Below are 144,179 nucleotides of genomic sequence, written 5' to 3' on the forward strand. Positions count from 1 at the left end.
CTCCCAATCTTCCTATTCTCGACTAATCTTCATTCTAAGAATGTCCATGGGTAGGTACAACATATCGTCTTCCAGCTGGTAGAGGCGTATATCTTTCATAGTGTCCACTAATTTTGTTGCCTCTACCACTAAGGATAAGGATAAGGATTCAAATGCAGTCCGCACAAACTTTCCTGACCTCTTTCTCTTTTCAGATCTGTAAATTCCCTTTGAATGTGAGAGAGTCTATATTTGCCACAGTAGATCTGGCGACCGAGCATGGGGCTTATGCCAATGGAGGTTGGCCTGATTTTTCATGCTTCCATTCCAATTGCTTGCCATTTAAGTAGGGGTCCTTTTAAAGGTTTTCCTTCTCTCTTCATCTATCTTATGATCTCTCTAAATTACTTGCCATTTAAGTGGGGGTCCTTGTAAAGGTTTTCCTTCTTATGGTCGCAACTCCCTCACTGTTAACTCTGTATGGAAAGGAAATTCTAAAACATATTTGGTCGTCATAGTGGGATAGACATTATAAGGCTAACATATTATAAGGATAGATATTTTATCCGAGCCTTATAATATCTAACCCTTTGTGTTTGTGTTTCCTAATCGTGCGAGGAAAAATTTTAAAACTCTTGTGAGAACAAGACATAAAGGGTTAGATATTATAAGGCTAACATAGCCTTAGTAAAATTCCACATGGAATTTTCTCAAAGGGGTTTAGAGACAAGGATGACAAAACAAGCACTGACGGATATAGAGAAGGCAGTGCCGTCATGCTCCCATACGTGAGAGAAAGAGAGAGAGCGATAGTGAGTTGCCACGGCTCGCCTGGTAGTGAGGTTGCAAGCCGAGAGAGAGAGAGAGAGAGAGAGAGAGAGAGAGAGAGAGAGAGAGAGAGAGAGAGAGAGAGAGAGAGAGAGAGAGAGAGAGAGAGAGAGAGAGAGAGAGAGAGAGCATTGTCTGCTCGCTCGATCGATTACAGACTCTGTGTGTGTGTGTTTGTGTGTGTGTGTGTGTGTGTGTGTGTGTGTGTGTGTGTGTGTGTGTGTGTGTGTGTGTGTGTGTGAGAGAGAGAGAGAGAGAGAGAGAGAGAGAGACCCAAAAAAATAAACTCTATTTAATAAACAAAAACTTTCTATTTTAACAAATAGAAACTTTCTATTTTGATAACTTTGACTTGCAAATATGAAATCAAAGAATCTTGGTAGATTCCTATCAATAAAATTATGATAAGATGTGGTCGCCCTATTTTGGGATGTGGCTTATTTTGCTAGTTTGGCCCTGGACTCTTTTGGCTTTCCCTTTCCCCCAAAAATCTTTACTTTGTCCCTTTGAGCTTCTTTCAAAGACTCACGTATGCCTGCTAGCTAGAGAGCCTCTTTTGTTTGTACTAGCTCTTCAGTACTGAGGGGCCGGCAGTAGCTCTCCTATGTTTCTTGAACTTATTGTCCCTGCACCAATATCTAGGTTTTCACGGTTTGTAGTTTGGCTTCCTCCTTACAGTCGTCAAGCAGCAATATGGCTTTCCCTTAACAACTGCAGCTTTAGAAGTGGACCCTGCTTCGTCTACAATATGGATCTCTTCTAGCTGTTTATTGTATATTGGCCCTTCAAGCTTGCTTTTAGGGTTTGGAGGATATTTCTCCTCATCCTTGTCCTTGCCACTTGCTATGCATTAACACTAGTCTGGTAGTTTGAAGAACACAAAACTCTCCTTTTGGAAATTTATTGTATATTCTAGTAGTTTCATGCTTTTAAACTTGATTATGGCCCATGTGACTTATTCTAGAAATCTTGTATATCAAGAGCAATAGACACATCCTTCTTTATGTATGTAACAAATTCTCCTTTCATACAATTTCTAAAGAACTGAAATATTACATTCATAAGAAAGAGATTTTGTAGGTCAATAAATACGTAAGGGTATGTCTATGAGTGAAGAAAATATCAGAAATAGTGATGTTTAGGGCATGTTTAAGTGTATGAGGTATGCAAAGATAATATACTTTCTAATACAATCTAGAGATGGTCTTTGGATACATTGATTGGTATTGGTGCTTAAATATGAGGACAAGCCCATTCTATCAAAGGTCTTTAGTGAAGAAGAGATGTAAGAGTGAAAAGAGATACTTGCGCTATCTCTCAAAGTCGGTCTCTCTCTACTCAAGCTCGGGACTCGGAGTCGGTATAGGGGATCGATGGTGGTTCCGTGGGAACGAAGCCTTGCACACAAAGGGGTCAAACCTTTTTTTTATAAACTCATTTAATTGTTTTCTATCGAATGCTGCAGAGATTGAATTGTGTCAATTTTTGGCGACTCTCTGAGATCCGAGGGGGAGCGAGTGTGTGTGTGGACGCCAGGGATGGCTTGCTCGACTCGCAGCAATGCTCTGCTTATTCAATTTCTCTGGCTGCTCTCGCTAGCAAAAAGTGTGTGTGTGTAACCAACACACCACACAATTCAAGTCAACCGATTGCTCTCGATTTTGCTCACAGTAGCCCTGCCTTGCAATCGATGGCTGTGTGTGTGTGTGTGTGTGTGTTATGCCCGCTGCTCGACTGCTCCAATTGCCTGAGTGTAACGGCTTCAAAAAAACCCCAACACAGCTTAAGAGCTCAGTGCTAGCTCTGCCCGTAATTTATTGCAGCTCTACTCGATCTCACCCACCGAGTAACTCTCTGATATTCGACTTTTGTTGCTCGGTGCTTGTACCAATTCTGCCTGCTTTAGTTGGCCTGATTGCCTGCACACAAAGCTCCAAGCACAGGCCGATTTGAGCTTTTGAAATTTCCAAGATGTGCAAGCTTGCCTTATCACAAGCTCTGTCTAGCTTTCGCCTATTTTGCTGCCCCGATTGCTTGAGGTTGCAATTGAGTGTCTGTGTGTGTGTGTGTGTGTGTGTGTGTGTGTGTGTGTATCCACACAACCATTCCCCCTAAAATTCCAATTATCTTTGGCTTCTCGATTCCCCCTTTCTCCCTTAGCTTCTTACTCGGTGTCGGGCTTGCTTTCAAAGCTTTACTTCCCTAAGCCTTCACTTGCTTTCAATAACCTGCTCTACACAATCCGACCCAAGCTCTCGGATTCAGCAGTCGAGCTCAAGAGCTCTCCAAGGCTCACACTTGTTGCTTCTCTCCAAGCTCTGCAGATCTACTATTTTCCACAGAGATGTCGTGATTCACTTCAAGATTCCTTCCTCCGGAGAGGGGCTGCACACGCCAAGAAGCCGGGAACCGCTCTATCTGTCCGATCCGTGCCGGATCCACTGCTGAATCCTTGCAAGATATACTCCGTGAAGCTCAAGTTTGAGCTTTGAGCTCCGCTATAGCCGGCGAGCTCACAATCGCCATCGATCGCCGTAGCTCTGATACCAATATGGGTGCTTGTGTGGACTGTGCAAGAGGATTGGGGAAGGGGATGATACACAGAGACAGGGAGTTGGGTTAGTGGAGAGGAAAGTGAGAGAGAGAGTCAACTCTCTCACTTTCTCTCCCTATATTGACAGAGCATCCAAGAGGCCAAGGGTAAGTAAACTCACCATCAAGAAGGCCAAATAATGTACTATGAGCATATAAGAAATATACAACATTGGCTAACTTAGGACCGAATCCAAGTGCCGGTGATGAAATCCCATTGTACTATATCAAAGGCCTTTTCAATGTCTACCTGCATCATGAGTACATCCTGCTGGGTATTTCTAGCATATTCCATTCCAATCAATACATGAGCCAAATTATCCAAGATTTGGCGAGACGAGGGATGAAGCCGTATTGAGCCGAATGGATACCCGCAATAAGAGGCTCCTTAATGTGATGTACAATCATTTTAGCCAAGATTTTGTATATAACCAGCATAAGAGTGATCGGCTACCAATGAGAGAATTGCTCACAAACTGTTTGTTTGGGCAACAATTTCAGCAAGCCCTCTTTCCACGATAATGGCAAATTTTGATTAAACCATGCAACATTCATCATGAAGAGAAAAGGCTCTTTTAATGCCTCCCAAAAGGAGATAAAAGATTCCACAATGACCCCATCCCAAGTAGGGGACACCATCGAATAAGAGCAAGTAACACTGAGTGCAATTCATTTTCAGTAAAATCCATCTCCATTGCTAGAGCATCTTTATGCGAGAGAATTAAATGTTTGCTAGAGAATCTTGATGCGAGAGAATTAAATGCACCAAAGATAACAAAAGTTGGCGTGCATGAAGCATTCCAACAGAAGATGGAGGAGGAGGAGGAGCAACAAAGACATTCCTAATGTGGGAATCCATGGAATCAACAAGCTCACATTTTGAGGCTATCCAAGAGCCTAATCGGAGCATAACCCTCTTGATGGTTTGAGAAGTGGTGTATGAGTTAGCCAGGCTTTGGCTATTGTCAGTTGATCGACTTGTGCTTGGTCTTGTCACAGGTTATCGCCATGGATTTGGCATGTACATCATTGTCAGGATTTGTGCTTTTCCATACAAAGTTTGATGGTTCAAACTTTGAGCATTGGAAAGCAGGTATGCATGATGCATTGACTCAGTTGGGCCAAGTGTTGCCACTACATGGCATGGATGCTAGGCCAGAGTCTATGACTGATGATGAGTGGGAGGACTTGGATGAGCTTGCACGTTCGACGATCAGGTTACACCTTGGTGAGTTTGTCTATCGCATTGGTTTGGATGCATGTACAGCTAGAGAGTTATGGCAAAGATTGTGCAATGTTTTTGGCACAAATGAGTCTAGAGAGATGCCTACAGTCAAAGGACGATCTCGCAGACATAGAGATGTTGTGTGTTGGCATTGTGGTCATATAGGTCATGTAGATAGGCGTTGTTTTCAGCGGATGAGACATCGCAGGAGACATCACAAGAGGGATGCTATCACTTTGGATGATGTGGGAGCAAATGTAGCCTCTGTGGCTACACATGATGGAGATGTTGACTTTGCTTCCATGTTTACTCTTGACTTTCTTATGTCAGTTTTTGATGACACATTACCTTCGCATTGGATACTAGATGTGAGTGCTAGATTTCATGTCACGCCGAGTCGTGAGTGGTTTAGCACATATGCTAGTGGTATGCTTGGACGTGTGTGTCTAGCTGATGGTTCAATGCATGACATAGTTGGTGCAGGAGATGTCAGACTCTTGTTGCCAAGTGGTGCATCATACGTGTTGCGGGATGTACGCCATGTGCCAGGTTTGATGCAGAGCTTGATCTCTGTGAGTCAGTTACGAGAGACGGCGGATTCCAGGTAGTGCTCGACGAACATAGTTTCATATTGCATTGTAGACAGCTAGTCATAGCAAGAGGTGCTAGTGTTGGCACGATTCATGCGATGCGAGTACGTCATGTACGAGATGGCGCAGTCTTCGTGAGTATGCAACCATGCAGAGAGATGAGGCATGACTCCTTTGCGGATAGGTTACATGATGCTCCAGTTTGTGAGCATGTTGAGCCAAATGTGCAGCAGGGCATGTCATTCATGGATACGATGACAGATATGGATGGCTTGAGTGCTGAGGATTTAGCCGTGATTCAGTCATTCATGGATATGCTTAGGCCAGAGGCTGATGTGTGTGAGTTAGAGCTAAGAATTTCTCTTACCACACAGGGTTCATGACATACAGATTCTCTTGGTGCGCACGTGACATGCGATGGACACGAGGATGGATTCCAGGGATCGGAGTTCGGGTGTCAGGGTGATTTCCATGAGTGGAGTTCTAAGCCAGATTTGACTAAGATGGTCAGATTGGCAAATATTGCTAGGATTGCATCAGCATTCGGGAGTCTCATGTACGAGATACTCATCTCGAGACCCGAGATTTCATTTGTGGTAGGTGCATTTGCAGGGAGCAGTCAATTGTGCAATGACTAACGTTGGGCTTGAGCATAGGGGCACTTTGCAGCGTATGGTGAGATACCTGTAGGATGTGTGCGGCTTTAGTGAGGAGTATGGTGTCAATCACTCTATACTTCCCCTACAATTAGAGCTGGATGCACACAGATTGAGTGAGCCAATGGACGTTGGCTGAGCTCATACTTGTGATGGGCTTGTATAGGTTTTGTATGGTTTTCTTTTCTCTCTCGCGGCCACATTGGCATTTACGTCGGAGGTTGTTGGGGTGAAGCTCCATGTGGCTGGTTAGGCCAGGTGCCCGCCCACTATACTTATTCATTATGTACATAATAGAATAAGGGGGCTCACATGTAGAGAGTGAGTTTTAGCCCTTGCAAACACACGGTCTCCTCTTCTCCTCTCTTCTCCATTGCTGCACACACTTACACGCGCTCTCGATCACTTGCGTACTTCAGACATGAGAAGTGAGCATTATACTAAAAAGTGTACCCATAAACATTCGGATGCAGAAGGCTTTACAAATCCAACATCTGTGTGCATGCAATAAAATCTGTCCAAGCCTGCAATTCCACACTCAACATGTGTGAGTGCCCTGTGGTGTTATCAGATAAATCGGGCACATTATTAAAATTACCACAAAGTGGAGCATTGTAGAGCCATGGATAAGAAGACATCGAATTCCATAAAACGGCTCGTTGCCCCAAGGTTGTATGCGCATAGACACCACCAAATTCATAAATCTAACGATTGATTATACATTGAACCACCATCCGATGACCCGCTGAATCATTATACACAAGAACTGGCTACAACTCATGCCTAGCCATTATCGAAACACCTGAAAAGCCCGATAAACTAGTATATGCTATCCAATAGCCTGCAAAATACGAACATTGCCAACCAACAAATTCATGTTGATCCTGCTCTTGAAAAAAAACAATGTCTGCCTTACATGTATGTACATAATGTCAGGTTAATCTCCACTTGTCAGGGTTACATAACCCACACATATCATATGAAATGCATTACTGCAAGTTTAGGAAGAGCTAAAGGAGGAGGTTGCAAATTAGGACTAGGACATTTAGATTGCATGTCCCCACAATGAAAGCATGAATTTGCAAATTTCCCCCATTTGATCTTGAAGGGGCATTTCCCAATGAGAGGGTCCCTTGAGTTCACCATAACACCTTCAGGGGTGGGAACATCCGTGTCCCAAAGCACACAAAACCGATTTGTATTGGCATCAAGTTTGGGAGGACATATCAATTTCCCCAAATGAGAATCAAGCATAGGAAGAAAGTGTCGCCGGGTGCACGAAAAGTCAACTATTTCCACCCATATTGGGCACTTGTGATGGATGAGACTTTGGTAGTCTTTAGTAAGAGCCCATGGCAATACATGTGTCATCTGAGTAGCAAAAAACAATGGGGACAACTCAAGAAACATATTGTGGGCATCAATGTCTGTCAACAAGACTTCATATAATAATCTGGCGCCAAAGTAGACACCTTGAACTGCTTGCCACATCTTGCGCAGTAGGCAGCTTACTCGGAAAGAACAAAATAACTGCATTGAGAGCATACTACACCACTGGGTTTATGAGAGCTTGAACTGGAATGAGCACTTCAATGGTGGGTTCTTGTCCCTCCTAGGCATTCTACACATCCTCAAAATCCTCCAATTAGCAAGTTCATATTTCACCCATTTTCGAGGACTCAACAACCATTTGTTTCCACCGTTTGTAAGAGCTGATGATGGGCATGACGGAATTTGTCATACACTGAAGGGAGATTCTTTGTAAACTTAGGATGTCGATTTTGTGATTATTTGGAATCAGACCTCCAACACATAGACACACCCTCTTCTCTATATACACACACTCCCTAATGAACACACATGAAATTCACACTCAGTTAGAAAACAAGCTCACACAAAACTGTACAGACCTCACACACGCACTTTTTGTAAACAAAATTTGAACCTCACACACGCGCATGCACACACAAACCCACTATACACATGGTGACAAAGAAAGTTTGCACAATAGAGCAGGTGCAAGAGGCTCAACTAAGAGGCTGAGGGCAGGAGATTTGTGCGACGGATAAAGGGCAGGAGACTGGGGCGATAGCCTACGAGTAGGTGAGGACTCGCGCAGCGGCACCTAGTCAACAACAACTCCACACACATACACACACACACACACACACACACACACAACCCCTTGAGACGAGATTTTTATGTCGTAAGAACAATCCCAAGAGACATCAAAGACGAGTGTTGAACTGAAGACCGGATACTCCCGAGGGAACTAGCACAATACTCTCTCTCCTGTGCCCCCCTCGGCTGCGGGACATTGCACATATCTGAACATACCAATTTGTTCATACCAATGTTCCACTGTTGGCATACATTTGAACATACCACTAACCACATTATCAATTCATTTTTTTTCGACTTAGAATTTCTTCAACTTCACTTAGGCTACCTGAACCTGCCGCGGGTTTGTAAAAGGCGTACGCATGAATGACTGCACAGGCATAGCTATTAAACCTTATCTGCACTGTCTGTATATCGTCCATTGCAAGCGGAAGCTCCCATGGCGAGCTCTTGTCTGCGCCAGGTACGCAACCTTGCTCTATCACGAGAGAGAGAGAGAGAGAGAGAGAGAGAGAGAGAGTGAGTTTCTGCTGACTCAGGTAGCAGCTTCCCCCGCGGGATTCAAGACCCTAGTGCTCTCGTCTACCTCAAGTAAGCCGTGCAGAGGGGCGGCTCATGTGAAGGTCCAGCTGGCTTGTAGTTTTAGGGGCTCGGCTCTTAGACTGGCCGTCAATGCCAGTCAAAAATCAAATAAGCACACCAGGGCTATTGTCGCTGCAGAAGCTGTTGCAGAAACAGCAGAAGTGGAGGCGGAGGTTGTGGTTTCTGCAGACGAGGCACCTATCGTTGAAGTAGAGCAGCCTGAGGCTCCTCTACGCACTGGCAAGAGCAGGAAAACTAAGGGCCTCAAGAACATTATGGAGGTGAGTTTTAGTTATCCTCTGCTGCTTTGAAAGTGGTGAAGATTGCTAACAAGATGGATGTTTATCAACATCAAAGAGTTCTACTTAAGTTGTGTCCAAGACCCTTTCTGCTTTTGTCTTTTCTGTCTTGTAACGTTGAGCAAGTCTCCTACTTGCTAAGTAGGTTTCTAGTTGTAAAGTCCTAGTTTTAGAGATTATCTAGGACACGATGCAGGTTTGGCATGGTGAGGAATCTTGTCTGGGGCCGCATTTGAGCTTCTAGGGCAGACACTAGACTTTGTACATCCTTATTTTTCAGGACATGTATACCGCACTTCAGGAAGCAAGCAATGTTTGACTATGCAAAGCCTTCTATCTTGACAATTTTTTTGAAGTTCTATGAATCTTTATGCTCCTGTTTTCCTATTACTTCAGGTGTATGTTAGCAACTCAGATCACCAATCGTTTGGCACCAGTCGGTCCCATTTTCTGCCAGGGACAGGTGTTAGGGAGTGAGGGTTGTTCTGTGGCTGTGCCGGCTAGTGTGAGGCAATTTTCTCATGTCGGGATACTTTAGCCATGTTCAGCCGAGGGTTTTGGCTTGGTTCCATGGCCATGTTGTCTTCTCCAGGCCCAATACTTTTTCCCCCTACCGCTTGAGTGTGCCAGATGACCCATTGCCCCCTTTTTATTGAGGTCGTGAGGCTTGACAGCTGGGTCAGGCAGCTTGATGTTGGGCCTATATAGAGGCCCAGTGGGCCCTCTTCTCAGATATGCGTTCAGCCCAGTAGGGCAGCCCTTTGGCCAGAGTTTTGGCAGTGAGAGGGGGGTGCAGATCTTTGATTTGCAACATCCTCCCTTAGCGTTTTTCCCTGGAAGCCCTCAGCGTTTTTGGTGGGCAGCCATGGCGAGGTTGGTTGACAGTGTAGGCAACGCGGTCAGATCTATGATTTGCACATCCTCCCTTAGCGTATTTCCCTGGCAGCCCTCAGTGTTTTTGGTGGGCAGCCATGGCGAGGTTGGTTGGCAGTGGCAGGTAACGCATGTAGGTGCTCCTTTCTTAGGGCAATGGGCAGTAGTGTCAAAGTTGACGATGCGGAAGCGTAGAGACCAAGAGAGAGAGAGAGAGAGAGAGAGAGAGAGAGAGAGAGAGAGAGAGAGAGAGAGAGAGAGAGAGAGAGAGAGTCTCCTGAACCAATCAACCTTGGCAATGAATAACTGAATGTGTATACAATGGAGGCAAGGAGTTGCTTATATAGCAAGCCCAGTAAATTGCCCTATCCAAGACTTTGACTAAAAGTAAAATAAATACCACAAATAAGTAAAATAAATACCTAAAAGCCAAACTAAATAATGGGATCACATTGGGCAGTTCACTTGAGATGCCTAAACTTTAACACCCACTCTGCAGCTCATAGTGGACATCAATAGTGAGACCAAGTTGATGAAGAAGCTACCATGAATATCCCAATAGTGGCCACCAACTGGATACACCTCGGTGTTGCCTTCCTCAACTTTGCACCTAAAAGCAATGCCATCTTGAGCATCGGTTGCCTTTGTAGAAACTTTGAACTGTAGACCATACTACGTCCAATAATCCCCATTCGTGAACTGTGAACACATCACGTCCAAAATATAAAACTCTAAGATAATGAACTGTTGGAACACATCTTGTACATAATCTGACCAACAACAATGAATTGGCGCGCCCATCCATAGTGTTTTAGATGTCTGATTGGTTCCCTACCAGATGCATTGAACTCCGACCTACGGGTCCAAACACCAATAACTTGAACTCCACAAGGGTCCAAATTAATTATAGGGAGCATGTGGTTGCCCCTCTCTGCCACTCACAAGCCTCTCTCTGGCTCAAGCTAGCGGTGACACCGATTTTCATGTGACTAGCAAGCGGGAGTCCGTGCCAGTGTAGTCACCACCACACCAGCAGCCTCCTTGCTATCCTTCGCTGAGTCACTATCACTGCTTTCCTCGTGTTGCTTGCTGTTACCTTTGTCCTTTGTAGAATCTTTGTCTTTGCCTTTGGATTTGCAATCCTTGGCCAAATGACCTTGCTTTCCACAATTGTAATAACGGTACTTTGTCCTCTTTTTGGAATCCGAAGCAGCAAGTGCTTCACCATGTGCTTCCACTGTCTTAGAAATCTGAATTTTGCCTTGAGTTACCAACACGGCTTCCTCCTCAATGAGAAAAGAGTTGAGATCATCAAATTCCAGCTTTTCCTTCGTGACTTGTAGCCATAGTGTCCTAGCCATTGTTTCATACTCTTGAGGCAAACAAGTGTCCAAGAAGGGTGACCGCTCGCATCGTAGAATTGCGATCAAACATACCTACGAGCTTGGACCACATTTCGTTGACAGTCTTCAAGGTCTGAATAGTTGGAGAAAGATCCTTTGTAGGAGATTCCGCAATGGCCGACATTGCCTTCGCATTAGCCACATCCCAATCGACACACGATTTGAGAAATTCGTCATCTTGAAGGCGAGTGTATCTGTTGTGGGAATCCCGTGTGGGACGAGGCTACGAGCCGTCGACAACATCCCATAACCCTTTCCATGAGAGCCAGAGTCGCATAATCAAATTCCAATGAGTGTAGTTATTCCCGTTCAATTTGTGGTTGGCGCTTGAGCAAGGCAGGGCCATGGTGAAGGTGCAAGATCTGGAACTCCGAGAACCTTCTTGCACTCTAAAGTTGGCTGCACAAACCAAGCCGATGAAATCCCCACTCTCCTCGCCTCTGCCGAGCCGCTCTACACCCTCTGCTATCCCTCCAAAGTCCTATCTCCTTCGTCTTTCAAGCCTAGCTGCTCCGATGCCCCTCTCCTGGGCTTCGGGCCCTCAAAACAAGGAGCCAAAATCTCCAAGGTCGGGCCCTGCTTCTACCTTCTACACACGTCGTTGCCCCTTGCTTGTTGGCCAATAGCGTTTTAAAACGCTGCCAAAAAAAACACTAGGCACCTTTGGTTTGATGTCGACGCTCTTGGCCAATGGCGTTTCAAAACGCAAGGGAGCCTGGGAGGGTGGAGCTGCAGGCAGCGGTGTTCTAGACATAGTTACCTGGAACGCGAAACAGGAACGGCGACGGGATCCCCCGTGGAACGGTGAGAGGTCCAAAACGGGAATGGCGCGGAACGAGAGGCATAAAAACACCCAAATAATGCAATTTTAAGCTCTGTGCGATTGAATAATACTAGTGTCCCTTTGACTCTAATATTCACAAAAAACTTGATTTGAAGACCATCTAACCTTACTATGGCCAACGTGTGTTGTATAGACTTGAGAGCTTGAGGGGGGAGGGACGCGGAGAGGGAGAGCTTAAAAGTTGAGAGAGAGGGAGACTCGAGAGAGCTTGAGAGAGGGGGAGAGGGAGAGAGCCTTGTTGACTCTAGAGTCTAGAGTCTAGACTAACGAGGCTAGAGCTTGAGAGTCAAGACTCGAGACTCGAGAGGGTAGAGCTTGAGCTTTGACCCTTGAAAGCTTGTGTGCACTGTGAAGGTAAGGGGTGGGGGGAAGGGCATTTAATAAGGGGGAGCCTCACAAGATAAAGCTCATAAATCTGAATATCTGCCATTCCCATGCCGTTCCAGTACCAAATGCGTGTCTGGAACATCTGGCCGTTCCAAGCCATGAAAACCCTGAGAAACGCCGTTCCGGTGTTCCCAGTCCATAGAGGGGCGTTCCCCGGTAACTCTGGTTCTAGAACGCAGGGCCGCCAAGGGGGAGGTGGTCGCAGGGAGCTGCAGGGCGTTTTGAAACGCGCAAGGAGGGGGGGGGGGGGGGGGAGGGCGCTGTACCGGCGGGGCGTCTTAGAACGCCCTGTCGTGCAGCTTCGCTTCCATGATGGAAAAAAGAGCAAAGAAATGCAAGCTAAGCTTCTTTGAAGCCTACACATTTATTGAGCAGTGATTAGGGCTTGTTAATAGGCCAAGTTGAATGATTTATGTATGCGAGATGTGGCTTTATAGGGCCAACAGATACCTTAATGATGCTAAAAAAGAGTATGCTTGACGTGAGTACAGATGGGAGTTTATGATCTAGAATTGTAGTGCTTGAAGTGCTCTATCGGCCTATCTTTATGGCTCGTCGATTGGAGCTACGATGCAAAAGTTATGGCAGTTTGAAGTTTAAGTCAATTGCAGATCCGTACCGGATTGGGCAACTACAGCTGAGGGGACAAAAATGAAATGAATGCATGGGCTTGAAGTGCTCACTTTGTGGAGCGTGTTGGTCTTTTCAGATCAGTGATCCGAGTTCCGGTTGCCAAGATATTGGCCGTTAAAGATTTGTTAAAGATTCACCTGGGACCTGTTCCGTACCAGTCTGGTCCGCTCGGTCGGTGTGCCATCTGGGAGCTCTGAGCTTCAGCCAGGGTTTTGAATGGAGTAGAATAAGTGCTCGAGGAGAATCTTGTCCAGAATGTCATCACTTACAGTGCATTGGTAGTTGAGTGTGCTCGATAGGCAAAAATGTTCTTAGGTCAACAATTATGGAAGCTCGGGGCTGCTAGGGAAAGATGTTGTGCTTAGCAAAGCCTTGCCCGATATGTATACCAAGTGTGGTGCCATTACGAAAGCACAAAAAGCTCTTGATGAGCTCTTTGTCCGAATGACATCTCATGGAGCGTATTGATTGTGGGATATGATAATGTTAGACAGGGGCTGCTTGAGAAAGATGCTGTGCTTGGCAATGCTTTGCCAATATGCATGTCAAATGTGGTGCCTTTACAAAAAGGCTTGGCCGCCCAATGCCCAAGGGCAACCTAGGCTAGGCCACCCAAAGGCTCATCTAATGGCCGCCCAAATTGGTTGTGGCCGTCCAAAGGGGTTTTAATAAGGGCGGAATGGGAAAGTAAAAGAAAAGGAGAGCGAAGGCATGGCGGGCAGGGGCAGCGCTGCGCAGGGAGAAGAGAGATTGCTTGGGCAGGCTTGGGGAGGCAGCTGTTGACGCCGAGCAAAAAACGAGAAGTCCTCACTAGGACATGGCGATTCTTTTTGGCACCAATCTCGGCAGTTCTCGCGCTGGTCAACTCCGCCATGCCACGTCAGCAAGGTTTATTTCTTATGCTCCCTAGCAATGACGGCGCCGTCGTTGCTAAGGGAGGGTAGGTATTTATAGGGAAACTTACTACTTAGGCCATTGCATGGGAGAGGAAGAAAAACATAATGAACGAGCGAAGGGGTTACGAGAAGGAACGGAAGGGCATCAAGAAAGGGGGAGAAAGGCAAGAAGGGTTGGAAGCAAAGGCTCTCTCTCTCGCTCTCGTGTTGGAGAAGCAAAGCGAGGGCTCTCTCCCGCTCTCTCTTCCGTCCTCAGTGAGCAAGTAAGCAAGGGAGGAGGACTCAAGTGATGTAACAAGGCAAGGCAAGGAGGGTTGTATAAGCGAAGGAAGGTCTCTCTCTTTCGTGTTGGAGAAGCAAAGCAAAACTAAAGGACTTTCTCTCTCATTCTCGGATTTAGGCAAGCATGAAGTCTCTCTCTCTCTCTCTCTCTCTCTCTCTCTCTCTCTCTCTCTCTCTCTCTCGTCGAGCATAAGGCGAGCGATCGTGATTAAAAAGGAAAGGAAAAAACGAGGTTAAGCAAGAAAAAGGAGCTGTGCAGAGAGCTCTTGAAGGCAGTTGAAGTAGGTAAAGCGGCAGGCAAAATTTTCCTTCACCATCATTGGTCTGAAGATTAATTAATTGTCTTATTAGGCCCTTGTCACGATGACGTGGCAGTTATTAACCATGTCACAGAGATGTGGCAACTGCTAACCTTGGTTGTTGGTTTCTTTTCAATGGGGTTTATTTTATTTGTTTAAGACCCTCTTTTTGAAGTAGCAAACGGTCGGACATTGTATGGCCAATGTGAACGGTAGATTCACCCGCAGACGGGAAGTGGTCGGCACTGGAATTCGTATGGTAAGAGGATGTCTAGGCTCATAGCAAGATCATATAGGTCCCCTCGTCGCACTTAGCAAGTTGGTGGATACTAGGAAGTGAACTCAATTAAGGCGTAAAGTCAAGGTGGGACTACCAACAAAAAGTATCCGACAGTTGGGCCACATTGCACTTTTGGATGCGGCTCCAATGAGGATAGATGGTCAGAAGACCAGTGGGAGCCCAACGGAAGCATCTCCTAAAATTTAGGGAACTGCTATTTTGGGCCGTGAAATGTGTTCGTGTCATTACCTCCGGTATGACTAGGGGAACACTTTATAACTCTGCCGCGAAGTCAATTGGGCAACCGGTCAGGATATTTTTAAGCGGCGAACCCGAAACGGGAAAATGCTTGAAAATGCGCCAAGTGTCACATTTTCGTGAACTTTCCTCTTGCAGAAGAAGTGGCGCTGATTTTTATGCTGGGAGAGGCCTCATTTCAGCTTTGGTCACAGGTTAAGAGCTATGGAGTGCTTTCTTTCCCTCTCATGTACAGTGTGGTGCTAGGAGTGATGCCCTGCACACTACACACTGCTCTCTCTCCCCTACGTGCAGTTATGTGATGCCCCACAAGAGGGCTACTCATTTGACTGATGTACAGTTGTGTGGGTTCATGCCTTTGTGCTGAGGCAAGAGCCTCCTTGAGCAGGAACAGGGGTAGCTAACTGCTGCTCCAAAGCAGGCACTGGTGAGGGTCATAACCTCACCGTACAGGTGCAAAATCAGCGCTGTGTATGCGCTGTAATTTCCGTGTTTTTCAGCCGTACGGACGCCAGGACCATTGGGAATCGTGCCCCACTGGCAGAGGACAGTTAGGGGACTGTTTGGGGCTGAAAACAGGGCAAAAACCAGTAAATACAGCGTGCTGAATTTACTGTTTTTGGACAGGAATCAGAGGGTATACGACAGTGCAAGCGAGTTCCAGCAGGGGAATTGGTTTCGCGCAAGTTTTGGGGCTGTTATGTTGCCGAAATTTGGCCAAATCAAATGGTATCTAGGTGGATACACGTGAAGGATTCCCAAGACCTTACCTTGTAATTTACCCTCCTAAAGAATAAAGAAATACCGAAAGGGGCACCAATTTTGGGGCCTACAGGTTGTCGGCGTCTGTTCGGAGCATTCTAGCTTCCGAGCCGTGTGTGTGATATAGTGTTAATTCCCGTTACAGGTCTCCTTTGCAAAGTGCTCTGTGTGTGTGTATAAAGTAAAGAATTTCGGGTGAAAGCCAACGCCTACCGCCCTACGGGCCGGTTTCAGCCCTGGTGTCGTTAACGGCTCGGTTAATCTGTAAAGGGAGCTTAAACTGCTATTTGCCAGTTAATCCAAGTGTTGGTGCTGCTAACAGCCTGCCCTGGCTACCGATTACATTGTACTGAAAGCTTGAATTGATTAATTGAAGACTACGGTGATTGCCAGAGCCATTTGCATCTGTTATTCTTGTTTTCTCTCTTTCACACCTCACACAGCGAGAGGCCCGGCTCACGCTTCGAACACATATCCCTCGACATCTTTGGTGAACCCGACGCGAAACGAGCCGGGGTGGGAGGTAAAGATGGAGAATTTAGAGCAGATGATGAAGATGATTGCAGAGTTAAGTGCAAACGGTTTTGATGATAAGTTGACAGTTCCAGATTTTTTGAAGATGCTTCAATTGGTTCAAGGATCTCTGCTTGAAATGGAGACCGTAAAGAAGAAAAATCAAATGGATGAAGCTTTGGATGCAGTATACGACGAGAGACGAGTCTTCGATGGATATGCCTCCAGAAGGTTACCTAGAGTGTTATGAGTCGGAAACCAAATTAAGAGGGATACCAGAAGAGTTAATGATCAGATCCTTTGAGCAGTTAGTGAGTTCAGATTGGAAGGAGCAGATTCAAGAGGTTACCAAAGCCTGCAACGACGACTGGGAATATTTCAAAGAAGCTATTGTACAAGTAAGTTATGAGCATTATGAAAGCTATCAAAAATAGAGTTCAAGTCTACCAAACTACACAGATATTCGAGGACAAGTACGATCAAAGTTAGAAGCTGTAATTGATGAGTGTATTGTACAAGATGCTACCTTCTACAGGCTAATGATGAAGACATAGTTAAAGCTGTGTATGAAAAGTTGGGTTTTTCAGATGTTGTGCATGAAGTAGAAGTCTTTGAGAGTGAGGCCTTACAGCTTCAGGATACACAGGGTGAATTTTGCAAAGAATCTACACATGCAGTCCAGGATACACATAATGATTTTTGCAAAGAACTTATACATGTAGTACAGGAGGAAAAGAAATTATGGGATCAAAACAACGAAGTGGCTAAAGCTCAAGAAGAAATTGTGCAGGTGAATGAGTGTAACCATATTCAAGTAGACATGCATGAAGATTCGGTTTTAACTAATACTTTTGCTATAGTGACTCAGTATTAGAGCAAATTGTTTTTGGTACAGATTTCACCATAGAGTTGACTGATGATACAAATGTTTTAGGTCAAAGCAAGGTTGCCGTTGAGAGTAGCATGACCATGGATTTGGGTATACCAGATTTGCCAAATTTGGATATACCTGATTTTGAGGACTTGGTTAAGCAAGAGTATGTGTTTGAAAGTCTGCAAAATGTTGATTCAGAGGGGGTGCAGACTCCTTCATTGACAAGTTGTTGTGAAGCCAAGCTACCAAAGTGGAAAATTGGTCTTGAATGTGATGATGATGATTTAGAGGGGGTGCAGACTCCTTTCACAAGTTTCTGTGACCTAGAGCTACCGATCTGGCAGACTGATTCTGAATTTGCTGGTGATTTAGAGGAGGAGCAAACTTCTTCTCTATCAAGAATTTGTGACACAAGGCTCACACTATGGCAGAATGATCATGATGCTGATTCATAGGGGGTGCATAGTGAAGTGCAATCTCTTGGGGTTGAATATGATTGGTTTCATTGTGCCGATGATACAGACAGGGCAATAGATGAAATTTCTAATGTGCATGCTGAACTTTGTGCTACAGAAGTGCAAAGATATTTGGATGAGGGTGAAAGACTTAAAGAGCAGTTTACAACAGATGTATTTAGTATGCATGTCATATGTGGAAATCTTAGTTTACAATAGCCTGAGATGTGCAGGATGGAAGAACCTTATGAAGCGGTGGACCTAGATTTTATGTGCTTATTGGACGAAGCTTTGGAAGGATTCTCAAAAACAAATGCTAAGGATACCAATCAATCTAGATTCATGCATGAGCAAGTTTGTTCAGATGCAGCTGATGATGAACTTATGCAGTTGTTGGATGATGCTCTGCTTGATTTTGAGCCTTTACAAGATAGAGAATTGTTTTCTATGCATCTTGCGAGCCTAATGAAGAAAGTAGTACCTATCACGTGACATATCCAACCCTATGTGTCCGTGGACAAGCTACAACACGACAAGGGTTCAGTCAGTCCACTCAGTCTAGAATAGGCAGTGATCTGGCACTTTTGTGAGTCTGTTCGTAGACCATGCATGACCAGTCACTTAGTGTAGATGCATATCCTCTGGTTGCACACAGCATGATTATAAGCATTCCCATCAGAATCCATCAGAATTCTTCAGGGGAATTTTCCAGTGCATTTAACCTATTTTCCCTATTTTTGACATTTTTCACTTATTATTTTTAAGTGACTTTTGTTGGGAAGTAGTTAAGGCAAATTGAGTAAGTTTGTATATAAGCAAACCTAAACTAGCACTAATTGGCAGAAGAGGAAGCAGGAGCACCATCGCTCAACATGCAACTTCTCAGCAAGAACCTCCCTTGATGGTGTTTTCCCTCCAAGCAAAGACTCCCATCAACCTAGTGTTTTCATCATCAAGTAAGCATCGCCATAGCCTCCCAAGCCCTTGGCGTTTTCCAGTAAGAAGTTTCATCTTCAGGACATTCCCAGTCTGCTAGCGTTTTTCATCCAGAAGACCTCAGCCTAGCGTTTTCTTTTCCTAGCATCATCGCCACAAGTTGCCCCCTTTTTGCATGGCGATTTTCAGCAGATAAGCAACAACAGATTTCAGCTTTGACCACCATAAAGACCAGCAATTTTCAGCCATTAAGAACCAGCCCATTTCAACGTTTTTGGTGCCAGAACATTTCAACCATCAACGTTTTTGGGACGGTAGCGAATCAGCGACAGAATTCAGCCATTAGCGTTTTGGACAGCAAATAGGAAGCGTCAGTTTTCAGCCCTTAGATCGGTCTCGCCATCCCCGTCGTCGACATCTACCTAGCTTAGACTTGCATCAGTCACATGCATTCAGTTTGTACCAGTTTGTGCAATCAATAGTAGACCACTCTCGCTGACGAGAGTGGGGCCTTCGGAGGAGGGTGGTGTTGTATTCTCTCCTCTATCTCTCAGTCTCATACACTTGCACGCACAGTGTCCATTCACTTTGTTTATGATCATTGCACTCTCTCATTAAGAATGGAAGGCTCTCCCTTCCATAAGAACAAAAGGAACCTTGAGCAAGTTCGGCACTCATCTTGAGCAAAGTTCAATCCGCTGCACCTTACATTGGTATCAGAGCTTTGGCAGTGTTCTGTATCACCGTGCTTGGCGATCACTCCAATGTGCACTAGGCATAGACTGGAGTCACTTGAGGGCTTGGTGATCTGTGCGAACTGTGAACAATCTACCATACAGAAAATGCTTCCAATGCTTAAGAGAGTGAATGACAGACAAAAGTTCTTTATGATAAACTGAATAGTTCTTTTCTACACTAATGAGCTTCCGACTAAGAAATGCAACTGGACAACCATGCTGCTGAAGCACAACGCCTATGGCGACATTGATCGCATCCGTCCGTACCTCAAAGGCATCATCCCAAGAGGCAAGGATAAGACACGATGCTTTTGTCACCGCAACCTTGAGAGCTGCGACGAAAGCCTCAATGGCTGCCTTGGGCAAACCCACGCGCTGTCGACGAGTCTTTACCCCTTTCAACAAATCTGTCATGGGTGCGGCAATGCGTGCAAAATTCTCCATGTGCGAACTATATGCTTGACACAAACTAAGAAAAGAACGCACATCATATGCAGTTTTGGGCAAATCCCATTTACGTACCTGTTTCACCTTCGTGGGATCTAGCTTGACGCCTTCTGCAAAAATGATATAATCCAGAAAAGTAACTTAAGTGAGAAAAAACTCAGATTTCTTAGCTGCAATGTACAGTTGATACTCATCCAAAAACGGGTTAATACCCTTTCGACGTCTTTTTCATGTTGTTCCTACGACGCATAAAAAATGAGAATATTATCAAGAAAGATGAACACACATACACCATACGCCTACCATGAGACGGTTAAATGTACCCACGACACCTGTCACTCCAAAAGGCACGACCACATACTCCCATTGCTCTCGCTCTGTGCGAAAAGCGGTCTTGTAGATGTTGCCTTTGAATACTCGTATCTGATGGTATCCACTTTTGAGATCGACCTTACTGAAAACCTTTGCCTCAGTGAGCCTATCAAGGATATACTCAATGCGAGGCATTGGAAACTTGTTCTTGATGATCATCTTGTTCAATGCCCTGTAATCAATACACAAACGAGACGAACCATCCTTGTTGCGGACAAACAAAATAGGAGCAGCAAGAGGACTTACACTAGGACGTATGAATCCTCTGGCCACCAACTCCGTGAGTTGCCGCTCTAACTCTTCTCGTGAGTCTTATTGACTGGCTGTGCCCCTTCCGTAAGTTCGATGTGACACCCTCCTCACCATGTATGATCATAGGAGAGTTACTTTTGGCATTCAGAGTGAGAGTATTGTCCGTCCAATCAATAAGAGGGTTATGCTCACGACACCATCTAATGCCCAAAAGCATATCACATCTTGAGAGAGGAGACACGATAAGTTTTCTACGGAAGGCAGCCTATTGAACTGTAAACAACACATCAAGGCACTCTTGCGTAATGAGAGAGTCTATATCGGGAGTGAAGCCCGACACCTCGAGAGGAGATGTCTGACTAACCTCTAGGCGGGCTCTCTCTACTAGAGAGGTACTAATCACATCATGCATACTGCTTGAATCAAACAATATGACAAAACGCTAACCCTTCACATGACCATAACACTTAGAGAGAGACTCATCAATGTGTGTGTCAGAAACATGTGAAGACTTAGATTGGTTCATTAAAGTGCTTGTGGTAGCTGTTGGTGCTTTGGGTTCCCTAGGTAGGGCTGTCTTAGGACAAGCCGCTTTAATGTGACCCTTGACGTGACATTGATAACAACGCCCTTCCTTAGCATAAATAACTTATTCTTCTGCCATTATGTATCCTCATATAATTCCTTTTGCTGCTTTTTCATCCGAGGCTAGCTTAGGTTCAGCAGGTGTTTTAACTTTACCCTTAGATTCATTTTGTGAGTTCTTTTCCGAAGGATTATAGGAAGATTGGCTAGAAGAGTTACTGTTCTTACTATTCTTACCATTCTTACTGTTCTGAGGGTTCTGAGGAGTCTGAGAGGTACTTTGAGAAGACTTGTTCTCCTTAGGCTTTCCTTGATTGTGCTTCATCTCTTGTGGGAGAGCAATCCTTACCGCCTTGTTGAGATCTATGGGATCGAGTACTTCGACATCATACTTGATATATTGGTCCAATCCATAAAGGAATGCCTCTTTGCGCTCATCATCCGATTTGCGTAATTGGGTGCCGAGCTGTAAAACACGATTAGAGAAAGATATAACTGGCATACCATTTTGCTTGAGACTGTGCCAATCGTCCTTCAACCGTGCTAAGTACTGGGGTGGCATAAACCGCGCCTTGAGCTTGTCTTGGAAGTCGGCCCAATTGAAAGAAGGGGAAGCGCCTTCTTTGGCTTCCTCTAGGTGCGCGGTCAACTGTGCCTCTTGCCATGCGTGGTATTGATTAATGGCATCACCGGCAAGGTACATGGATGCCGTCAAAACCTTGCTATTTCCTGTCTTCTTAGTTGTCACAAAGTAAGCATTAAATTGATGCAACCAAGAGTGAATAATAGTAGCATCCATCTTATCGTCATACTTATTGAACTTCAACTTCTCAGTGACGGGGTGGTTGAAGTCCGAATCTTTGCTTGAGCTACTTGATGAACTACCAACATCTTTGACCGGCTCGGGCTTTGAGGTGAGTACTTGTAGGACCGACTCTTGCATGCGTTGGTCTCTCTGCGCCTCTCGCTCTAACTCCAAGGCCGCTCGTCTTTCTTCAGCCGCCAAGCGCGCTTGCTCGTGCTCACGCTCCAAGGCTAACCGTCTTTTTTTGCGCTCGCGATCCAATTTTGCCTTTCTTTCTTCGCGCTCGCGATCCAAGATTGCCTTTCTTTCCTCGGTCGTTAAGCGCGCTTGATTACGCTCACGATCCAAGGTTGCCTTTCTTTCCTCGGCCGCCAAGTGCGCTTGATCACGCTTGCGATCCAAGGCTGCATCCACTAACACATCATCCTTGTGAACAATCACATCATCTTCATGAAAATCCTCATGCTTGTGAGAAATCACATCTTGATCATGCAAATCATCATGCAAATCATGTGTGTCATGGTTTGGAGAAGAAGAGACTGAGAGAGTCTCCTTTTCCCGAATCTCTTGCATCTGTGCCTGAACTTGTGAAAAGAGTCGCAAGAATTCTTTCATGTGTTGATCGCTCTTCTCTTGTCGTGCTTTGGTCTCGCGGTCATATTCTGCTTGTCTTGCTTTGTTCTCGCGATGTATGGCTGCCACTCTTTCTGTGTATTGACGCTCTATGGCTGCCATCGTTTCTTCGTGTTCACGCTCTATTTCTGCTTTTCGGTCTAACTTCTTGTCCATCATCCTCTTGTCGAAAAGCGTCATAGGATCTGGTGCAATCTTTGGCGTAGATGGGGAAGGGGGAGGGTCGGAAAAACCTCCTGGTGGGGAATATTCTTCTTCGCCTCTCTCATGCTCATCACTTCCAAGCGAAGTATCCATTCCGCTTCGAGTGATAATCATCTACTGAAGTCTTGGGTTCTTAAGTTCATGAGGAACTTGGGTTCTTGGGGATCTTGGTTCTTGGGGTTCTTGAGTTCTTGAGGTTCTTCTTTCGCTTGCAATCTGTGTTAGAGAAGGATCTTCTCTTCACCCGAGTTCTGCTCTTTTCTGCGGGCGCACCTCTTGGCGGCCTTGCGCTCACACCATGGTTGCTTTTTCCCACCTCACGTCGATTGGCCGGCCGCTAAGTGCACGGTTTGCTCTCAATGAGTGAAAAGAGGCACAAGGGGAGGCTGGACAAGCCCTTATTTCTTGGGATGCCTGTCACTCTTCAAAAACACGATTAAGAATCGACACGCCCAAGCGAACTTGGGTTCATGCGACCTCAACAAGCAAAAAAAAATTCTGTGGTTCCTGTGGTTCTTTCCTTGAGTGATACAAAACACTGCCAAAGCTCTGATACCAATGTTAGGTGCAACGGAATGAATGTTTGAACTTTGCTCAAGATGAGTGCTCCGAACTGTGCTCAAGGTTCCTTTTGTTCTTATGGAAGGGAGAGCCTTCCGTTCTTAATGAGAGAGTGCAATGATTACAAACAAAGTGAATTGACACTGTGCGTGCAAGTGTATGAGACTGAGAGATAGAGAGAAGAGAAATACGACACCAGAGACGTTGTAAAACCCTCTTCCGAAGGCCCCACTCTCTATGGCGAGAGCGGTCTACTTATGCTTGCACAAATCTCTACAATGCTTGGACTTGCCGACGATGTCGACGACGATGAGGACGACGACGAGACGGGCTGAAATCAGAAAACTGTAAGGGCTGAAATCTGCAAATCTTTATCTGCTGAATTCTGGCTCTATGTCGATTTCGATGTCGACGACGACGATGCGCTGAAAACTAATGGTTCTTATGTGCTGAAAATTGCAGGTCCTAGGGCTTAAAATCACCATGCAAAAAAGCTAGGGCTGCAATTCTAGAAAACGCTATATGCTGGGATGTGCTGGTGATGAAGCTCTTGCTAGAAATGCCAATGGCTGGAAGTGACGACGATGAAGATCAAAACGCTAGGGGTGCTTGTTGGAGGAAAAAATGCTAGGAGATGGGATCTTTGCTTGGAGGGAAAACCACCAAGGTTTTTGCTTAGAAGCTGCTTGTTGAGCTTGGTCCCTGTTGCCTCTTCTGCCAATTAGTGCTAGTTTAGGTTTGCTTATATACAAACTTACTCAATTTGCCCTACCTACTTTCCAACAAAAGTCACTTTAAAAAATAAGTGAAAAATGTCAAAAATAGGTAAAATAAGCTAAATGCATTGGAAAATTCTCCTGAAGGATTCTGATGGGAATGCTTATGATCATGCTGTGTGCAACCTGAGGATATGGATCCACTCTAAGTGTCTGGGCATGCACGGTCTACGAATAGACTCACAAAAGTGCCAGATCACTTCTAATCTAGACTGACTGAACCCTTGCTATGCTGTAGCTTGTCCACGGACACATCGGGTTGGATGTGTCACGTGACATCTCCTCCTTTTCAAAGTGAGGTACTGGTACCGAACTGTATGGCGTCGAGGGAGATCGCAAATAGCATCCGCAATCCTGGAAGGGACTCTTCGTCGGCCCACTTTGATGTGTGGGTAGTGCGGTACTTGAACTTCATAAAGGTCTGCAACGCTTGCTTCTTTGGGCCGCGCCAAAAGCGACACAAAGTCTTGTGTGGCTCCTTCGATGCTTCAACTTCGTCTAGAGTCATGCTTCTTTCTTCTTTAAGAATGTCCATGGTTGAAAATTCTTGAAACCATTTCCAACACAAAACCATGAACATACCTATTCCATGTAAAGTGAGTGGAAAAAATCTCGTCGTCCTAATAGACTGTGCATGCAATGTAGATGAACAAAAGACGGAGTGCCAAACCGTTCACCACACACACACAAACAATGAGATTGAATCTTTCTCTTATGATCTAAAGCAATCAACTGTGGCAATTCACAACGGAAATGCCCATGCTTGGTGCTCATACTTTCATGTGCTCTTTCTACAACTGTGTCATGCTAAGGAAGAGACATGAAATGTGACTGACCTGAAATGTGACTTCCTTGAATGCATACTTTTCAGCTTTTCATGAACAATCCACATATATCCGTGCTCATTCATGAGCGAAACGTGCTCAACGTACAATATGTCATGCCTAGGAAAAGGGATCATATATAGACACGGACTAAAATACAGGAAACAATCACGAACAAAACACTCGAACAATGGGTGTTGACTAATCATGCGAACACAATACTTCCTGTAAGGGTTCTTTGGACCTAGGCTCAAGAGCCAAGATCGCTTCTTCTTGAGGGGGTTCTTTGGACCTCGACTCGAGAGCCAAGATCGATCCTTCGTGATTGATCGAATCTGCAACGAGGTTAGCTTCGCTAGAAAAAGTATCCACTAACTCATCATCCTTGTGAACAATCACATCATCTTCATGAAAATCCTCATGCTTGTGAGAAATCACATCTTGATCATGCAAATCATCATGCAAATCATGTGTGTCATGGTTTGGAGAAGAAGAGACTGAGAGAGTCTCCTTTTCTTAAATCTCTTGCATCTGTGCTTGGACTTGAGAAAAGAGTCGCAAGAATTCTTTCATGTGTTGATCGCTCTTCTCTTGTCGTGCTTTGATCTCGCGGTCATATTCTGCTTGTCTTGCTTTGTTCTCGCGATGTATGGCTGCCACTCTTTCCGTGTATTGACGCACTATGGTTGCCATCTTTTCTTCGTGGTCACGCTCTATTTTTGCTTTTCGGTCTAACTTCTTGTCCATCATCCTCTTGTCGAAAAGCGTCATAGGATCTGGTGCAATCTTTGGCGTAGATGGGGAAGGGGGAGGGTCGGAAAAACCTCCTGGTGGGGAACATTCTTCTTCGCCTCTCTCATGCTCATCACTTCCAAGCGAAGTATCCATTCCGCTTCGAGTGATGACCATCTACTGAAGTCTTGGGTTCTTGTGGTCTTGGGTTCTGAAGTTCACGAGGAACTTGGGTTCTTGGGGATCTTGGTTCTTGGGGTTCTTGAGTTCTTGAGGTTCTTCTTTCGCTTGCAATCTGTGTTAGAGAAGGATCTTCTCTTCACCCGAGTTCTGCTCTTTTCTGCGGGCGCACCTCTTGGCGGCCTTGCGCTCACACCAAGGTTGCTTTTTCCCACCTCACGTCGATTGGCCGGCCGCTAAGTGCACGGTTTGCTCTCAATGAGTGAAAAGAGGCACAAGGGGAGGCTGGACAAGCCCTTATTTCCTGGGATGCCTGTCACTCTTCAAAAACACGATTAAGAATCGACACGCCCAAGCGAACTTGGGTTCATGCGACCTCAACAAGCAAAAAAAATTTCTGTGGTTCCTGTGGTTCTTTCCTTGAGTGATACAAAACACTGCCAAAGCTCTGATACCAATGTTAGGTGCAACGGAATGAATGTTTGAACTTTGCTCAAGATGAGTGCTCCGAACTGTGCTCAAGGTTCCTTTTGTTCTTATGGAAGGGAGAGCCTTCCGTTCTTAATGAGAGAGTGCAATGATTACAAACAAAGTGAATTGACACTGTGCGTGCAAGTGTATGAGACTGAGAGATAGAGAGAAGAGAAATACGACACCAGAGACGTTGTAAAACCCTCTTCCGAAGGCCCCACTCTCTATGGCGAGAGCGGTCTACTTATGCTTGCACAAATCTCTACAATGCTTGGACTTGCCGACGATGTCGACGACGATGAGACGTGCTGAAATCTGAAAACTCTAAGGGCTGAAATCTGCAAATCTTTAGCTACTGAATTCTGGCTCTATGTCGATGACGATGTCGATGACGACGCGCTGAAAACTGATGGTTCTTATCTGTTCTCTTAGGGCTGAAAATCGCCATGCACAAGGGAGGGCGATCTTGCTCCAAAGCGCTAGGGCTGCAATTTTGGAAAACGCTATATGCTGGCGATGAAGCTCTTGCTGGAAACGCCAATGGCTGGAAGTGATGACGATTAAGATCAAAACGCTAGGGATGCTTGTTGGAGGAAAAAACGCTAGGAGATGGGATCTTTGCTTGGAGGGAAAACCACCAAGGTTCTTGCTGAGAAGCTGCCTGTTGAGCTTGGCTACTGTTGGCTCTACTACCAATTAGTGCTAGTCTAGGTTTGCTTATATACAAACTTACTCAATTTGCCCTACCTACTCTCCAACAAAAGTCACTTAAAAATAATAAGTGAAAAATGTCAAAAATAGGTAAAGTAGGCTAAATGCACTGGAAAATTCCCCTCAAGGATTTTGATTGATTCTGATGGGAATGCTTATGATCATGCTGTGTGCAACCAGAGGATATGCATCTACTCTAAGTATCTGGGCATGCACGGTCTACGAATAGACTCACAAAAGTGCCAGATCACTTCTAATCTAGACTGACTGGACTGACTGAACCCTTGCTATGCTGTAGCTTGTCCACGGACACATAGGGTTGGATGTGTCACGTGACAGCCGGCCACTAAGTGCACGGTCTGCTCTCAATGAGTGAAAAGAGAAACAAGGGGAGGCTGGACAAGCCCTTCTTTCTTGGGTTACTTGTCACTCTTCAAAAAACTGATTAGGAATCAACACACTGTCACAAACTAGAGCGCATAGCAATATAAAATATATTTCGATAAATAGGATTTATCACTTAATATTGAACCTAGAGGATATAGAGAAAAATAGGTAGAGAGAGAGAGCACTCTGCCTGCCGCGCGTCCTGCTCCCTGCCTGTCGCACGCGCCCTGCACTCTGCAGCTTGTGCGCCCTGCACTCTGCCTGCCACACGCGCCCGGTCTGCCCTGCTGCGCGCCCTGCTCCATACTTGTCGCGCGCTCAGCCTGCTGCCTGCGCGTGCTTTGCTGCCTGCACGCCCTTGCTGTCTGCGCGTGCACTGTTGCCGATGTAACCCTAATTCCTTGCAACCCTAACAGTCAGCTTTTACAAAACCCTAATTCCACGAAACCCTAAAAATCCGAAAATCCTAACTATCCCAAACCCTGACCGCGCGCCTCTTTCAATCGCCTGCAAGCGAAAGAGAGAGAGAGAGAGAGAGAGAGAGAGAGAGAGAGAGAGAGAGAGAGAGAGAGAGAGAGAGAGAGAGAGAGAGAGAGAGAGAGAGAGAGAGAGAGAGAGAGAGAGAGAAAGTGTCCAACCTTCAATTCGGGTCGTGCTTTTCCAGTTTGCCAGTTTCGCCCATTCTTCATGGCGGCTTTGCCGGTCTCGAGTGCTACACATGGTGCTCCATCACCACTTGCTTGTCGCGTGGACTGTACTGGCGACCTGTTGACACGCATTGACTCCAAAGTACAACACTTGGCACATCATGCCTTGGTTGGCCGGATGATTGGACAGTCTCCACCTCGATCTTCTATACGCGATTGGTGTCAGACTGCATTGGGCACTACTCAGGGACGGATCTCGGAGCTTACATTCCTTGGCAGAGGCATATTCATGGTACGTCTTTCAGATCCAGCAACTGCCTCAGCCCTCCTGGCTCGCTCTCCGATACTCTCTGATTGCAGGATGATATACTTGACGAGGTGGTATCCTGAGTTTACTACTGAGGAGTTTGATAGTCGACACCTTATTCCCAGATTCCCTCTGACCCTCTCCTTCCCGGATATGCCTCTTCATTTTATTGATGAGCATCTCCTTCAGATGATTGCTGCTCACTTTGGCACAGTAGTTCCAAGATCCTGCATCTGCTCATCTGGTCTACCTCGCATTCAAGTCTTGGTGTTTGGGGATACTTCATTACCAGATTCAGTTACAGTGGCTGTGCGCGATCGAGACTACTCTTGCCGAATGGTAGTCACTCGCCGTCCAGGGCAGTGCTTACGCTGTCACGAGATGGGACACTTGGCGCGAGAATGCCCCACACTGCCACGTCATCGATGACAACAGCAGCCGGCTCGTGGCACTCATGCTCAGCCACGTGGTCAGCGTCAACAAGCGGCTCCTCCTGCTACTACTCGAGCACCTCCTCAGCCTGTAGGTGCTCCTAGAGCGTCGACCCTCCATGTTCCTCTCTTTGCTTCAGCTCCTACCGAGGCAGCATGGCAGACAGTGGGTCGTAACCATTCCTTCCGTCCTCGTCCGCAACCTCCAATGCATGCAGCCCCTAGTGTTACCTCTCCTGCTCCCTCGCAAGTTTCCACCACCCCCTTACCCCCTGTTTCTCCTCACCAATCTTCTTCTTCAGCACAAGATCACTTACCTCTGCTTCCAGCTCCTCCTTCACCTGCTGTTCCTCCACTCGCTCCTTCCCCTCTACCCGAGGCTCTTATTCCCATGCAAATGGATCATTCACCGCTCCTATCTCTCCCTCCTCCTCCTCTTCCTCCTATCCTTACTCTCCCCCCTCCACCTTCTGGTCCCCACCCTCCCTCAGCAACTCATACTTACGTCTCACGCAGTTTTCTCAGCTCTTGGCCTCTTTCCTGGGGCACTCATCGGGCTGAGATGTGCGGTGACTCAGACGGACCATTGCGGGTACAGCTCTACCTTATGCATCACAAGACAGGTTGTGTTCCTTCTTTGATTGGTAGTCGCTCTCAGCCTACGCATTCCTTTTTCCTTCCATTCTACGCTGCTCAGGAATGGTCCGAGGATCAGGTTCTCCATTTTGTGCACGCCCAGACTATGGCTCAGCTACATTTATGGTTGTCTACTTCTGCCCTTGATGCTTTGTCTCCTCACTATCCTTCATGTATTGGTGCTATGGAGTTGAGTGATGTTTATGCTTGCTATTTAGTATTCATTGCCTATGGTCATTCATGTATCCTCAGATGTGGTGCTTCCTATGTCTATGCGCATTTGGGGTGTCAAGGCTGCAGCATCGGTAATGCAATGTAAACAAGCTGAGGTTCGCAGTTGGTGCAATGAGACACCATATTTTAGAGAGGGCTTGGTGGTTGCTTTCCTACCGCGTGAAGCTCACCCCTTGGATGGTCCAGCTGCCTCCAAGAAGATGCGCAGTTAGTTAGACACTATACCTACTCTTTCATGCAGTCTATGGATTTACATGTACTTTCTTGGAATGCTAATGGTTTGCAGACTTCTCGGGTAAAAGGTTCCCGCAAGCTTTTACTTCGCTGAGATTTACACACTCATGTAGTGGGCACTGTGGATATACTACTAGTACAGGAGTATAAGATTGCCACTCCTTTTGGCAATCTCATGCCATCGGGCGCCCGAACTTTTTGGGAGCGTGCTCTGGGCCTTCATGGTCAGAGTTGCGGTGTATGCATCTCAGTGGGGCCACGTTACTTGGCCTCAGTTCAGCAGCATGGCACACTAGTCGCTGGCAGAGCAGTTTATGTTTCTATTCGGATTCGGGAATCTATCATTGGTTTTATGTCAGTCTATGCACCCACTACCCCTTGGGAGAGGGCTACTTTTTGGTCCTCCTTGGCTGCTGCTCTACCTGCTGTAGACTCTTGGGTTGTTGGAGGTAACTTCAATAACGTTGAGAGCGACTTTGATTGGCGAGCCACCACACCTCCCGTTCTATCATCCATTTCTCCCGATGAGCAGCCAGCTTGGGATCGATTTCTTCTAGCTATTCAAGGTGTTGACGCCTGGCACATACCCTCTTTTGGTCATCACCCTGCTACTCTTCATTACTCTTGGGCGTTTCAGCGACAGCAGGGGAGATTATTAGAGCGACTTGACCGTTTTTACATTGGCCCTTGGGCAGCAGCTCTAGGCGGATTTACTACTATATGGAGAGGAACCAGCCTCTCAGATCATTTACCCACATCATTATTTATCTCCTTCACTAGATCCTCTGCTCAAAGACGAGGCTGCCGCATCCCTGACAGTGTTCTCACCACTCAAGTATTGCAGCAGCAGATTCATGACTTGTGGTCCACGGATGCTTCTTATTGTGGACCCCCTGGAGAGTTTCTTGCTCATTGCATTTCTCAGTCTAGTATTTACTACCGTGATCAGACTGCTATCATTCATCGTCAGTTGAGAGTACGCGAGTTTGATCTTCACATCCCTCTTGGTTCCCCCCATCGCTTGCTTGAGGAGTGGCCTCAGGATGCTTATCTCGCTGCTAGACAGACAGAGCTCACAAAAGAGATTCGTCGCGTACAGGAGGCTAGGTCTGAGTTCACTCATCATGCTTCAGTGTCTCATTGGATAGCTAAAGCTGATCGAATGAATAAAGAATTCTTCGTGGCGCATAAAGAACGCCCTCCTGGCACCACTGTGCGGACTTTGTGCGATGCTCAGGGGACACTACATATGCATGCTGATGTTATTCTTGATATGTCTGCAGATTATTTTGAGACAGTGTTCACTGTTGATGTATGCACTCCTGAGGTTTTACTTGCCCGTGAGCAAATCTGGCAGCACACTCGACATCGTTGTACAGACACTATGGCAGAGATCTTGTTGGCGCCTTTCACACTTACAGAGCTCCATGCTGCTATAGAGAGTCTTGATCCATCCTCCTGTCTAGGCGAGGATGGTCTCACTAGAGCCTTCTTTTTGACATATTGGGATGTATTGCATATACCACTGCTTCGCGGTTGTCAGGACATCTTTGCATCAGGATATATGTATCCGGCTCTTTGTTCAGGTCTCATATCTCTTATTCCGAAGGGAGGTGACACCACTCAACTCCGACAGTGGAGACCTATTACCCTACTCCCTTCGGTCTATAAGATATTAGCGTAACTGATCAGCCATCGCTTGCAGCCGTTCTTACCAGATATTATTCATACTTCTCAGACAGGCTTCGTTATGGATCGATGCATCCTGGATAATATCTTCACTTTTTATGAGGCAGTAGAGTGGGCAAGATCATCTTCTGAACCTCTCGCTTTTTTCATCCTAGACTTCGAGAAAGCATACGATCGTGTTGACCGAGACTCTCTCGAAGGATCTTTAGCCAGGATGGGTTTCCCTTTGAGATGGATTTCAGGTATTTCCGCTCTCTTCAGAACTGCTAGCAGCGCTATTACTATTGGTGGCCGTGTCAGACGCAGTTTTGAGCTTTCTCGATCTGTCCATCAGGGATGTCCTTTAGTAGCATATCTGTATCTGTTTGTGGGAGAGACTATGTCTGACTTTCTTCGTGCTCAGAGTCATGCATTTCGGGGATTGACCATGCCAGTACCTACAGCTCTAGACCTTATCGATCAAGAGTTTGCTGATGACACTATGCTCATGTTGCGCTATTTGCTACCCGCTCTTGATGCAATGTGGGAGGCCCTATAGGTTTTTTGCATTGCCAGTGGTGCACGCATTAACTGGCATAAATCCTTTGGATTGTTGGTTGGCAGTGATGACATGGCTACAGCCGGGTCAGACATGCAGATACCTGGGCTTCCATGTTGGATTTGATGTTTCCTCACAGCAGCAGTTTGCACCCGTACTACAGTCTATTCGCAGGAAGCTATGCCATTGGTCTTCACGTCATCTGTCATTGGCTGGCGGTGCATTGGTCGCCAACCAAGTCATTCTGGCTACAGTATGGTATACGGCTTCTTGTTGGATGTTACATTCAGGTGTGATAGCTCAGCTCCGCCGACTAGTGAGGAACTTTTTATGGAGTGGCACAGATGGGACTATTGATACTCGTGCTAGAGTTTGCTGGTCTACGATCATTCGTCCTAGGTCAGAGGGAGGCCTTGGCATCATTGATCCAGAGTTACAGAGCCGCGCACTTCTTACCAAGCTTATTGTTCGGGGTCTTTTTCCCGGCCAAGAACCTTGGAAGATGCTTCTTCAGGCTGCTCTTTGCACAATGACTCCACGACTCGGCACTAGAGACGATCATACTTGGCATTTAGGGTATCGTTTTCTCTTTACTGTTGCTCCCTTGTCCACTTCCACCCTCTCACCCTTTCTCCGATCGCTCCTTCAGATTTGGGTTTCCATGAGACAGACTATCGTACGCTCACCTCGCTCATGTCGTGAGGAGATTGAGCGCCAGCCTCTCATTTGGAATGCTACAGTTCTTGATTCTTCGGTTAATCCACCTCGTCAGCTTGGAGAGAGGACTCACATTGATTGGGTTGCTTGGGACTTTGGCCCTGCTGCCTCTATGCGGTTGTTTTATGAGACACGTATGTTGGATGTAGATTTTGTGGCAGAACATTACGACATTGGTCGCGGGGTGCCAGACAGACTGCTTGAGATCGATTGTGCCGTTCCTTCATAGTGGGATGCAGTCCTGCGCAGCACGGTTCAGATGCCCCCTTATTGTGGCTGGGAAGGCCTCTTTGACCAGAGCACTCTCTTATTAGTTCGTTTGGACACCATGCTATTCACAGTTGATACTGACAACTCTCAGGGGATTCATGCTAGATTGACATATGCTGCCACTTCTCCACTACTTATCTCCCCCGGTGCCCGATGGGAGGCCATACGAGTAGTTGGCTCTCGCGGGAAGCGTCGTTGTGTTGACCCCCGTTTTGCTTCCGTTGATGCTGCACTTTGGAGGCTTTGGGTGTGGGAGGACCGTGCCCTATCGCAGCTTTATTGGGACCCAAGTGAGTGGCATTGGCCTCACTCAGATCCCACAGGTGCACCTGTATCCTTCTTTGAGTACACTGTCAGGATTGGAAGATTAGCATTGATGAGACAACAACCACAACAGTCCACTCGTATGCGTTTCTGGTTACATTCAGGTCTCTCTCATGCCTATCTGTAGCAGTTTTGGTTCGCGATCTGGGATTTACATGTTGCTCGTCGTATTTCCTTTTTCATGTGGATGATTGCTCATGCGGGACTACCAGTTGGGACTTGGCTAGCTACTATTATGGGTCATGATCCGTTATGTACTCGCTGCCCTTTGCGTCAACTTGAGTCACCTGCCCACTGTCTTTGGTCATGCTCAGCTTCCCATGTAGTGTGGCTTGCAGTTTGCTCTCTACTCAGCAGATCAGGTGTTCAGCATGGATTTCTTACTTGGGGATCTGTCTCATGGTTGATGTCGATGCCCGGCCCGCATCTTTTCTACGAGGGCTTAGCCACAGATCCAGCCTTCATGCTTACCTCGGCTGGTTATCGACGAGGGACTTTGGCTATACTACCACAGATTTCTTGGCAGGGAGATACGCAGACACGTGATGCAGTTTTCTCAGTCATCACTAGTATTACACTATGGAATATTTGGAGAGCTCGTTGTCTTCACATTCTCAGTGCGGCTCCATAGCTCCTTCATGATATCCTCACTGCCATTTGGCTGGACACCATTCACACCCTGATTTGGCAGTGGGATTCGTCCTCCGGTACATCTAGAGCAGCCGAGGCTCGTCGATTTGCCTTCCTTCGGCGTTGGGCACGATCCCCACTCTTCGTCACACTGACAGGTGGTCAGATTACTTGGCATTATGCCCCTCCTTAGTGGTTTCTCCTCCACTCCTCACACCGACCACCATGAGATTGTTCTAGTCGAGTAGTCACTATAGTGGCTCTCCTTTCATTCAGCTTGTACACCCCACGTGATAGGCTATTTTGGCATCCGCTGGGATTATTTTGTACTCAGTACTATACAGCCTTGACTTTTTCCAAAAAAAAAAAGAGAGAGAGAAATAGAGAGTGAGAAGATTGACACAGTACGGGGACTAGAAGATGGGCTGTTCCCCCCCCCCCCCCCCCCTCCCCCTTACTAGTATCTTTATTACTGAGGACAAGTCTATACAAGCACTTGAACCAAAAGTATTACCACGTTCATTCTAGAATAAGACTTGATGGTTCCCGGAAGCCTCGGCTTCCTATTCCTAGGGCAAAACCCTATTCCAAGGAACTTCCATTCCTTATTCCAAATCCTTGAGAATCAAGGTTCTCGCCTCTGGATCTCACCTTCCAGACTCAAGGTATAGCATCCCTGCAACTCTCTTCCGACTCGGTTTCCAGAGTCCTCTTCCTGCAGAATAACTCTGCTTTCCTGGATGCGAAGTCCTTCCCTTGGGAATTTCAACTTTTGGATCACATCTCGAGAGTCTACCACTCTCGGATTCGTGGATCTACTTCCCAAACTCCAGTACAAAACCCTTGGGTTGATCTGGCTCTAATTCCTCAGAGCGCTTTCTTTTGGAGAGGCTCATGCCTTCGTTTGCTCCTACTTCCTCACTAAGAGGAAGTACACCTGCAAACAAATACTTATAGATCATAACATGAAAATCGTTACCTTCACAGTCTCAAGGCTCGAAACGCAACTCGGTTCTCGAAAAGCAATTCCCTAGAAGAAATCCTCTCTTCCAATCCTACACACAAAAGAGGTGTTTTCTCAGGTTCCTTCTCGTAAATCAGCCCCGTCTACCACGTTTATGGGTTGAAACAGAGAAAAAGAGTAGCTCGTCACGATGGAAACACGCTCCATAGGCACTTCTTCGCGAGGGAACTCGCGCATTGGGTCCGGGCGACATCTGGTACACTTGGGCCAACCATGGGCATCATCGGCAACGCCTTCTTTGCGGCTGAAATCTGCTGCAGCATCTCCTCCTTGTGAAAATTGGTCTTCCCTCTAGGAGAGGGCGTGTGATGCTTTTATAGCTCCTTGGCCACGGCAAAGATAGCAGAGCATTGGCTGCTTGCGTATAGATCGCGGCCATTTTTCATTTTTTGTTTTGTTTTTTGGCTCTTCTGCGAGAAAAAGAGAGAGATTTCGTTGGCTGGTTTTTATTGCTTTATTTAATCATAGGCTGCCCACTTATTAAGTGGGCGGCCGGTGACCACCTTCAAAAATGGTATGAATCTGCCCAAAAACTCAATAAAACCTTATAAGTTAAAAACAATGCTTTCACAGCACTTCCCAGGCGTCCCTAGATGCAATCACATGCACAGTTGCAATGCAGACATAGACTTCCTAGTGAGAAAGCATCTGCTTTCTTGAAAAGCAATCCCGCTTTCTCAGAAAGCATTTGTTTATTCTCAGAGTTTCCTCTAAACCCATCTTCATTCAAGTGCTTGCTTTTCTTTATGCACAATTCTAACACAGTTCGGAAATTTTCTTTGACTATGGATATCCCCTTTCCGATGCACCCGTTAACCACCTTGTGACGCATGAGGAATACCCATCACCTAGTCCTTTCCTACCGAACTTACGGTACAATCTCCTTCGCGATGCTCTATGTCACCCATCCTATGACGCATCAGAGATGTCCGTTCCTGGATGGTCGGATACTTCTTCATGATGCTCAGTGTCACCCATCCGATGTGATGCATCAGAAGTACCCGTTCCTGGTGGCCTTACAGATATTCCCTTTCACAATGCTCCTGTCATTACTTTGAATGACGTACTAGGAATACTCTGTACTCGGATATCTCCAGTGAGAAAAACCCTCTCACTTAAAATTCCAATAATTCATTTAGAATCATTTTTTTCTTGGTGTTCCAAGCGAGGAAACCCTCTCACTTATAAATCCAATAACTCATTTAGAATTATCTTTTTGTCAGATAAAGCCAATTTAGCAACATCCCTCTCACTTATAAACAATTGTCCTCAACTGTAGAGGTCCAACTAAACTGCCGGGGAGAAAGCGGAAAATTCCAAATCTTGCTCAATGGTGAGTTGAGCTAGTCCTTTCTCAAAAGAGAACTTAGAAATTAAATTAAACAAAAATTCAATAGTTCAATACTTACCTTGCCGGTTCATGTCGTTCCTCTAGATATCCTTCACCAATCATCAAACTTACGAGCTATGTGATAACTCATCATTCGCGTCTTTCCAACAGATCGGAAGTTTCCTCATCCGAGAATCTGTTAACTCAATTCCACCTTCTCAATCCCGAGAAGAATAATCCTCCTAGAAATCAATCTAGGTATTTGTCCTTGTGCGTAATCCTGCCTTGTTAGTCCTAAGGGTATTAAACCTCTTGTGTCCTCCCACATTGGGAATGCTCAAATCATAGAGCATCAATTTCGATGTCTTTCTTTCACAAACAGAGTTTGTGATCACATTAAAGAAGGTTCTTGTTCTGAGCCGTCGCTAAACGTAGGCAAACGGTGCCAATCCGAAGATTCCTTGTGCATTGCCGCACGTCCTTCCGCGTTGCCTCCAGCGAATTACCACCTGCAGTGTTTTCTTTACGCCTACTTGCGTCTATTTCTTGCGGAAATCATCAAGAATTTTTCTTTTAGCAAGCATCTAGGACTGCTCGCAAAATCTTAGGCAGATAAAATTCTAGCCATAGCATTTTCTAAACGTACGTTCAAACCCGGTTCACAATAGAGCGAATCCTCTTTGATTCTCAGGGATGTTCTCCCAAATATGGCGAAGGTAGTTAAAGACAATGCTTTCACAATACTTCTCAGGCGTCCCTGGATGCAATCACATGCACAATTGCAATTCAAACATAGACTTCCTCGTGGGAAAGCATCTGCTTTCTCGAAAAGCAATCCCGCTTTCTTAGAAAGCATCTGTTTTTCCTCAAAGTTTCCTATGAACCCATCTTCATTCAAGTGCTTGCTTTTCTTTGTGCACAATTGTAACACAGTTCGGAATTTTCTCCTGACTATGGATATCCCTTTTCCGATGCACCCGTCACCCACCTTGTGATGCATCAGGAGTACCCATCACCTAGTCCTTTCCTACTGAACTTACGGTACAATCTCCTTTGCGATGCTCCCTGTCACCATCTTATGACGCATCAGAGATGCCCGTTCCTAGATGGTCTGATATTTCTTCTCGACGCTCCCTGTCACCCATCCGATGTGACGCATCACAAGTACGCGTTCCTGGTGGCCTTACATATATTCCCTTTCACAGTTCTCCCGTCATTACTTTGAATGACGCACTAGGAATACGGATGTCTCTAGTGAGAAAAACCCTCTCACTTAAAATTTCAATAATTAATTTATAATATTTTTTCTTGGTGTTCCAAGCGAGAAAACCCTCACTTTTAAATCCAATAATTCATTTAGAATTATCTTTTTGTTAGATATATCCAATTTAGCAACACACGCCCTAGTGGACTTGGGTTACGTGCGACCGCCGCAAGCAAAAAAAATTCTTGTGGTTCTTTTCTTGAGTGATACAGAACACTGCCAAAGCTCTGATACCAATGTAAGGTGTAGCGGAAGTGAATGTTGAACTTTGCTCAAGATGAGTGCTCCGAACTGTGCTCAAGGGTTCCTTTTACTTACGGAAGGGAGAGCCTTCCATTCTTTTAGTGAGAGAGTGCAAATGATCACAAACAAAGTGAAGGACACTGTGAATGAAGGTGGAGAGAGAGAGAGAGAGAGAGAGAGAGAGAGAGAGAGAGAGAGAGAGAGAGAGAGAGAAGAATATGATACCACACTGTTGTCAAACCCTCCTCCCAGGGCCCCCCTCTCTATGGCGAGAGAGGTCTATGCTAATGATTGCACAAATCTGGTACAATGGTCTACATGCAATGGACTTGGCAACAATGTCGATGATGAGACGGGCTGAAAACTGAAAACGCTAGGGACTGAAATCTGCAAATCTGCTAACTGCTGAATTCTGACACTGTGTCGACGACGCGACGACGATGCACTGAAAATGCAGATGCTGAAATCTGCAAACAACGGACTGAAACTGAAAACGCTGGCTGATCTGACTGTGCGGCGAGGATCTGTTGTGGGTAGGTGAGATCTGTGAGGTTTGGGGCTGTACTTGCGGAGTCTAAGTGCTGAAAACAGAAAACGCTGATGCTAGGGGCTCGGCAAATTGCAAAATGCTGATGTGCAAGTCGCAAAAACACCAGGCTAATCTGGGATCTGCAAAAACGCTAGGCACTCTGCAACAAAAACGCCAAGGCTGATCTGCTGTAGAAAACGCTGGGTTGAAATTGCTGGTGAAAACACCAAAAGGTCTGTTGGCTGAAAACGCTAGGGAATTGTGCCGGTCTTGCTGAGAAGGTGCACTGCAAGTGTAGGAACTTCTGCTGCCTCTTCTGCCAGAAAGTGCTAGCGCTAGGTTTCTTTCATAGAGCTTAGCAAATTTGTCCTACCCAGTTTCCCAACAAAAGTCACTTATTAATAATAAGTGAAAAATTGATAAAATAGGGAAAATGGGTTCTGTGCACTTTTAAATGCTCATGATGGATACTGACTATAATGCTGATGATCATGTTGTGTGCAACCAGAGGATGTGCAACTATTCTAAGTGCCTGGACATGCACGGCCTGCGCACACGCTCACAAAGGTTGCAGAACTCTTCCTAAGCTGACTTGAACCCTGGACCTGAAGTAGCTTGTCCACATGCACATAGGGTTAGATGTGCACGTAACAACCTCTCCCATCACCATCGCCACCAGGATACAATGGTTGGAGCCCGTATGGGTATCCTTATTATCCGTACTTGGGATACGCACCTAACTAGCCAAAAGATTTTAAAGATGACGGCTCGACAATAATTTTTTCACCTTTTATGGGGTGAAAGATCGGAAGAAAGTGTTAAAGTTCCTCCAACAATTCGACAACATTTATGCTTTGGGGTGTCAAAGGTGCAGCGGAAAAGGGTGAATCGGGTGATGAACTTGTCTGCAACTGCAAGCAAAGCCAATAGATCTCGTATCTATCATGATGGATCTCCTCGTCGTCAAGCTCCTAGCACGTTGCCCACTGAACGGTCATGGGAACTCACCGCACGCAATGCCACACCAAGAGGGTGTGCACATGGCAAGCATGAGGAAGCGTTAGTTGTAGGAAGAGGGATCGTTGAAGGAGAAAACGCTAGAGAGAGAGAGATCGAAGGAGGTAAGAGAAAACGCTAGAGAGAGAATGTGGTGCATATACAAAACGCTAGCAACAACAAAACGAGAGAGAGAGAGAGAGAGAGAGAGAGAGAGAGAGAGAGAGAGAGAGAGAGAGAGAGAGAGCCCAAACGCTCAATCTCTGCACTGATCAACACATGCGTGTGTCAGGTGCAGCGGAAGAGAATAAGGATTTTGCTCGAATCTAGTACTCCGCACACAAACACAAGTGACACTTTACTTCACTTGAAAGAACTAAATTGAACTGAAAGAAAGAGAGAGACGAGAGAGAGAAAAGAGACGACACAGGGATCTCGGGTCCCAATCCTCAAGGGCCCCCTTGCTCTGTTGCCAGAGCAGTACTATCTTTTTTCTTGCACAATTCTACTACAATGATGCTGATGCTAATGCTAATGGGTATTGATGCTTGGGAATATGACGATGACGACGAAGGTGTCGTCGTGAAGTCTGGGATCTGCGACGATGGCGACGAAAGTGTCGTCGTCAAGATAGGGATCTGCAATGAATAAATAAGTGAATGTGTAAAATGTGTACTTCGGCAAAAAGGGTTCAATGCTCTGAAAAATGCTCATGCTAACCGACTGTGCAAGAGAGGGTATGCAACTGTGATCGGCCTGGCATGTCTTGCTAGAGGCTCACAAAGTGCCAGGCTTAATCCTAAGCTAAGACTCATGCTAGACTATCGCATAAGCATGCCCACGTGGCGCAAGTAAAGTGCGCATGTGACAACGTGTTACCGGGGAACGTCCATTTAGGGGGGAGGGGGAACGTTGGAACGACATTCTAGGCCTCATACAAGCTGTGGAACATTTCGGAACAGCCAGCCGTTTTCGGACGAGCAGTTGATACCGGAACGAACGGCCTGGAACAGTCCAAGACTCCAAAACGGCCAGATTTTTAGATTTTGGTCTTGTGAGCTAGATATTCAGATTTTGGCATTCTATCTTGTGAGCCTCCCCCTTATGAAGTGCCCCTCCCCCCACCCTTTACCTTGACAATGCACACAAGCTTTCAAGGGCCAAGGCTCAAGCTCTACCCTCTCGAGTCTCGACTCTCATACTTTAGCTTCTTTCAAGCTCTCAAGTCTACAAGGCTACATAGTACAAGCTCTCTCCGTATCTCTCTCGAGCTTTCCCCCTCTGTCTCTCTCTCCCTCTCAAGCTCTCAAGTCTACATGACATCCGTGTCACGTTTGCCATAGTAATGTTGAATGGTCTTCAAATCAAGGTTTTTGTGAGTATTAATACAACTTGTTTTCAAATTTCAATCATACAAAGCTAAAAATTGCATATTTGGGTGTTTTTAATGCCTCCCGTTTCGAGGACCCTTGCCGTTTGTTAGAGTTACACCACCGTTGCTTCCCCATTTTGTACGGCTAGTGATTGTCTTGGGTTGGCCACCCATCGCACATCATGTAGATTGCATGGGCGAACACTTTAGCACGTGTCCGACCGGTCATTTCCTGAGCCTGGACATTTTTAGCCATTTTTGGGCTTTTTTGTTTTTTGCACCAGTTACACATTTTGCCCTACCTCAACCTAAGATTTTATAAATAGAATGCTTAGGGTCGTGTAGTCATTCAGATTGTGTATTGAGAGCATCATTTGCAGAGCACTTGTGTTCTCTCTCTCTCTCTCTCTCTCTCTCTCTCTCTCTCTCTCTCTCTCTCTCTCGCGTTTTCGTCGCGCGTGGCTCACACCCTCTCCCCCTCTCTCGCGTTTTTGGCGTGCGTGGCTCACTCTCACATGGTATCAGTCTCCAAGCTTTGAAGGATCTGCATCGATCTCCTTCCTACAGCCTAGCGCTAGCAATTTTGCAGCCTTCCATTGCGGCAAATCGCAAAAAGGTCAGCGTTTTTCAGCCCTAGCGTTTTCTTCAAACAGCCTTGCGTTTTTGCACTTGGCGGCCTTGATCTGCATACCTCCTGCAAGCGCTACCCTCCTTGCCAGAGATCACCCAAAACAGCCCAATTCAGCCTGGCGTTTTTGCTGGCAGATTTGCATTCTTTGCATCTGCTGGTGTTTTTGCACTTGCTGCGTTTTTTGAAGACCTGCTGTGTTTTCAGTACAACGCCGAGCTTGTGCACTCGAGGAAGCGGTTTTCCCTCGCCTAGAGAGTTCTCTACTGCAGAACTTGCAGATCTACCCCTTGGATAGGTATCTACACCCAATCGGCACCATTTTGGTACTTGCTGTTTTTTCTCTGTTTTCAGTCCCTCGACGGTTGAGAAGTGCGAGAACCCCCTCCTCTGACACTTTGCGACACTCCTGTACCAATGGGTGGCGTACATGTACGCTGAAATCTCTATTACAGCAGCGTTTTCAGCACCCTTTGCAACGTTTTTAGGGCGGACAGCACGCTGAATTTTTATCCTTTATGTGGTTGATCACTCCCTTGCTTGTCAGGACACCATCCGGTGGTTGTCTGAGCGGTTATTTTTGGACTGCTACAGCATTGGAGACGGTACCTTGACCTTCGTCGGCGACTTGCGATCTTATCGATCTACCTCTTGGACTACTCTTTGAGCACGCGACATGTCGACTCCGAAGTAGAAGGGACAAGCCCTAACCCCCTTAGGCCCCTCGACCCATTTTTTGGGTTCAGTTCCTCTTGTCCACTTGGCCATTTCTCTTCCAGTTGTGCACGCCACGTCATCACTTTGTGAAATGAACACCGTTATGAAGTGGGCTGGGTTGGAAGTTGGCATTGGACACTCCAGTTCCTAGGTCGTTCCTTTTAGGATCTCATGGAGATTATGTCTCTTGGACATATGAGGTTTGGGGGCTGTATCTCAGTTGATTGTTACTGGTGGACATCCTCCCTTTCGTTTGCCCCCTTTTTTTGGTTCCCTATTTTTGGGGGTGGGGGGGGGCTTTGCTAACCTTTTTTAGTGGCGCCTCCTCTTCTGTAGGCTGGGAGCATAGCAGCTATGGTACGGGACGGGACGGGACGTTTAATACGCGGTGTACAATACGCGTACTACACATATTTTTGAGAATTAAAAATAAAATATGTCAACTTTTTTAGATATGATACTTTAATAAGAACAATTGAAGCGGTTCATGGACCTCCTCAATGACTCTTCAATATTTAGCCATAGCATACATAAACAAGCACCATGAAGCTCTAAAACACAATTGATCAATTAGAAAAAGACATACATTTTGAGCAAAAAACGTTAGAATAGAAAACGTTATGAGACGTATTGTACGTTTCAATACGGGACGTCGTGTATTCTACATAAAATACACGTATTTTAGCTGCTATGGTTGGGAGGTTCCTTCATTTGGGTTGTCGGCTCCCCTACCTATTGGCTGCAAGTATATCAGTGGGGCTGGGATTTTTTTGCGCATCCTAGTGGAATTTATACTGCAGGACCTTCCTGCTGCCTCTCCTTTCTCTTCTCTGTCCCTCCCTCTCCATTTTACTCTGCCCTTTAACAGGTAAATCTGAAAGACTCAGTGCATAGAGCCTGAAACTAAAGAAAGTCTGTCCTCTGAGAAATAGTTTGGTGGACGGAACTTACTTGGAATCACACACATCTTAGAAGCAGTTTAATTCTCAATAAAAGAGCTGTAGCTTTGTTAAAAAGAGATGCAAACAATTTCTTTCTTGAATGCAGACACTGCACAAAAGAGCCATTGAAGCCGCAACTGAAGGAAAAAACATTCCTGACATCAGAACAGGGGACATTGTTCAGCTAAGAGTGGTGCGTATGAAGTCTGTTCTAACTTCTTTCATCTTGCCACTCTTGTGCTAACAATAGGGGTGAAAGGAGTCAACTTACCTCAATTGAGTGATTTTGTGTTGCCAGGAGGTACCTGAAAATAAGAAGAGGGTTTCACTACTTCGCGGCATTTGTATAGGCAGACAGAATGCAGGCATTCATACGACTTTCAGAATTCGTAGAGTTATTGCTGGTGTGGGTGTGGAAATGGTCTTTCCATTGTAAGTATTTTCTCACCAATGCTCTGCATATACTAATAGATCCGTTCTCTTTGGATATCAATGTTTACTGGAGTTATTTTGCATGTCAGATATTCTCCTAACATCAAGGAAATCAAAGTCATCGACAAGCGAAAGGTTCGCCGTGCCAAGCTCTTTTATCTCAGAGATAAGATTGCAAGGCTCTCCTCCTGCTGATAGGTGCCAAAAGAAGGTTTGTCCAAGTACGTAAGGCTTGGTTTGGTTATGTTTTAATGCAGTCCACCAGAAGATGCTGGCAATTATCTGCTCTGAAAGCTGTGAAAGGCCAATACTATGCTTTGACTCCACCTTCATCTAAAGCTGGTGTCATCTTTACAAGCCAAGCTACTTCATGGCTTTTCTTTGCAGACAAGCAAATCTACTCTCTACTGTCTTGAGGTTTTGTTGCTTATAGTGCGAAAGTACATATGTGTCATTCATCCCCAAATGTAAAATTCTCATTTTCTAAGGAGAATATCTGAGCATGGTTGGATGCATTCTTCAGTTACATTGCTTTTGTTTTCCCAAGGTCCCATCGATTTGTAAAGTATTAACCAAAAGCACAAGATTTAGCTCCCATGAAGCTCTTGTTTAACAGGGGCCTCAATGATTAAGAGAGTTCAATTTGATTATTCAAATAGTGAAGCCTCACCGTCTATGGTGCATGTATTATCTAGCAGTGCACTCACACTCCTTTAGCTCTCGTTCTTCTAGAGCTGCCATGTCTAGTTTTTGGGGCTTGATTGAGCTGCGGTGCCGGCTTTGGGAATTCGATTTGCTCTCGTTTGGCTGTGCTCTTTCCTACTGACAAGCCTGGTTTTTCAACCAGCAGCGCGGGGAAGGTAGGAGGAGAACTTTATACATATCTGCATATTTACAACTGGACTTCCTGTACTCATCACACCCATGAGGGGCCATACCCTGGGAACGACTTCCCCAACGGAGAAGTGGGTAACACCCATCAAGCCCTCAACCAGGGTAACTCACGAAGGTTCAATTAACTGAGCTACTCTCTTTGAGTGCAAACCTCGATTAGCCTCAGCTGGTCAGCTTGAGAAGCGAATTTTATTGACACATTTAGACTGAAATAAAATCCTTCTATGAGGCAATGCCTACATTCAAGTGATGGAAAAGTCGGTCGTCATACTATAGACAGAGGGACTTAAGCATAGTTAAATTTCCCTTTTTGGAAGGACTATGCAAATGAGTGTCTTGCTGCTGTAGACCTGTCTGGGGTCTGTTGTTTCATAACATATCTTTTTGGCTTTCGAAAATAAGCCTTAGTGAAGAAGAGAGTTGTAGGCATACCGAAAAAAACCATAAGAGTGGTGAATCACTCTGAACCTAGTCCGTGGGTATCTTTAATTTTAACAGCCTCATATGGATCCTTTTCATTGCTTTGGAGTAGAATGCAAGTGTGAATCTTCACCTTGTTTGAGGACTTTATGGATAGTACCGCACATGCCTCACACTTTAATTTACAAAAATCTAGTAAATAAGTGAATTGTCCAATAGTAGAGTGAGGAGGATACTTGAGCCAGGAGAGTGACAATGATGTAATAAAAGTAATATTCGTTATAAGTAAGTGCGTCTTTGACTACATTTAGAAATAAATACCTTGATGATTTTGTAATGACAAGACACATGTTGAGATCCCAACATCAGCATGGCTCCCGCAATTTCGGAATTTAAGAGCCATGAGAGTGATAAGTTTTCTGCTAGAAATTTAATGGGAAATGGTATTTCATTAAGGTGGAATAGATTCTTGAACCACATGATGGACACAATTGGTTAGGTATTTGTCCAAACATGAATTAAAGACCAAAGTAGCTTGATCCTGTGGCAATAAATTACTAGAGAAATGAATGAATGCTTCTACGTATCCCTATCATCATTGGACTGCATCTCGTATAGTCAATCTGAAATTCAAGAAGTCGTGTTCAAGGTCCTAACTAACGAAGCATTCAAGTTGGAAATTCAACTATAGAGTTTGTGGTTGGTATTATAAGCCGACCATTTGTTCGATAATTTAAAAGGCCTATATTAAAATTGGATCCCTAATTTGACATTTTTGTTCCTCTTTTGTTGATTATTTTTGAAACTTTAATGAAATACGAAAAATTCAAAGTAAATGGATTATGCTGCGGGTTGCTGATTGACAATCTATGAAGAATTAGTATAAAGAGGGTAGCTGCTAATTTGGGTTGTCAACAAATGATAGGGATTATCCATATGCTGAAATTTACTTTAAAAATGGATAGGCCCCAAAAAAAGCCTCCAATTCTTTGCTGCACTAGAATTGAAGGTCACATGTTTGTGAAAGAAAAGGCAATTTTTGTTGTAAATTAAACATAAGTTAAAGACAAATATCCATCATGTTAAGGAAACACCTTGGGCAGTCATCCTTCAATAGCTCCTTGTATCACATGCATTCAAGAGATGATTAATATTACCCCAATATACATGTTATATTTACACTTTGGGCAAATTTTAGAAAACCCCATCCCCTTCTAATGTATACATAAACATATACAATTCTGAGTATTAACAATCCTCTCCGATTAACTCATGTGATATGATATATGTTTTGAAAAGTGATTGCCCTGGGCGCCTTATAAGCTTTTTAAGTTGCACACAGTTGCCAATAGCATCCCAACCATCTGAGCTTAAAATTGAAAGGAGATTTTATTTCATCAGTTAGTTTCGTTTTTTGGTATGTAAAATGATATCTTTGATTGAAAGGAGTTTTTTTGTTTTTTTGGGAGCGGAGCTACTGCATGTGTGGCTTGCAACTTTTTGTGGGATTATTAGCTTGGCTTCATCAATCGTCCAAAGCACAAGGGGAGGCTTATTGGGAATGGTAGTGTTCTATGACCAATTTTTTGTGGACTCCCACTTGGTGCATGTATGCATATGTAACCATTATGAGTCACATCTCTGAGAGCATCTCTCATGCCATGTGCTAGATTTAAAATAAGCATACCTAGAGATTTGGGGCAGGTTTTGCAAGTTGCAGCTTGATGTCATCAAGTCCATCAGAGACATAAATGCCTAAGAAATTCCCTATCAAAGGAGCCTTTCTTGTACTCTTTACTAATGTTAGATTTTTGTCTTTCAAATCACAAATGCTTCATTGTCTTATCGAGCATAATCACAAAAAGTGACCCCCCAATGTTTCATGTATAATCCACTAATAAGTCATCACTACGGCATACTTCTACCGAGTAAGTGATCGCTAGTGATCACTCCTATGATTGCTGTGAATGCAATTTGACAAACAATAACTTGGCATCTAGAGAGAGAGAGAGAGAGAGAGAGAGAGAGAGAGAGAGAGAGAGAGAGAGAGAGTATGGAGCCCGATTTACCCCTTGTAATTTTCTGTATTAAAAAAGCACATTTGTAACGCCCCCTTATGAGGAGAAGCCATCGCGTGTGAATAAAAATAACTCGCCGAAAACCAAAGTTTTCACAACCAGTCGGAATATTCCTTTTCGCCAGAATATTATGGCCGGACGGCGATTGAAAAGTGGTCGGAAAACAGCCGATTGTTTGGCCGGTTGGTCGATCGCCGGTAGTCAATGGCTGGTGGGGGCCGGTGGTCGGAAATCAATGGCCGATGGCCGAATTCAATGGTGGGTGGCCGATTTCAAAGGCGGACTTGTCTTCTTAAGGGCGGCCATACATGGGCGGATTGGAGGGTCCGATTTGGACTTGTCTACACAAGGGTGGCTACACATGGATGCCTCTCATGAGAGAGGGCAGCCCTTTTGGCCTATAAAAGGAGGCCATTTCTACACACATTTCATAGTGTGAAGTTGATTCAACAAGGTGGTTGTGAAGTGGTGAGAGTGAAGCAAGGTGGGAGCTCTATTAAGGGTATAATTTCTTTGTAACCTACTTCTTGTTTGAAGTACTAAAGCCATTGAGTGGCTGCTTTCCAGTGGATGTAGCCCACATTGGGTGAACCACATATATCGTGTGTGTTCTCTCTCTCTCTCTCTCTCTCTCTCTCTCTCTCTCTCTACACTCTATAATCTCGTGTGTGAAAATCTGTCTCTCCACATTAAGTAAGCTATTTAAATATCTATTTAGCTACGTCCTATTTCCAAACGAGGAGAGAGAGAGAGAGAGAGAGAGAGAGAGAGAGCAAAACAGTGGTTACGTGTATTTGGGCATATCCGGCTCTAAAATCGACATCGAAATCCTGTTTCCGCCTCCGGACTCTCCGATTTCGACACACACACACACACACACACACACACACACTGTGTGTCACTTTTTCGGCATTGATATTGACTCGATCTTAGGCATCTCCGTTCTCAGGCATTGTGTGTGTGTGTGTGTGTGTGTGTGTGTGAGAGAGAGAGAGAGAGAGAGAGAGAGAGAGAGCGCCGATGGCGGCTTCGAGCATCGACGACCTTGACCTCGGCGTGTCTATGGCTATTCGGATAGCCACTCTTGTCCGACGACGAAAGATGACATTGCTTTCATCTTTCGGCATCAACTTAGACTCTTGACGACCTCAACGTCTCAACACCATTTCTAGCGCATTGGCTCGACATCCTTACATTGCAGTGGATTTTTGACATCCGGCCTGACACTAGTTTCATGCGGACAACTTTTTCCCGTGATCGACAACTATACTTTCCACACGCACGGGTGAGGTGCCTCTACCATAGACGAGTTACACCCAGAATCTACACCGAGCGCATTGATCGCGCTATACAACACGGTTTTTGACTACGACACCTTTGGTGGCTATTCGACTAGCGCATTTCTTTTCGACGGTGGAAATTGGCACATAGCGACACCGACACGCAGGTTACAGGTTACAGGGGGCTTTTCAGTTGGTTTACACATAGATTCTCCAAGTTTTCATACACAACGCTTTCGTAGGAGATTTGATAGTCATTTCGACAGCAGATTCTTTGCGAACAGATGCGTGGACAGATGTATTTTTGTGTGAGCACATCTAGTGCTACTGGGCTCTTTTGAGAGCAGATATCCCTGCAGGAATCACTTTTACTTCATGCAGCAGTTCTTGACGCTTGTTTGAGCACGATTCACTCATGTATGTTGAGTTGTGGGCACTACCCACCACAATACTACGTGTGGAGCCATTTTTTGGCTAGTTTGGCAGTTTTTCTCGGCCGTTTCTGAGACTCGGACCGAAAGAGCCCTTTCTGAGACTGTGGCTAGTCCATTTGTGTTTGCATTAGCCTTTGGAGGGTCGATAGCGTGAGGTTTTCTTTGAGCTGAGATGTGCTCGAATGTTGAGACACCTTCGGTGATACAGGTAGCTGGTGTTCCCCACTTTCAGTACCCTCGCCATAGGAAATGTATCTGGACCGTTTCATATGCTTTTGAGGCCGAGTTGGCGATCACATTGACAATGAAAGTACCAGTTTTTTGATGCCTAGTTAGCGCACTTGGCACATTTATGCGTATTTTGAGTTGAGTTTTGACTCCTCATACAAAGGAGACTCTACTGGATTTCCTTCCCGCGAGTCGTAACTTTCATTGTTGGTACCTTTTGAGCCTATTTACGGTTGAGATTTTACTCTCGATACAAAGGTTGCTCTGCCCAAATTTCTATAGCTTCTCGCCATAGTTTGGCACCTCTCAAACCCTCTTGTCAGCGATGGCTTCTCCTTCAGAAAAGGAGGAGTATTACATTTGCAAGTTTGATGGTAGCAACTTCACCATGTGGAAAGAGTGCATGAAAGATATTTTGACCAACAAAGGCCTATCAGAACCGTTGAAAGAGCATGCAGAGGATGATGACTATACGCAAGCTCAGTGGGAGCTTTTGGATGCGAGAGCCATGGCTACGATATGTCTACATCTAGCCGAGTCAGTGTTCTTCACTATCATAGGGAAGACAACAACCAAGGAACTTTGGGATAGCTTATGTTCAGCATGGGAGAGCAAAAGTGCATCCAGCAAAGTTTTTCTCATGAAAAAACTTATGAAGCTCAACATGAAAGAAGGTAGCATAGTTTTTGGTCACTTAAATGAGTTCAACTCCTTGTTCAGTCAATTGACATCTCAGGGCTTTAAGGAGTTTGACGCCGAACTTAAGTTTATATTCTTGTTATGCTCTCTACCCAGTTCATGGGACATCTTTTGCACAGCCATTAGCAATCCGGCTCCGAATGGCAAGTTAGTGTTCAATGATGTCACAAATGCGTTGCTCACTGAAGAAATTAAACGTAAATCTCTCGACGGTGTTAGTCATGAAATGCATATATAACTGGCAATTCAACAAAGGCAAGAGGCCGTGACAAGAACAAATACAAAAGCAAAAGTAATGAGCAAAATCCTCGTAGTCCTAGCAGACACAAGAACTCAAGTAGAGACCGCAGTGCTAGAAATGTCCAGTGTTACTATTGCCATAAGAAGGGCTATTACAAAAAGGATTGTCGCAGTTTCCTAAGAGATAAAAAAAACATACAAAAATATAATTTTGGCAAAGGCAAAAGTACGGTAAATATTGAGGAGCGCAATGTGATTGAGTCTCCCATACCTACCACTGCAGTAGAGGATGCTCCTCCTTCAGTTATGAACATTATGCCAAGAGAGATTCATGCAGAGGGGACAACAGATCCCTCAGGTTCTCATTTTCACTTCAGATCTCACTCCAGATGCTTCGGTTGCACAGGATGAGGGTTAAGCAAAAAATTGGATTCTTGATTCTGGTGCAAGTTTTCATGTCACACCGCATAGAGAGTGGTTTTCCACTTATGCATCCATGCATGGCATAGTCAAGCTTGGTGATTCCTATGAGCTTGACATTATTGGCATTGGTGATGTGAAACTTCAAATGCATAATGGCACTACTTTTGTGTTGTAGAATGTTAGACATGTGACCAGGGCTTACAAAGAGGTTGCTTTCTATAGGGCAATTGAATGATCTTGGATACACTATAGTTTTTGGTAATCGTTCTTGGCTGATCCGCAAGAACAACCTTGTCATGATAAAAGTGTTGGAATTAGGGTTGCAGAGAAATGCTCATAGCTTGGAGAAGACAAAGGAAGCTCAAGGCACACAACTGAGAGTGTATTACTTAGTGTGCAATGGAAAGATAGATAGCCCTAGAGTGATGGACGTATATACAATGCACGGGGGGAAAAACCTCCTAAAGAGGGAAAAAATGCCCCGGCAATCTTAGTGTGTTCACACACATCACTACCACATGTATATGGTAACAAATTACCTCCGGAGTGATGCGGTGAACGAGAGCTGGCACATCAGTAAAGGGAAGTGCCATGCCCTAAGGACATGATCACTCCACAAAGAGGAGTAAGCCCAAAGCTTTGCGAAAAGCTTAGAGATTCTCACGAGACAATGCCTTTGTGAAAAGATCTACAAGGTTGTTTTGTGTTGGCACATAAGCCAAGCTAATCTCTCTTGCTGATAGCCTCTCCCTGACATAGTGGTAATGCACCTCAATGTGCTTTGTGCGAACATGAAAAACTGGGTTCCTTGCAATTGCCACTGCATTCTGACTGTCAGGGTAGATAGTATTTGCAGTATCCTGTTCAACACCCAAATCAACCATAAGGCGTTTAAGCCATACACACTCAACCATAGCTGTGAAGACTACCATGTACTTAGCCTCACAACTAGAAATGGCCACAGTAGGTTGCTTCTTTCTCAACCATGATATACATGAACTGCCAAGCATGAAACAAAAACCACTTGTGGATACTCGCATGTCAAAACAACCAGCCCAATCCTAGTTTGACAAAGCATGTAAGTCTGGCGGCAATGACCCCCCCTTGGGATAAAAGAAGCCAAGATGTAAATTGCCACTAAGGTAGCGGAATATCCTCTTGACGGCCTGCCAATGACTAGACCTTGGGCTATGCATAAATCTACTAACCCATGAGACTGCAAACCGAATATCCGGCCTAGTGTTGCATACATAACTGAGGCATCCAACAGCAGTTTGGTAAAGAGTGACATCTGCAGAATCACCAGCATCATGAAGACTCAATTTTAAACCTGTTTCCATGGGAGTGGCAATAGGTTTGCAATGCTCAAGTCCAAACTTACATAGCAATGTCTCTATGTAACTTTTCTGACACAAGGCAATACCACCATCACATATGCCCAAGTAATGATGCAACTGCCCCAAATCTTTCATCTTGAAAGTAGCATTCAAATCAGCCTTAAATTCAACGATATGTCTCTCATTTGGTCCAGTGATTAGCAAATCATCTACATAAAGAACCACAACGAGAAGTACATCACCAAATGAGTGTTAGCTTTCTCATACCAAGCACGAGGAGATTGCTTCAACCCATACAAATCCTTCTTACATCAACACACTTTGTCCTCTTGTCCTTTGTTGACAAAACCGTGAGGCTGGATTACATAAACTTCCTCAAATATGTCACCCTTAAAGAAAGGAGTAACAATGTCTGATTGATGTACATCCCAACCAAAATGAGCTGCCAATGCACATAGAAAACGCACAGTAGTCATACGAAAAGTGGGAGCAAAAGTCTCTTCATAATCTATTCCTTTTTGCTGTGTATAACCCTTTGCAACAAGTTGAGCCTTATGGCGATCGATCTCACCATCTGGCTTGCGTTTCAACTTGTAACCCACTTCGTACCAATGGCCTTTTTGCCAGGAGGCAAATCACATAAGTCCATGTGTCATTTTCTAAAAGTGCATCATATTCTGATTGCATAGTAGCCATCCAATTTTCTGAATTCTGTGCTTCATCAAAAGAGAGAGGTTCCTCAACATCATGTAAGCTAGACACACCCAAAGCATAACAATCTAATGCATAAGATGCATGGCCAGAGCCTGAACGAGTACGACTAGACAAAGGTGCATCAAATTTACTATCACGAAATGTATACACTAGCCATTTTGGCATACCTCTAACCTGCTCATTTTCAGCCCTTTCCTCATCAAGTACATTATGTACATCTGCATCAGTAATAGGCTGATCCGTAACATTTTTGGAAACCCCCATAGGCTGGACATTTGCCTCATTGGAATTTACATTTGAACTTCCACCACTGAAAAGAGGCAACAAAGTGTCATAAATGTCCCATGAGCTTACATTACTGTCTCTAGTACATGACAGCAAGGGCTGAACATAATCTTCCACAAACACTACATCTTGTGAAACCAAAATACGCTTTGTTTGTGGATGATACAATCTATAACCTTTGCTTTCAGCACTATAACCAACAAAAATACATTTGACAGCCTTATCATCCAATTTTCTGCGCTATGTTTGTGGTACCAAAGTATATGCCAAACATCCAAAAACACTCATGTGCTCAATAGACGGCTTTCTATCATGCCATGCTTCATATGGAGTTATAGACTGCAAAGCTTTCGTAGGACACGTGTTAAGTACATAAGTGGCACACATGATGGCCTCAAGCCAAAAAGAATGCAGCAAAGCTTGACTTTTGACCATACATCGTGCCATTTCCGTAAGTGACATGGTTTTCCTCTCAGCAACACCATTTTGCTGAGGTGTATAATGCATTGTACATTGGTGTTTTATCCCACGACTAGCCAGAAATGCATTAAATTCATGAGACATATACTCCCCCCCTCGATTGGAACGAAGGGTGCCCATACTTCATTTTGATACATTTGCAGCCATAGCCATACATTGTTTGAAGCACATAAAAACTTCAAACTTCGCTTAAGACGGAAATACCCATGCATGCCTGGAGTAATCATCAATGAAAGTCACGAAGTACAGGTAATTGCCTAAGGACGGAGTTTGCATGGGCCCACAAACATCACTATGCACAAGCTGCAACCTGCATGTGGCCCTAACTGAACCATCCTTTGGAAGCTTAGAACGCTGCATTTTACCCAAAATACAACCTTCACAAACATGTTTGACAGGCGCTTCAAGAGGTGGCAAAGAAGCAAAATATCAGATTTTTGCAAACGCAGCAAACTGGAAAATTCAGATGCCCAAAACGTGTATGCCACAGTTTTGCATCTGAAACAACCCTTGAATCTACAACTACATTTGCAAAATTTTGTGTAAGAGGCATTGTTGGCACTAGTGACTGAATTCCCATGAGGGACAGACTCGAGAGAGGTCAACAAATTCACGATGTGAGGTAATGTGCTTTGTAGCACCACTGTCGAAATACCCCACATGTGAATCTGCAGCAACAACTGACATGCATGCATCATGGACATCAGCATTGTAAGTGCAGTCTGCACTAAAAGCCCATTCTCTATCAACATCAGCATCACAGTCTCCTTTCACAGAAGACTCAACAATGGCTGCATTTGTAGTGGAACCAACATTTGCAGTGGAACCACCCTCTTTCTTCTTAGCCTCTTTGGCCTTCAACTTAGGACATTGCTTGATTAAGTGATCATTAGCTTTACAATAATGGCAACGCATCTTCTTTTTGCCCTAATCACGAGAATTTCAAGATGAATTGCTGCCAGCAGAAGCATTAGGAACGGAAGTTTTGCCACTCGCAGCAGAACCATAAGAAGTGGCTGCATTGCTATTACCACCCTTTATTTGAGAAGCAATAAAAGCCTGTTCAACTGCACGCTGCCTAGTCCTATTTTTTTTGGAAAGTGACTCTTGCAACAGTAATGTGCATAATGCATCAACTTGACAACTTCAGGATTTCCTTGGGTCATAAGTCTCCAAGTACTAGCAAAAGTCTAGTAAGTCATCAAGAATTGTGTGCACAAGGGAACTGTGTGAAATGACTTCACCTGCCAAAATAAGGTTCTCATTGATATCCTTGACACTAGCAAGGAAAGTGTCCATTTCATCTTCCTCATGCATAATCTTCGATTCCAGCTCTTTACGCAACAAAGCAATTTTAGCCTCATTGCAACTTGCATAAAGACCTACTAGAATATCCCAAGCTTGTTTTGCAGATTTTGATGAACGAATGTGAGGAGTAATGTGCGCTTCAGAGACAACGCAATCAATGCATGAGCCTACGCATACTTTACATCCCAACGAGCTTGTTCTACCATAGACAGAACAACTCTAATAGCAACAATCCTTGCAGCAAGACCTGCAACATCCTCAACATCTTCTACATCCTCAGAACCAGGACGTACATCAATGCCCTGCACAATATTGCAGACACCCTTTGACACAAGAACACGTTGCATCATGTAAGCCCACATAGGGTAATTGTCCCCGCAACCTGTTCTCATCAGCAAACATCTTGAACACATCTGTGTTGTTGTCAGCCATGGAAAATGTTTGTACTTGATGTGAAAACTGCCCGAAATGAGGAGAAACTGAGTAAGACTAGCACATGCTATATAGCACAACCCGCAGTAGGTTGTATGGCACCTGTTATGCACTATTTGGCACTGACAAAATTTTTGCACAAAATGACAAAATTGTTTGCGTATCACTTGTTGTAGTGGAAACGGAGCCCGAAATGAGCCTGAATCAGAAATCTGAGCAGACTGAGCTCTACGAGGTCTCTCAAAATTTTTGTCGACCTGCAAATGCTCGCCAAAGCTCACAAAAATTGGAGAAAGTGAGCAGGCGTGTGCAGGAGTTTCTGGCGACGAAGCTCAGGAGGATGCAACCTGCTATGCTACCAATTGTTGGAATTAGCATTGTAGAGAAACACATTCAGCTTGGAGAAGATGAAGGAAGCTCAAGGCACACAACTAAGAGTGTATTACTTAATGTGCAATGGAAAGATAGATAGCCCTAGAGTGATGGATGCTATACAATGCACGGGGGGAAAAATCTCCTAAAGAGGGAAAAAATGCCCCGGCGGTCCTAGTGTGTTCACACACATCACTACCACATGTATATGGTAATAGAAAGGTCATAAAAATAGATCGCTGTACTCTATGTTTGTTTCGAGTGTCCACGAACACTCAATCTATGTTGCCGAGTTGCTGTCTACTGAGTTGTGGGATATAGCCGACTAGGGCATATTGGCCAAAAGGGAATGAAAACACTTCAATGTTTTTGGCTACTTACCTGTGTTAGATTACACGGACTTTCCATTGTGTGAGCATTGTCTATATGGAAAACATACTAGGTTGACATCTTGCCATTGAATAAGAAACTAGGCAAAACCCTAGACTTAGTGCACAGTGATTTGTGTGGTCCCATGCCACATAAAACTCTAAGGAGGGAAAACTAGTTTCTCACATTCATAAATGATTCTAGTAGAAAGGTGTGGGTGTATCTCCTTAAGCGTAAGGAAGAGTTCTTTTCTACATTCTAGAAATTCCTCACCATGGTTGAGAACCAATCAGAAAAAAATCTCAAAGCATTTTGCACGGACAATGGTGGAGAAGATGTCTCCATGGAGTTCAAGGATTTTTGCAATCGAGGAGGCATTTGTTGGAAGTCCATACACACCTGCACAAAATGGGATAGCCGAAAGAATGAATTTCACGATTGAAGAGCGAGTTATCTCTATGATTTCTATGGAGAAGCTTGCTCCAAAGTTTTGGGGGGAAGCTATTCTGACAGCAGTGCACATCATCAACAAGTCACCTAGTGCTCCTTTGAATTTCAAAATTGCAAGGGATTTATGGACTCACAAAACGCCAAGCTATGAGCATTTACTTGTATTTGTATGTGAGGCATATGCACATGTGCCCAAAGAACTTCATTGCAAGTTAGATCCCAGGTCACACAGATGCATTTTTATTGCCTATGGTGCAAATGGAGAGATGGGCTATCGTCTCTGGCACCCAGAATCCCACATTCATTCAAAGCTCACAGGTGATTTTCAATGAATAAAAAATGCACAAGAAGCCCATTTCAGACGTTGAGTACATACACGTTCGTTTTGAGGATGTAGCCTCCGAACCAACTCAGTTAGTAGTGTTGCACCTAATGTTGGGATGTGAGGTTTTGTTGCATCTCTTGTGAGAACAATCTCTTCCACCTAGAAAAGTGTCATGTGTCAATAAACCTTGTGAAGAACCCCTTACAACCCAGTGTAAAGAAAAGCCACTTGTGTTTGTGCATAGGTAGCCACATCTTATGCTCATGTGTCAAAAGGATGTCTCTTTTGTATAAGCCTATATAGAGGCACATTCTGCTGAATAAAAGTAACTTTTATCATTTGCAATATAACCTATTGTATTGTGTAATAGTCTCTCTCTCAAACTCTACACTAATCTCTCCAAAGCATGCCATTAGCATGAATGGCACACTAACCTATCCACCTTAACTTAACAATTGATAGAAGAGCTTTGGGATAGAGGTTAACATCTCCCTAATCACAACTAGATTCTAGGCATCCCTATAAGCTAGATTTCATTGGCATTCTCTCTTAGCCAATTGCAATTTCTAATCAATTTCTTTGCATTTGCACGTAGATTAACACTATTCTATTTTCCAATTACTCATATTTTTTGGGCACGTTCATGGCTTATGCCTAGAGCCACTACCCTTGCTTGAGGAAATTGTGATAGATTTATATGTAATTACTAAGCATTCATGCCTAATTTCATGCATTTGCATAATTAGCTACTAAAATTGAGCCCTCATCGGTTCAATTTTGGTTAATTACACTCTATTTTTCATTAACTTTTGTGTGTTTTTTGCTTCAGTTCATTGCATGTTTGCAATCCCCATTTCAATTTCACAATTATGTGCTTTGAACATGTGCTCTGCGAGAGCTTTTTAGCAGCTTGCTCAAGCTTTAAAACGAGCCCCTAATCTCACTCACTAATTCTAGGTGTGTGTGTGTGTGGCTATGTGGACAAACTATGTGGCAGCCACCCCCTAAAAAGGCCAGCTGGTGCTCAGTTAGTGGCCAACTAGGTGCCCCAACCGTGGCCAAAGGAGAGTGAACTGGGCAGACCTAAAGCATGCATCAATCTCGGCCTATAGATTTTTCGGGTCCGAATGGACCGAATTGGTTCCAGCTTTCTCCTCGTCTGATCGTCTCTAGTCGGTGGTCCCGGCCGACCGGCCACCGAAACTGTTTCCATTGTGTTGCTTCCGTCCGTCACTGCTGCCCACGCGTTGCCCAAAACTGCCTAGAGTTGTCCGAGGTGGCCGAACTGACCGCGCCTGCCTGAGACTACCCGAAGCTGCCCGACCACCTAGGAGCACCCTGAGCAGGGCCTCTTTCACGCGTGAGGACCGTCACACCAAAGGCTCCAGCTCAAGGGCTCCTTCCCACGGCCACTTTCAACAACTCAAAGCTTGGGCCCTTAGTAGGAACCTCCGCCTGCAAACAATATCTCGTCTCACCACCCTATGCAAGTATCTTGTCGTGCTTCATTACTTCATCACCAAGTCTAATAGACTCATTCCCTCAAGCTTCCCAACCAACAACAAAGATGTAATTATCGAAGAAATCCACAATGATGGTCATTATCTTTGATTACTTTCAATAACCGCATTCCTTTTTTGTGAAGAGTGACTTCACTTTGTGAAGAGGTACTTCACAATCAGTGATTATAGACCAAGCAATTTATGTATTAATTGATGTAGCTTTGCACGAGGAAGGACTAGACATTGCCCATACATCTCGGGTAAGACCTTCCTTGCACACACAATTAAGGGTGCACCATTATGGGGGGAGAGAAGGGAATCGACAAATTCAATGGCCATGGTTTCCACACGTGGCAGGCAAAAACCAAGGGCCACTTAATGCGAAAGCAGTTGTGGTCCGTCATTAAGCCCCCAAATGACGACAACAGAGTGGAAATGCGATAGAGCTTAGCGCAATTTTCAGCTAAAGATGAGCAAGCTCTTGGCATTCTGCTCACATCCCTTGACGACAACTTTGTGAATTATTTAGATGATTGCACTATTGCACATGATGCACGGATAACTTTAGAGCAGCATTTTGGTGCTATTGCCAAGCATTCTAAAATTGCATTAATAATGCAACTTTATGGATTGCTTATGGAGCCTGGAGAAGATGTGTCATCTCTAGTCAATAGGCTCAAGATTATTTGCACACAGTTGACATATATAAAATGCCTTATAGATAATGAAGACCAAATTGCTATGCTTCTCAAAGCAATATCAGATGCAGATTTTGGCCAAATTGTAACAATACTTAAAGAGAAAGACCCAATCCCCAAAATTGAAGATGTGATAAACTCTCTTCAAGAGCACAAAAAGAAACTCAAAGGCAGTTAACAATAGTCTAATGCTGCTTATGTGGTCTCATCCAACCACTACAACCACAGTCATAAAAGGAACTTAAAGTGCACACACTATGGCATAACAAATCAACTTTCAAAGGATTGCTATGAAATCAACCCTTGTCGCACTTGTGGTAAAAACAATCATGCTACAAAGTATTGTAGATTCAACAGTAACTCTACACGGTTTACCAATCACAAAGAGAATTTCAAAGATGAAAAAAAAGCAAAAATCAACCTTGCCACCTCAGGAGTTTCTGACGAAGATAACGACAACAACATTGGCTTGGTTTATGATGATGTAATGTGAGCATTCTCTCAATTGTACCTTACCCTCTATTTGTGCCAGGGAAGTCTTGTGTGTGCCTACACCCTAATGTACAAAGTTGTCAAGGGTTTCAAGAATGCCAAGAGCTTGTCTAGTTGCCAAGGGTTCAAGAAGCAAAAAGGTGTGGATTTCGATGAGATTTTCTCTTCAATAGTCAAGATGACTACACTTCGCACTGCGCTTGGCTTGGTTGCTATCCAGGACATTGAACTTGTCCAAATTGACGTGAACCCATCATTTATTCATGGGGATCTAGATGAAGATTTCTACATGAAACAATTAGAGGGTTTCGTATGTGAAACCCAAAAGCCAACGAGGGCAGAATTGGTTTGTAGACTTAAAAAGGCTCTTTATGGCCTCAAGCAAGGTTCAAGGCAATGGTATCAAAAATTCGACAAATTCATGCAGTCTCAGGGTTACATAAAAAGTCAAGAGGATCACTGCTTATACACAAAGAAGTTGAATGATGGTTCTTTAATCATCTTGATCTTGCATGTAGATGATATGGTTATCACAGGAAAATCAATTGATGAGATCAATCAATTGAAAAAGATGCTAAGCACTTAGTTTTATATGAAAGATTTGGAAAATTCCAATCACTTTCTTGGTATGCGCATCAAAAGAGATAGGCAACATGGAATTCTTGAATTATCTTTAAGAAAAGTACATCCACAAAGTCTTACAATGTTTTAGTATGCAGGGGGAGAAGTCACTCAGTACCCCAATGCAAGCATACTCCAAACTCATCAAGGAAGATTCTCCCAAGACAGTGGCTGAGAAAGAGAAAATGGCAAAAGTGCCATATTCTTCAGTAGTTGGGCAGTTTGATGTATGCTATGGTAGCCACAAGACTAGACATTGCACATGGAGTGGGAATGGTTAGTAGGTACATGGCAAACCCTGGCAAGAAGCATTGGAAAGCAGTGAAGAAAATCCTCAGATACTTGAAGGGTACAACTATATAGCAAGTGTTTACACTTTGGAAACAGTGATACATTTATTGCAGGTTACATGGATGCAAAGTATGCGGGTTGTGTGGATCGTAGAAGATCCACTGTGTTCATGTTTGTTGCTGGAGTAGATATCTCTTGGAGATCGTGTCTCCAAGACTCCACATCTTCATCTACCACTGAGGCAGAATATGTTGCTGCGTCTGATGCAAGCAAGGAAGCCATATGGTTAGCTCGTCTAGTGGGAGATTTGGGCATTCACGAGGTTCCAGTACTGCATTGTGATAGTCATATGGTTAGCTCGTCTAGTGGGAGATTTGGTCATTCATGAGGTTCTAGTACTGCATTGTGATAGTTAGAGTGCTGTTGCTTTGGCAAAGAATTTGGTTTTTCACTCAAAGTCAAAACACATAGAGGTCAGATACCATGTCATATGAGATGCATTGGCTGGAAAGCCCATCGAGCTTGTCAAGGTTCACACTGACAAAAACCCTATAGATGCTTTCACGAGGAGCCTAGCCTCGGAGAGATTTACACATTGCATAGAACTTATGGGTGTAGGATGAAGCCTAGGTGATGCTTCATCAACTTTGTATAGACTAACTATACTGATGCCACTATTGGCCACCATGACCTTCAAGTGAGAGGTTGTTGGGATGTAGGCCAGGTGGCCGTGGGAAACCACCCTTACTCTTTTTATTTCCTAATCAATATAGGGAGAGAAAGTGAGAGAGTTGACTCTCTCTCACTTTCCTCTCCACCAACCCAACTCCCTGTCTCTGTGTATCATCCCCTTCCCCAATCCTCTTCTCCTTCCCTCTCTTGCACACTCCACACAAGCACCCACACCTATTGGCTGGCAAGTAACTAATGCTCAACAAGTGGATTGGGTTATGCAACACTTGAATGTCAAACTGAATTATTGAAAACTGTCCACATGGCCATTACATGTCCGTTAGCTCCGTAATGTCCAGAGCATCATGATGGCATACATTCCATTTTACTTGCGGTTGTTGCATTGGCCTCGCCCTTGCCTCAGGTTGCTTAGTCTAATATTTTATCTCATTTGTGGCACACTAATTTGTGAAAGAAAGGGCTCCGTTTGTTATCAATGGAGAAACTTTGCACTCCGAAGAGTTTTTGGGGGGATGAATATTTTGGACATTCACCGCCACGCTTTAGCGAGGAAGGCCATGCAATTGCCTACTCTTGCAAAACAGTCTTAGCCATGGACAATCATAATTGCCTCACTATGTCAGCATGTTACCACTTTTGCCTTTGGTCATTGGCAAACTTCCCTTTGGGAGATTGTGTTTGGCAAAATGTCCTATGTTCCTCCCTTTGTATCTGATCTTTATGGTGGGTTTTCCTCATTTTGAGGTTTCCCACTTGTACAATAATCAAAACAAACTTACAAAACAGTGTGTGTGTGTGTGTGTGTGTGTGTGTGTGTGTGTGTGTGTGTGACATTACTAAAAAAATTGTGTGTGTGTGTGAATAAGTGGAGCAAATTGGAATAGCCTTTCTATCACCTAAGTGTGGTAGATTGGTCAGGTTGCTCTGGAGTATTAGGTCTTGAGTTTAAGACTTGTCGGAGATTGTTCCTTCTATGTATAAATTTCTTCTCTAGCTCACCGTATTCACAGGGAAAGAATTAAATACTTTCCATGTGAAAGCCATGAGAACATATTTGGACAATTATAGAATGTGAAAATCGATCACACCTAGGTACCAAATGAAACATGTTCATTAACAAAACATAGCTTTGCTACATGTATAAACAACCATCTATTAAAATTATTTAATAGAACTTGTACCTTAACAAAGTCTGACTAGGTATCCGACAATTTCTTGGCCACTGAAATTGTTCCTGATACAACGTGCTCAAAATGGTCTTATAAACAGACTTGACCAACACCTAGGAACTTTGTCGGGACACATAACTAAAATAGCGGGTGCCAATGTTAGTGCTTGATGTGTCATGGCATTTATCTTTTTGGACTTTTAACTAAGGTCTTAGCTTTAAACCTTAGGAGCATGTTTACACAAGGTCTTTATGCCTAGGTAGTTGGAAATACCCGAATGGTCACATGGCGTAGAGCAATTTTTGTATGTAAACTACTCGAAAGTTTGCAGTTTTGGAATCTTCTTGCAGTCGTACTGCTATTTTAGGCCTGTAGTTGGATGTTGATGATGAATACATGGTAGAGCAGTACTTTCTCTTGCTTAGCCATGGTCTCTTGTTCATACAGTCTACAATTTTCATGGTGTAATGTGCAATCTCCTGCCTCATTTTTCTCTACACTACATTATTCTTGTATTGATTACCTATTAGGGTTGTGAGCCCCTAACACTTTGGCGATCCTGCTGTCCGTATCCTAATCGACATGGGAGCGAATTACAGTAATCTCAAAGAAAATCGTGAGTCGGCTATGATAGGAAGTTTCTTTCTCGTGCTCTAACTGCCACATTCTCTCTGAAGCGATTCCTGCAATTGGTTCGAATTTAGCCTAAACCATATGGCACTCAGGAATTCAACACGTTCTTGACATGTTAGTCAACCTCGACCACCTGCAGGAATTCTTGAATTGGGTAAAACTGCAGGAAGAGTTTGAGGAATATACATCAAATTTCTTGGAGGAGTTCTTTCTAAATTTGCCAAGGGAAATCAAAATTATAGTTGTTGACAAGTTGCAGGTGTTTATAGGGGTTCTTGATAGTTTCTGTGCAGTTTTCTGTGCAGGCAGTTTTTGTCTAGTTAAGGCAATTACACTCCGCTGGCTTTGGCCATGGTGCTAAAGAGGAACGAACTGGGCAAAGGAGAGACTTTGTGTCTGCAGTTTTAGGCAATGTGCAGTTTGCAGTTTGCAGTTCAACTATTTACAGGTTGCAGATTTTAGAAATTCCACTTTGGAGAATGCCTTTTCAAGTATCGAGTTTGCAATGCAGTTTAAGCAGTTTCAAGGTTTAAAGAGGTACAAATTCTCTCTATTCTTTTGAGGTGTGATTAATGGCAAAGAAGAAGAAGAAAAAGTGTGCAATTTGTCAAAAGTATGAGCACCACACAAAGGAATTCCCTTACATGTGCAAGCCCTGTCAAAAGGAAGATGTATGTGTCAAATATTGTATGCATAAACTATGCAAGAAGTTGTATCGAATTGTCAGATCTTTTTGAGATGCATCAGATCATGAGGAACTATGTGATGCACAAGAGGATTTTGATGATTTTTCTAATCTTCTTGACAAGGCGGAAGACTTGCATGAAGGTCATGAAGGAAAAAGAAGAAAGTCGTGCTCTAGTATGCGCAGGATACAGGTGTTGCAAGAAGCAATTGAAGGCTTGACAGAGAAGTATGAAGATCAGTTTCAGGAGGAAGACGAAAGTGATGATGAGTGGGGATTTACAACACCAATGTTCCCCTTGGTTGGGAAAAATCAGGTACAATCATGTTTAACTTCTCCAAATGCACTTGCTGTAAGTCCCAAATCAATGAAAGAAGTTCAAGCACAAAGCCAACCTGAAGAAGTCAAGAATTTGATGTTGGAAAGGGAAGAAGAAAAGGAGCATCCTGAGAGCCAAAGAATTCAAAAGGAGCACTCAGTATCCCAAAACCACACTCCAGTTGGCATTGTAGAAAGTCTTGCAAAAGTGAATAAGTTCAAAACTAAAACTTAAAGCTAACACAGTTACCGTTTTTTTGGAATCTCCACCCTTGGCATCAGAAATGGAACCACCACTTGGTGTGATTTTGCTCATGCACGATGGATCCCCTCAGTAGAAGCCTTTCTTCCACATGTAAAATCACGTCTTAAATCCAGTGCGTGATGAGTATTGATCATTGAAATATAAAAACAAGTTGTATAGAGGCCTTGCCCTGGCAAAAAGTGAACCCTAAGAGATATGCGATGCTGAACATCTAGCACCACTCATCAAGGCTAGCAATAGACCTTGCCTTTGCATCATCATAGCCTTGTCATGATTCAACTTTTGAGAGTTATGGTAGAATGATTAAAATGTAGAAGAAAAATCTCTAGTTAAACTGTACTTACCAACCTTCCTAGAAGAAGAGAAAAAGTACGAACTCTGCCCTCCTTGAGAGCTATACATACATAAATTTGGGCTTGATAAACCCTTGCTTGTCCTTGTACTTATGATCTTGTGAAGCCTTAAGGGCTTCAAAGCTCATGAAACGGCTTTGCCTTATGCACGCACACCAACGGTGCCACTTGCTGAAAAATTGTCAATATCACTCAAAAAACATACCTCTTACTAAAATGTACCTGATGGGATTTGGCTTGAATCCATTCGTGGGTGGAATTGAGTAGATTGACAGCCCTTTGTATGTCCATTGTTCTTGACGACCACCACCATGCCTTGCATGGATTCTACATGAGTTCTATAATTGCCTCTGATATTAAAATTCTTGTTATAGTTAACTCCATAAGTGCATTTTCTCAGTCCTCGGCACCCCTGCACCATGCATGCATCGTGTCATGGTCAACTTAGGGGACTATGGGCTCTTTGCACGATAGCGTGAGGTCGGCACCCTCTATGTGGTTTGCTTGGCTTTGTTATCACCTTCCTTAGTCCATGAGTTTGAGCTTTTATGATTCCTGAACCAACATGCAATAGCTCTTGCCTTGCTATCACCTTCCTTAGTCTGCAAATTTGAGCTTCCATGTCAGGCCTAAGGTAGGATGGGCCAAGGCCAAGGGTCAACTCCGGATACACATGCGGTACAGGGGCTATATGTAGCTAAGAGCCAGAGGGCCAAGGGCCTACATATAGACAGGTTGGGTGGTTATGAGCATGTCTATTTGTTGGAATTAGGGCTGCAGAGAAACGCACACAGCTTGGACAAGACGAAGGAAGCTCAAGGCACACAATAGAGAGTGTGTTACTTAGTGTGCAATGGAAAGATGGATAGCCCTAGAGTGATGGCGGTATATACAATGCACGGGGGAAAAAACTCCTAAAGAGGGAAAAATTGCCTCGGCGGTCCTAGTGTGTTCACACACATCACTACCACATGTATATGGTAACAAATCCCCCCTGCAGTGATGCGGTGAACGAGAGCTGGCACACGAGTAAAGGGAAGTTCCATGCCTTGAGGACATGATCAATCCACAAAGGGGAGTAAGCCCAAAGCTTTGCGGAAAGCTTTGAGCTTCTCACGAGAGAATGCCTTTGTGAAAAGATTTGCAAGGTTGTCCTGTGTTGGCACATAAGCCAAGCTGATATCCTTGCTGAGAGCCTCTCCCTGACATATTGGTAATGCACCTCAATGTGCTTTGTGAGAGCATGAAAAACTGGGTTCCTTGCAACTGCCACCGTGTTCTGACTGTCAGTGTAGATAGTGTTGGCAGTGTCCTGTCCAACACCCAAATCAGCCCATAAGGCGTCTGAGCCATACACACTCAACCGTAGCTGTGAAGACTGCCCTGTACTAAGCCTCACAACTCGAAGTGGCCACAATAGGTTGCTTCTTACTCAACCATGATATACATCAACTGCCAAGTATGAAACAAAAACCACTTGTGGACACTCGCGTGTCAAAACAACCAACCCAATCCGAGTCCGAAAAAGCATGTAAGTCTGGCGGCAATGATCCCCCCTTGGGATAAAACAAGCCAAGATATAAAGTGCCACTAAGGTAAAAAAAAATCCTCTTGAAAGCCTGCCAATGCTTAGACCATGGGCTATGCATAAATTTGCTAACCTGTGAGACTGTTAACTAAATATCTGGCCTCATGTTGCATACATAAATAAGGCATCCAACGGCAGTTTGGTAAAGAGTGACAACTACGGGATCACCAGCATCGTGAAGACTCAATTTCAATCCTGTATCCATGGGAGTGGCAATAGGTTTTCAATCCTCAAGTCCAAACTTACATTGCAATGTCTCTATGTAACTTTTCTGACACAAGGCAATACCACCATCACACTGCTTAAACTGTATACCCAAGTAATGATGCAACAGCCTCAAATCTTTCATCTTGAAAGTAGCATTCAAATCAGCCTTAAATTCAGCAATATGTCTCTCATTTGGTTCAGTGATTAGCAAATCATCGACATAAAGAATCACAATGAGACGTACATCACCCTCACGCTTTACATACAATGTGCTTTCCGTTGGGCTGTTATAAAAGCCTTGTTTGACAAAAGAGTATCAACTTTCTCATACCAAGCACGGGGAGATTGCTTCAACCCATACAAAGCCTTCTTACGTCTGCACACTTTGTCCTCTTGTCCTTTCTTGACAAAAATGCGAGGCTGCGTTACATAAACTTCCTCAAATATGTCACCATTCAAGAAAGCAGTAACAATGCCTAATTGATGTACATCCCAACCAAAATGAGTTGCCAATGCAGATAGAAAATGCACAGTAGTCATACGACAAGTGGGAGAAAATTCTCTTCGTAATCTATGCCTTTTTGTTGTGCATAACCCTTTGCAACAAGTAAGCCTTATGGCGATCGATCTCACCATCGGGTTTGCATTTCAACTTGTAAACCCACTTCATACCAATGGCCTTTTTTCCAGGAGGCAAATCACATAAAATCCATGTGTCATTTTCTATAAGTGCATCATATTTTGATTGCATGGCAGCCATCCAATTTTTTGAATTTTGTGCTTCATCAAAAGAGAGAGGTTCTGTTTGCGGGTCACCGCGACTACCGTCCATAGCATAGCTCTCAAGCATCAACATAAAATTATCGATACAGGGGAAGCGACTCGGATGAGGCATGGAAACTCACTAGGGTGTCAATCCTAATGAAGTGAACTCGAAGAGATGCAACTACTAACTCTACAAGCAAATCAATCACACTAAAGCCAAGTAATCTGCCTATGTCCTTCTAAACATCTCTACAGCCATCACGCCCGTTCACCATGCAAATCATATCGGAATCGCACGAAACTTGAAGGAAGCTACAGGGGACTATCAGGAACATATCCTATCACTGTCACTGCATTCTGGAGAGGTACAACGATCATGATCGTTCGTCCCATAGTATGCAAAAACAGTAAACGAATGATCCTAAAGGATCATTTTTAGGTCCCTAAAGCCTCTCCTAGGGTCAAAACAACATAAAATACGCATATAAACACTCAAAACAGCAATTTAAGGCCTAAACGGATGCGTTTGAAACCTTCACCGAATCTTGAATGCTTACACTTGAATGAAAGAGCAGAGTAAGAGGAACACAATGCAAGAAACAAAACTGAATTTGGATTACCGTAGCCACAGAAGCGATGATTACAAGTTGGAGCAAAGAGGTAGCTCTCTGTATGTAATGCAGTAGTCCCTTATCTTCAAAAAATAATCCCCCTTTCCCACTAACCTTAGTGTATTATATACCTAGGGCTTTCTAAAGTGGCCGGCAGCCAACTTCTCATCTACCTTTACATACATCACTGGAAAAATTACATCTTTGACTCAGACTCGACATAGATGATTGACATTAGGCTTTTACAGGGTTCGATGTATTAAACATTGGAAAAATAATGTGACCACATCAAAACTTTGGCTGGCTGACCCAACGGGCGCCTTGGCTAGGTGGGCACTTGTATGTTGTTATCACCTCCAAACAGGTTCCTCAACATCATGTAAGCTAGACACAGCCAAAGCATAACAATCTAATGCATAAGATGCATGGCCAGATCCTGAACGAGTACGACTAGACAAAGGTGCATCCAATTTATTGTCACACAATGTGCTCTAGCCTGCTCATTTTCAGCCCTTTCCTCATCAAGTACATCATGTACATCTGCATCAATAATAGGCTAACCTGGAACATTTTGAGAAACCCCCATAGGATGTACATTTGCCTCATTGAAATTTACATTCGTATTTCCAACACTAAAAAGAGGCAACAAAGTGTCATAAATGTCCTGTGAGCTTACATTACTCTTTCTAGTACATGACAACAAGGGCTAAACAGAATCTTCCACAAACACTACATCCCGTGAAACCAGAATACGCTTTGTTTGCGGATGATACAACCTGTAACCTTTGCTTTCAGCACTATAACCAACAAAAATACATTTGACAACCTTATTATCCAATTTTCTGCATTGTGTTTGTGGCACCAAAGCATATGCCAAACAGCCAAAAACATGCATGTGCTCAATAGAAGGCTTTCTATCATGCCATGCTTCATATGGAGTTATAAATTGTAAAGCTTTCATAGGACACATGTTTAGTACATAAGTGGCACACATGATGGCCTCAAGCCAAAAAGAATGTGGCAAAGCTTGACTTCCGACCACAAATCGTGCCATTTCCGTAAGTGACCTATTTTTTCTCTCAGCAACACCATTTTGCTGAGGTGTATAAGGAACTATACATTGGTGTTTCACCCCACGAATAGCCAGAAATGCATTAAATTCATGAGACATATACCCCCCCATCGATCAGAACGGAGGGTGCCCATAGTACATTTCGAGACATTTTCAGCCATAGCCAGAAACTGTTTGAAGCACATAAAAACTTCGGACTTTTCTTTTAGCATAAATACCAATGCATGCCTAGAGTAATCATCCAAAGTCACTAAGTAAAGGTAATTGCCCAAGGACGGAGTTTGCATGGACCCACAAACATCACTATGCACAAATTGCAACCTGCATGTGGCCCTAATTGAACCATCCTCTGGAAACTTAGAATGTTGCATCTTACCCAAAATACAGCCTTCACAAACATGTTGATAGGTGCTTGCAGAGGCGGCAAAGAAGCAACCATATCAGATTTCTGCAAATGCAGCAAATTGGCAAAATTTAGATGATCAAAACGTGCATGCCAAAATTTTGCATCTAAAATAGCCCTTGAATCAGCAACTGCATTTGAAAATTTTTTCCACACTTGTCATACAAAGCGATCTTATACAACCCACGGCACAAAAACCCAAATCCAACAATTTCATCACCAAAACTGGGATCATGAACTGTACATCTATCATCCACAAATTTGACTACAAGTTTAAGTCTAGAAAGTGCAGATACAGACAAAAGATTCTTCATGATCCCAGGTACGTAAAGTGCATCAACAAGTGTGGAAGAACTGCCATTTGCAGCAGTAAGCACAATCTTTCCAACTGTAATGGAATTTGCCTATTCAATTTGAGAGTAGCGGAATTTAATGAGAATACTTTCAAGAAATGATTTTGTGAGCATAGCGGGTAGACATAATTGAAGATAGCAACATAATCATAGCAATTAGTTAACTTGGCATAGACAATAATTTTGCAAGAGAGAGAATTTAGAGAACATGACAACAGTTGAGGTCCGGATTTATGTGGAGCCGGTCCCCCCTCCAATAGGCATTTGTATTATGATTTCTCCCATAAAGAGAGAGTTGTTACAATACATTCTTTGTGTTCCTTGTGACCTAGGTGAAGCAATGAAGATGGAAAGCTTCATGCATCACCATCATAGCATAACCTAAACTTGAAGAAAGCTTTAACTATACCAAGCCTCAGTCCCAAGACCTCAAACACCTTCGAAGGTGGAGAGAGCTAGCAGGGAATGAGGGTAGGGAAGAGGAAGAAGAAACATTTCATACGAGAAAGAGCTAGTTCCTCACTTATCATAACTCTTGAGCTAGCATACATAATAGCATAGTAATGAAGAAGAAGGAGATGACAAGCTCAAGCATTGAAGCATGGCTCTTGGTTGGATTTGCACTCCATAGCCAAGAGTGTTGGTGTAGGCTCTCAACCTCTACTTGCTTGGAGAGGGAGCTCTTGCACTTTGCATAGCACACAATGAGAGTGTTTGTGAGTGTGTGTGCGTGAGTATACCCCCTAAGCACCCCCCTAGCTTGCTTGGGTCGACCCCCCCTTGTAGCTCATGCTTGAAGCTCATTGGACCCCTCCAGGCCTAGCCAATCACAAGCAGGAGCCATTACAAGCAACAGGGGTAGCCTTGGGACAAGTGTCCCCCTTTCCCCTTTGAGAGAGAGGACTTGATAAATGCAAAATCAATTAATTAAATATCCTAAATTATCATTGGACCCATTGGGTGGCCAACCAATAGGCTTCAGGCACACCATGAGGGCAACATGAGGAGGAACTTGACAAGTGTCCTTGCTGCCTCTTCAAGCTGGGGCTTCCCTTGTGTGTCTCTGTGTGTGTGTTCTCTCTCATCCCCCCCCCTTGTAGGCTCGCCCCCCTCCTTGTAGGGATCTTTTTGACTTTAGGAGCTCAAGCACCTTAGTCATCAAGCATGACAAAGCACTTGGACTAGGGTGTATTCCCACAAGCATCTCAGGCAAGCATGTCAAGGCACCTCAAGCACCTTAATCAAGCGGCAAGTCAAGCACCTCAAGCATGGAGTAAGTCAAGCACCTCAAGCACCTTAATCAAGCACCAGTAGCAGGACAAACACCTCAAGCACGACAAGCACCTCAAGCACCTCGAGCTTGGGCCGGGTTCCCACCTCAAGCTCAGCCCTAGCTTACCTAAGGTCAAAGGACTTTTTCACACATTATTGGAGGTCTTCAATGAAGCTAACCCTAAGGTCTTATGCTCCATTGGTTAGCCTTGCTCTTGATAGACCATCTCCCATTTGGGCCCCTTTACTATTGGCCCCGTGTTGAGATAGATCTATAAGCACATATCTATATCTTAACACTTGTTCCCGTTTATTCTCCCACATTAAGTGATCAATTTAATATGAGAAAATCATTTGGGTTGGTTAGATATTAGATTTTATGACACCAACTCTGAATCGGATATGAGGAATTGTTGGCACAAGTGACTGAATTCCCATGAGGGATAGCTCGAGAGAGGTGAACAATTCACAATGTGAGGTAATGTGCTTTGTAGCACCACTATCGAAATACCACACATGTGAATCTGCAGCAACTGACATGCATGCATCCTGGACAATAGGATTGTAAGTGCACTCTGCACTAAAATCCCATTCTGCATCAACATCAGCATCATAGTCTCCTTTCACAGAAGACTCAATAAAAACTGCATTTGTAGTGTAACCACCCTCTTTCTTCTTAGCCTCTTTGGCCTTCAACTTAGGACATTGCTTGATCAAGTGATCATTAGCTTTACAATAATGGCAACGCATCTTCTTTTTGCCCTTATCACCAGAATTTCCAGACGAATTGCTACCAGTAAAGGCATTAGGAACAGAATTTTTGCCACTCGTAGCAGAACCATAAGAATGGCTGCATTGCTGTTACCACCCTTTCTTTGAGAAGCAATAAAAGCCTGTTCAACTGCACGTTGCCTAGTCTTGTTTTTTCTGGAAAGTGACTCTTGCAACAGCAATGTGCATAATGCATCAAACTTGACAACTTGAGGATTTCCTTGGGTCATAAGTCTCCAAGTACTAGCAAAAGTCTGGTAAGAATCTGGTAAGGCATCAAGAACAGTCTGCACAAGGGAACTATTTGAAATGACTTCACCTGCAGAAATAAGTTTCTCATTGATATCCTTGACACCAGCAAGGAAAGTGTCGATATCATCTTCCTCATGCATAATCTTTGACTCCAGCTCTTTACACAGCAAAGCAATTTTAGCCTCATTGCGACTTGCATAAAGACGAGCCAAATTATCCCAAGCCTGTTTTGGAGATTTTGCTGAACGAATGTGAGGAACGATGGTGCACTTCACAGACAATGCAATCAATCCATGAGCCTGCGCATCCTTTACATCCCAACAAGATTGTTCTACCGTAGGCAAAACAACTCTAATAGCAGCAATCCTTGCAGCAAGACCTGCCACATCCTCAACATCGCCTGCATCCTCAAAACCAGGACGTACATCAATGCCCTACACAATATTTCACGTGCTATATAGCACAAACCGTAGAAGACTGTAAGGCACCTGTTATTTAGAAAACGGCAGTGGCAGAAATTTTGCACAAAATGACAAAATTGCCTGTGCTGACTTGCCTATAGTGGAAACGGAGGCCGAAATGAGCCCGAATCAAAAATCTCAGCAGACTGAACTCTACGAGCTATCCCAAAATTTTTGTCGACTTGCGAACGCTCACCAAAGCTCACAAAAATTAGAGAAAGTGAGAAGGCGTGCAGGAGCTGCTCGCAACTGAGCCCAGGAGGACGCAACTTGCTTTGATACCAATTTTTGGAATTAGGGTTGCAAAGAAATGCACACAGCTTGGAGAAAACGAAGGAAGCTCAAGGCACACAATAGAGAGTGTGTTACTTAGTGTGCAATGGAAAGATGAATAGCCCTAGAGTGATGGGCATATATACAATGCACAGGGAAAAAAACCTCCTAAAGAGGGAAAAAATGCCCCGACGGTCCTAGTGTGTTCATACACATCACTACCACATGTATATGGTAACACTATCTTCCCTATGGCCTTTACCTAGTATTAGAGCTCAGGGGGGAGAGCTATGGAGGAAGGGGGCCTTGCATGGCTGGTGCATCTCTCTCTCTCTCTCTCTCTCTCTCCCTCTATCTTTCTCTCTCTCTCTCTCTCTCTCTCTCTCTCTCTCTCTCTCTCTCTCTCTCTCTCTCTCTCTCTCTCTCTCTCTGAGTTCCATTGAGATGGGTCGTGGGCAAGATTCCTCGGAAGGAGGTGCAATGGAGGAGGAGGAATGGCTACAGGAAACGACTCCTATTTACAAGAGGTAGTGGGGGAGAACAACAATGGGAACGATTTGTCATAATAATCAATATCTAATTCTCCTAAATGATTTTCTCATATTAAACTGATCATTTAATGTGGGGAAGTGCCAAGGGAGAAAAAGCTAGAATATTGGTTAAGTTAGCAGACCGGCCACAGTAGGGATCCAAAGGAGGGAAAATAGGGATCCAAAGGAGGGGCCATCTGCAAAAGAGCCATGTGAAACAATGGGCCAAAAAGACCCTAAGGTTCAGCCCATTAAGACTTCCAAAATGCTAAGGTTCCAAAATTCAAAGGTTGTGTCCAAAGGTTAACCCTAGGGAAAATTGGATGCTTAGTGTGAGCTCAAAAAGTCTTTGCATATCCCTACATGGGAGGGGGCGAGCCCCAAAGCTAGGGGATGAGAGAGAAAGCTACACACACACACACACAGGCTCCCTTTACACAAAGGGAATGAGGGACACATGTCAGCTCCCTAGGCCAGATGCCCACAAGGTGTGCCCAATTCCTATTGGAAGACCCTTGAAGTGGACCAATGAGAATTAAGCTAGAGTAAATCTAGTTTAATTAATTTAAAAACATTTAATAAAAGAAACCAATAAGAATTAAGTGTCCTAGAAGACTATTGGGCAGTCTCCCAAGGGGTCCAATGAGCATTCAGGAGCCCCATGGCTTGCCTGATTCCTATTGGCCAGGAGGCAAAGGGGTCCAATGAGAGTTTAGTTTAATTATTTAATTACCTAAAGCTCTCACAAAAGGGGAAAGGGGGACACATGTCAGAAGGCTATCACTTATGCTGCTTAATCCCTATTGGCTTGACCTGGGGAGGTCCAATGAGGCAAAAGCCAGCCTAACTTAGCAGCTAGGGCTCGCCCAAGAGAGAGAGGGGGCTGATTTTTGCTTGGCATTGACACACACACTCTCACACTTGACCATGTGTGAAGGGGAAAATACTCTATCTCCTCCCAAGCTTTAATGGAGAGCTCATCATCTACTCCAAGCTTGTGAGATAGAAGCCTACATCAACACTCTTTTGGCATGTGGATGCAAATCCAACCAAGAGCCAAGATTCAATGCATGCTCATCTTCTCTACCAAGCTAATTACTAAGCTAAGCTATGCTAATATGAGTGATTATGTGAGGAGATGTACTTCTTTCTCGTAAGATACTTCTTTTTCCTCTCAATCTACTCTCATACCCTGCTAGCTCTCACCATCTTCGAAGGTGTGTGAGGTCTTGGGTCTGAGAACGGGGATAATTCAAGTTGTGTTTGATTAAGTGTTTTTGCTTGGTGTATGAAGCTTCCATCTTCATTGCACTAGCTAGTCTTGAAGGAACACAAAGAATTGTATTGTACAATGTCTCTCTTGATGGGAGAAACCATAATACAAAGCCTTTTGGAGGGGGGACCGGCTCCATGCAAATCCGGTCCTCAACTGTTGTCAATAGCTTAATTGCTCTCTCTTTTGAAAGTATTGTCGATGCTATCTAACTAGGTGTTATGCTTTTTGTTGCTCTCTCCACCCAAGCACTCTTGTAATTCTCATTAAGAATCAACTCTAATGAAATGCCCACTATGTTCATGCTAAATTCCGCCACACAAAAGATTTTAGGCCATTAAATGTTACATGGGTATCAGAGCTCAAGGTTTCTCTTTTCTTGCTCAAGAAGGGAGGTCCTCAAGCTAGCTACAAATGGTTGGTATTATTAATTGCCTGTGAGTAAGTAGAATAGGGATTTTTCAGCCTTGCAGTGCGCCTGCCTTTGTGCAGTTAACGGGGCATCACCGTCGAGAGCTATGGTCTTAATAGTGGAGTCCTACGGGGCTTGCCTACGGCTTAACCACTATTGAGCTATTAGAAGCTTGACAGGAGCCGGTGCTGTTTTGGTGTCGAAAGACCCTCTCTTCTATTCCTTGCAATTAATGGTATTCGAGCCGCGGGTACTGTAGCTTGAGTGCTTTTTCTAAAGGGGTAAAGAGGAGTAGCAACTAGGGCTTGAAGTGCCAAAGTACACCTAAAAAGTTTACACCTAAAAGTTGTTAGAATGGCTGACAATAATAAAGAGAGTGAAATTAATGTTGATAACTTTGATTTTGCTCATGAGCAAGCTACTAATGATGCTTCAATTCTTGTTAATTATCTTGTTTCTAGGCTTCAACAAGCCATGGGCAATCCATCTCTCCAAAGTGAAGGGCAACGGCAGCTCCGTGCTCACGGGATTCTCCAAGCTCATCACCATGACGAGAGAACACCTAGGAAGCCTCCTTGTGAGACTACCAAAAGAGGTCTCTCTCCGATTCGGGAAGAAGAAGAGAATCCATATGAAGGGCTCAAGAACTTACTTCTTGATGATGCATCTCCTTCCCAAAGGAGAACTCAAGAGCCTCCACCGAAGGAACGAGAAAGAAGCGAGTCTCCCGCCACCTCGGCGGAGATGGCTCCACGAAGACGGCGGGCTAAACGCTCTCCATCACCACCGAAGCGGAGAAGACCATCACACTCTTCTCCACGCCATAATTCAAAGAGGGATGATAAAAAGCAAGAGAAGAAAAAGGCGAGAAAGAGGACACCCTCTTCTCCATCTTCTTCATCCTCTTCCTCTTATGAAAGCTATGGTGAAGACGACAAAGATCAAGACAAGAAAAAGGCGAGAAAGAGGTCACCCTCTTCTCCACCTTCTTCAAATTCTTCATCTTCTGAAGAAAGTGATGGTGGAACTTTTGAACCATCAAAAAGAAGAGGCCATAGGAAATCCTATGCCGCATGGAAGAGGTCGTCCAAGCTGAAGAAATTCAAAGAGGGAGGGAAGAGCATCTCTTTCCTTACCTATGATGGCACCTTCGGTGCTACAGACAAAGTTTTGGCCTTTATCCAGCAATTCAATGCGGCGTTTGGAGATGAGGGCTTCACGGAGTCCTCTAAGCTACGCCATGTAGCTATGCACTTTCAAAAGTCCGCCAGACAATGGTGGTCTAGCCTACGAGCCAACGGTGAAGCTCCACGAACATGGAAGGCTTTAAGAGCTTCCATTATGAAGCAGTTTTTGGCCACTGATGCCAAAGACAAAGTACTCACCGAATGGCGAAGATTAAAGCTCTCTCCCAATGAATCCATCCACAAATATGTAGACAAGTTTTGGGACCTACAACTCAAAGCCACTGTCTTCAAAAAGTTGGATTTTGGAGAGCAAAAGCAACAATTTTGTGCGGGCTTAACCGAAGAAATGGCGGAGTATGTCAACTCCCAAAGGCCACGTACCATATCGGCGGTAATACACCATACTATGGTGGCCTCGCGAATCAATTTCCAAACGGGGGGTAAAAGAAATAATAAGCCCCCGGAAAACAAAGGTTCCAATGAGCCTAAGGGGAAGGACAATGTCCAAAAGTCTCCTAAGGGCAATTCCAACAAAGCTAAAGAGAAGGGAGTTTACAAAGGAAAAAATAAACTCTCTCCTGAAGAGCTTGAGCGTTATCGTAAAGATAACCGGTGTTTCAAGTGCGGCGAACAAGGGCATGCGTACCGCGCTTGTCCCCAAAAGAACAACCGCCAAGATCCTCCTAGAGCTTCTTTGGTTGAAATCCAAGAGGAGGAGATTCCCCAAACTCACCACAAAGGATCTCCTCTATGCCATGCTTGGGGAAAGGTAAGAGAACATGATGCTTTTATTCTCTTTGACCCTGGTTCTACTCACAATTTTATATCTATGGAGTTAGCCACCAAGCTAGGCATACAATCCTACGAGATGGGAGATATCCTACCCGCAGACAGTGCCTTCAAGGGGCAAGAAGCTTCAGTCACTCCCTTAATTGGGAAATTGAGGCTTCATGTCCAAGGCTATGTGGACAAAGAGGATTTCTTTATCTCTCCTCTCAAGCATGAGGATGTAATCCTAGGGGCACCATGGTTTGACCGTCTGGCTGCCCATGTTAAATTTCCTGAAAGGAGAATCTCCTTTAAGTTCAGGGAAAAGGACATGTATATAGATGCTAGGGAGATGGGTAACACCATCCCCATTGTACATACACCAGCTTTCAACAAGTCAATAAAGAGCTCTATTTCCGTGTACATGATTTTTGTTAAAGATTCTCAAAATGAACCTAATGCTTTAGCAAAAGAAAATAAAAGCAACCAAAAGGAATTAGAGTTATCCAATTTTCTCAAGGGGTTTCAAGATGTCTTTATTGACGACATCCCTTGTGAGCTACCTCCTAAACGAGGTAATGACGACCATGCAATTGAACTTCTTCCAGGAAGTTCACTGCCTAACAAACCTCCTTATAGAGTTTCTCAAGCTCAACAAGAGGAGATTATGCGGCAAGTGCATGAGTTAATTGAGAAGGGCATGGTTAGGCCTAGCTCATCTCCATTTTGCTCACCTGTGCTATTAGTGCAAAAGAAAGACGGCACATATCGTATGTGTGTCGACTATAGAGCACTAAATAGGATCACTATCAAGAATAGGTTTCCCGTTCCACGGGTAGAAGACCTATTTGATAAGCTACAAGGATCGACCTACTTCAGTAGGATTGACCTAAAAAGTGGCTATCATCAAATAAGGATAGTTGATCAAGACATTGTAAAGACCGCATTTCGTACTACATTTGGTCTTTACGAATACATTGTCATGCCTTTTGGCTTGACTAATGCACCAGCCACATTTAACCGCTTGATGGAGAAGCTGTTCAGGCCTCATCGAACCTTCACTGGAGTGTTCTTTGATGATATTATCATCTACTCTAATTCATTGGAGGAACACAAGCAACACCTCCAGGTAATATTTCAAGTTTTAAGAGAGAATAAACTTTATGTTAATCGAAAGAAAAGTGAATTTTTCTTGCAAGAGATTCAATATTTAGGTCACATTATCTCTCAAGATGGAATCCAAATGGATCCATCCAAGTTAGAGGTAATAAAAGGATGGCCTAAACCAAGGAATCTTCATGAACTAAGAAGCTTTATAGGTATGTGTGCATACTATAGACGCTTCATAGAAAAGTTCTCACAAATTGCGGGACCATTACATGACCTAACAAAGAAAAATGTTAGGTATACGTGGTCTGCTAAGGAGAACAATGCTTTCGAAAAGCTTAAAGAAAAGCTTATCTCTCAACCTGTGCTTACACTACCGGATCTCTCAAAACCATTTGAGGTCCAATGTGATGCTTGTGGTGATTGCCTTGGGGCTGTTTTGCTCCAAGAAGGGCACGCCATAGGCTATGAGAGTCGAAGGCTCGACCCTGTTGAGCAAGCTCTAGGCATATACGAAAAAGAACTCCTTGCAGTTCTACATGCCTTAGACTCATGGAAGCACTATTTATTGGGGACTCCTTTCATTCTGCGAACGGATCACCAAAGTCTTAAGTACTTCATGACGCAGACCAAGCTCTCCGACAAACAAATGAGGTGGGCAAATTTCCTTTCGCAATTTCATTTTCATATTGCTCACATTGCTGGCAAGCATAATCAAGTAGCCGATGCACTCTCAAGACGACCGAGAGTGAATGCGGTTTCCATAGCAACTCACAATGATCTATCTTCAATGATAGATGAGTATGCTATTGATCCCGATTTTAGAGATGTGATTTCAGCCCTTGCATTAGGGAAGAAAGAAGAACCATTTACTTTACAAGATGGTTATCTTCTCTATGGCAATAGACTATGCGTTACTAACTCACTACGTGAGAAAGTAATGTATGAATCTCATGCTCCCCCATATGCGGGGCATAGAGGGATTCAGTCTACCCTAAAGGGAATTGAAACATATTTCTATTGGCCTACCATGAAAGTGAACATACATGAGTATGTTTCCAAATGTGTGGTATGTCAAAAGACAAAATTTGATAGAGGGAAGCAACTTGGATTGCTTCAACCCTTGCCAATCCCTAATTCACCGTGGGAGAGCATATCCATGGATTTTATCTTTGGATTGCCTAAGTCTATCCATGGGAATACGGGAATATGGACGATAGTAGACAGGTTCAGTAAACAAGCTCATTTTATACCTGTCAAAAAGACTATCAAAGCCCATCAAATGGCAACCCTCTTCATTTCACAAATTTTCAAGTACCATGGCTTGCCAATGTCCATAGTGTCGGATAGAGATCCTAGAATGACCAGTAATTTCTGGAAGGGTCTCTTTGAGAATTTAGGAACAAGGCTAAACTTCTCTTCGGCCTATCATCCACAAACTGATGGCCAAAGTGAAATAGCTAACCTAACTATTCTCGATCTACTAAAAGCCTATGTAACGGAAGTAGATCAAAGATCCCAATGGGAGAAGTACTTACCCTTAGTAGAGTATGCTTACAATAACACTGTACATACTTCTACAGGAAAAGCACCTTTCGAGGTAATTGAGGGAAGATCAAAAAGTCCCTTGCTACTTAAGGTACATGGGAAGATCTTCGTTGCAGATGAGTATAGCCGAGACCTACAAGAATCTTTCCAAAAGATTAAGGATGCTATCTCTATCTCACAGCAAAGGCAAAAGGCTGCTGCTGACAAGCACAGAAGAGCCCAAGCCTTTAAAGAAAACGATTGGGTCTTGTTAAAGTTTCCCAAGGCTCGATTAAGGCACACTACGGGCAAGAATCCTACGGGCCACCAAAAGTACTATGCTAAACTAGCAAAAAGGTACTATGGTCCCTTCCAGATTCTTAGGCCAATCAATGAGATGGCCTATCAACTTAAGTTGCCCAATCATTGGCTCATACACAATGCTTTTCATGTGAGCCTTTTAAAGCCTTACAAAGGAGAGCCACCTCAAGAACCAACTATTGAAGACCCACCGGAGATCGAAGACCACGAGGAGGTGCTGCAGCCCGAGTCCATTCTCCGACATGAAGACAAGGTATTAAGAGGCGGTAAGACTATCAGACGATATCTTATTAAGTTTAAGAATTATCCTTTTGAAGATGCTAGATGGATGCAAGGCATACAATTAAAGGATAACCTAAACCTTGTCAATGCTTACAATGCTTCCCAAGAGTAAGCAAATGTACAAAATGTTAAAAATGAACAAAAATTTTTGTCTTATAAGACTCTCTTTTTCTTTATTTGTGCACAAAAATGAAGTAGTATGCATGCTTAGATCAAGTTTGCGGAGATGACATCTCCCGAACACCAAGTAGAGCTTGTCACTCTACTATGGAAGACTGATAGGACTAATGCGCAGACATGCTTGCGGCAGCCTCAGGCTCTCAAGCGCCAAATGGACTAGTCATCCATTATGGAATGATGTCGTAGGGTAACATAGGGATCCTCTACCCGCTAAGAAAAGGACTCATGCATATGCTTTATCTTCTCTACACCATAGTCGAGGACGACTATGATTTCAAGAGAGAGGTAATGTCATAATAATCAATATCTAATTCTCCTAAATGATTTTCTCATATTAAACTGATCATTTAATGTGGGGAAGTGCCAAGGGAGATAAAGCTAGAATATTGGTTAAGTTAGCAGACCGGCCACAGTAGGGATCCAAAGGAGGGAAAATAGGGATCCAAAGGGGGGCCATCTGCAAAAGAGCCATGTGAAACAATGGGCCAAAAAGACCCTAAGGTTCAGCCCATTAAGACTTCCAAAATGCTAAGGTTCCAAAATTCAAAGGTTGTGTCCAAAGGTTAACCCTAGGGAAAATTGGATGCTTAGTGTGAGCTCAAAAAGTCTTTGCATATCCCTACATGGGAGGGGGTGAGCCCCAAAGCTAGGGGATGAGAGAGAAAGCTACACACACACACACAGGCTCCCTTTACACAAAGGGAATGAGGGACACATGTCAGCTCCCTAGGCCAGATGCCCACAAGGTGTGCCCAATTCCTATTGGAAGACCCTTGAAGTGGACCAATGAGAATTAAGCTAGAGTAAATCTAGTTTAATTAATTTAAAAACATTTAATAAAAGAAACCAATAAGAATTAAGTGTCCTAGAAGACTATTGGGCAGTCTCCCAAGGGGTCCAATGAGCATTCAGGAGCCCCATGGCTTGCCTGATTCCTATTGGCCAGGAGGCAAAGGGGTCCAATGAGAGTTTAGTTTAATTATTTAATTACCTAAAGCTCTCACAAAAGGGGAAAGGGGGACACATGTCAGAAGGCTATCACTTATGCTGCTTAATCCCTATTGGCTTGACCTGGGGAGGTCCAATGAGGCAAAAGCCAGCCTAACTTAGCAGCTAGGGCTCGCCCAAGAGAGAGAGGGGGCTGATTTTTGCTTGGCATTGACACACACACTCTCACACTTGACCATGTGTGAAGGGGAAAATACTCTATCTCCTCCCAAGCTTTAATGGAGAGCTCATCATCTACTCCAAGCTTGTGAGATAGAAGCCTACATCAACACTCTTTGGCATGTGGATGCAAATCCAACCAAGAGCCAAGCTTCAATGCATGCTCATCTTCTCTACCAAGCTAATTACTAAGCTAAGCTATGCTAATATGAGTGATTATGTGAGGAGATGTACTTCTTTCTCGTAAGATACTTCTTTTTCCTCTCAATCTACTCTCATACCCTGCTAGCTCTCACCATCTTCGAAGGTGTGTGAGGTCTTGGGTCTGAGAACGGGGATAATTCAAGTTGTGTTTGATTAAGTGTTTTTGCTTGGTGTATGAAGCTTCCATCTTCATTGCACTAGCTAGTCTTGAAGGAACACAAAGAATTGTATTGTACAATGTCTCTCTTGATGGGAGAAACCATAATACAAAGCCTTTTGGAGGGGGGACCGGCTCCATGCAAATCCGGTCCTCAACTGTTGTCAATAGCTTAATTGCTCTCTCTTTTGAAAGTATTGTCGATGCTATCTAACTAGGTGTTATGCTTTTTGTTGCTCTCTCCACCCAAGCACTCTTGTAATTCTCATTAAGAATCAACTCTAATGAAATGCCCACTATGTTCATGCTAAATTCCGCTACACAAAAGATTTTAGGCCATTAAATGTTACAGATTTCTTGTAGCGAGGAAGAGAGGGAGGCCGGCCTGCATCATAGCCGACAAGGGTAGGTTGGATGGGATTGCCCTGGGCCAAGGAGGAAAGTTCATCATAGGTCCGCGCTGCGCAAAGCAAGCTCTCTCACTCTCTCGCCAATCTTTTGCGCGCAGACGGCCGAGTCTGCCATCGCCAAAATAGGTTATTTTAATTTTAATTTTTTAAAATCACAACATTTGCATAATGTGGAGACCTAAGGGTGCCATAGGCTACCCTAGGAGTTGTTTCCCATAGGCAGCAGTGAACACCTCCTAGCATGCATCACCAACTCAAGGCATGCACATCATATACGATTCTTCCTGGGCACTACATGCAAGGCATGTATAGCTACATTGCATGCAAGATGTGCATGGCTGCAAACTACATCCAACGGCATTGGAAAGATAATTGCATGTGGTTACAACTAATGGTACTCCATTCACAGTTGGGATCTCGTATGTATGTTGCGGCCAAGGCAATATAGAATCCATGAAGGAGAATCGAGCCTGGCCATTGGCACACAACATTTGTCTTGCAACATTGATATGGATGATCGGCACAGAAATAGTGCCAAGATTTTATGAGTTTAGAAATCATAGTGATCGGGTCGAGCAAGTTGCACAAGTCTTGAGCTTTAGCGGGTAAATTGGCATGCCTACAAGCAACAGAATGGGATATTTTGATGGCGTGTGTCTTATCAGTTTCATGAGTCAGCATGATATTTCTATTGATGGGTGAGTCTATCCATAGAAATATTCCTCAAGCATCGAAAGAAAGCAAGGTCAACAGAAAGGTATCCTTAGGTATGGTGTAGCTACGAGCAACCATAGACAATTCACAAGCCAACACAACATATTCATGCCAACTTTCAACCACCTTAGTGGGTCGACAAGGTTGTTAGTATGCAATAGTGGGTCGACAAGGTCGCTAGTATGCATATTTATTTAAAGCTAACTAAATTTTTTGCATTGGATAAAGCAAGCTTCAAAACCATGACTTATGGTGGAGGGGGAGCTTGTTCCAAGGGATGTTTGTCATGGACAAATGCCACAGTGTTCTGATGAGGCTTGTTGTATACACGATGCATGGTAGTGCTTGAGAATCTCACGGAGATCTGCACGGCATGTTACTACCCTTGATCAAGAAGGCTCAGGGACCTTGACAAGGCCGATCATTACCTCCAATTCACCAAGGCCAATTCTCTGTGAATGCTCGACAAGGTCGATTTTCTTTGCTATGCAATCGTAAATTGGCTAAGAGTGTCTGTTTACTATGAATATCGGGACCCCATGCATGCTTAGGAGAAGCAAAGCTTCCCTTCCGGCATTTGGCATAGTGGTTTCCACAGTTTGGAAAACGCTATTAGTATACAAACTTGGGAAAACTTGCCAAGATGTTTGCAGGTTTTTACATCCCACACGGGTGTATCTGCTACTTACACTAACTAAGTCAAGCAGTACATATGGCTATGAGTCAGATGCGACTGAATTATCAAACAATTGGCCAGAAGTGGGCGACAAGGTTATTAACTTTGAAGGTATGTTTGGTTTGTCCATTTTTTACTTTTCACTTTGCAAAAGATCTCTCTGCTCTGCAAAGCAAAGTGCTTGGGCAAACTCCGAACAAAGCCGCTGTACCAAGCAAAGTGCTTTGCCAGATTTCATGCAAACCAAGGGTTCTCTTATGTGCAAAGTATTATCAATTGACCTTTGATCGACAATAATGTCACACATCTTTAGCACTACGTGGATATAAGCTCACCTTTTATGCAATGCTGCACTGTGATGCATCCATGCCAGTGTAATCGTGGAAGGCACGAATACCAGGGGCTCACATGGTTGAGACTGTCATTGAAGCCAAGGGATTATTATTTTATTTTTTGATATGTATGCACGTCGTACTAGTCCAATGGATGTATGACATTCCATCATTGTATACGCTTTCTCTAGAGAACTCACTATCCTGTTAAGGAATTGTACACTTTGTCACGATCCGCTTCAATCCCATTCTCTGAGATCATATGCCCCAAAAACTTCACTCTTGGTTGAGCAAGATGACACTTCTTTGAGTTGAGTTGACCTCCACTTTCATCATATTGCTTCAATGCCATTCCGAGCTTTGCACAATGATCCTTTCTAGAGCTATAACCACAAAAGTCACCAATAAGATCCTTCACAAACTTGCCAAGAAAGGGAGAGAACACCTTATTGACGCTCTTTTGGTACCATGCATAGCCATTCATAAGACCAAAAGGAAGCACACAATAATAAAATAATCCCCATGGTGTGATAAATGTGGTCTTCTTTTGATCTTGTAAAGCCAAGGTGAGCTGAAAATATCCAAAGAATCCATCACATACACTGTACCTCTCATGCCCTGCAATAGAGTCAAGTATGTCATCTATGAAAGGAAGAGGGCATGGATCCCTCTTCATAGCTACATTTAGAGATTTAAAATCTACACATATCCTCCACTTTCCATCCTTCTTGGGTGTGACAACAACAAGACTCACCCATTTTGTAGTACTCACAGGACATATGAAACTTGCCTTGAGAAGCTTGTCTACCTCTTCCTTTAAAGCATTAAGTTGTACATGTCCCGTTCTCCTTAGCTTTTGGCGTAGGGCCTGAGCTCCTTCATTGATTGGAATGTGAATTTCCCCTCCCTTGAAGCCTCTAATTTCCTCATAATAAGTGATGAATAAATAGGGAAACTATTGTATCATATGTAGGTACTCACCCTTCTCTCATGACTAGTCAAGTCTTGAGACAACAAACCTTGTATCAGCTCTTGTTTGACATTAGGTTGAACTTTGGGTTGCATCAGCTCTTCAATTTGCTCATAAGGACCAAAGATATCCTCATTCTCTATAAGTCGAAGAAATCTTTGTTTCTAATCATGCTCTTCTTCAAGAAACAAGGAGGAAACATCTAGATCATTAACGCTGCTATCTTCCACTTCACTTCCATCATCCCCATTGTCTTCTTCTTCACTTGAGTACTCTTATTCATCACTTTGCTCATCTAAATCAGCATCCAAAGATTGCTTGCTATCCATCTCAAACCTCTTCTTGTCACCCCTTCTATTGTAGAGAGTGATGGTACCATGTCCCCAATCCTGTATGGCTTTGGTTTCTTGTAACCATGGTCTTCCAAGGATGAGAGGGAAAGCACCAATACCCATGGGAATAACATGGCAATTGACCAGCACTTTAACATAAAATACATCCACCTCCAATTCCTTTATAAATCCCAAGCACCTCACCCTTGATTGGTTGGCAAGCTTTATGTGAAAACCTGAATTCTTCACCATGTTGAGTCCCAACTTTGATACACTAGCTTGAGTAATAACACATACCTGTGCACCTCCATCAATATAAGCCTCTCCAATGCACTTCCTCTAATGCCATGCATCCATAGTAGGGCATATATCAGGTAGCTCATTCAAAGACATGACTCTCACTGACCCCCTTTGTAGGCTCCTTCTTCATGGGGTTAAGTACATGCTTCCACCACCTCTTTAACTTAGGACACATCTCCATGAGTTGCCCAAAGGTAACATAAGCCTTTCTACCCACCAAATCAACCCGTAAACTATAATTTGGTTGCCCTTCTCCCAAAGGAAAGTCGGATGCATTGTAATTTTTCTTGGGTTTTCTTTTCTTCTTCTCTTTACCTGTACCTGTTTCAACCTGTTTCCCTCTTTTATGGCTGGGACTTGCATCACTCATGTCATGATCTCTTGTAACCCTCTTACCTACAGGCATGACCTAGCTCCCAAATCATCCTCTTTCTTCTCCAAATGGATTATGCTTACCAACTTTGTTTTGCCCTTTTCTTCAGCTGTCAAACTACTTGGCCCTGCTTCCCCTTTAATCTCAATACCATAATCGTGAGCTCGAGAAGGAATTTGTGAAGCAAGAGGAAACATGTCACCACCCATTCTCTTTAGATTGTCACATTGAGGGCTTTTATGACCCCATTCACCATAATTGTAACATTGAAACATATCCCATCTTCCAACCACGCCTGTTCCTCTACCACCTGTAAACCCCTCATTGCTTCCCTATCCACGTCCATATCCATAGCTTTGACCTCTTCCACCTCCCATCATATGCACACTAAGATTCTTCATAAGACCTACAAACTCTTGCATCTCCTTGCAAAAAGCATTCACATTATGAGAAGCTTGTTGATCATAACCCGACTCCTTGATGAGGACCCTTGGTTGCTCTATAGTTTTCAATTCAACCTTTGGTTCGACATGGATTCCAAGTTGATGAAGACTCTTTGCTTTCCATTCTTTATTGTTTGCAATTTCAATCGCATCCTCAAAGGTCCTTGGTTGCTTAAGCTTTACGTTCAAGCGTAGACTACTCCTCAAACTTGCAAGAAACCTATCCTTCTTCAACATGGCTGGAGGACTTTCAGCCCCCAAAGATGTACACCACTTTTTCCATAATGCATTGAATGCCTTCACAAAGTTTTCTATGGTCTGGCCTTCACCCTGTACCAAGCCTTGAATAGACTGCCATACCTTTTGTGGGTCTTCCACCTGTTGAAAGTGTGTAAGAAAAGCATGCCTTACCATTTCATAAGTCATAACTTGAGGAGGTTGGGCTGATTATAGCTCCGTAAGTAGCCTTCCAACCATTCCCTAGCATCTCCCTTCAAACAGAAGTAGAAGATTCGTACCACCAATGCCGGGTCTTGCTCGTCATCAAGAAGGCAAGCAAACTCCATTCTCTCAATGAAACCTTTGGCACTTTCATTTAATTTCCCAAGATTGGCTGGCTCCATTTCCATTTTTACATTGTTGATTTTCGTAGTTTTGTTGGAAGTTGGAGATGACTTCAATCCATTTCTGTTCATTTTGTTTCTTTGGCCCCACATGTATCTACTACTTGTCATTGGCTTATTTTTGTAGATTACCTTTGCATTGACTGGATTTTATCCTTGATCTATTCATTTGTGCTATTATCATTGGTTGGTGATTTTATTGGAATCAACTCCATGATTGCCTTTACTTGCTCTCCCTCTTTATCACTAATTATTTCTGCATCAACTTCCTTGAAATTGAATTGTCTTCTATATCCATGTCAGAATTTATGACCTCTTGCTTTAAGTCTTTCAAGCTATTGGTGACCATTTGATGTAGCTGATCTTTTTTGACAGCTTGATTTTCTATCAGAACATCATTAATGCCCTTGACCTCTAGTATCCGTTTCATAAGCTTGTCTCTTGTGTCCTTTGATAGGATTTGCTTTCTTTCTGGGGAACCATTCAAAGACTTTTGCTCTTGTACTTCATCTGTGGCTTCAATTACACTGGCTTGACCATGCTGCTTTATTTTTTCTAAGTGTAGCTTGACGGGGCAATTGGGTATTAAATGTTCAATTCCACATTTCTAGCATTGCCCATTCATCTCTAGTTGTACAGTATCTGGAAGAGGTAGCTCTCCATAATACTGATGATATTCCTTGCCCATCGCATCTTTGAGTAGGTTTGTCATTTGGATGACATATATGTACTTGAAGAGACTAACTGATACTGGTTTTGCCTTGGGGTCTTTATCTTTTTCCACTATTGCATCTTCAAGAAGCCTGTAATAGATTCCATTATTACCCTAATATATGGTCGTTTCAGCCTCTGATCCTGTGACCAGCTTCAACTCTGGGTTTGCAACAAGCATGTGTTCTTTCACCTGTGGCTTCTGCATAGTCCTAGGACTATGTTGTCTGCTTGATCCTCCATGTGGCTTCTGTTGTTCGTTGAAACTTAAGAGAGTATTAAAACTCTTTATTGATGCTTGCAGTTGATAGGGTTGCCCTGATGGCAATAATTTAAGTGGAGAATGGCCTCCCCCCATCCGAGAGTGTTTCTTATTTGTAAAAGGCATCTTACTTATGCCAGATGTGAGCATTTCTTGACCTTTGTCAACTAGCTCTACTGATTGAGCTAGCTCTTTGTGAAGTTGTGCTAACAATATAGCTGGTACTTCCCTTGATTGTGAAATTAGTTGTGTTGGTGCAATGTGTGGTGCATGTGCAGTGTTTTGTAAATGTGGTTTTGTGTTGTTGCACTCACATGTGTAATGAGAGGATTTGATCAGTGTAAGTGTACATGCACAGTCTGATCATCTGTCAATGAATGGCTAGGGTTAGTATTGTGCACCGTACTCTGTCATCCAATGACTAGTGTTGTACATAAGGGATAGGGTGGTAAGTTTTTACCTGATTTGGTATCAATTTTTCATGTGTTTGGTGCTCAATTTGGGCTTCTGGTAATGGAGGTGACAAGATGAAAGCTACAGCTTGTACTGAGAATTTTTTTGCAATAAGATATGGATAATAGCATCTTCCATCTATATCATAGCTTCATTCTTTAATGCGCTTGGACCATAGTATTCTTGGAACTATCTTGCCAACAGTCATTACTCTAGTCATTTGAATCCATCTTTGTCCATGAGAATCCAAGTAGATTGGATCATTTTTTGGCAGATGGCTCGTGGTAGGCCCTGTCATTTGAGTGGATCCGTGGTCTAAGACACCACTAGATCTCTATTTGAAGCTAACGATAAGCTCATTACCAAGCAGTAAATATTACCACTTGTCGATATGTATCTTTGACCTAGCTTTGAACCATCTTCATGAGCTATGAAGTACTGATCTATTCCTTCCGTTGCTTCTTTAGCTGATTCGGATTTGTACCATCTACCTTCCACATCTCTATAGAGCCCGCCAAAGTTTTTATCCATCAGATTGGTTTTTATCAAGTGCATGATGCCTCAAAAACTATTAACTTCTGGAAGATCTTCCTTGGATATGTCTAGTTCAAAACTTGGATTTAGCTTCATGTAAACGGATCCTATACAATCTTCGATTAGATTTTTTTGTGGATTGGCCATGCTTGCAGCTTCTTTTAATTCTGCAACATGTATTGTTGGACTTTTTAGAGCATCTTGCTTGGACTTTAGATAGCAATTTTTTGCATCATCCAAATAGCATGGAAAATCTTTGAAATGACCAATCAACTCTAGCATGCCGCCAAGTGATTTGATTGTCATTAATGAGCGTGATGCACCATCATAGTTGCTTTGACTAGCCATTGTCGCCATTGACTGTGTCTGCATCCTCTGCTGGTCCATTCTTCTTGTTGGCCTGTCACTAGCCTTCTAAGCCCTTGATTCTTTTTATTTTTTGTCTCTCCCATGGGTGACCTTGTCTTATCAATTTCAAGATTCACTGCTAAAATTTAGTTGTGATCCCTGCTCTGATGGTCACTTGCAATGGCCTGATTGTTTGTGGTTGTAGCACTAGTTGGTAATATCTCACCAGTGTACTGCAATGACTCGTGGTCTATGTAATCCCTTGGTTTTAAGCAATTGTGTAATCAATTGTGAAATTAATATGCAAAACTCTCGATTGGTGGTCGCAATGTAAACTGTGCACTAATTTACTATTCTAGGGTCAAACTGCCTGTTGATTGCACAGTTATGGTGTTTTGTTTAATTTAAAACCGCCACGCGGGTGACCATAGGTCATCCCAATTTTAAGATGTGTATCTCTTCAAAATTTAGATGTCTTTCAAAGTCTAGTTGGTACTTGGCACTCACTCAAAGTTAGTTATTGTCTATCACAATTGGTGCAATCTAGCTAGGAATTGTGCCTGATGCACTAATTTACACAATTCTATATCCTGGGTAAATTGCCCGTCAACTTGTTCCTAGTCGTTGCTAGTTGTACTCCTGGGACAGTCCACTTTTGAATTCTGGCTTTTGGACTCACTTAATACTTAATGCTGTGTGTGTGTGTGTGTGTGTGTTTTTTTTTTTTTGGTTGGACACTCCTTTCTGATCTTTTATATTCCCTATTAGGATGAGTCGTAAGATTGAAGAGAGAGAGTATGAGGGTTGGCAAAGAGAGAGGTGGAGAGCTGGGAGTTAGCAAGGGATTTCGAGCCTCGAGGGTAGTGGGAAATAGGAAGAGAGGTGAGAGAGGCTGGAAATTGTTGCTTTGTAGAGAGAGATAGGGAGAGCTGAGGAGGGGAAGCGTATAATGATGAGACAGAGAAGGGTGGTAGAGGCACTGTTGTAGGTTTGTATGAAGAGTCGGGGGCATGCGCGTATGATGAGGGAGGGGTGGAGCCACAGAGAGAGAGAGAGAGAGAGAGAGAGAGAGAGAGAGAGAGAGAGAGAGAGAGAGAGAGAGAGAGAGAGAGAGAGAGAGAGAGAGAGAGAGAGAGAGAGAGAGAGAGAGAGAGAGAGAGAGAGAGAGAGAGAGAGAGAGAGAGAGAGAGAGAGAGAGAGAGAGAGAGAGAGAGAGAGAGAGAGGTGGTAGAGGGCATTGTTGCATGCCCATATGAAGAGTAGGGGCATCCGTGTATGAAGTGTAGGCTTGTGGCGTGGAAGTGTAGAGAGTGTGAAGGAGGGCACAATTTTGCAAGCCTGTATGAAGAGTTTGGCGTGTAGTGCGTAGGGAGCCGAGGGCCCCCCGGGGGTTGTGTGGTAGGCAGAGGTGCACGCAGTTGAGGTTGGCAGCACGTGTTATTGGAGCCAGGCATGGGTAGGGTCGACGCGAAGGGCGGTGAGCTCGAAGGGCCAAAAAACGTGGCAAGCGACAACACTAACAATAAATAAATAAATAAATAACTAATCTAAAACCTAATTAAAAATCAAGAAAAAGAAATAAAATTAAATTAGAAACAAAACCAAATCAACCTAATTAAGACTAACAAAAATATAGAATAGCATATAAAAACACACAAAACGCACAAAAATACTCAAAAAAGTACAAAAATAAAAAAATTAAAATAAGATTAAAAGTCAATAATACTAAAAAACATTAAAAAGGCAAAAAAATAAAATAAAAAATACTAGAAAACTAAATTGTTTTACCCCATTACAGAACGAACTCCAAAAATTTGCCAAAATTCATCAAAAATCACAAATGCGCTCTCGATTTTGTACGAAACCTCCTAACACTTCTTGAATTTCCCAAAATTAGTCAATTTATAAATTTTATCAGCAAAAATTAGCAGTGTCAAGTAAAATTTAGTTATTAATTGCTAAAAATTACTAGAAATAGCCAGAAATTGTCCAACAAATCTCAAAAAAATTCTTGATCATTCTACCATCCTTTACACACACGATCATGCAATTAAAATGCAAAAATTAATCAATCAATGACCACAATTTCATTAAAAATCATTCTTCAAGCACCAAATTACGTCCTTTTGCACACAAACCAATTTGAAATCGTGCTTAAAATTAGTGCAAAAATTACCAACTCCTGGATGTTGAATAAGCACTATCAAAACAAAATTTCTCATCAAATAAACATTGAGTCGAGCATACAAATCTCATGATTAATCAACACCAAGCAGGCTTTAAGCATCAAATCATGCGCATATGCATATTGAACCCAATTTGACCAAATTTCGACAGCATTTCGACGTAACAACGGAATTAAAAACCATAACCATAAACCAATCCACAATCATAATAAGCACTGGATTCTTCACATAAGCAAATTCAAGAACAAAACAGCCCCAAATTGCACCAATTTAGGCACTTCCGCCTACACACAAGCGAGCATAGTCAGCACATAATGTGTGCACATAATTTATGAATTAAACCTGCACATAAAATCAAAAAATTAGCATCAAATTAAGCACCAAAATTAGCCACCAAATCATTGATTAAGCACTTGATTAGTACTCAACAGACAAGTGTAAGTGTGTGTGTGTGTGTGTGTGTGTGTGTACCACTTCCGGTAGATTCACCTACACACAACCAACACAAAAAACAATGTATAGCAATGATTAGCATCAAATTAAGCACCAAAATTAGCCACCAAATCATTGATTAAGCACTTGATTAGTACTCAATAGACAAGTGTGTGTGTGTGTGTGTGTGTGTGTGTACCACTTCTCGTAGATTCACCTACACACAACCAACACAAAAAACAATGTATAGCAATGATTAGCATGAAAATAAACACACAATTGCAATGGACATGCATCAAACAAGTGATTCAAATAAGCACTTTGAAAAATGCCCAAATATTAGTGAGTAATTAGTAGATGAAATTAGTGAAAATTAGTGATTAATGAGTGATTTCGGCTACGATTTGCGCACAAATGGAGTAGGATATGAGCGTGTGAATCACATAGGCATGTTGTCCATACTCCTAACTCACGTTTTACTTGTATGTAGCACAAAAAATACTTATCAATCAACGGGAAATTAGCATCAAAGCTAGGCAAAATTAGTGAATTAGTAGGTCAAAATTAGTGATGAAAATCATGAATCTAATGATGTATGTGGGGTATGTTGTGAAGTACAAAGCATAACCAATGCTAATCCAAGCACCAATCACACTAATTACCACTCAATATATCAACACACATAACCAAAAACCAATGAAAATTAGTGAAAAATTAGCAAAATTAGTTTCTTCTAATCACTCCAATGGCACCTCTAGCTTAGGCAATCAATCCCCGGCAACGGCGTCAATGTTGGGGCATCAGCCTAGCATAGTGGAGACACCAACATAATGTCAATCCGAGGTATGATCCGGGTAGGGCATGGAAACACACAAAGAGCTTGTGCGTGCCACATAGAGGATTAGAAGGTGAAACCTACACATAAAGTGAGCTATGGAGAAGGAATGACGATGCTACGAGGAGTAAGCACACTACTACTCTAACATTCGGCCTAATCTGTCACACACAAGCCTAATCATGCTCATTGGCCACTAATAAATCACTAATCCTACTCTTAATCAAGCACACAAGGAACATAGATTAGCATAGAGTTACCACACACACTCTACACAAACCTACAGACACATAGAAGCATACTTAACAAGAGAGAAACATGATTAAAGCGAGCACTTAATCTTAAAATCAGCCACTAATCTTCCATTAATTGAGCAAAAGATTACAACACTGAATGAGTAATTGAGAAAATAGAGGTTAGAGTTTAGCTTTTGCACAAAGCCGAATAGTCCATGTGCACGAGTAGAGAGCTTGAGAACTCCATAGCCATCACCTTCTTCACAAAGCTGATCTCAAATGCATAAGAGTCCCCTTCACATTGTGCATTATGACTTACATACTCGCTAGGCGTTTTAGAGGTGGTCGGGCGTCCAAATGGCCAAACTCACTTAACCTAATATCTGCTGTGCCTAGGCTCTAAATATAGCACCATGTTTACAACTTGGAGCTCGCGATGTGCCCAAAACATAATTACAACCCGCACTTGCGGTCATTTGACGAGAAATCATAAGAACTTAAGTGACCATTGCTGGTGATCGTAACTTCATAAATAATCATTAATTCCATCTCTTCTCTGCATCTCTTGCTATTGTTCGCTTCATCATCATCTTTACTTCACACCTACATCATCTGGCATCATTAGCATTTACTAAAAATAGTAACTAGCTTATTTAAGTGATATTTTGGACACTTTTAACCTCATAGGTTAACACTTAGTAACCACTTAATCCTAACAAAAAGATCTGAAATACTTTTTCCATTCCTTGCAAATGGTGACTTATGCAAACACTCTTCTGTGGACACATCAATCCCATTGGGGGTGCTTAAATCAATGAATTTTGTAGTGCTTGATTAAGGGGCAAATGGAATTTTTTTAATACTAATGGGAGTGTCAACAAAAAACCGTTGAGGAGTTGATGGCTTTGTAACACCTACTGTATAGACACGACAAACACTCCTTCAAAATGTAGCCTTTTTTTCCAAAATGATTGATTGTTTATTCTAGAGGTACATGTATCTCCTCAATACAATATCAACCATAAGGAGATACATTTTGATGAAGAAATTCAATGTTATCAAACAAAAAATTTTGATTGAAAACGGAAAAATTGAGAGTACAAGCCATAAGAAAAGTAGTAAATAAAGTGAAGTAACTCCTTATATAAAAATTAATGCACCATAACCTCCTCTTACACATGAAGGATATTAAGCTCATATAATAAACAAGATTAAGTAGCCTTTAGGATCAATAATAATTGTTAAATTTTAATTTTTCAATGAAAAATATTATTTATTTTTAAAAAATCACGTTTTCTCTCTAATCCACTCGTCTCTCCCTTGTTTTCTCTCTCTAACATGCCACCCCCCCCTCTCTCTCTCTCTCTCTCTCTCTCTCTCTCTCTCTCATACCCAAGTGGAGTAGCCCTTCTCCCCCATTATGTTTTACATATAAGACACCTCTCTCTCTCTCTCTCTCTCTCTCTCTCTCTCTCTCTCTCTCTCTCTCTCTCTCTCTCTCTCTCTCTCTCTCTCTCTCTCTCTCTCGCTCTTGCAACAATCACCACTCTTGCTCACGAGCATCACACCAACCATGCAGTTCTTACATTCAAGACCAAAGCAGATCGAGTCAAGCTCCTTAAGAAATTGAAGCCTCCAAGGCCTCCAAAAACCCCCCATTTTAACTTAGAAAAAACCTTTTTTTGCTTTCCTTCTCCAGGTCCCCATATTTTGCTCGATGGTCGGAAGCTCGAGCCGCTAAGCCGTGTTGAATCTTCGCCATGTTGGTCGTGGAACATAAAAATCACGCTGCCTTCAGACCCTTTTGGGCTCGCTATCCGAGGCCGCAAAAAAGGAAGAAAAAATCTGTCAATCTCTTCATTTTTAACACTAGCTTCCAACTTCGTCATGCTGTACCTAGCTGACCAAGAACCTGATTGATGAGCTGTCAATTTGTGCTAGCTCCACATGATGCATACTATTATCGAGAACCTTGGCAAGGCCAAAAAGATTCCAGATGGTGCATTCTCCGATGCGGGAAAGTAAGCTCAGACCCGGCGCCCGAAAAAATTTCAATCGACCATAACTTGCTAACCAGAGCTCCGATTCGCAATCCGAGAAGACTGCCATGCTCCACAACTCGAGCACTATACATGTACCCACCGACACTGGCCTGGGCCACCTTTCCCCAGCTGCCTTGTCCGTCAGGGATCTGCTACACACTCTAACTTTGAACTTCAGTATCTTGCACATCGAGGCTCCGCTTGATGAGCCGTCTGGACCGGCTTCTAGAGCACATTAACCACTACATTCCAGAGCACTGCTTTGGCATTTTGGATGCCAACTCGGAGCTTTTTTAGCCTAAAAAGTTGCATGGATCATACGCTTCCGCTATCCTTTGGCTATCCAGGATCTTGGCACCTGTCCTAGCCTTCTGCTCTGCACTTGCCTGCTGCTTTTGCCTGGCATAGACCATTTCCTAGTTTAGATCAACTTTGGCTGCACCAACGGTAGTATTTTCAATAGAACAACAGTAGGAATAAAACACATAGATAAATAAAAGCATGATTGTATAGAAATCCTCGAGGTGAGGTAGCCAGATATGGTTCAAAAAATGGTTTTATTTTTTGCAAAATAGTCAGAAAACAGAGGAAACTCTGGCAAAATTTTCAAAAAATCTAGGAAACCTTTGGTTTTTCTTACGTACGTAGAAATTCATTCTTAAAGCTGGTACTTACCATAAAAAACAAAAAACAAAAAGCAATGCTCCTTCTATGTATGTTGCCCCAGCTAGGGAAGATGATAGGATCTTCAGCTACCTCCCCCCCCCCCCCCCCCCCTTTTTTTTCATGAAATTGATTGTACTTATTATATGAAGGACAATACATGTACTTTGCTCCCAGAGCATAAGCTTTCCTTAGAGGTGGTTAATCGGAGCATGCATAAGTTTAAGTACTTACCCAGTGGAAAACTTCAATCGTCAGCCATAAGGGATTTCCCAGAAGGATGGGGGACAGGGTTTCTCAACAAACCTAAAGTCCCCAAAAAAACAGACCATACCATTGCAGGGAAAAAAACCATTATAAAAAGGATTACGCCAAAGCAGAAAGCAAAAGACCTGCCTCCTAACATTTACAAGGAGAGTGAGGGGGTCTAAGGCTATGGGACAACAATAACAAGCAGAATGGGTTGTTTGGATACCTGTCTTCCCAACAAGGTTATCCAAGTTCTAAGTGGATGCTTTTTTGGGATGGTGGCATGTATAAACCTATTCTTTCATAGGTTTTGGAGCTCGTTCAGTCTCTTGCCAGAAACTGATGTACCAAAATAATTCTACTTTATATATAAAAAATGTCTTTTGTCTCTTGTCATTCAATTATATAGTTTGTCATGTTTCAGTATATGGTTCTTAAATGAAGGGATTTTAAATATAATCTCTCTCTCTCTCTCTCTCTCTCTCTCTCTCTCTCAAATCCACTTGTCTCTGCCTTGCTGTCTCTATCTCTAACATCCTCTCTCTATCACCCCTCTCTCGCTCTCTATAATCTTCCTCTCCCCCCTCTTTCTAATCCACTCGTCTCTCTCTCTCTCTCTCTCTCTCTAACACCCATGTCCCTCTCTCTCTCTCACTCCCTCTCTCTCTCTCTCTAACACCCCTCCCTCTCTGGTTAACCCCCTCTCCCTCTATCTCTCTATCATCTATTCTCTCTCTTGCTCTCTTTCTCTAACCCCCCTCTCAAGCCCCTTCTCTCTCCCTCACTCTCCCTTTCCACTCCTGCGCCCATCCCTCCCCCAAGGCACGTAGAGGGCGTGAATCACCCCTCACGACAAGGGAGGTTCATGCCCCATTTGAGCACCTTGAGGTGGGGGAACCCCCACCTCAAGGTGCCCACGAGGGTGTGAACCACCGCGAGTGGGTAGCATAGGCGTCTCTGTGGAAGCTTATGTGGCATGCCCAATGGCATTCCACAAGGACTCCCATTGAGCAATGCACACCCTTGTGGCACACCATGTGGGCACGTTCTTGGCCATATGTTATTCCACATAGATGATACTTCCCACATGGCATACGATATGGGCAGTAACCTCCCATGTGGCATACCATGGGAAGGGCATTGCCCTATGGGAGTTCAATTTCCATTGGGCATCAATCCCATCCCCCTTACAAATGGTCCATTTGGATCGTATAAGAGGGGGGGCCACCCCTCCCTATGAAAGGGGTTCAAAAGACCCCCTACCTCTTTTATCTCCCTCACACTCCCACTCTCATGTCCTCTCTCTCCCAGTCCCTCTCGCTCCCTCTCCCCAGCCTCTTGCGCCTCCCCCTCTCCAATGTCCTCCCTCTCACTGTCCTCCCCCGCACTCTCTCTTGTGTCCCCCATCTCCAACACCCTCCTTATTTCACTCCCACTCTCTCTCTCTCTCTCTCTCTCTCTCTCTCTCTCTCTCTCTCTCTCTCTCTCTCTCTCTCTCTCTCTCTCTCTCTCTCTCTCTCTCTCTCTCCTGCCCCTTCTCTCCAATGCCCTCCCCCCCCCCCCCCCCCCCTCTCTCTCTCTCTCTCTCTCTGTGTAGCACAAAAACCACCTCTAAAGGCTAATCTAGTGCACCCCTTAGAGCCTAGACCAAGATGCTCATATCATAACAAGATTTTGGATGAACGTACCCTTTACTTCAACCTCACCCCCCAATTTTTTTTATAAAAAACATCAAGACTCCACTACCCCCACTCCACCCCTCCCTAACCGTGCACTCTTTGGGCTTCTCTCTCTTTTTGAGGTTTCCCCCTTCTTTCTCTCTAGCCTATAAATATGGAGGCTTGGTTGTCCTTTTTAAGGTGACATTTTTATTTCACAAACAAGTTGTCAAAAAAGAGAAATCTCACCACACACTCTCGCCACTCTGCTCACATGGAATCTTCCTCTCAGGTTTGTAGCTTACCGTTGCTTTTGATTGTTCTTTTTTAGCTTGACATCTATGACATGTAGGATAATCCCATGACACCTGCCTTCCACCATTTTCTACTAACATTTTCATGTTTGTTTTGATGGTGATGGTGGTGACAGGTAACATGGTCTTCCTTTGGCTAAAACATTGCAATCTAGCTCAAGCTCCCAAAGTTTAATATTTTCTCTCTCCATTTTTTTAAACAAGCATTTTCATAATAATGGCTTCCAATAAGATTTTTTTAGAGCATTCCTGACCTCAGTGTTTTAATTATTAAAGTGGTGTCTTGATCTTGTATCTTCCTAGTAACCTACTCTCTCTCTAGTGGTCAGAGTAGTCCTTCACTAGCCCACTAGCTAGTATTTTTTCCCCATTAAAAAAAAAAAAGACTACCTCTTATCTGTAAGGACCTCTTTTATCTTCTCAGATATACCTTAAATGCCCTATACACTCCATTTGGTGTCATAGAGTCCACTTTCACCTACACCTACCCTTTACTCATCCTTTGGCCGGTCCTTTCTTGCCCTTCTTACAAAGAACCTCACCTTCTTTTTGGCACACCCTCTTGGTTGAGAACCCTTTTTTTCCTTTGAAAGCTGGGTACCCTTTTGGCACATGCACACCCTTTTGAAAAATAATGTCACTCGGTTGGCATTTTGGATTTTGGACGCACCCAACCAATTTGAAAATGAAAGCTATTACCTATCACTTCTCTGGGCAGTGGGGCACCGCACCTAATCAATGAAGGGTTACTTGGGGACGTACTTTAGAGCTGTGAGTAGGCAAGCCTATAGGCAGAAAGTCTCTCTCCCTCCTAAGGCATAGAAAGCTAGGGATTAGTACTGTACAATGGAGGCATCTTCCTTCCTCCCTGCAACTCTCTCTAGTCATCACCATTTTTTGCTGCACACGCGTTTCATACACACCCTTCCTTTTTTCCTAAGTAAGACATGCCCTCAATGTTCTAACACCCTTCAACTTTTCCTGTTGCACGCACGCGAAAAGAACTACTCAAGGGCTCATCAAAGCGGCCATGCCACTAGGGTCCGACCTCATCTTCTATGCACCCTGGAATCTCTCACCTCCCCTCCTCCTTTTTTATTTGACCGCACACAGCAAGGAAGGTCTAGCTTTTTTGGTTCTAACAGGCCTAGTTCTAATAACGTGAAGGTTAATCGACATCTGAACAGGTAAGTCGTCTCTCCTCAGAGGTGGCCGACGTCGACATCTCCAAAGCTATTTCGATTCTTCACTACATGTATTTTATGACCTTCCATGTAGAACAACCTTCTCTTGGACAAAACAAGGAGACACACGGCTTCGGCTTGTTCGCCCGGCGCTGGGTTAACCAAACTGCACATCTGCTTCCTTGCGGCAAGGAGATCCATGGCTATGGCGTGCTTCTATTTCTCTCCCTCCCTTTATCTGCAAAATCAACACGTTTATGCTTGCAAGCAGGGTTCCCCCTTATTATGCCTAGCACCTTTAACACAGTCAAGAATCCTTTTCTATAGATACAAATCAAGCCTTTCATTTAACCTCAAGGAAGTATTCCAACTAAATGGTTGTCTCATTAATAACATGTTTTTACAATGCCAAGGGAAGCTTTATAGGCAAACCAATGGCATTCCAATGGGACTTGCATGCTCCCCCCTATGGTGCAATCTCTATCTCCACTCCCTAGAGTTTGAGTTCCTCTCTGACACTCTCAACACACATAATGCTAAAGAGATTATCTCAACTTTAGGCCATCCCTTTAGATATACGACAATATATTACTCATAAACTCTACAAACCCATCATTCTTCATAGAGCAACACAAAATCTACCCCAATTGCTTACCCATTGAAACCACCACTCGTAACTCTACTAATTTCTAAACCTCCATCTCTCTACCCAATTTGGCTATCTCACAAAAAGCCTTACACCAAAAGAGGATAAACTCCCTTGCACACCCAAAAGATACCTCAAATGATCCAGCAATCGACCTTTTGAGTGGGCACATAAGGTCATTATCTCACAACTCAAACCAATACTCTTTTGTAACTCCAATGCTACGGAAGCTGCTAAAGACATTAAAGTGCTTGTGGACTCTTTTTGTAAAAATGGTTTTGAGAGAGATAAGCTTTGGAGACTTGTGAGAAGATTCCTTTGAGAGTCTTCAGCTTCACAATTCTCATGCCACCCCACTCTACTCTTGGACTTGCTAGACTTTGGAGGGCACTAGGACCCCTTGGGGGGCCTAGTGCCTCCTTTGGGACAAATCCTCATCCCTCCTAGTGTGGGCGGAGGAGGGTATCTCTCACTAGCACAAAAACCACCTCTAAAGGCTAATCTAGTGTACCCCTTAGAGCCTAAACCAAGATGCTCATAGGGTAACACGATTTTGGATGAACGTACCCTTTACTTCAACCTCATCCCCCAATTTTTTATAAAACAACATCAAAAGTCCACTACCCCCACTCCACCCCTCCCTAACCGTGCACTCTTTGGGCTTCCCTCTCTTTTTGAGGTTTCCCCCTTCTTTCTCTCTAGCCTATAAATATGGAGGCTTGGTTGTCCTTTTCAAGGTGACATTTTTATTTCACAAACAAGCTGTCAAAAAAGAGAAATCTCACTATACCCTCTCACTACTCTGCTCAAATGGAATCTTCCTCTCAGGTTTGTAGCTTACCCTTGCTTTTGACTGTTCTTTTTTAGCTTGACATCTATGACATGTAGGAGAATCCCATGACACCTGCCTTCCACCATTTTCTACTAACATTTTCATGTTTGTTTTGATGGTGATGGTGACAGGTAACAAGGTCTTCCTTTGGCTAAAATATTTAGTCAAGGTCCAAGGATTTGAGACGCACAACCTCTCAAACAACTAGACAGAGTGAGCATAGTCACTCCTCTTTTGATGATCGTGGGAGGGTATCCAAAATGCTTGGTTCCTTTCCACCCGGTAAGCAAAACAAATAGAAGGCAATGCATGATGTGCAAGACATGGTTTCTATCAACAATTGAGTATGTTTTCTTTTGTAATGTAGCCTCAACACACTCAGATACAAAGATGGCTTGTGGTGGGGTTGCCAAAGAGGTCTCTCTACATCTTGCAGTGCTTGCTGATTTGGACCATCTACAAAGGGTCCTTCACAAGCCGAGAAGCACTCTTGACTGAGTATAAAAAAAATTAGTTTTCATTGATTAAATTTAGTATTGTGATACTCATTGCATCGTATTTTGCAATTCACAAGCCTACAAGTGATCTGTCATTTTGTAAGCTCTCTATCTTACACTAGCCAAATGGACCTAAAAAGAGGCTTGGAGGGGTGTGACTTGTGTGGGCAGACTTACTAACACACTGCAAAATGATCGTTGGTATCAATGATGTTCTTGTTGATAATGTATTCTCTACAGAGCTTGTAGAGAGTGTCTTCACCTTGGTTACAGAGATTTGCTTGCTTGATGATGTAGTTGTGGTGGCATGTTGAGTAGGACATCTCTTAATTGTCACATAAGAGGCTTAAGAATGCCACTTTTGTCATCTTTGCACCATTTTTCTTCTATTGTTCTCATGTACATATGCCATTATTGGTCATTTCATAATACAGTAAGCTCTAAACCATTTGTTTTTATGTCAGCCACCAATAGTCATTTTTGTCTTCGTTGTGACATAAAATCATATTGCATGTTGAGACTTTGGTACTTGCCATGTTTGTATGTGATTGTGATGGGCTTCAAGTGGTTTCTTTTTATGATTATCACACCAAATATGTTGTAACTAACAGTGACGGTTTCATATCAATATTGAAATGATATGGGAGATGTTTTGAGAGGCACCTTGGACCCTCAACTATAGTGGATCAACCTTTCATCTCGGTGTGGAGAAGAGCAATTTCTTTGCTCGATAAGTTGTGAAGAAATTTAAGCTACAAATTATAGTTTTTGGTGAAGTGTCAAATGATGTATGTGTCATGTTTTAGATGGCTATTAGGGACATTCATGAGGGTTAGTGATGCAATCCTTGATTGTCTTGCTGGTTGCACTGGCTTAGAGATGGAGTGTGAGAGTCTACTTTGACATTGCATTAGCATTGAGAGAGATCATGTTAAGAAATAAGACGTAGCTAAATAGATAATTGAGTGTGAGAGTCTACTTTGACATTGCATTAGCATTGAGAGAGATCATGTTAGGAAATAAGACGTAGCTAAATAGATAATTGAGTAGATTACTTAATGGAGAGAGACAAATTTACATACACGAAATTATAGAGTAAAGAGAGAGAGAGAGAGAGAGAGAGAGAGAGAGAGAGTACACACGATATACGTGGTTCACCCAATGTGGGCTACGTCCACGGGAAAGCAACCACTCAATGGCTTTAGTACTTCAAAATAAGAAGTAGTTTACAAAGGGATTATACCCTTAATGGAGCTCCCGCCTTGCTTCACTCTCACCACCTCACACTCCCCCTGTTGCATCAACTTCACACTATGAAATGTGTGTAGAAATGGCCTCCTTTTATAGGCCAAAAGGGCTACCCTCTCTCATGAGAGGCAGCCATGTGTAGCCGCCCTTGTGTAGATAAGTCCAAATCGGACCCTCCAATCTGCCCATGTGTGGCCGCCCTTGAGAAGACAAGTCCGCTTTTGAATTCGGCCACCGGCCACCGGCCATTGACTTCCGACCACCGGCCACCGGCCATTTACTACTGGCTGCCGGCCAACCTACGGTTGTTTTCCGACCACTTTCCGGCCACCGTCCGGCCATAATATTCCAACGAAGGGGAAAAAAAAAGTCTCGGGGGCGGAAGGAAAAAGAAAAATCTCAGGGGCTTCCGCCCCTGAGGCCCCTAAAGTTGTCCTTGATTTTTGGCCGTGAAAATTTTGGTTTCCGGCGAGTGATTTTTCTTCACGCACGATGGCTTCTCCTCATAATGGGGGCCTCACAAATGTGCGCTTTTACCACAGAAAATTACAAGGTAAATCAGGCTCCATACTTAACAATCTCCCACTTGGAGACTGATCTCCAAACCAAACCTGTGACTACTTTCCATCCTGGCTTCTTATCCTTGAATGCCGATTGAATATGAGCAAAAGCTCAACTTCTCCTTGTTGACCACCTTTGTAAACATGTCTGCAGGATTTTCACTTGTATGTACCTTTCCTAGCTTTAGTTGTCCCTCTTCCAAAAGAGTGCGTATGAAGTGATATCTCACCTCAATGTGCTTTGTCCTTGAATGAAAGGCTGAGTTCTTCTTAAGATGGATAGCGCTTTGGCTATCACTGTACAAGACACAATTGTCTTGTTTGAATCCAAGCTCTTCTAAGAATCTGTGAAGCCACAAAATTTCTTTGCTTGCCTCCGTCATTGCTACATACTCTGCTTCCGTGGTAGAAAGTGAAACCACTTTCTACAGCTTTGAAGCCCAGCTTACTGTTGTGCCTCCAACCGTGAACACATAGCCAGTAGAGCTCCTTCGTGTATCTTTGTCACCTGCCACATCTGTATCAGCATACCCGCTAGAAAAATATCAGTTCCTCCAAAATACAAAGCATTTGTTGTTGTCCCTTTTAGATACCTAAGTATCCACTTCACAGCTTGCCAATGCTCTTTACCTGGGTTGTCCATGAACCTACTCACGATTCCCACTGCATGTGCAATGTCTGGCCTTGTCCAGACCATAGCATACATTAGAGAACCTACCGCTACAGCATATGGAACTTTAGACATATAGGCTATCTCCTCTTGTGTCTTTGGACACATATCCTTCGTTAGTTTAAAATGACCAACCAAAGGTGTAGAAACTGGTTTTTCATTTTGCATTGCAAACCTTTCTAGTACCTTCTTGATGTAATCTTCTTGAGATAGCTTTACTGTCTTCTTCGTCCTGTCCCTTGATATTTTCATACCAAGTATCCTCTTTGCAACACCTAAATCATTGAAAAATATTTAGACAGCTCCTCTTTTAGGTCTTTGATGTCCTGCATGTTAGCACTTGCAATCAACATGTCATCAACATACAACATTAGGATGATGAATTTTCCATCTCCCAAATTCTACGTGTAGACGCAGTGATCCGAGTTGCATCTTGTGAATCCATGATCCAACATCCATCGATCAAACTTCAAGTACCATTGTCTTGATGCTTGCTTTAAACCATACAAGCTCTTCTTTAATCTGCAAACCATTTTCTCCTTACCTTTTACTTCATACCCCTTTGGTTGAAGCATGTAGATTTCCTCCTCTAAGTCACCGTGAGGAAATGCCGTATTTACATCCATTTGCTCGAGATTTAGATCATGAGCAGCCACAAGGCTTAAGACAAGCCTAATTGAGTTCATTTTTACAACATGAGAAAATATTTCATTGAAGTCAATACCTTTCTTTTGAGAAAACCCTTTTACCACAAACCTAGACTTATACCTTTTCTTCCCACCTTCTTCTTCCTTCACCTTGTACACCCATTTGTTTTGAAGTTTCCGCTTACCTTTAGGCAACTCAACCAATTCCTATGTTTGGTTGCAATGTAGTGAGTCCATCTCCACTTGGAATCTGAGATCAAGCGATGGTTGAAGGAAGGAACAAACCTTTCTGGAGGTCTACTTGCTCTTGTAGATCTTCGGGGAATAGGTTGAGGCTCCTCATTTGGTTGACGTTGTTGCACATTGTCACCGTTTGGAGTCCTTGAGTCTTCACCGTCCTCAAGCTCCATGTACTCATCACCTGTTTCTTTTGTTTGAGTTCTTTCCAAGTAATCTTTGTACATATTTTTTTCGTTAAAAATTACATTCCTACTCCTTAAGATTTTACCATCTTCAGGATTCCATAGGCGATACCCAAAGTCAACTTCTCCATAGCCAATGAAGAAACACTTTTTGGACTTTACATCTAGCTTTGATCTTAGGCTTCTATCTATGTGCATGAAAGCCTCACACCCAAACACTTTGAGAAATGCATAATTCACCGGTTTACCTGTCCATGCCTCTTCTGGAACTCCCCCATCCAATGCAGTTGAGGGTGACCGATTGATTAAGTACACAGACGTACTTACAGCTTCTGCCCAAAGCTCAAGCGGTAGGCCTGCATGTAGCCGCATGCTTCATGCTCGCTCCATGATTGTCCTGTTCATCCTTTCCGAAATCCCATTTTGTTGAGGTGTCCTTGGGGTTGTCCTTTGCCTCCGAATGCCATTGCTAGCACAAAAGCTTTCAAAAGCTTGGCTACAATATTCACCTCCATTGTCGGATCTGAGGCATTTAACCTTGGTACCTGTTTCATTCTCCACAAAGGCTTTCCACCTTTGAAATATGAAAAATACATCGGACTTATTCTTCATGACATAAACCCATGTTTTTCTAGTTGCATCGTCTATGAATGTTACATAGTATAATGAGCCACCAAGTGATGGTGTACTTGCAGGACCCCAACCATCAGAATGAACCAACTCAAGTTTTTTTATTTTTTCTTTTATTTCCTGATTTTTGAAATTTCACCCTCTTTTGTTTACCATAAACACAATCTTCACAGAACTCTAAGTCCACTTCTTTCAAACCTGGTAGAAGCTTCTTTGTTTGAAGGATTTGCATTCCTTTGGTACTCATATGCCCAAGTCGGTAGTGCCACACCGCACTGTCAACTTCTGTAGTTGCTGCACAAACTGAAGGTTGCGTGCTAACAATACACAAGTAAAGTGTACCGACTTTTTCTCCCTTGGCAACCACCAAAGATCCCTTTGATATCTTCCACCGTTTGTTTCCGCTAGGAGAGCACTTGACAGAAAAAGAAAAGAAGGAGTATGAAGACATGTTCACGGAGTTTTCAAAGCTATTCGTCACTGGATATACAGAGTTGCAAAGAGCTAAAGGGGTTGAGGATAGAATCAATCTAAAAGAAGATGCCAAGCCAAAGGTTCAAAAGCTTAGGAGGTTGGGGGTCATTCATGAGAGGGCACCTCGTGAAGAGGTGACAAAGCTTTTGGAAGCAAATTTCATCTTCTGAGTGGAGGAGTCCAAATGGGTCTCTCTAGTTGTTATTGTGCCCAAAAAGAACGGAAGATTTAGAATATGCATTGATTTCAAACCTTTAAATTCCGCACAAAAAGGAATAATTATGGGTTGTGCTAATTCTCCTCCGTATGACTGGATCATGTTAACTGCAATCTCATTGGCCTCTTTTCCCCTAAATGTGCAGATCATGTTTGCAAACCTAAAAAGTGCGTATTCAAAAAATCTTTATTGATTTAAATAACCATGCATTGATAAAATATAGTAAATTGAAAAAGCATGATTGGTCTATCAGGACCGATTCGAGAAAGATCATTTTTGCAACCATACATAATTTCTTCTTATGATTTTTTAAAGAAAATAATTTGAGAAAGTGACCTAATTCATTATGTTTACACTATTTTCCCTTGAGTACAGGTGGGATTTTCCTTTTCCTTTTACTCTTCCTCTCCACAAGAATTTTTCATTTTCAAATTGCACGATTATAAGCTAGGACACACTTTTCCCGAACATTCCTGTTTAATTAATATAAGGTCTTAATGATCCGTAGGTAATGGGATCAACGACCCACAATGTTGCGCACACACCTTGAGGAAGAACGATAGCTGGTAAAAGGTCAAGGAGTTGAGCCACCCTACTCATGCCGGCGATTCAAACCGAAAACCTCAGACATAGCAGCCCAATGGTCTAACTACGTCTCCACGTGGGGTTTCTTGTGACCAAAGTCATTCCACTTCTTCATAAAGTGAAGTTAGCCAAGGGGAAAGTAAACACGTAAAAAAAAGTAAACTTTAACAAATTAGACAACGTCCGAGCTTCGTGAAAAACATCTTCACTTTAGTTCGGTCGATTCCATTGTTGGTACTTCATTTAATAGTTCGTGTCACACAGTGCTGAGGCACTTCAGATCGAGAATATGTAAATTGCAACTTACCAGTTGTCTCAAATGAAAAAAGCCAAAGATTCTCTCTCTCTCTCTCTCTCTCTCTCTCTCTCTCTCACATATGCATCAAACAACATTATACAGCCTAGTGCTTGCAAATTCATGCATGAAAATGAATTACAGTGTATTGACGTCGACAGATCTTGAAAACTTAGAAGTTGTATATAATTATATCACAGCTGCCACATGAGCTACAACGGGTGAGAATGGGGTAGCTGAGTGGAGAATAGGGTGTTCATGAAGAGGCGGAGGATCCGAGGAAGGTAGCAAGTGCCGCTGGCGATGGCGATGGCTATATTGAGAATAGGGTGTTCATGAAGAGGCGGAGGATCCGAGAAAGGTAGCAAGTGGCGCTGGCGATGGCGCTGGCGATGGCGATGGCTATATTGATGGTAGCGATGGCTGAATATGAGGAGCATGAAGCGCTACCAGCTGATCACGCAGGAGCTGCAGCTCCTGCATATGGCGCCTGAGGTGTGTGGAAAGGGTGGCCCTGAAGAGGCTAAGGAGGGTGGTGACGATGGCGATGAAGGTGTTCGGCGTGGTGACCAGGCGCAAGAGGTGCTGCTGCAGGCGGAGGAGGATGGAAATGACTGGCACGGTGGAGGTGGAATGCATGAGGGCGAACATGGAAAGCAGGGGTGTGATGATCAGGATTGATTGGAACCAAGCCATGAAGAGGAACATGAGCTGGTGGAGGGAGCGGAGCGGAGAAGGAGCTTATGTGGGGATCCAAATGGTGAGGCTTCATCATGCCTGATGCAGCTGATTCAATATTGGGCGGGGCAGGAGCGCCGAAGGGGCCACTAGACTCGTAGCCCATGTGGGGACACTGATGGTGTGCAGGAAGATGGGCGCCGTGGCTATGGAGGAAATGGCGGTGGCCCACGCAGTACTGCCTTCTGCAAGTTTCCATGGATGGACGTGAGGTGTTACGCCTGTCTGCTCTGTCGGCCTGCTCTTGGTTTGATGATGATGGATTAGGTATTGTTGAAGCTGAAAATTATGAGCTTCTTAATACTAACCCAGCGAGGGTTTTATAGGCAACAGAACATTTTGGCTTGCCTTCCACTGCACACTCTGATCGTATCCACAGACCTCATCTGGGCGGTCTTGAGAAAACTTTGGAGAGGGAGACTCGTGACCTGTGCGTCACCCACGTGGCACCTTCTGCAAAGTCAAAAGTGGTTCCCATGTACATAATCTTAGGCTGGTTACACACAGAACGCCCAAGTTTGGGCATGCTTGCGTGGATTCCAGGTGGCAACGTCGAATTCGATGCGCAAAAAGTGGAGTGCCCAAGACAAGGGACAGCCAAGCTCCCCTGTCCATCGATGGGCAGGGGTGGAGCTCACGTCGCGTCAGCAGGAAGACTCTGACGCAACCAATAGCCTACGCACCAACTGTTGCAATTTGCAGCTTTTATTTTATTGTTACTTAAGGTTGGGCAAGCAAGTGTGTAAAGCTCACCCGCCCACCCCAAATTGAACGTGAGGCAGTGCCCATTAGTGTGTAAACGCCCTTATGAGCACCAGGACTTAAAAGCCATGACACTAAGAGGGCTACCCTATAGGCCCTCTAAAGGTGGCTTGGGAGGGCCCTCAAATGATGTTGGAAACACCCCATACCATTCTAGCAGCTCCAAGGTGCCCTTTACCATGCAAAGCGGAGTGACTGCTTCAGTTTCACTTGCCCCCTCCACATTTAATGTTTCGCCTTTTGCCCCCCCCCCCCCCCCCCCCCCCCCCCCCCCCCAAACTCCAATTGTGAGGGAAAAAGTTTTGATTACTTGAAGGAGTTTGAAGCTTTCTAGCCTAACCTTACTTAGACAAGCGCCAGGGTTTTATAGGCAATAGAACATTTTGGCTTGCCTTCCACTGCACGCTTTGATTGTATCCACAGACCTCATCTGGGCGGTCTTGAGAAAACTTTGGAGAAGGAGACTCGTGACATGTGGGCCATCCACGTGGCACCTGCTGCAAAGTCAAAAGTGGTCGATGATCATCCCATGTATGTAACATTTAATGGGCTAGTAACTTGTGTGTCGGAAAATAGCATGAACATAGTGAGTATTTCATTAGAATAGATTCCTAATGAGATTAACAAGAGTGCTTGGGTGGAGAAAGCAACAAAAAGCATAACACCTAGTTAGATAGCATGAACAATACTTCAAAAGAGAGAGAGAAATTAAGCAATTGACAACAGTTCAGGACCGGATTTGCATGGAGCCAGCCCCCCCTCCAAAAGGCTTTGTATTATGGTTTCTCCCATCGAGAGAGACATTTTACAATACAAATTCTTGTGTTCCTTCCATACTATCTAGTGCAATGAAGATGGAAACTTCATGCACTACCCAAAACACTTATCAAACACAACATCAATTCCCTCACGGTCTCAAACCCAAGACCTCACACACCCTCGAAGATGGTGAGAGCTAGCGGGGTATGAGAGTAGATTGAGAGGAAGAAGGAGTATTCTTACAAGAAAGATGTACATCTCCTCACATAATCACTCATATTAGCATAGCTTAGCTTAGTAATTAGCATGGCAGAGGAGATGAGCATGCATTGAATCTTGGCTCTTGGTTGGATTTGCATCGTGACAAATCCAAGAGTTGTTGGTGTAGGCCTCCCTTCTCACAAGCTTGGAGTAGGTGGTAAGCTTTCCATTAAAGCTTGAGAAGGAGAGAGAGTCTTCTTTACTTCACACATGAGCTAGTGTGAGTGTGTAGGTGATAATGCCTTTGAAAAATTAGTCCCCCTCTCTCTCTTGGTCGACCCCTCTTGCTATTTGCTCTTGCTAGCATCCTATTGGACCTCCCCAGGCTTAGCCAATGGTAATTAAGCAACATAAGTGATAGCCTTCTAACATGTGTCCCCCTTTCCCCTTTTGTGAGAGCTTTAGGTAATTATTTAATTCAACTAAACTCTCATTGGACCCCTTTGCCTCGTGGCCAATAGGGATCAGGCAAGCCATTGGGCTGCTGAATGCTCATTGGTCCCCTTGGGAGACTTTCCAATAGTCTTCTAGAGAGCTTAATTCTTATTGGTTCTTTGATTAAGTGTTTTTAAATTAATTAAACTAGATTTACTCTAGCCTAATTCTCATTGGTCCACCTCCAAGGCCATCCAATAGGAAGTGGGTACATGTTGTGGGCATCTGGGCTAGGGAGTTGACACGTGTCCCTCATTCCCTTTGTGTAAAGGGAATGAGGTGTGTGTGTGTGTGTGTGTGTGTGTGTGTGAGTTTCTGACTAGTACCCTACTTGCAAGGCTTGCCCCCTCTTATGTAGGGATTGCCAAAGACTTTTGGACCACACACAAAGCATCCAATTCCCCCAATGTTTGACCTTTGGACACAACCTTTGAATTTTGGAACCATAGCATTTTGAAAGCCTTAATGGGCTTGTTGCACATGGCTCTTTTACAGATGGCCCCCCCTTTGGATCCCTATTTTCCCTCCTTTGGATCCCTACTGTGGCCGGTCTACTAGCTTAACCAATATTCTAGCTTTTTCTCCCCTATCACTTCCCCATATTAAATGATCAGTTTAACCTGAGAAAATCATTTAGAAGAATTAGATGTTGATTATTATGAAATTATCTCTCTCTTGAAATCATAGTCGTCCTCGACTATGGGGTAGAGAAGATAAAGCATATTCATTAGTCCTTTTCTTAGCGGGTAGAGGATCCCTATGTTACCCTACTACATCATTCCACAATGGATGACTAGTCCATTTGGCACTTGAGAGCCTGAGGCCGCCGCAAGCATGTCTGCACATTAGTCCTATCATCTTCCATAGTAGAGTGACAAGCTCTACTTGGTGTTCGGGAGACGTCGTCTCCACAAACTTGATCTAAGCATGCATACTACTTCATTTTTGTGCACAATAAAGAAAAAGAGAGTCTTATAAGACAAAAACTTTGTTCATTTTAAACATTTGTACAAGTGTGACGAAGACGCAGTAGGAGTTTCCGACATAGAGCCAATGGCAGGATCACCATGTGGTGCACCGAAAACGCCCAGTCCTCTTGCCTCTGCCGTCCGGCCTTGCGCGCCGGTGCACCACCAATGAACACAGACCAATGGGGCACCTCCTCAAGCGACGGGTGAGTTGTCCTATCATCTCTCCGAGCGCTTTTCCGAGGATTCCAAATCCCTTCGTTCTCCACGTGCTCCAAAGCAATGCGCCTCAAGCGAGAATTGCCCTTTTGCACTTGGCGCAAGGACAAGGTAGTTTTTCCTTGAGCCAATGATCTCGCTCTGGGCCTCCAGGAGGACCACGATCATCCCAATCGATGTCTTGCACACGCGAAAGGTTGTTTATTTAGTCATATGTTGTAAAAAATAAATAATTAAAAAAACACTTAATTTCATTAGAAAAATTACATATAGTTAAAGTCAAAGGGAATAAATGACAATAAGTGTTAAAATTATTTTTTAACTAAAAGAGATTTTTAAAATTCAATTAATAAACATTTAAAATTACTACAAAATAAAGTATCCATAAAAAATTAAAAATCTTCATAAAAAAACTCAAAAGGCTAAAAAATGAAATAATGTATAGCTAAGGGTAGGGGGGGTGGTTTGTACACCCCCCCCCCCCCCCCAACCTCGGATTCGCATGTATCCGTTTGAAATGATTGGCCGCGGTAATATAGGCGGTAATAGCTGCGGTAATAGCTGGTGCCTAAAAAAGGAAAGAAGGAAGAGTATGCCGCGTTTTTGCAGCATACCCTGTCTTCCCTATGTTTCTTGCTCTCCGCCATCGCTCCCAAGCTTTCCCCCCTTCCCCTCTCCCACTCCCCATCTCTCCGTCCCCCCCCCCCCCCATCTCTCCCTTCCCCCTCTCTCCTTCTCCAAGCTTCTCAAGTTTCGTCGAAGAGGGTTTCGTCCAAGTTTCAGCAAGGGGGTATTCCGCCATCTTCTTTGGATGCTCAACCTATTTGAAGCTCAACCGCGCTACAACAAAGAGGTAAACACAAAAGCACATTCTCCCTCTTCCCCTTTTGTTTTCTACTACACACACACACACAAATTTAAAAAAAAATAGAGAAAATAGAGAATCCATTATAACATACCTCGTTCATTAGGAAATGGTTGTTTTGCACGGCTTGTTTGAAATGGTTGTTTTGCTAAGCCCGTTTGAATATGGTTGCTTTGCTACACACGTTTGGAAATGATTGATTTGTCACACATGTTTTGAAAATGATTGTTTGGATAGTGTTAGATGAAATAGAGAGAGAGAGAGAGAGAGAGAGAGAGAGAGAGAGAGAGATTTAAAGAGAGGGAGAGAAATAGATAAAGAGAGTGATACAGGGAGAGAAATTTAGGTAAATGTTAAATATAGAGAGAGAAATAGATGAAGAGGGAGAGAAATGTTAGATAGGGAGAGAGAAATAGATAAAGAGAGTGAGAGAGAAAGAGGGATAGAGATAGATAAATAGAGAGAGAGAGAGAGATTTAAAGAGAGGGAGAGAAATGTTAAATAGAGAGAGAGAAATAGATAAAGAGGGAGAGAAATGTTAGATAGAGAGAGAGAAATAGAGAAAGAGAGTGAGAGAGAAAGAGGGATAGAGGTAGAGAGAGAGAGAGAGAGGGAAAGAGAGAGAGAGAGAGAGAGAGAGAGAGAGAGAGAGAGCAAAATAGAGAAAGAGATAGGGATAGGGATAGAGGGAGTCCATGTTAGGGAAAGAGGGAGAGAGATAGGGAAAGAGAGAGAGTAGATAGAGAGGGAGAGATAGAAAGAGGGAAAGAAACAGAGAGATAGAGAGGGAGAAAGAGAGGTGGAGAAAGAAAGAGAGAGAGATAGAGTGAGAGAGGGAAAGAGGGAGAGAAAGAGAAGAATAGAGATAGAGAAAAATAAAGAGAGATAGAGAAAGAGAGTAAGAGATAGAAAGAGGGAGATAAAGAGAGAGATAGAGAGGGAGAAAGAAAGAGAGAGAGATAGAGGAAGAGAGGGAGAGATAGAGTGAGAGAGGGAAAGAGGGAGAGTAGATAGAGAGGGAGAGAAAGAGAGGAATAGAGATAGAGAAAAAGAAAGAGAGATAGATAAAGATAAGAAGAGATAGAAAGAGGGAGAGAAAGAGAGAGATAGAGGGAGAGAAGGAAAGAGAGAGAGTAGATAGAGAGGGAGAGAAAGAGAGGAATAGAGATAGAGAGAAAGAAAGAGAGATAGAGAAAGAGAGGAGGAGATAGAAAGAGGGAGAGAAAGAGAGAGATAGAGAGGGAGAGAAAGAGAGGAATACAGATAGAGAGAAAGAAAGAGAGATAGAGAAAGAGAGGAAGAGATAGAAAGAGGGAGAGAAAGAGAGGGAGAGAAAGAAAGAGAGAGAGATAGAGGGAGAGAGATAGGGAAAGAGAGACAGTAGATAGAGAAAAATAAAGAGAGATACAGAAAGACAGGAAGAGATAGAAAGAGATACAGAAAGAGAGATAGAGAGGGAGAGACAGAGAGAGAGAGAGAGAGAGAGAGAGAGAGAGAGAGAGAGAGAGAGAGAGAGTAGATAGAGAGGGAGAGAAAGAGAGGAATAGAGAGAGAGAGAGAGAGAGAGAGAGAGAGAGAGAGAGAGAGAGAGAGAGAGAGAGAGAGAAAGAGAGGGAGAGAAAAAGAGAGAGAAAGAGAGGGAGAGAAAGAGAGAGATAGAGGGAAATAGGGATAGAGAGAGAGAGAGAGAGAGAGAGAGAGAGAGAGAGAGAGAGAGAGAGGTAGAGAAAGAAAGAGAGAGAGATAGAGGGAAATAGGGAGAGATAGAGTGAGAGAGGGAAAGAGGGAGAGAGAGGGAAATAGGGATAGGGAGAGAGAGAGAGAGAGAGAGAGAGAGAGAGAGAGAAAGGGAGAGAGGAAAAAAGGGAGAGAAAGAGAAAGAGAGATAGAGATAGAGAAAGAGGTAGAGAAAGAAAGAGAGATAGAGGGAAAGAGGTAGAGAAAGAGAGGTAGAGAAAGAAAGAGAGAGAGAAAGAGGGAGAGAAAGACAGAGAAAGCGAAGGGCAGCCCATCCCCAAGCTTGGAGGGTGTAGGTAGAAGACAATGGGTTCCACTTGTAAAACATGTTGATCTATGTTTTGCAATAACGGGATGAAACGGCTGCCTCACTTTGTGAGGCCATTCTAAGACATGGTGGATGTCCTTGGGGTCACTCTTCTGGACATACGCGAAGCCCGAAAAAGTGGTGCCCAAGTCCAAAGCCACCATGACCTTAGCCTAGGCCTCCATGCCTTGGCATAAGATGTCGCCCATGTTTGGCTTCTCATCTCTGAGAGTGCTTGCTTTACATGGAGGCGCAGACATGACTCTAGGACGGAGAGAGAGAGATAGAGTGAGAGAAATAGAATTACTTATTGCATTACATTAGAATTGTACTGTTACGATCAATTGATCACTTAGACGTTGAATTTAGGTGCAGCCAACACAAAACGATGGCTACATTTACAACCTTAACATATATATGTGTGAACATATATATCTATTTATTCATGTATGTAGGCACTAAGTATGGGAGCATAGCATCCGAAGGTTAAACGCTTTCTCTTGGGTATAGTCCTTTTTTAATCGTGGCATTGCGGTCATTGATCCACTCATGCATGGATTACCGCAACGTACCTTTGGTTTTACCACGGTTGAGACTGCGATGATATCTAAAGAGGTGCAGTTGACCTTTGGCACTACTAGCCTCTACTTCGGTCTACTAGTATGTATATGTATCTACGTGTTTGTGTGGGAATATACTTGTGTATGTATATTTAAATGAGTGAGTAGGGTGGAAAGCTTAATCTTTTATTTCTCTTTGTAATGTAGATGTCAGACGATAGACCAACTGGTGAGGAGCAGCCAGCTGGCTCTTCTTTTGGTTGGTTCACATCTCAGGTGGGCTCCCACCCGTGGTGGACATTGTATCCACTGGACCCGAGTCTTGAGTCGGTGAGAACAAGCAAAAAAATAAATAATGTTTCTACATAGTTAACCGTAAACCATGAGTGTCATAGGTTTTTTTTTTGTTATTTGCAAGCATGGCCATCCTACACCTACCCTTCTCAGATTCCTGCACCAGTTGTAGATCCTGACTTACAGTGGGCTATCTCTTTACGAGAGTAGTACCTCCGTTCGACGGAGGATTTGTTTGGCCACTACACTCCATAGTAGCTTGCGAACTACAGCATTTCTCCGCAGACTACACCATGGGGGAGTCAGGGAGGGACTCCTTACCTACAGAGCCTCGCACCAATGGCACCTCTCTCAACTCTCCCTTCCTATTGTCCTACTCCTATTCCATCGCAGGGTCCTACTCCCCTTGCATCGCAGGGTCCTACTCCCATGGCTTCACAGGGTCCTACGCAACTCCATTCCACTCCGGCTTTGCTAGAACATAGTCGACAGACTTCCTCTGGCAGCACGCATCGACGCTCGTCTCAGGACAGCGAGCGCCATGAGAGACGAAGCAGCGGCGGATCTTGTGGTTTTGCATGTTTTGGTAGTGGCAGGGGAAGGGAGTCCCCACTTTCAGAGAGTGCCGCCCCTGACGTAGAGGACGAGGATACTGACACGCCCGTGCCAGACACGCATGGGTGCTACTACAGGGTTAAATATGGCTGGGAGGTTGATTTTGGCACAGCACAATGTAGGGCATTTCGACACCATCTACAAATTCTTATACATTCAACGTATAAGAATTGTTTTATAAAGTTCAGAGACCAACTGCCCGATCATGCACGGTACATTGAGGACGCTCTATTAGCTAGATTTCCAAACGCCCCCGATCAACGTTTTTCACAACAATGGTTGGAGAGCTACATAAAAGCATTTCTAAAAAACAAGTAGTCCAGTGTGCGGCGCACAGCAGCCAACCAGGTCAGAGATCCAGACAGGAGGTACCTGGTGGCAACATGGCAGACGCGGAGTGGGAGTGGGAAATTCAAGAGAAGAGCAATGAAGCTGCGACGACGGGCTCATCATATAGACAACAACCCGAGGCCCGCGCAAGACAAACTCCCACGTACTATGGCTCACGTCGCAAGGGAGCTTGGAAGGATAAATATGTAAAATTATTTGAATTATAACGTCGATCGTTGATTGTAAAGATTGTAGTTGATAATTTGGTATTGTTATTGCTAACTTAGGAAAATGTCACTCTCTCTCGACCAACCAGAGCGATGGTCAAGTATCGGGAGCAACATACAGAATTTGGTACTTGGCGATGGCTGTTTGAAAACAACCACATCTCTCACGAGCAATTCGACGGGGCGGTTGGATCACTACAAGCGGTAAGTTTAAACAAGTAATTTTGTATCAATTGTTTTGAGCTGTGGATAATTGTTTAATTTGGTTTGGATTTATGTAGAGTCAAAGTGATCCAACATACGTGCCTCTGGACAACGACGAGGATTAGATTAAAAAAATGGTTTTTCAAGACTTTCGTAAAGTCCCAATGTGGCACAATGTATATACAACTATTTACTTTTTATTGTAACTTTTTTTAATAGTTTATCTTCTACATTTTTAATTGTCAAAGTAAAGTAAATTCAATTTGAGTTCTTTGGTATTTTTTATACTCTTCCAAAAAACAATTGATGTCTTATTGTTTTATGCAGGTAAAAAATAAAGGTGTTCATTTGGGCCACCCAAATTTGGGTGGCCCAAATGAGCACCTTTATTTTTGAACTGGCGTTTAGCGGTAATATACGCGGTAATAGCAGCGGCAAAGGTCCCGGTAATAGTAGCGGGTATATTGCCACGACTATTACCACACTTATTGCTGATAAACCACTACCGCGTTCATAGCCGTGGTTATTGCCGCCCACACAAATTTTTCTCTCTCCTTTTTACTTTGTTTTTCCGCGGCAATGTTAGTGGTTATAGACAACTCCTCTTATAGTGTGTTGTAAGTTCTCTTCCTCACAGGTACTATACATTAGAATTTTATTGAAGAAAGCAATAACAAACTTTCCCTGATGTTGTAAGTGTTCTTCCTCATAGGAACCATACACTAGAATTTCACTGAAGAAAGCAATATCAAACTTTCTCGAATATCGTTTCAAGATAGTGTCCATAAGAGTCATGAAAGTAGCTCCACCTTGGCCAAATCAAAGGACATAACTAGAAACTCATAGTGTCCAAACCTTGTTTGAAAAACAGTTTTGGGTATTCTAGCAAGCCTAATGCGTACGTGATGATACCCTGGCCGCAAACCCACCTTTGTAAAGATACAAGCATGGCTGAGTTTGTCAAATAAATTATCCACTCTAGGAAACAAATACTTGTTCTTAACAGTAACCACATTCAAGCCCCACGGTAATCTATGCACATGTGCATACTACCCTTCTTTTTCTTCACCAAACAAAATGGGAGAGGCCCATGGTGAAGAAATGGTTATATAGACCATTTATTGGGATAGTCAGCAAGCTGACGTTCCATCTCAATAGCCTTAGGATGACTGATTCGATAAGGTGGTTTACTAAATAAGCTTACTACTTGCAACCACTTCTATGCCGTGTTGCGTAGCATATTTCTTTGGTGACCATGGTGGAACATCATCAGAAAACACATCCCTATAATCCATTAATAACTCTTTTAATTTCCTAATAACATTTTATAGTCTAGGGGAGAGAGAAGTAGCCATAGATGGAAGAGAAGAGACAGAAGAATGCTGCATTAAGGAATGGTCATTTGTTAAAACATTTTTAACATTTGACAAAAAATGACACACTCATTAACACAAAAAAGCTCTTATTTTCATCTTGAGAAGAGAGCTTCATAATGTCGACTGTAAAAGTAAGTGGCAAGGAAGAAACATCGTTCTCCCCCAATAGCAGTTACATGCATACCATTGGATTCAAACATCAAACTATTATGCTCATAGATACACTTTAATGATGACCCTAACCCATATAACCATCAAGTCTTCTTGAGTAAGTACCACATTTACCAAGTCCATATTCATGACTTGGAAATTCAAGTACGTATGATACGAGTATGATACTCTTGAATCTCTAGCGTACATAATTTACTTGTGTATCCCACACCTTGGCATCATGGCCATTAATCATAACTATCTTATAGCAGTGGAAAGGAGTCTGGGGAAAATTTAGTCGTTTCTCTAACTTATCCTTGATAGACTGTTTTTGGCGTGTACAAAATAGCGTGTATATGCATGTGCATATGTATAAATGGATGTAAATACATGCATTTGGGAGCTTTGCAAAGTGGTTTCAAGTTTTAGAAAAGATGCGACGTGAACATATTGTAAATAGTCATGCTTGCGTGCCAACAGTCAGACACACATACATGCATGGACAGGGGGTCAACACCTTAGATATGGTTCCAGGTGGCTTACTTTGGTTTAGGGAATATTTTTGAGCTTTCTAGAATATAAATAATCCGTTTGGGGTTTTACCACAAAAAATGGCCGTCGAGGGTATTGGCCAAACTGGGCCAAAAAAGGTCAAAAAATGGTCAAAAAAGGTGTGAAAAGGCTTCAAATTTTCACATTAGTCATGGTGGCATGATTTTTCAAGCGGAAGAAAAACTTTTGAAGCCAATACTCAGCACTTTCACCTCTCTGCGTGTGCGAGAAAGCAAGGTTCCTACATGTGGTCTAGTATAGTCCCGTCGCGTTCACGTCTTGTTTTCGAATGTGTGGAGGAGTGAATGATAGATTTCTCTCTTCGATTTTGCACTTGCAAGAGTCTATGGAACATATGAGGTTTCCATGGATGTGTGTGTGCGAGGAATTGAGGGAAGAAGGTGAGGCTTTTTGCAAAACTATGTGACCCTGCCATTAATGCCATTATGGCTAGCGCTACTCCAAAGAGTCCAATAGAGTAGAGTTAGGTGAAGGCTTCGCAATGGTTTGAGACAGGCCTATTGTGGTTGGATTTTCTGATTTTTTAATGGTTTTTCTTGTATATTTTGATCACCATCAACTGTGATTTAAAGTGTTGATCAACTCGACTCACCTTGTAGTGTCTGCGGGCCGCCACCAAGGGCTTGTAGGTTGAGGTGTTTGTAGTTTGAATTGAGCTTGTGGGTAGTATTTTTATTGATCTCTTGAGTGGTGTTGTGTGTGGGTTGGAATCCTAGTAAACTCCTTGTGTGGTGTTGAGTTGTCTAGGTGTGTGAGTGTGTGCATGGCATCTTTCGCTTCATCATCCTTTGGCGATCCCGCTGGGGAGCTAAAATTTGCCGGTTGAGCACCCAAGTGAAGTGGTTTTTCTGTGAAATTTGAGCTTCATTGAATAAAAGTGGTGGTTTGGTTGAGGTGCAAGACTTCAACTTTTGTGGAGCTACTTACATAGGGGAGAAGCGACTTTGAAGGGATGGCGTATAGTCGACCAATGTTCACAGGAAGGAAGAGTGTGTGAAGGATTGGATTGCGAACTTTGAGTGGCATACGCTTGGTATGCATATTGTGAATGATGAAGCAAAGCTCTATTTCCTCTTTCACTTAAAGAAGAAGCTCGAGAGTGGTTTGAAGGTTTAGAGGAAGACAAAAAGAAAACATGGCAGGAGGTTAAGCATGCAATTTTTGACAGGTTTGGAAAGAAACTAACCGCAACAGAAGCGACAACAAAATTGAGAGGTTTGCAACAAGATGTTCATGCCAACTTTAAAGATTTTTTGCAACACTTTAAAGGACTTTGGGTGCAATTAGAGGTGGCATCCCAAGTACTCGAGGGGATCTCTTTAAAGTGCATTAGTTTATGGACTGTCTCCATCCAAGTGTAAGGGAGAAGGTCGATCAAAAGGAGCCTTTTCACATTTGAAAGAGCTATGGAAATTGTCAAGCCCAAGAGTAAGAAGATCAAGAGAAGGTGGGATAAAGGCATAACACATGCTAAGGAAGTTGTGGTGCAACCAATGGTCCCTCTGTGGTAGTGGATGATAAAGTGCAATGAGTGGTTCAAGGTCCAGATCCTGTTTTACAAAAGCGACGACAAAATTGAGAGGTTTGCAGCAAGATGTTCATGCCAACTTCAAAGAGTTTTTGCAACACTTCAAAGGACTTTGGGTGCAATTAGAGGTGGCATCCCAAGTACTCTAGGGGATCTCTTTAAAGTGCATCAGTTTATAGATTGTCTCCATCCAAGTGTAAGGAAGAAGGTCGATCAAGAGGATCCTTTTCACAGTTGAAAGAGCTATGGAAATTGTCAAGGCCAAGAGTAAGAAGATCAAGAGAAGGTGGGAGCAAGGCATGACACATGCTGAGCCCGTTGTGGTGCAACCAATGGTCCCTCTGCGGTAGTGGATGATAAAGTGGAGGGAGTGGTTCAAGGTCCGGATCTCGTTATAGCCCAAGTTTTGCATGATTTTTTCGGCCAGCTCCAAGAATTAAGAATTTACATAATGAATAGAAACCAAACAGAAGAGCGGCCAGTTGGGAGAGGTAGCAGACGGAGGCTACATGGCAGATGCTACAATTGTGATGAAGAGGGAACGCTCCTGATTGTCCTGAACCACCAAGAGAGAGAGAGGAGGGGATATAACCCTTATATGGACATGGTCAAGGGAGAATAGAAGAAAATCATCAAGAGCGGGCACTAGAAGCACCGCCACCACAACAACAACCACAACCACAACCGTTGCTTGCAAATGGAGAAGGTAGGGCTATTAGCATCATTACCCTTCAGCATCAAGATGTGGATGTTTTGGCCAATTAGAGAGCTAGGCATGATAGGGAGAAAGAGACAAAGAAGAGAGGGAAGCAAGAGCAATGAAAGGAAACGCTAAGGTAGAAGACAAACCAGAGAGTAGTAAGAGGTGACGAAGAAGGAAAATAGGTCCAACGGACTACCCCCTTGGCCAAGGTGTTGAACACTACGATATTGTCGATGACATACAAAATTCGAAGGACAATATATCTTTTGGTCAGTTCCTGGCTTTAAATGCTAAATTGAGGAGGCAGTGGACCAAATGTGTGAGTACGCAGCTTCCTTCCAAAAAAAAAAAGCATCAAAGCATGGTGTCATCCTTGAGGGTTGGTCACCCAGTGGATATGGTGCCAGTAGTTGAGGCTATGTTGGAAAAGAAGACAGAAGTGCAAGCATATGTGTATGGTGGTGCCCAGGTGTGTGTCATGACCAAGGCTATCATGAAGGAAGCAGGAGTCAAGATGTTAGTGAATGCCTCAATCCGCATGAGGATGGGCAACCACAAAATGGCAAGGTGTCTTGGGATAGCTGAAGATGTGAAGATAAAATTATTGGGGATTGAGTGATTGGTTGATTTCTAAATGATGCAAGTGGGTGAGAATGCTTATCCGATAATTTAGGGAGGCCATGGCTAATAACCCTTGGTGCTAAGCAGGATTGGGGCATGGGCTTGATCACCATCCACGACCAAGAGAAAGGAAGGAACATTGTCTACAACATCAAGACACATGAGAGTCGTACACAGACCCTATTTGAGGTGCAAGATACGGATTCGACAAAAACTACATCATGCAATATTGATGCTTCGTCTACATCATTAGAAGAAAGTCTAGAGGAAGGCTTGATGCAATTATGTCCTGATCTTTTTGGGATAAGTGTCGAAAAGGAAGCTCCATTGATGCATGAGGTGAAGGTCAAGGAGGAGAAGAAAAATACAAAAGCGATTGTAGAGCATGCCAAAGTAAATGCAAGGAGCATGCTAGGAGAGGACTTGCCAAAAAAAGAAAAGAAGGAGCATGAAGACATCTTCACGGAGTTTCCAAAGCTATTTTCCATTGGATATACAGAGTTGCAAGGAGCTTAGGAGGTTGGGGGTCATTCATGAGAGGGCACTTCATGAAGAGGTGACAAAGCTTTTGGTAGCAAATTTAATCTTCCGAGTGGAGGAGTCCGAATGGGTCTCTCCAGTTGTTATTGTGCCCAAAAAAATGAAAGATTTAGAATATGTATTGATTTCAAACCTTTAAATGCTTCACAAAAAGGAATCATTATCCACTATAATTCCTAGATGAAATCCTCCATCAGGTTGTAAGTCATGAATGCTACTCAATCATGGACGGATTTTTTGGCTACTTTCAGATCTTGATGGCAATTGAAGATTGATTGAAGACGACCTTCATTACCCCTTGGGGTCGTTTTTCCTACAAAAGAATGCCTTTTGGGCTTGTTAACGCATATGCTACCTTCCAAGGATGGATGAATAGAGTGTTTGGTCCCTACTTGGGTAAGTTTATTCTAGTTTTCATGGATGACATTGGAAGTTATAGCTCCAGGGTCACACATTTGGAGAAGCTGAGGTTGATTTTTGGAAGGCTTCAACAAGAGGGTGGGCAACTCAACCCAAAGAAGTGTAAGTTTGCTCATGCCAGAGTCCATTTTCTAGGACATGTGGTTTCCCAAAATGGAATAGAATCCGACCAGATAAAGTTAAGGCTTTGTTGCTTATGGATCCACCTAACAACACAAAGAATTTGGCATCATTTGTGCATAAGCTCAGGTACCTGTCACGTTTTTTTTGGATGCTATGTCAATATGTGTAACCTGTCCAGAAATTGAGTCAAAGAGTTCAAGGGTTTGAGTGGAATCAAGACATGCAACATGCTTTTGATGGTATGAAGGAGGTATTGTGTGCTCTACCAATAGTGAGTCCTCCTAACTTGCAATCAATTTTCTATGTATCTATTAGTGTGGGGTCAGTAGCTTTTAGGTTGGTGCTCTTACAAAAGCAAGGAAGAAACTTCAAGCCAATCTATTATGAGAGCAAGATAAAGAATATAAGCGAGTTCTCCTACACAGAAATAGAACAATGGGTATTCACCTTGGTTCTTGGTTGTTGTAGGTTCAAAACATATCTGTTTCCCCAAAAGTTTTATGTGCTTACCACATCAAACCTGATGCTAGAGGTTGTACAACATTTGAAGCCTAGCAAGTGCATCTTAAAGTGGACTTTGGAGCTTCAAGAGTATGAGTTGGAGTTTAAAGCGGATCATTCTGTTAAAGCTCACTTGGCGGACATAGTGGTACACAAGGGAAGGGAGCTTCCATCTTACCCAAGGGTTGACAAGGATGATCATGAAGAGGAAGTAGAGATTATAGATGCGTATATAATGATGTTCGATGGTGCATATACAGTGATAGCCGTTTTTTGGCTCTCCATAATTTCCATAGTAAGTTACTCCACCCTACCAAATTCACCCAAACGCTATGGCTATCCCTACCATTTCAATGTATATAGGTGCATGTGAGTTAGGGGACTTTTCCCATATTTCCTTACTGAAATAAAAAACCCTCAATTAGCTAGTCATTGGGCTAGTTGAGCCAAAAAAATAAAAAATATAAAAAATATAAGTATATTATGGCCCATGCGTATGTAAATATTTCTTTGTATATAGGGCCTAAATAAAAGATTTTTTCATAATTATTTTGGTATTTATTTAAATATTTCTACCTAGGTGTGTGTTATTTATGCTCTGTACATTGCCTCACCATTACCACAATTTTTCTTACCATTTTTCATACTCTTTATTCCATATAGAAATATTTTCATGTAAGCTTCTCTTATATTTGGTGTAACTCCACCCCAACAAAAATCCAAAAAAACTAGTTTTATTTATGTATATATTTTTTCACTATTGTGACTTTTCCCTTCCTACATCTATTTTGTTTTTTTTTCTAAAAAAATTAGAACACCAAAAATATTTATCTTTTTATGGTAGCCTCATAATGAGAGAGATTTCTTTTGACCCCTTTATATTTTTTCCACTTATATTATTTATATTTGACATGTACATATTTTTTAGACCCCTCAATATTTGATTTTCTTAGTTGTACTATTCACTTATATCATGATCTCAACAATATCTTCAATTATAGACCTACCAAATAAGGTCAAGGGTAGGTGGCATGCATACATGCACTATGGAGGGCTCACTCTTGGAGGTATTCAAAAGAATCATCCAAAGAAGGACCACACAAGGACCTTGTGCAGTGGAAAAAAACGGTCGGTTTTGCTGAATTTTTAAAGTTCACTTGCTCTCCGAATTTGAAAAGGTGATACAAACAAAAGTTGTAGCTCGTGGGCTGAACTTTTGCCTCAAATGTTTTCATATTTTTTTGAGCTACGAGCTGTGAGCTATGATTTTATTAGTGGACCCCAGTTTTCCCATGCTATGCAGCCACACTCTCTCTTCCACTTTATCATTTTCCTCTTTCACACACACTTCTCCACTCATCATCCCCACCTCTCTCACCACTCCTCTCTGCACCCTACTCACCTTCTCCTCAACCTTGAAGAATAAGAGAAACCATGGTGAACTCATACCTCCCACACACAATTCCATTCCAAAATTGACCACCTAGTCTCATTTTTCCTCCTCCAAATTACCCATATCTATCAAAAAAACCACAAAATTCAGTAGTAACCCTAGCCTTCAAAATTGCTATAAAAGGAGGGTGTAGCTAGCACAAAAGGGGGGAGCCATAAGCAAGAGCACTATGCTATAGCTTGAGAAGCCAAGCTCAACCTCTCTAGAAGGAGCTCTTGAGTGGAAGCTCATTGTCTTATGCATGTGCATGTGTTGTAATAGGGGATTAGCAAGGGAACTCTATGCCATTGTAAGAGAGAGAGTGATCATTCAATTGAGAGTAGGAAATCTATCATTTCTCCTACTAGTGTAAGCCCAACATTCGCTGAATCAAGGAGGGTGGATTTGGACTAAGCTTGGATACTTTGTCTCCCTTCCAACGTGAAGTAATGGACAACAATGATGCGTAAGTGTCTTGGTGTTTTTTGTTAAGTTCTTGATAGCTTGTCTCTGGTGTTTTCATTAATCTAGCCATAAATACCACATACTGTAAGAGGGCGACAGGGTGGAGAGGACTCCCCTGGCCTTAAGACAGTGATTGGGGTGGCTTTTCTTGTGATGTGTTGTGGTGAAATTTACGCAAGCATGTTGAACAAATACTAATCTCACTTTGATTTGTCATGACAGATTTGTAAGAAGGTATTAATGCAACAAGCACCCCCTCCCCCTTTCTCTCTCTTTCTTAAATATATAGTTGTGTTTGGTTGATCATTGCCGATACGTTTCAAAGCAGCCCGAGCACACACACTCTCTCTCTCTCTCTCTCTCTACGCGTCCTAGTTCGCATCCAAAACTTGGGGGTGCCCCAAATTTGTGTAGGGTTAGGTTGCGGGTTTGTGTGTGTGTTTGTTGTTTTTTTCCAACCCCAACCCAATTGAGCAGCATGGGAGCCTTGAAGGGTGTCTAGAGGTTGCTCTTCTTGTTGCCCGCCCCGGACCGCCTCAACAGGAAATTTCTTCAAAAGGCAAATGGTGGGGTAGTCATTAAGAACCCAAAAGGTGATGTAATCTTTTCTAGAGCTTAAGATCTTGATGAAGCTAGAAGTAACAATGAGGCCGAGTATCTCATGCTTTTCCTTGGGTTGAAGCAGTGTGTTGAGTTTGGATTGAAGAGGGTCATTGCAAAAGGGGATGCGTTGCTAGTCATGAATCAGTTGCTTGGTTTATGGAATTTTAAGAAAGACAATTTGAAGAATTGGTTCTATGGCATCAAGAAACTTTTGCATGAGTTTGAGAAGATACAATTTAAACATGTTCCTCGGGAGTAGAATAAAGAAGTTAATGAGTTGGCTAGGAACAAGTTGGATGCCTTGGTAGCTCCTTTAAAGGTCAAGGAAGCCTTGTATACGAGACGGGAATCATTGCAAGATGTAGAAGTATTTCTTGGTAAAGGGCAATGTCCAGAGGGCATGCCAAAGGTTTGGGGTAAGAGAATAGTTGCAAAATCAAGAAACTACACATTGGTAGGTGAGGATCTCATGCTTTATGGCAAGGATAGCATTTTGAGAAAAGTGTCGTACAAAGAAGAGATAGGCTTGATTTTGGAGCACTGCTATGAAGAAACAAGCCATCAAGGCAAGGATCAAGTTGTCTTTCGTATTTTGAGAGCAGGTTATTGTTGGCCCTTTATGATGAGAGATGCTTATTTTTTGTGCAAGTCATGCCATAAATGCCAAGTGTTTGCAAATCAAAAGCTTTTGGCTGAGCCTCAAAAAGCTATAATGTCTTTTGATGCATTTGCAAAATGGGGCGTGGATGTTGTAGGTCCAATGCCAAGAACAATGGCAAAATGTATATCCTTGTGGCTATGGACTATTTGACAAAATGGGTGGAGGCAAGAGCGGTAAAAGATATTACAACAGGAAGAGTGGCCTCTTTTTTGTATGAACATGTGTGTTGCAGGTTTGGAGCTCCTATGGTTACCATTTATGATCGTGGACCAGGGTTTAGGGGAAAACTTGTTGCTTCTCTCATGGAGAAATTGAAAATTCAGCATAGGCATTTTTCTCCTTACTACCCACAATGCAATGGGTTGGTTGAAAACTGCATTGGTCAAATTGTGAAGTTGATATCAAAGTATGATAGAGAGCATCCTGAAGAGTGGGACTTGGACTTGGAAAACTGTTTGTGGGATTATAGAACTGCGTATATAGTGTCGACACAGTTTACACCATATTGAGCTTGTTTATGGAAAGGAAGCTCTTATGCCCATACAGGTGCAGTTGGATGCCTTGAAGTTGTTGTGCAGAATGCAAGGGTCGCATAATGACAAGCTACAGAAAAGAATTCTTTCTCTAGAGTTGTTGCAAATAAATAGAGAGAAAGACAGTGTGATTATTATCTTCAACAAGCAGAGACAAGGATGGAGAAAATGAATAAGAGGCTTCCAGAGAAAGAGATTAAAGAGGGCAATCTGGTTATGAAGTATGACTCTCGCTTGGATTTTACTTTTCAAAAGAAGTTGAGAGACAAATGGTTCGGTTCATACAGAGTGAAGGATGTATTTCCTAATGGCACATTTGAGTTGGAAAATTTGTTAGGGGAAAGTTTGCGCTATATTATAAATGGTTATAGATTGAAGAAATATTTTGCGAGGGTGGACAATGATGATAAACGCTTTTGGCATGTACAAAGTAGCATGTATATGCATGGGTATATGTATAAAGGGATGTAAATACATGCACTTGGGAGCTTTGCAAAGTGGTTTCAAGTTTTAAAAAAGATGTGACGTGCATAAATTGTAAATAGTCATGCTTCCGTGCCGACAATCAAAGAGACGTACATGCATGGACAAGGGGTTGGCACCTTAGATATGGTTCCACGTGGATTATTTTGGTTCTAGGGAATGTGTTTGAGCTTTCTAGAATGTAAATAATGCAAGTGGGAGGTGGGGACACCCTAGACCCACCCGAAAAGTTTGGCACATGCGATAACTATCTATTTACGATGCCTGGTCTGCGGTGATGCGTTCACCGCCCTCGAAGTGGTAAAAAATACAATGTGGGGATCTGGAAAAGTTATTTGGGTATCAAGGATCAAGCGTACAAAATTTGGTGAATTTTGGAGTCCGTTTGGGGTTTTTCCTGCGAAAAATGCATGTAGAGGGTCAAGATTGGCCAAAACTGGGCCAAAAAAGGTATGAAAAGGCTTCAAATTTCCACATCACTCACAGTGCCGTGAGTGTTCAAGTTGAAGAAAACATTTTGAATCTAATACTCAGCACTTTCACCTCTTTGTGTGTGGGAGAAAGCAAGGTTCCTATAGGTGGTCTATAGTAGTCTCGTCGCGTTCGCGTCCTGTTTTCGCGTGTGTGGAGGAGTAAATGATAGCTTTCTCTCTTCAATTTTGCACTTGGAAGAGTCTATGGAAGTTCTGAGTTTTCCATGGATGTGTGTGTGCGAGGAATTGAGGGAATAAGGTGCGGCTTTCTGCAAGACTATGTGACCCTGTATCGGTGCCATTAGGGTTGGTGCTACTCCAAAGAGTCCAACAGAGTGTAGTTAGGTGAAGGCTTTGCAATGGTTTGAGAGAGGCCTTTTGTCGCTACAGTTTTTGTTTTTGTGATAGTTTTTCTTGTATATTTTGGTCACCATCAACTGTGATTTCAAGTGTCTATCAACGCAAATCACCTTGTAGTGTCTACGCGGGCAGGCAAGGAAGACCATATTAGGTAAAGTGGGAAAATCCCAATTCCCAGGTTGGACAACTTTCAATATATCATGTACAAAATATAGAGATTTTGTCAAAAATTTGAGTTTTCTTAAGGTCTCATTCCACTTTATGCACATACAATACACACTGAAAACAACTAAAATACCATGGTTTCAATCAATTGGATTATTAGGAGACGAGTATATCGCATTCATTATCATTGTTTATGTTCTACTGTCCTACCTACAACTTACCTCAACATGGAGAGCTTGGTTTCTAGGTCCACCACTTGTCCAAGTTAATGTAAAAGTGACTCAAGGTTTACAACTTGTGAAAGCAAGCATCCATTGAGGAATACAATCCACTTGGCTATTTTTCCTTAATTTTTTGCATGTGACATTCAAGCAAGGTCCACTTCTAATCTAGAACTTATTAAATTGAGTCATGGGGTATACATAAAATATGTAGCATATGCTCTATTTCCTCATAGGAAGGTTGGTTTCAAGGTGCACTTATCCAGGCTAGCCTATCTTGGAGAAATGATGGAGTTTGCTTCTCTCCTTGTTTCAATGGAGACTAGCTTGGACAAGTGGTGGACCTTTGCTTCTCTCTATGTTTCAATAGAGTTAGCTTGGACAAGTGGTGACCTTGGAACAAAACCCCCATGTAAAACATATCATGGGTATTCCAAGTGATAAGAAAGATTACCATTTAAGATATAACCTTATAGGTTGGACAATTGGAGCCTAGCTTGGAGAAATGGTGGACCTTTGATTCTCTCCATGTTTCAAAGGATCCTATCTTGGAGAAATGGTGGAGCGTTCTTCTGTCCATGTTTCAATGGAGCCTAGCTTGGACAATTGGTGGACCTTTTCTTCTCTCTATGTTTCAATAGAGTTAGCTTAGACACGCGGTGGACCTTTGCTTCTCTCTATGTTTCAATAGAGTTAGCTTAGACATGCGGTGGATCTTCAAACTAAACCAAATAGTATCAATTTTTCCTAGCTTGGACAAGTGGTGGAGTGTTTCTCCTCTCCATGTTTCAATGGAGGTTAGCTTGGACAAGTGTTGGACCTTAAAACAAAAACCCCATGTACAACATAGCATGGATTTTCTAGATTTCAATGGAGTCTAGCTTTAACAAATGGTGGAGCTTGCCTTCATCCATGTTTCAATGAAACTAGCTTGGACAAGTGATGGACCTTGTAACAAACCCCCCCATGTACAACATATCATTGGTTTTCTAAGTGATGGGAAGGAATACCATTCAAGATATAAACTTATAGCTTGGATAAGTAGTTGACCTTAAAACCAAATTCATCATGATACAATGAAATATAGGTCAGCCAATTCCTAAATCTTGAGACCAAACCTCCCATGCTATTAGAGATAATATATTGAATAAGTGGTGGACCTTCTATTATTTTCCCATGCTTAGTTTAGACAACCGGTACACTTTGCAGCTATAAAGGTTGGACGAGTGGTGGAGCCTTGTTTCTATCCATGTTTTAATGGATCCTAGCTTGGACAAGTGGTAGAACTTGGAAAAAAGCTTCCATGTACAACATATATGAGGTTTTCCATGTTTTAATGGAACCTATCTTGTACAAATGGTGAAGCTTGCTTCTCTCCATGTTGATTTTGGAACTACCTTAGACAAGTGGTGGAGCTTTGCTTTTCTACTCTTCATAATACAATGAAGTATAGGCTGGTTACATGGTCAATCTTAAGGATAAATCTCCCATTTTACTAGAGATGATAGGTTGGACAAGTGGATCAACCTTCTATCATTTCTCCATGACTATATTAGACAATTAGTAGACCTAGCATCTCTCTATGTTTTCTAGAGATGAGCTTGGACAAGTGATGGACCCTGCTTCTCTCTTCCCTTGGTTTACTAGTTTGAAGAATCAGTATATATACTTTCTTAGATCTAGCTTGAACAAGTGGTGGACCTTGTATCCACAATCTTAATCCATTACAAAAAAGTATATGAAAAAATAACATAGGAATCTTAGTTTGAAGGTCAAGAAATTAGGTTCCAAATGCACATAATAATATATTTTCCACCCATAAGAAAAGAAAGTTAAATATGTTATTACCAAATTGACAAAGGTAACGTCCAAGAATTCTAGCTTTGCATCTTGTTAGATCTAAACCTTCATTAAGGCGACATGCATGTATACATCAACTTTCAAGCCATTCAAGAATACATGCACTTAGATTCCATAGTTTTCTTTTCAAAGTCTTTTAGGTTCTAAAACTCTTTCACATAAAGTATGTAATGATAAAATTCTTGAAGCAAACATTTGTGCCCAAGAAAAATATCCCTCTCACATATTTAAAGTCCATGAATTCTCTAATCCACACTTACAAGTTTTATTTTGACGTCAAACATCAATTCTCTCCTAGTTACAAATAAATGCAACCTCGATATGAATTGACAAAAAATGAATTTCTTTTACTATATGATCCAACATAGGCCCCAATCAAATAAAAAATGAGTCCCCAAAATTTTGGGTGCACTCTAGCAATACATCAGAGTCCCCTTACAGTAGGATGCACTCCAATCGTACATTGAAGTCCCCTTAGAGTAGGGTGCACTCCATTGAAGTGTTCATAAAATTGGCATACCTTTGTTTTAAGAAAAAAAGACTATATCAAATTATACAAATGTTGAAAGATACACACTATAATTAAAAAATCATCTTATGGCCATATTTATTCAATGCTTTCGTGTTGACAAGTACACACCAAGGACATAATTTGTCTAAGAATCACTGTACTAATTTACAATTGTGTTGTATATATAGACTCTCTTATCTCTTGCATACAACCATCCTACCAACCATGGAATTATGGTTCTCTGCAAGAAGTTTTGAAGTTGCTCGGAAGTTTGCCTCCACATCTTTAGAAATATAAGACATGTCCCTGGCATGTTCCACATCACCCTATATGGAGTGTCATAAAAAATTAAGGTATTGTTTGCATCCAAATCCTCAAATATCTTCCAAATATCACTCAAATTTTTGTGATAAACCCTTGTAAATCCTAACATGATATTTGGATTTTGGCAATTTTTGTTACTCATAAACACCTTGAACTTGGTATACTGCTCAAGAAAACATTTTTGTGTGATGCGTTGCACCCTTGTTAAGTTATAGCAACTCCATATCCATAGCTCAAAGTATTCAGCACAAAAATCCAAAAAACTTTGTGCGTTTGGTTGCACCACATGATAAACTTCATCTTTATCCTCCACAAGTCACATGTGTTGAGCCCAAGCTAGCATAGAATCTCCATGTTTCATTTCAATTGTCTTGAGAAGTAACCCCTCTAGATCCAAGATAAGTACTCTTTTGATGTCCTTGAAAGCAAGTGGTAGGTGATAAGGAGGTGATTGATTCCTTGGACAAGGTCTTGGAGGAGGTTGGATGGGTAATTCAATAGTTTTCTTCAATTTATGCCAGCATATAGCCAATCCATTTTTCTGTAATGATTCTGAAATTAAAGAACAAGAACACTTAATGCAAACACAACAATAGACATGAGTGTTACATTGTCTACCCTAAGGTTTTATTAGATACCAAAATCCATCTATGATCTACTCATTAATGGAAAGAAAGTCAAATTAAAATCCTGACTCTTTTTTATGCTACACTCTCTCTCAGTCTCAATACCATGGAGTTCAACTAGACTTAAGTCAACTAATAACTACTACTTGTTGTTAAAGGTATGCTTGAAGTGCATAAGGCTTAACCAATGCTCTAGTGTAGAATGGGTATTTAGGTCTCAAGGTCTACTACTTATTTAAGCAAAGATCCATTTAGATATGGAAACCCAATTTTTCTTAATATAATGATATAGAGTGGACAAGTGGGGAATCCTGAGACCAAACCACTCATGCTACTAGGGATAATAGGTTGTACAAGTGATGGACCTTGAATGTAAACCCCCCATGTACAAAGTATCATGGGTTTTGGGTATTTCAATGGACTCTAGCATCTTGGAGACATGGTGGAGCTTAATTCTCTCCATGTTTCAATGGAGCCTATCTTGGATAAATGGTGGAGAGTCATTCTCTCCATGTTTCAATGGATCCTAGCTTGGACAAGTGGTGGACCTTTGTTTCTCTCTATGTGTGAATAGATTTAGCTTGGACAAGTGGTGGACCTTGGAACAAAACCCCCATGTAAAACATATCATGGACATTATTACAAGTGGTGAGAAAAAATACCATTCAATATATAACCTTATAGGTTGGACAAGTGGTGGACCTTAACACCCAATTATTCTTAATATAATGACATAGAGTGAAAAAGTGGTGAATCGTGAGACCAAACCTACTAGGAAAAGTAGGTTGGAAAAGTGGTGGACCTTGAATTCAAACCCCCCATGTACAAAATATCACTCATGCTACTAGGAATAATTTGGTATTAAGGTCCATGTTTCAATGCAGCCTAGCTTGAAAAAGTGGTGGACCTTTGTTTGTCTCTATGTTTCAATAGAACTAGCTGGGACAAGTGGTTAACCTTGGAACAAAACCCCCATGTAAAGCATGTCATGGGCATTACAAGTGGTGAGAAAAAATAACATTCAAGGTATAACCTTATAGGCTGGACAAGTGGTGGACCTTAACACCCAATTCCTCTTAATATAATGACATAGAGTGGAAAAGTGGTGAATTGTGAGACCAAACCTACTAGGGATAATAGGTTGGACAAGTGGTTGACTTTGAATGTAAATCCTCCATGTACAAAATATCATGGGTTTTGTGTATTTCAATGGAGCCTAGCATCTTGGAGACATGGTGGAACTTACTTCTCTCCATGTTTTAATGGAGCCTATCTAGGAGAAATGGTGGAGGTTCCTTCTCTCCATGTTTCAATGGATCTTAGCTTGGACAAGTCGTGGACCTTTTTCTCTCTCTATGTTTGAATATGGTTAGCTTGGACAAGTGGCGGATATTGGAATGAAACTCCCATGTAAAACATATCATGGGCATTTCAAGTGGCGAGAAAGGATACCATTTAAGATATAACATTATAGGTTGGACAAGTGGTGTACCTTAACACATTGTTCTTCTTAATATAATGACATAGAGTGTGCAAGTGGTGAATCTTGAAACCAAACCACTCATGCTACTAGGGATAATAGGTTAAACAAGTGGTGGGCCTTGAAATAAAACCCCCTAGAGTGTTTCAATGGAGCCTAGCTTGGAAACATGGTAAAGATTTTTTCTCTCCATGTTTCAATGGAGCCTATCTTGGATAAATGGTGGAGCGTCATTCTCTCCATGTTTCAATGGACCCTAGCTTGGACAAGTGGTGGACCTTTGTTTCTCTCTATGTTTGAATAGAGTTATGTTGGAAAAGTGGTGGACCTTGGAACAAAACCCCCATGTTAAACATATCATGGACATTACAAGTGGTGAGAAAAAATACCATTCAATATATAACCTTATAGGTTGGACAAGTGGTGGACCTTAACACCCAATTATTCTTAATATAATAACATAGAGTGGACAAGTGGTGAACTTGGGACCAAACCTACTAGGAAAAATAGGTTGGACAAGTGGTGGACCTTGAATGTAAACCCCCCATGTACAAAATATCACTCATGCTACTAGGAATAATTTGGTATTAAGGTCCATGTTTCAATGCAGCCTAGCTTGAAAAAGTGGTGGACCTTTGTTTCTCTCTATGTTTCAATAGAGTTAGCTTGGACAAGTGGTGGACCTTGGAACAAAACCCCCATGTAAATCATGTCATGGGCATTACAAGTGGTGAGAAAAAATACCATTCAAGCTATAACATTATAGGTTGGACAAGTGGTGGACCTTAACACCCAATTCCTCTTAATATAATGACATAGAGTGGACAAGTGGTGAATCATGAGACCAAACCTACTAGGGATAATAGGTTGGACAAGTGGTGGACCTTGAATGTAAACCCCGCATGTAAAAAATATCATGGGTATTGGGTATTTCAATGGATCCTAGCATCTTGGAGACATGGTGGAGCTTACTTCTCTCCATGTTTCAATGGAGCCTATCTAGGAGAAACGGTGGAGGTTCCTTCTCTCCATGTTTCACTGAGCCTAGCTTGGACAAGTGGTGGACCTTGGAATGAAGCCCCCATGTAAAACATATCATGGGCATTTCAAGTAGTGAGAAAGGATACCATTTAAGATATAACCTTATAGGTTGGACAAGTGGTGGACATTAACACATAGTTCTTCTTAATATAATGACATAGAGTGTACAAGTGGTGAATCTTGAGACCAACCCACTCGTGCTACTAGGGATAATAGGTTGGACAAGTGGTGGACCTTGAATGTAAACCCCTCATGTACAAAATTATGGGTTTAGAGTATTTCAATGGAGCCTAGCTTGGAGACATGGTGGAGATTGCTTCTCTCAATGTTTCAATGGAACCTATCTTAGAGAAATGGTGGAGTATCCTTCTCTCCATGTTTCAATGGATCCTATCTTGAACAAGTGGTGGACCTTTGCTTCTCTGTATGTTTCAATAGAGTTAGCTTGGACAAGTTGTGGATCTTGGAACAAAACCCCTTTGTAAAACATAGCATGGACATTACAAGTGATGAGAAAAAATATCATTCAAGATATAACCTTATAGGTTGGAAAAGTGGTGATGGACCTTGATAAGTGGTGAAGGATACCATTTAAGATATAACCTTATAGGTTGGACAAGTGGTGGACCTTAACACCCAGTTCTTCTTAATATAATGACATAGAGTGGATAAGTGGTGAATCTTAAGACCAAACCACTCATGCTACTAGGTATAATAGGTTATACAAGTGGTAGACCTTGAATGTAAACACCCCATGTACAAAATATCATGGTTTTAGGGTGTTTCAATGGAGCCTAGCATCTTGGAGACATGGTAGATCTTGATTCTTTCCATGTTTGAATGGCACCTATCTTGGAAAAATGATGGAGGTTACTTCTCTCCATGTTTCAACGGAGCCTAGATTTGACAAGTGGTAAACCTTTGCTTCTCTCTATGTTTGAATAGAGTTAGCTTGGACAAGTGGTGGACCTTTGCTTCTTTCTATGTTTGAATAGAGTTAGCTTGGACAAGTGGTGGAACTTTGCTTCTCTCTATGTTTGAATAGAGTTAGCTTGGACAAGTGGTGGACCTTGGAATGAAACCCCCATGTAAAACATATCATGGGCATTTCAAGTGGTGAGAAAGGATACCATTTAAAATATAACCTTATAAGTTGGACAAGTGGTGGATCTTAATACATAGTTCTTCTTAATATAATGACATAGAGTGTACAAGTGGTGTATCTTGAGACCAAACCACTCGTGCTACTAGGGATAATAGGTTAGAAAAGTGGTGGGCCTTGAAATAAAACCCCCCATGTACAAAATGAAATGGGTTTAGGGTATTTAAATGGATCCTAGCTTGGGGACATGGTGGAGCTTGCTTCTCGCCATGTTTCAATGAAGCCTATCTTGGAGAAATGGTGGAGCATCCTTCTCTCCATGTTTTAATATAGCCTAGCTTGGACAAGTGGTGGACCTTTGGTTCTCTCTATGTTTCAATAGAGTTATCTTGGACAAGTGGCGGACATTTAAACAAAACCCCCATGTAAAACATATCATGGGTAGTTCAAGTTGTGAGAAAAAATACCATTTAAAATATAACCTTATAGGTTGGACAAGTGGTGGACCTTAACACCCAATCCTTTTTAACACAATGACATAGAGTGGACAAGTGGTGAATCTTGAGACCAAACCTATCAAACTACTAGGGATACTAGGTTGGACAAGTGGTGGACCTTGAATGTACATCCCCTATGTACAAAATATCATGGGTTTAGGGTGTTTCAATGCAGTCTAGCATATTGGAGACATGGTGGAGCTTGCTTCTCTCCATGTTTCAAGTGGACCTTCAATTATTTTCCCATACCTAGTTTAGACAACCCATACACTTTGCAACTCTAAAGGTTGGACGAGTGGTGGAGCTTTGTTTATTTCCATGTTTTAATGGATCCTAGCTTGGACAAGTGGTGGACCTTGGAAAAAATTCCCCCCTGTACAACATAGCTGAGTTTTTTCATGTTTTAATGGAAGAGAGATTCGACAAATGGTGGAGCTTGCTTATCTCCATGTGGATTTTAGAACTAGCTTGGACAAGTGGTGGAGATTTTCTTTTCTACTCTTCATAATACAATGATGTATAGGTTGGTTACATGGTGAATCTTAATGTCAAACCTCCCATCTTACTAGAGATGTATGTTGGACAAGTGGTCAACCTTCTATCATTTCTCCAAGCCTATATAGACAATTAGTAGAACTAGCATCTTTCTATGTTGTCCAGAGCAGCTTGGACAAGTAGTGGACCTTGCTACTCTCTTCCCTTGGTTTATTAGTTTGAAGACTCATTATATATACTTACTTAGATCTATATACTTACTCATTAGTTAGGTTACAAGTAGCTATGTAATTTGTTAGCCTCAAGGGACTTTGAATATTGGATAGTAAGAAACTCAAGTGCTGGTTTGAAGATCTTTTGCTTATCTAAACTAGACTCTAACTCAATAATAAGTTTCTTAAGTTCCACGAATTGTCCTATCTAGGCTCCAAAAGAGTCTTAATTGGTTTGTGCTAGATTCTAACTTCCTTGATGGGGTAGAATCCTAGAAAAATGAGGCACTATAAGTTTTACCTTAGCTCAAATGGATTTTCACTTAAACTAGACTGCAATTTGGCACTCTAGTATCTTTGTCTCGATGGAGTTTAACACTAGATACATAGTAGTGATATTTAAGCTTCATGTCTCTTCACTTGATCGAGATATGAGACCATACTTTCAAGTTCAACACTTGTCTTACCTAAAGACCAATGTGAGACATGGGAGCAAGAAAGCCATCCGATATTGTTTTAAGGACTATTACATAGACAATCAATAACTTAAGTAAAGCAAAAAGACTTGGATCTTTCACAATTAATAACTTAATTAAAGCCAAAAAGACTTGGATCTTTGACAGTTTTTTTCAAACTAAAAAAGCAAAATCTCAAGCTAAAAAAACTATAAATCACAATTGAAAGTTTTGAACAAGAAAAGGATCAGCAATATTAATAAGAAGGATACTTTTCATTTCATTTGATGATTACAAATTAAAAGAAAGTCTCTCAAGAAATTGATAAACAAAAAATGTAGGTGACTGCTTCATTATTTTGAGCAAAAATATCAAAATCTCTATTGATTGAGCTCCATCTAGTAGTATCCTTTGTAAGATCCTACAGGAAGAAATAAAAAGAAAGATTTGTTAGATACCATGCACATAAGTGTTCAAGCATGTGTATCAAGAATATATGACATGTCACTAGTACCTTAGGGTTGGTTTCTATCTAGCCTTAGAAGATTGTTCTCAGCTTTCACCTTATTTATATAAGCCTTTGTTGTGGTTGCCTTCAAAACTTCTTTTGTGTTACAACCCAATTGCCTAGCTAAAGTGGTCATTTGTGATGCCTTCATGATTTCAATGGGTGTACGCTCCTTTGCCAAGATCTCTTGTATTTGGGCTCTTCTCATTTCATTGTGGTGGCTTGTGTCACTTGCGTCTTCAATGATAGTTTCATCTCTGTCACCTCTTGTAGGTGGTATTCTTCTTGTAAAGAACACCTTAGCTGACCAAACATCACTTTTTTGCTTCCAATACTCCATGATTTGTTTGTATTCACTATCATTTTTCAGTATAGGTTGTCCATAACGATTAGAAACAATTAAATCACGCACATCCCTTCTCTCATCAAGATGAATCAAGTATGGTAGTAGCTCCTCCAAGAGCATACTGTCAACCATCTTCTCAGCATCAAATTGTGGTGGAAAAATGCAATTGTTTGCTGGTGAAATACATCCCTTGTAAGGAGAGTCATCAATAAGCACTGCTCTTTGTGGATCACATTCAAACCCCATGGCAGTTTTGGCTAGAGGCTTGAACATTGCCTCAATGTTTGGATTGTCGGGTCTAAACAATTTTTGAGTTTGAGCAATGTAGCAAACATCTTGCGACCAAATTGCAAAGAAAGGCAATGTATCCTCATCTAAGTTGTTTAGTGCTGCAAGGATTTGATACACATTATTCCTAGTAGTTGTCGACCAAATTGCAACATTAAACCTCTGTAAAATAGTCTTCAAGAATTGGATGCAACATGGCCTGAGTATAATATATCTTTTTGAATCCATTTGCATTGAGTTGTGGTGTGAGGCTTGTTGAGGGGAACGTTTCAACAATAGACCATTTAAATCCAATATAATTGTAAGCATGGATTTCTCAACATCTACACTACATGAAGTAGTAGCAATTGGCAATAGCTCGTGAGTGGACTTTTCAGTCTCTTTTGATATATGTTGCATTTTTGAAGTATCGATTTCTTGGTTCTCATTATTTCAAGCTTGCTCAAGTTGCACAACACTAGACTCTAGTATAGAAATATCATCCATCTTGGGCACTTCAGAAACCAGAGAATCTATGGATTCTATAGTTGTTGACTAAACCATAGGAGCATTATCCATCCCAGTTTGTGAATCTAAGAAAACACACACACAAATGGTATCTCAAAACCACTAGAATTTTATTCACCATATTTACATGTAGAACTCCTAGTAAGAAATTTATTTAAGGTAAAGTCGTTGTTAGAATCCTTGCAACCATTTTTAGCATTCGTACACAAAACACCACTTGTCTAAAATACAATCTACTAGGCTCAACATTTTCCATCCTACACTTTATTAAAGATGAGTACTTAAAGTGAAAACTAAAAGCCACAACTTGTTGAGGAAACATGGATACAAGGTCCACCAAATGTCCAACCTAGAATACAAGCAAACAATTAGAGGTTTGGCTTAGATTTGGATTCAAAGGCCACCACTTATTCAAGTAACATAACTCCACTTGTTTAAGACAATAATGTTTGAAGCCCCACCACTTGTCCAACCTAGACATTGATTAACTTTTGGTAAGATTTATCACAAATCTAGAGTAGAATCAAGATTCTATGGCCAAGGTAATCGAATAAGTTAGACAACACACAAAGTATAAGAGCACTCTAGATTCTCGTTGAGCATAAACTAAACAATAATCCAATGTTATATTCACTTGAGATTGCATCCATGAAAAATGAAAATGATGCATGTACTTGAGATTTCCATCCATGTACAATACTTTACAATGTCAAGTAAAGTCATAGTCAGCAAACAACTCTTCTCCTGCTTCAACTTGACAAATAGTCTCAATGTATACATGGCCATATTCTTCTGACTTGATATGTGAAGAGGTGCATTTATGCCAAGGTGGAAAATTTGGATCAAATGTATAGCGTACGTTGGGACAGACATTTGTATTGTGAGAACTATTTATATAGTCCGACACGTTTCCTTCTTCCACACAACCAATAATGTATGATTGATCTTCCTCTTCTTGTATGTTTGGATCCTCTAGAAGATAATATTTATAAGCTCTTGGAAATATTTTGCATATCTTTTTCCAGTCTTGAAATCTATACTTATGCCCTCCATAGTTTAGAATAGTCACACCACTTTCCAGGGTAGTATGCACAAATAGCCCATAACCAGCTCCTTGAATACATGAAAGTCGCACTTCAAAATCCACACCGTTAATATGGAAAATTACATCTTTGGGAATAGGAAAAGTTGGTGTCCCAAAAGGATCTTCATGCCAATCATAGTGTGAAATACATCTAGTTTTTATATCACTTAACTCCTTTGTGTCTGCAAAAAGAAGAAAATATTATGCATAAAATAATGACAAGATCAAAGAAAGATATCATTATTTTATAGTCCAATAGGTCCATTGTATGGAAGACTTAGAGTGCCTCTTACATGGTGCCTCCAAGGTTTCCAAAAAAGAAAATCATTGAAAAAAAAGGCCACTGTGTCTCCAATCTATTGCCCATTTGAAGCATAGAGAGAACCAAGGTCCACCACTTGTCCAAGGTAGACATGGAGCATTGACACAAGATCCAACACTTATCCAAGAACCCTATAGTGTATGTGGTAACATCGGATGCGTTGATGCAACAAAATTAATCTAGCCTCTCATCCATCTCTTTTTTCTTGTAGCCTAGAGGGATTAGTTTCAAGGTCTATCAGTAGTCAAAAACTACACATAGAACATTGATACAAGGTTCCACCACATGTGAAACCTATCATCTCTAGTAGCATGGATGGTTTGATATCAAGGTTCACCACGTGTCCTACCTATACTCTATTGTAGCATAGAGATTCTGGTTTGGTGGTACTATACTTGTCCAAACTTGGCTTGTTGTTGATATTTGGAGGTAATCAAGGGTCCTCCACTTGTCCAAGTTAGGCATATAAAACAATTGCAATGTCCACCATGTGTACAACATATGATTGATTATAGCATGCATGGTCTTATTTCATGGGCAACCATCTTCTCTCCAACATGTGTCCAACCTCGGCTCCATTGAAGCATGGACAGAAGCAAGGTCCACCACTTATCAAAGCTATTATTTTCTCCTAGTGCTTTCAAAACCCATGATACGTTGTACATGGGGGGGGGGGGTCTTGTTTCAAGGTCCACCACTTGGCTAAGATTGGATCCATTGAAACATGAAGAGAAGCAAGCTCTACCATTTGTCCAAGCTAGGTGCCACTGAAACATGAAAATCCCATAAAATGTTGTATACGGGGGGTGTTTTTCGAGGTCCACCACTTGTCTAAGCTATGGTCCATTGGAACATAGAGAGAAGCAAAGCTCCACCACTTTTCTAAGCTAGGATCCATTGAAACATGGAGAGAAGAAATCTCCATTGTTTGTCTAAGTTAGGCTCCATTGGAACATGGAGAAAACAAGCTCCACCACTTGCATATTATTGCATAGAGATTTTGGTTTGAAGGTCCACCACTTGTCCAACCTTGCCTTCATGTATGGATATAATCATGGGTGCAATGCTTCTCTAAGATAGGGACATAAAAGAGTTTCAAGGTCCACTACATATATGATCTATGATGGGTTGTAGCATGGGAGGTTTCATTTTAAGGTTGACCACTTCTCCAGCTCCGCTTGTCCACCCTCAGATCCATTGAAGCATGGAGAAGAAAGGTCTACCAACTCTCCAAAATAGGCAAGAAAATCTCTATAAAACCCATGAATTGTTAATATATGCTATGCTGTGGAGTTTTGTTTGAAGGTCCACTCCTTATCCAAGCTAGAATCCATTGAAGCATGGAAATAAGTAAGATATATCTCTAGTCCAAGATAGGATCCATTGAAACATAGAGAGAATCAAGGTCCACCACTTGTCCAAGCTATGCATGGGTAATTGATATAAGGACCACTACGTTTTCACCTATACTATTCTCTATCATGGATGGTTTCATATCCCACCAATTTTCCAACCTATTTAGTATGTTGTATTATGGGGGTTTGGTTTCAAGGCACTTCACTTGTCTAAGGTGGGTTCCATTGAAGCATGGAGAGAAACAATTTCTACCACTTGTCCAAAATATGCTCCTTTGAAACATAAAATCAAGGTCCACCACTTGTCCAAGATAATGTTTCTCTCCATTGAAGCATGGAGAGAAACAAGGTTTACCACCTGTCCAAAATATGCTCCATTGAAACATAAAAGCAAGGTCCACCACTTGTCCAAGCTAATGTAGCTAATGGGTGTTGGTTACAAGGTGTACCACACTTGTCTAAACTAGTCTCCATGCAAGGTCCACCACATGTCCAAGCTATATGAGCTTGGTTTGAAGGTCTACCACACCTCTTGAAATTAGGAACCATGTAAGAACACCATATTAGAGAATTTGGAAATTTTTCAATTGCCACTTTTTTAAAGAGCTTAAGATTTGATCGCATGGTCAAATCTTCGCCAAAGTTTTGAGAGATGGCTCAAAATATCTTTTCAAGCACTACCTTGTGGAAGTCTTTGGTCTCAAAAAAGAGTTAGAGATTTTTCCATATGGCCAAATGTTCAAAACGTAGGTGATTCCCAAATTATCTCTAAAGTCTCAAACTCTCTAATATGGTGTTTAAGGTCCACCTTTTGTCAAGCTATGCCTTTAGTGAGTACTAAAACTAAGTAAATTGCAGTACTTAAATACCTTTCCAACTCATTAAAATTTTGGTCTCTAAGGCCACCATCACATCTCTAATCTATGCTGCTAGTTCTCAAAGTCCAAACATAAGCTCCCTTCTAGCAAGGTTAGTTTAAATTTAGGCTCCAACACCTGTTTAAGCTAGGTTCAATTTATAAAGCATCACCATTTAACCATGCTAGGATCTAATGTATCATATCAAGGGGGTATTGATAAAAGGTCCAAAACTTTTTGAGTTCAAGCTCTTAAGTAATTAAGTCTTCGTGAGTATTAAATGTTATAGTTTTAGTCTAAAGATCCACCATTCAAAAACTCAAGTAATTTACTATTTACATTAAAACCTTAATTGCTTGAGATAAAAAATACAAACTCAATCAATACTATATAAAGAAAAATATAACATTAAGAGTATCAAATCAGCAAATAAGAAACACTAACATGCACAAGAAACTCAAAACATACGTGTCTCCATTTCCAAAAAGTCCTCCATTGACAGAGGATGTTGTTGTTGTTGTTCTTCTTCTCTTCGTGGAGAGCACTCCTCTGTAATAGGCACAGTGTCATCTGATTTGCAAAGTGGATTGTTGAAGTCCAGCCCATTTTTCTATATCTTCATGAGACTTAACAAAGTCTAGCAGCATGGTCTCCACGTTTTTTGCCTCCTCCACTCTGTCAACTAAGCATATAACTTCTTTTTTCTGTTGTATTCCTTCTTGTGCAACCAAGAAGCCATCACCAAAAACATCAACAAGCTTGCGGTCTTCAAAACAATATGTACGAATGTAGTGCTTGACCAAAGCTCTTTTTTTGGCCTCCAAATATTGCAAATCTGACATATCTTTATCTGCTACTTGAAGAAGAGAACAATCAATTGGCATTGGATGTTCCTTTGATCTTCTTCTCAAGTCTTCAAATGCATTGCCTTGTCCCAAGAAGGCAATAACTGTTAGGAATTGAATTGCTCCTTTGTAAGGAGCTGATGGAAAATGATGCAATGCACCACAACAATGGTAGCTCAGATTATCTCCCATGGAGTGAAAGGCACATTGCAATTTTCTGAAGTTAGTGAAATCCACAAATGCAAGAAAGACAAATCTAGGATCTGTTGACCCTCCAGCAATAGCCAAGATCCCATCCAAAGCATTGTTAAATGTCTCCTCACTCCACTTCAAATTGCCTCCAACGTTTTTTGTCATATCTAAAACACATAAGCCAATAGGCACTTTATTATTGAAGTGGCGCATCAAGTAGAGATTGCCTTCCATTTGTAGGCTCACCACATAGATTGATCATGGAAAATCTATAGGCTCAATTTTCTCCTTTTGAAGGTGAATTGCCCATTGCATGTATTTTATTACTCCATCTGTAAAAGCCATTTTCTTTGTTCCACTCTTCAAACTAGATCTGAGCCATTCCTCGCATAGCATTAAAAGTTTTTTATAAACAACATCATTGATGTTATACATTTTGACCACCTCCTCCCAGTCTTTACATGGTGAAGACTCATTCAAATTGTTGAAGCCTTCAAGAAGTGCATCTTGAATCAATTTGGCTTGCTTCAACTGCTTGATTCGATCATAGATGTTAGTTGCATCACCATCCTTTGCACTCTTTGACAGTAAAATCTTATCATCTGTAATCTCTTCTTGAATAGTCTTTACCTCTGATTCATCAAGGCCACAAAGGTATCTAAATACAGTTGTTGGGGGTTTCTTATTCTCCTCTTCTAGCCTTTCAATGATTTCTATCAAGCAATCATAAATTGAATCAGAGTACATGACCATGTGTGTCTGTTTAGCAATCCAACTTGCTGCTACACTCATTCTTGCCAATCGAAGAAAAAGCCTCAAAAGAAATAGAGAAATAATTAAACTATTGAGCAATATTTTTTAATTAAACACTATAAAAAATACAAAGAAAATAACTTACATCCCATCCGGCACGAGATGCATGTCCCTCTGCAATTCCACTTGCTGCCTTTGGTGGTCGTCCTGAGAAGATCCATTGACTCCGTAAATGTCTCAATATTTGGTTGTAAGGTTGCTTGACATACAATGCCTGAGCCTCCTCATTTGCAATGGCAGATATAGCAGTTGCAACAAATGGAGGAGCATTCACAACAATGCGAGCCTTTCTAAATTTATACACGCTAATCAGTCTTTCAAATATCTCTTTGTTGTTTTGTTCATTGTGAAGCAAAAATTTTGCAGCATAGATTGAATGCTGCCCATCAAGAATCCAATAATGATAATCTTTAATTTTTTGCTCTTCTACCTCTTCTACTGCCAAAGGAGTCCCCTTCTTTGACTTTGCATTTCAAACAAGCATCAAATATGCACATGCTACAGGCTTGGTCGTACTCCATGAAAATCCAAATAACACACTTTCAATGTGTTTTTTATCCATAATACATGCATTATAGTGATCAGGAGCAAGCCAACAATTTTGAATAGGGATCAAATTCCCTATATTGGAAAGGAAAATAGTTTATGTACTTATTCATTCCACCTGTATCTTTTTCTTATCCTTTCATGGCCTCGGATTCTAAAACATCTGGATCCACAATTCTCATCTTTGACATTGAACCCTCTGTTGATGAGGATGCCAAAGATGCCTTGTCTACATCCAAAATGGAACTAGTTCGCTTAGCTGCTACTTTCTACACTTTTGCTTGCTTCTTTGTGGATGGTGGTCATGAAGATTTCACCTTTTTATGTTGTAGTGTGGCAATGATGGGGCTTTGAAGTTGATCTGCTGTGATATTTGGATTTGATTCTGCAAACTTCCTCGAGAAAACATTGTCTCTTCTTTGTTTCTAGACATGCGCTCCAATGCATATGCTCCTGGAGATAGTTGAAATTCTAGATTCATTGGAACTAGAATGTCAATGCATTCCACCTCCGGATGACTATCAACTACAGAGAGAGATGCTTCCACAACTTGTCCAACATCTTCAAACAAGCTATCATTCTCCTTTTTGGCAATAAATAGATGCACCTTATGAAATTGTGCACCCTCTATACCATGTATGTCCAAATACCATTTCCTAAGATCATTGCAAGTATAGTCAACTGAGACAA

General features: G+C 42.6%; 1 protein-coding gene and 2 pseudogenes across 1 annotated transcript; 1 reads left to right on the forward strand and 2 right to left on the reverse strand.

Moving 5' to 3' along the window:
* The first annotated feature begins 8,296 nt into the window (after positions 1–8,296).
* Positions 8,297–43,892, forward strand: LOC147444471 (large ribosomal subunit protein bL19c-like). Its single transcript, XM_086527076.1, has 5 exons — positions 8,297–8,454; positions 8,531–8,854; positions 43,052–43,138; positions 43,244–43,377; positions 43,467–43,892. The coding sequence occupies exons 1-5, from the start codon at positions 8,431–8,433 to the stop codon at positions 43,570–43,572; spliced, it is 675 nt and encodes a 224-aa protein (XP_086383202.1). The 5' UTR covers positions 8,297–8,430; the 3' UTR covers positions 43,573–43,892.
* A 6,789-nt stretch (positions 43,893–50,681) lies between these two features.
* LOC147444472 (secreted RxLR effector protein 161 pseudogene) lies at positions 50,682–51,413 on the reverse strand (annotated as a pseudogene).
* Positions 51,414–106,165: 54,752 nt separating this feature from the next.
* LOC147444473 (uncharacterized) lies at positions 106,166–107,639 on the reverse strand (annotated as a pseudogene).
* Positions 107,640–144,179: the final 36,540 nt, after the last annotated feature.

The sequence above is a fragment of the Adiantum capillus-veneris genome, chromosome 13 (genome assembly GCF_014529385.1).
Source record: "Adiantum capillus-veneris isolate H3 chromosome 13, ASM1452938v2, whole genome shotgun sequence".
Taxonomy (NCBI): domain Eukaryota; kingdom Viridiplantae; phylum Streptophyta; class Polypodiopsida; order Polypodiales; family Pteridaceae; genus Adiantum; species Adiantum capillus-veneris.

Bases quoted from the DNA above. Each gene is read 5' to 3' on its own strand.
- LOC147444471 (XM_086527076.1), top strand. From the start codon at position 8,431: ATGGCGAGCTCTTGTCTGCGCCAG. The intron at 8,855-43,051 runs GTGAGTTTTAGT...TCTTGAATGCAG, and splicing joins GCCTCAAGAACATTATGGAG to ACACTGCACAAAAGAGCCAT. The intron at 43,139-43,243 runs GTGCGTATGAAG...TTGTGTTGCCAG, and splicing joins ACATTGTTCAGCTAAGAGTG to GAGGTACCTGAAAATAAGAA.